Source organism: Lepisosteus platostomus, unplaced genomic scaffold, assembly GCF_059453375.1.
Source record: "Lepisosteus platostomus isolate fLepPlt1 unplaced genomic scaffold, fLepPlt1.hap1 Scaffold_30_H1, whole genome shotgun sequence".
Classification (NCBI taxonomy): domain Eukaryota; kingdom Metazoa; phylum Chordata; class Actinopteri; order Semionotiformes; family Lepisosteidae; genus Lepisosteus; species Lepisosteus platostomus.
In genome coordinates, this window is record NW_028291658.1 from 407,529 (window position 1) to 545,000 (window position 137,472).

At 46.2% G+C, this 137,472-nt stretch overlaps 47 non-coding genes and 2 pseudogenes across 47 annotated transcripts; 20 read left to right on the forward strand and 29 right to left on the reverse strand.

Annotated features, from left to right (window-relative positions):
- The first annotated feature begins 759 nt into the window (after positions 1-759).
- LOC148634827 (U4 spliceosomal RNA) lies at positions 760-901 on the forward strand. Its single transcript, XR_015933448.1, has one exon. It is a non-coding gene; the product is annotated as a U4 spliceosomal RNA (small nuclear RNA).
- A 4,334-nt stretch (positions 902-5,235) lies between these two features.
- On the forward strand, positions 5,236-5,306 carry trnag-gcc (transfer RNA glycine (anticodon GCC)). Its single transcript has one exon. It is a non-coding gene; the product is annotated as a tRNA-Gly (tRNA).
- Positions 5,307-10,763: 5,457 nt separating this feature from the next.
- LOC148634829 (U4 spliceosomal RNA) lies at positions 10,764-10,905 on the reverse strand. Its single transcript, XR_015933437.1, has one exon. It is a non-coding gene; the product is annotated as a U4 spliceosomal RNA (small nuclear RNA).
- A 1,293-nt stretch (positions 10,906-12,198) lies between these two features.
- Positions 12,199-12,317, forward strand: LOC148634830 (5S ribosomal RNA; annotated as a pseudogene).
- A 635-nt stretch (positions 12,318-12,952) lies between these two features.
- Positions 12,953-13,116, reverse strand: LOC148634831 (U1 spliceosomal RNA). The gene has a single exon (XR_015933326.1). It is a non-coding gene; the product is annotated as a U1 spliceosomal RNA (small nuclear RNA).
- A 1,806-nt stretch (positions 13,117-14,922) lies between these two features.
- LOC148634832 (5S ribosomal RNA) lies at positions 14,923-15,041 on the forward strand (annotated as a pseudogene).
- Positions 15,042-17,766: 2,725 nt separating this feature from the next.
- Positions 17,767-17,848, reverse strand: trnas-cga (transfer RNA serine (anticodon CGA)). The gene has a single exon. It is a non-coding gene; the product is annotated as a tRNA-Ser (tRNA).
- Positions 17,849-20,593: 2,745 nt separating this feature from the next.
- LOC148634834 (U5 spliceosomal RNA) lies at positions 20,594-20,707 on the reverse strand. The gene has a single exon (XR_015933378.1). It is a non-coding gene; the product is annotated as a U5 spliceosomal RNA (small nuclear RNA).
- Positions 20,708-21,099: 392 nt separating this feature from the next.
- Positions 21,100-21,214, reverse strand: LOC148634835 (U5 spliceosomal RNA). Its single transcript, XR_015933381.1, has one exon. It is a non-coding gene; the product is annotated as a U5 spliceosomal RNA (small nuclear RNA).
- A 3,281-nt stretch (positions 21,215-24,495) lies between these two features.
- On the reverse strand, positions 24,496-24,637 carry LOC148634836 (U4 spliceosomal RNA). The gene has a single exon (XR_015933441.1). It is a non-coding gene; the product is annotated as a U4 spliceosomal RNA (small nuclear RNA).
- A 7,002-nt stretch (positions 24,638-31,639) lies between these two features.
- On the reverse strand, positions 31,640-31,710 carry trnag-gcc (transfer RNA glycine (anticodon GCC)). The gene has a single exon. It is a non-coding gene; the product is annotated as a tRNA-Gly (tRNA).
- Positions 31,711-32,667: 957 nt separating this feature from the next.
- On the reverse strand, positions 32,668-32,749 carry trnas-cga (transfer RNA serine (anticodon CGA)). The gene has a single exon. It is a non-coding gene; the product is annotated as a tRNA-Ser (tRNA).
- An 11,368-nt stretch (positions 32,750-44,117) lies between these two features.
- Positions 44,118-44,199, forward strand: trnas-uga (transfer RNA serine (anticodon UGA)). Its single transcript has one exon. It is a non-coding gene; the product is annotated as a tRNA-Ser (tRNA).
- Positions 44,200-45,756: 1,557 nt separating this feature from the next.
- Positions 45,757-45,829, reverse strand: trnar-ucg (transfer RNA arginine (anticodon UCG)). The gene has a single exon. It is a non-coding gene; the product is annotated as a tRNA-Arg (tRNA).
- Positions 45,830-52,691: 6,862 nt separating this feature from the next.
- On the reverse strand, positions 52,692-52,807 carry LOC148634841 (U5 spliceosomal RNA). Its single transcript, XR_015933316.1, has one exon. It is a non-coding gene; the product is annotated as a U5 spliceosomal RNA (small nuclear RNA).
- A 391-nt stretch (positions 52,808-53,198) lies between these two features.
- LOC148634842 (U5 spliceosomal RNA) lies at positions 53,199-53,315 on the reverse strand. The gene has a single exon (XR_015933368.1). It is a non-coding gene; the product is annotated as a U5 spliceosomal RNA (small nuclear RNA).
- A 390-nt stretch (positions 53,316-53,705) lies between these two features.
- On the reverse strand, positions 53,706-53,822 carry LOC148634843 (U5 spliceosomal RNA). The gene has a single exon (XR_015933396.1). It is a non-coding gene; the product is annotated as a U5 spliceosomal RNA (small nuclear RNA).
- A 391-nt stretch (positions 53,823-54,213) lies between these two features.
- Positions 54,214-54,330, reverse strand: LOC148634844 (U5 spliceosomal RNA). The gene has a single exon (XR_015933328.1). It is a non-coding gene; the product is annotated as a U5 spliceosomal RNA (small nuclear RNA).
- Positions 54,331-54,724: 394 nt separating this feature from the next.
- On the reverse strand, positions 54,725-54,838 carry LOC148634845 (U5 spliceosomal RNA). The gene has a single exon (XR_015933331.1). It is a non-coding gene; the product is annotated as a U5 spliceosomal RNA (small nuclear RNA).
- An 8,142-nt stretch (positions 54,839-62,980) lies between these two features.
- Positions 62,981-63,052, forward strand: trnag-ucc (transfer RNA glycine (anticodon UCC)). The gene has a single exon. It is a non-coding gene; the product is annotated as a tRNA-Gly (tRNA).
- Positions 63,053-63,940: 888 nt separating this feature from the next.
- trnan-guu (transfer RNA asparagine (anticodon GUU)) lies at positions 63,941-64,014 on the forward strand. Its single transcript has one exon. It is a non-coding gene; the product is annotated as a tRNA-Asn (tRNA).
- Positions 64,015-65,962: 1,948 nt separating this feature from the next.
- Positions 65,963-66,104, reverse strand: LOC148634848 (U4 spliceosomal RNA). The gene has a single exon (XR_015933443.1). It is a non-coding gene; the product is annotated as a U4 spliceosomal RNA (small nuclear RNA).
- A 725-nt stretch (positions 66,105-66,829) lies between these two features.
- Positions 66,830-66,900, forward strand: trnad-guc (transfer RNA aspartic acid (anticodon GUC)). Its single transcript has one exon. It is a non-coding gene; the product is annotated as a tRNA-Asp (tRNA).
- Positions 66,901-71,766: 4,866 nt separating this feature from the next.
- trnak-cuu (transfer RNA lysine (anticodon CUU)) lies at positions 71,767-71,839 on the reverse strand. The gene has a single exon. It is a non-coding gene; the product is annotated as a tRNA-Lys (tRNA).
- Positions 71,840-73,269: 1,430 nt separating this feature from the next.
- On the forward strand, positions 73,270-73,342 carry trnav-aac (transfer RNA valine (anticodon AAC)). The gene has a single exon. It is a non-coding gene; the product is annotated as a tRNA-Val (tRNA).
- Positions 73,343-76,194: 2,852 nt separating this feature from the next.
- Positions 76,195-76,268, forward strand: trnat-agu (transfer RNA threonine (anticodon AGU)). The gene has a single exon. It is a non-coding gene; the product is annotated as a tRNA-Thr (tRNA).
- A 4,607-nt stretch (positions 76,269-80,875) lies between these two features.
- trnav-cac (transfer RNA valine (anticodon CAC)) lies at positions 80,876-80,948 on the reverse strand. Its single transcript has one exon. It is a non-coding gene; the product is annotated as a tRNA-Val (tRNA).
- Positions 80,949-81,399: 451 nt separating this feature from the next.
- trnae-uuc (transfer RNA glutamic acid (anticodon UUC)) lies at positions 81,400-81,471 on the reverse strand. Its single transcript has one exon. It is a non-coding gene; the product is annotated as a tRNA-Glu (tRNA).
- A 201-nt stretch (positions 81,472-81,672) lies between these two features.
- Positions 81,673-81,744, forward strand: trnah-gug (transfer RNA histidin (anticodon GUG)). The gene has a single exon. It is a non-coding gene; the product is annotated as a tRNA-His (tRNA).
- Positions 81,745-82,318: 574 nt separating this feature from the next.
- trnav-aac (transfer RNA valine (anticodon AAC)) lies at positions 82,319-82,391 on the reverse strand. The gene has a single exon. It is a non-coding gene; the product is annotated as a tRNA-Val (tRNA).
- A 1,197-nt stretch (positions 82,392-83,588) lies between these two features.
- trnad-guc (transfer RNA aspartic acid (anticodon GUC)) lies at positions 83,589-83,660 on the forward strand. Its single transcript has one exon. It is a non-coding gene; the product is annotated as a tRNA-Asp (tRNA).
- Positions 83,661-84,818: 1,158 nt separating this feature from the next.
- On the reverse strand, positions 84,819-84,890 carry trnae-uuc (transfer RNA glutamic acid (anticodon UUC)). Its single transcript has one exon. It is a non-coding gene; the product is annotated as a tRNA-Glu (tRNA).
- A 201-nt stretch (positions 84,891-85,091) lies between these two features.
- On the forward strand, positions 85,092-85,163 carry trnah-gug (transfer RNA histidin (anticodon GUG)). Its single transcript has one exon. It is a non-coding gene; the product is annotated as a tRNA-His (tRNA).
- Positions 85,164-85,737: 574 nt separating this feature from the next.
- trnav-aac (transfer RNA valine (anticodon AAC)) lies at positions 85,738-85,810 on the reverse strand. The gene has a single exon. It is a non-coding gene; the product is annotated as a tRNA-Val (tRNA).
- Positions 85,811-86,999: 1,189 nt separating this feature from the next.
- trnad-guc (transfer RNA aspartic acid (anticodon GUC)) lies at positions 87,000-87,071 on the forward strand. Its single transcript has one exon. It is a non-coding gene; the product is annotated as a tRNA-Asp (tRNA).
- Positions 87,072-88,693: 1,622 nt separating this feature from the next.
- trnam-cau (transfer RNA methionine (anticodon CAU)) lies at positions 88,694-88,766 on the forward strand. Its single transcript has one exon. It is a non-coding gene; the product is annotated as a tRNA-Met (tRNA).
- A 6,260-nt stretch (positions 88,767-95,026) lies between these two features.
- Positions 95,027-95,108, reverse strand: trnas-aga (transfer RNA serine (anticodon AGA)). Its single transcript has one exon. It is a non-coding gene; the product is annotated as a tRNA-Ser (tRNA).
- A 2,459-nt stretch (positions 95,109-97,567) lies between these two features.
- On the reverse strand, positions 97,568-97,640 carry trnar-ucu (transfer RNA arginine (anticodon UCU)). The gene has a single exon. It is a non-coding gene; the product is annotated as a tRNA-Arg (tRNA).
- A 1,935-nt stretch (positions 97,641-99,575) lies between these two features.
- On the reverse strand, positions 99,576-99,648 carry trnar-acg (transfer RNA arginine (anticodon ACG)). The gene has a single exon. It is a non-coding gene; the product is annotated as a tRNA-Arg (tRNA).
- Positions 99,649-100,819: 1,171 nt separating this feature from the next.
- Positions 100,820-100,893, reverse strand: trnak-cuu (transfer RNA lysine (anticodon CUU)). Its single transcript has one exon. It is a non-coding gene; the product is annotated as a tRNA-Lys (tRNA).
- Positions 100,894-101,270: 377 nt separating this feature from the next.
- On the forward strand, positions 101,271-101,354 carry trnas-acu (transfer RNA serine (anticodon ACU)). The gene has a single exon. It is a non-coding gene; the product is annotated as a tRNA-Ser (tRNA).
- A 1,360-nt stretch (positions 101,355-102,714) lies between these two features.
- trnas-uga (transfer RNA serine (anticodon UGA)) lies at positions 102,715-102,796 on the forward strand. Its single transcript has one exon. It is a non-coding gene; the product is annotated as a tRNA-Ser (tRNA).
- Positions 102,797-104,196: 1,400 nt separating this feature from the next.
- On the forward strand, positions 104,197-104,278 carry trnas-aga (transfer RNA serine (anticodon AGA)). Its single transcript has one exon. It is a non-coding gene; the product is annotated as a tRNA-Ser (tRNA).
- Positions 104,279-104,491: 213 nt separating this feature from the next.
- Positions 104,492-104,562, forward strand: trnag-gcc (transfer RNA glycine (anticodon GCC)). Its single transcript has one exon. It is a non-coding gene; the product is annotated as a tRNA-Gly (tRNA).
- A 489-nt stretch (positions 104,563-105,051) lies between these two features.
- On the reverse strand, positions 105,052-105,168 carry LOC148634871 (U5 spliceosomal RNA). The gene has a single exon (XR_015933322.1). It is a non-coding gene; the product is annotated as a U5 spliceosomal RNA (small nuclear RNA).
- Positions 105,169-111,189: 6,021 nt separating this feature from the next.
- On the reverse strand, positions 111,190-111,308 carry LOC148634872 (5S ribosomal RNA). The gene has a single exon (XR_015933480.1). It is a non-coding gene; the product is annotated as a 5S ribosomal RNA (ribosomal RNA).
- A 19,973-nt stretch (positions 111,309-131,281) lies between these two features.
- Positions 131,282-131,355, reverse strand: trnat-agu (transfer RNA threonine (anticodon AGU)). Its single transcript has one exon. It is a non-coding gene; the product is annotated as a tRNA-Thr (tRNA).
- A 1,174-nt stretch (positions 131,356-132,529) lies between these two features.
- trnag-ucc (transfer RNA glycine (anticodon UCC)) lies at positions 132,530-132,601 on the reverse strand. The gene has a single exon. It is a non-coding gene; the product is annotated as a tRNA-Gly (tRNA).
- Positions 132,602-134,847: 2,246 nt separating this feature from the next.
- On the forward strand, positions 134,848-134,989 carry LOC148634875 (U4 spliceosomal RNA). The gene has a single exon (XR_015933452.1). It is a non-coding gene; the product is annotated as a U4 spliceosomal RNA (small nuclear RNA).
- The last annotated feature ends 2,483 nt before the right edge of the window (positions 134,990-137,472 follow it).

Sequence of the window (137,472 nt, forward strand, 5' to 3'; positions counted from 1 at the left end):
AACTGAAGTTTAAACAAGTAGTGTTAAGTCCTTATTTTTCTGTAGTCAAAAAAAGCAAAAATTAACATTCAGGTCATGAAAAACTCAAAAAAAAATCCTCAACCACTAAACTTTACCTCCCACCTGAGCGCCATCTTGAACGCCCCTACCACCAGAGAATGCTCACGATTTCGGAAGCTGTCTCCGGGACGTGCTGATTCCACACATCCTGAATAAATCATGATATTGTTAGTTGCTGTAGCTAGACGTTCAAATGAGTTTCATGGCCAGATGGACTGTTTCCTCCAGCGGTATAGTATTGCAGTGAGACAGCACGATGCCTGCAAGACTATGTCACGCTAAACGCCACAGATTGTGTTTGTCCGTTCATGTCAGTCATCCTGCAGCCACGGGAAGTGGGACACAAACATGCCGCAATGCTTTCAAGACGTTAGGATTTGTTTGTGCAACATCCGAGAAGAGTACTTGTGGCTTGAATGTGAACTGTACGTGCCCGCCCCCTTTCCTCTGTAGTGCATGAGTTCCTCCCGGCATGCCCTTCGTCATTGTTCTGTCAGCTTGTATTTAAAGGGTTGTATTTCTGCTGCTGAAAAGAATCAACGGCTTTCTTTGTTCCCAACGGAGCCCTTGTCTGTCATGAAATTCTTCAAAACCTCAAGCTAGAAGAAGACGACAAATATGAAGCGTTACAGCAACGACATGCCATGAGACAATTGATAACGATTTCCATAGGATCCCCGCGGTTGCCTGGCAACCGTCAGCTTTGCGCAGTGGCAGTATCGTAGCCTGTGAGGTTTAGCCGAGGCGGGATTATTTCTAGTTGAAAACTTTTCCCAATACCCCGCTTCCGCCGGTTTGCAATACAATCGGCGAAAGCAATTTTTGACAGTCTCGTTAGAGACTGAGCAAGGTGTTTAAAGACAGATTTGGTCATGGTGACATCATGGTAGAAAGAAGCGAGCTTGTTCCCAGTGGGCATTGATTCGTCGAATATACGTATATTTACGGTGAAATTACGGCTATACGTATATATACGTCGCCTCGAAGTATAATCAACGTCGAATTGCAACCGTAAAATTGACGACATTAACAAACGCATATATAACGTCGAAAACACATCTAACACAGTGCCTGAGGCTTTTTACTGTATGTATCGTGTGTGCCGCAACTAGGAGTATACGGCACTCTGCACAGTGTACGAAGTAAATTATTTTCGCAGCAATTAATTTACACGTGTATAATAAATATAGTAAATATAATAAATTAATTACTGCGAAAATAATTTACTTCGTACACTGTGCAGAGTGCCGTATACTCCTAGTTGCGGCACACACGATACATACAGTAAAAAGCCTCAGGCACTGTGTTAGATGTTTTTTCGACGTTATATATGCGTTTATTCATGTCGTCGATTTTACGGTTGCAATTCGACGTTGATTATACGTCGAGGCGACGTATATATACGTATAGCCGTAATTTCGCCGTAAATATACGTATATTCGATGAATCAATGCCCACAGCTTGGCATACAAGGGTTTTGCTGAGGGGGTCTTGCCACCTGCCTGAAAAAAAACAGTAAAATGTTTGAGTGCCTATAGAGTTTCTATTTTTATTTTCTTGACAAAAGTCCCCCATCAGTGCGCGGTGCCCGAGGAAAAATCTGTAGGGGGGCGTCTGAAATTCTGAGGGGGGAGTGATATTTCGGTTGAAATGGAGCTGTACGGTGCAGCTACCCAAATGAAATCTCGCAGCTATGCCATTGATTAGTGCTTCATGATAGAAGATAACGACTAGCAATCTGGTATTTGCGATGAAGTTCAGTTTCACATTTTTCGTCACTCTCAAGGTTTGTATTGCCTGGAGCGAAAAGTACCATAAGCGTTCATTTTTGCAGCTACATGGACGTTCTGAATCGTTAAGAAAAAAATGTTGTAAAACCAACAGAAAGCACAGACTGCTATAACTAGTCCTAGTTATATAACGATTTTAAATATAATGATAAACTACTGCAAGGAATCGGTCCACCTGAGCAAACAGGATCGTAATGTTGACACTCAATAATATGTGCAGTTCCTGGACGGATAGCCCTCCTGCCCATCAAACAGACTGAGTGACTGTTCGTGTCATTTAGTGTTGTCTGACCATTGACAAAGTACAACTATTTTTTTAGGGTGCAAATTAAGTTAGGTAAAACTTTTTGCCCAAAACTGAAGGGGCGACATTCCCCCCTCCCCCCGTGATGCCAGGTTTGTCCCCATCCTATTCCATAATGTCATTATATATAATACCATACAACAGTGACCGATCCTTACTTATTGCATGCGTTAAAATTGCACATCAGCTCATAGCAGCGATGTATTATCAATGTTAAATTTCAACCATAATATCGACAACATTAATAAACGCATACATTGAGAAAATATCGAACCCAGCATATTTTCCGGTTATATACCACAATGCATTGCTAGTATTCGTTGGTCACCATTTTGGACACGTTTTTCAAACGTAGAAGTATATCCGAAAATATCTCAGCAATCCTCTTTTGACGAGTAAGTATGAACAATAATAATACTATCTGAATACATACAGATCTTTCTTAATATTATTTTGATTAAAATAGTACGTGAATAAGCAAAAAATGGCACATAAAATAGTGTGAATGGGGAAGATGACACAAAATCGTTTTGCCGTTTCTCTATTCTTATTCTATGTTGTACTTTCAAACTTTGGGTACTCTTTAATTAGGACAGACTTTATTGCTCAACTGCTATGATGCAAGCCAAATTTTATACATTTATTTCAGCTTTGAGCTTAGTAAACCGTTCATTTTTTAGATTATACTAAAGAAGATATTAATCATCAATTATTTGGGAAGTAATATTATATAATTTTCTCCTAGCTGCGGTGCTGAAGTCCCACCCTACATCAACAGAAAAAGAAATAAAGGAGCACGCAATGTGTTACTTGAAGAATGCATATGCAAGGCAGGGGGCCAAGAGATCTGGACTCTGAAAATAATAGGTTTTTGGTTCTAACTGTTAGGATAATTAGACAGGGTTTGCAAATAGTGGACAAAAATCGTCTTAACTTCCATTGTAATATTTTATATTTTATGTAATATTTTTTTCTTGGAAATATAGAAGTTGTACATTTTAAAATGTATATTTGAATCAAAATGTGGTTTTGAGTTAGTGTGTTAATGTAATTAGTTTTGTGTTTGTCATTACTATACTGTATATTGCCATGTTACCAGAATTTGTAGCTGAAGTTTAAGACTAGTTGTGTTTTTATGATTATTGCCCATATGTTGATTGTTGATTGATTGTATACAATGTATAATTTGAAATACATATGTTTCAGGTGTGAATGTGTATTTTCAGAATCATTGGCTTGTTTTACTTGTTTCTACACCTATAAAATCTATCTTTGATGTATAATAGACCTCTACCCATATACGTATAATAGACCTCTAATGTTATCCGTATAATAGACCTCTAACCATATACGTATAATAGACCTCTAAAGTTATCCGGAACTCCAACCATATATGTATAATAGTCCTCTAAATTTATCCGTATAATAGAACTCCAACCATTTATGTATAATGAACGTCTAAACATAGACGTATAATTGACGTTTAACTTTAGACGTATATTAGAATTTCATTCTAGACGAATTGTAGACCACATTTAGACGTCTAAGATATGCGTTTAATAGACGTATATTATACGTCTTTTGCCCAATGGGTTACGTCTCAACAGAAACGCTCTTTAGCTCTTTCAGCGTTATGCAGAGAACATCGTCTGTCGAGATCATTTTTAGTCAGCGCGAAACGCCGTGTGCTGTCAGTTTGATTTCATATTGCTCGTAGCGGCGCCCGGCTTTTGTCTGTCAAACGTTAGGTTGCGCTTCTTCATGCTGCATCGTCGGCATGAGTGGAGCTTTATAAACGTCTGTACTTACTGCGCCCCATAAGAAATCGTTTGTCCCCGTTCAAAAGAGATTGTGCGATGTCCTGCAGCAAACCTTTGACAGTTTGAAAAGAGGAATTTATTCTGCTTCCTGTGCGTGCAGTAGTTACAAAGTTGAACGCCTTTACACGATCTGCTGCAGTTTTCAGTGGGCGGGCTTTGTCAAATGGTTTGGAAAAACGCACTGTGTTTCGGCTCGGGAAACATCATGAGCAGTGTCCTGCATGTTTTCTGTGTATAGCTGTCTTTTAACGCATACAGAATTAATTCGAAATCATTGATTTCTCCAATTAACAAGGGTCCCTTAAAGGATGAGTCAAAGTAACGTCTAATCGGATTAGTTTCCTTAGAGCTGGTTCAGAGTTTGCTCAAGAGTTTACCTTTCACAGATGCGCAAAGAAGAATGTTGGGGGTGCACGCTTCAAGGCGCCTTACAGCTGTAGGGAGTGATTCGAGACGATTCGTGGCGTGTGCTCGTTCCCATATACCGTACGACCCGGGGTGCAGTGCTAGGATGACGTACAATACCGCTTGGGCACGTAACAGCGTTATATGCAAGTGCGGGACGTGAGGGTTTTCGTTTGTTCGTTTTGTTTTGCTCTGCTTTGCTTTGTTTTGCTTTCCATCGCGTTGGTAAGAGCGTAAATAAAAAGGCGATTCCTGTGTCTACCACTAATGTAAGAGCTATTTCAAGTGCGACGTGGTGCGGCTTTTCAAATGCTTGTGGGCATTTCTCTGTTGTTGATTCTTTTTTTGTGTGTAACAAAGTGGCATTTTCATGTCCGGACGGGGAGACTTTATCATTCCGACATGAAGCCACCCTTAAGTCCTCTGAGGCGTGTCTGTCTGCAAGGCTTGTATTTTGGAAATGTTTTTTTGAAACGGAGAACGACTTTGAAATAGGCTTCCGCCGGCGCCTCGCGATCCAGGTAAGATTGTAGCAAGAACGCAGCGGCGGTGGGGCTTGCTGTAGTCGTGGCTGAGTGGTTAAGGCAATGGACTAGAAATCCATTGGGGTTTCCCCGCACAGGTTCCAATCCTGCCGACTACGTTGTCCGCCTTCAGTCGGTGTGTTTCGGCACAAGCAAAGAAGCGCGCCTCTTTGCTGTTCCTGGTGGTTTTAAAACGCCCAATCGCTTGTACCTGCTGCCTTGGAAATAAGTTCTTCAGCGTCCGCAAATGGCATTTTGCAGCTGGAAGCAGATGTCGACGCGTTTTGCACAGAGCACCAAAAAAGCGTCTTTTTTGAAGGCCCAGGCACTGAGCATTGGTGGTTCAGTGGTAGAATTCTCGCCTGCCACGCGGGAGGATCGGGTTCGATTCCCGGCCAATGCAGTGGCTTTTGCAGCGAGCGGCTCCATCACTTGCATCCCCTTGCAACTTGCAACTAAAAACCCACTGAAGCTAAGCAGGTGTGAGCCAGGTCAGTACCTGGATAAGGATGAGCTACAGGGAAAAACAAAGCTTCCAGCTGGAAGCGGTGTTAATGGTGCCGGCGGGGGGGCGCTCACCCTGAGGTCTGTGCGGGTCCCAATGCCCCAGTATAGTGATGGAGATGCTGTGTTGTAAAAGGGCGCTGTCTTTTGGATGAGATGTAAAACCGAGGTCACAGCGCTCTGTGGTCATTCAAAATGACCACCAAAACCTTTGACAAAAGCTCTTGGTAATTGATGGTCTTCAATAATGCTTCTCCTTTAGGTACATTTTAAATCAGCTGAAAAATGCTGTGAAATGGGGGGGCACTTCAGGCCAGTGTAGGATTTGGGTTACAAGAACCATGAAACTGCACGAGAAAGCCCGTACACTGAATTACACGGCTTTCTATTCAAAGGAGGACAAAAGAAATTCCCTGAGTTTGATTTTTTGCAGCACAGAGAGGAACACTGTCGTGAGGCCGGTTAGCTCAGTTGGTTAGAGCGTGGTGCTAATAATGCCAAGGTCGCGGGTTTGAGCCCTGTACGGGCCAGGTCTAGGTCCAGGTCCCTGTTTGTGAAACAGGCAAATGACTGTCTCAGGGGCCCATTCCTCATTCTCAAGACACATGTATGCAGTATGTACACCGTGCATTGAGCAATAGGGACTGAATACACCACAGGTAAGGTTAGAAGTCATTCTGAGGTGCCACATGTGAGGGATACAGCTAGGCATCCGAAATGTAGGGTTTGAGACCCTTCAGGAGTATTGCATCCTTTGAGACAGACCCGTGCATGTTAAACAAATGATCATTTCTTTCGGCATTAGGGACTAAATATACTAAACATATGATGCTAAAATGTTATTTTCACATATATTAATGTAATAAATGATTGCTTATGCTTTAGAAACAAATCTAATTAAAATAAAAGCTTAAGTTTTGTATTTATCTTGTACCATAGAACATGATTTTCTTTGTATTTCAAGCCCACAAAGCGTCCAAATGACGCACTACATGATATAAGGAAGATTATCACATGCATATCGGTATTATCTTTCTTATGAAAATGCATTCCTTTCATTACCTTTTACTTTTTAAAATGAACTCAAATTGAGTATAATGTAATAATTTAAGTAGAATAGATTCTAATAATATAATGATCCAGTGTTTTGCACTACTTCACTGCTTCACTGCTCTATGCCATCTGGAAATAAATCCTCAGACTGCTTACTGCCCTGGGCATGTACCAATAAATTAAAGGAGCACATCTGTTTATCACTGCGTTGAAGCAGGAGACACACAGTCTCTGCAAACACATCCTAGATACAGTGTTCCAGCACCTTTGACCTCATCCAGAACATATCATTTCTTGAAAGGGATTGCTGTCCGAATGCACATCTGAATCCCAAACAGAATCTCTAGTAAAATACGATCATTTGTGAAACAGGCAAATGACTGTCTCAGGGGCCCATTCCTCATTGTCAGACACATGTATGGAATGCTTTCACCGTGCATTGAGCAATAGGGATTAAAAACACCGCAGGTAAGGTTAGATGTCATGTTCTATGATCATTTCTTTCAGCATTAGGGACTAAATATACTAAACGTATGATGCTAAAATGTTATTTTTACATATATTAATGTAATAAATGATTGCTTATGCTTTATAAACAAATCTAATTAAAATAAAAGCTTAAGTTTTGTATTTATCTTGTACCATAGAACATGATTTGCTTTGTATTTCAAGCCCACAAAGTGTCCAAATGTTCTATGATCATTTCTTTCAGCATTAGGGACTAAATATACCAAACGTATGATGCTAAAATCCTGAAAAAAGGATGTGCTCCATCTCGTCAGTAGATTGGATTCCAAAACTGATTTGGGTCAATATACATTACCTTTGAAATTAAAGTACAGTCTACTGTAGGGAACCATCAACTTAGAAAGCATTGGCCTTCCCTGGGGGTCAGGTAGGTGCAAAAGATAAACCTTTATCCTATCTTTATCTTAAGATAAGTGGCCAAGCAGTATTTTTCCAAGTTTCACCAAGCACATCATGTTGCCATAGTAGACAAAGTTCTATAAAATGTTAAATAACTTTTAAAAAAAGTATCTTGGTCTTACAGTACTGTACAAGGTGAATTAAACTGTCCCTGGTAATAAAAAGTAATTAGAAGCATCTCAGAAACTTTATCTCTAGAAACATTAGCTGTTTTATATCATGTAATTTAGTGTGATGTTGTCAGAATTCAAGGACATTATCACACACAGAAATTGGTTCAGTTAAATCTAAAAAACACAGCTAAACATGGGTTTAAATGTAACAGAAGTCTTACCTCTTGTCAAAAGATTTAATTCAAGAAGCGATGTAATAAATGATTGCTTATGCTTTATAAAGAAGCTTAAGTTTTGTATTTATCTTGTACCATAGAACATGATTTTCTTTGTATTTGAAGCCCACAAAGTGTCCAAATGATGCACTACATGATATAAGGAAGATTATCACATGCATATCGGTATTATCTTTCTTATGAAAATGCATTCCTTTCATTACCTTTTACTTTTTAAAATGAACTCAAATTGTGTATAATGTAATAATTTAAGTAGAATAGATTCAGGTAGGAAATATATTATATAATATATTTTGACAGACAAAAGTCATGATGTTTATGGCTGACATCATTTCACATGGGTGAATTTTAAGCTAAGAAATAAAAACATTTACAATGAAGATACCATTGCTTAATTTTAAATGCCTTTAAAAAATAAATACCTCCTGAGAATAATTTGCCACTCCCAGATCCTTGGTAAGGTACTGTTTGAATCCAATCAGGAGAGGAGCATCCAGGGAGTGCTTTCTATAGAGTCCAGCTTGGGCCACTCTCTTCCGGCCTGCTGATACTTTTTAACTACTCAGGGCCTGTAAGGATATAAAACACCGGTTTAAACATTTTATACCTATAAGACAAATTAGAATTTTAGTAAAAAATAGATACATCTGAAAAATAAAAAAGTCTTACTGCTGATAGAGTTCTTCAGAGCTCACATCTTCCCCTTCCTTATCCGCTTCTGTTTCAGTTTCTAGAGCAGCCTCTGGCATCTCTTCCTCCTGGACAGCGGCCTCTTGCTCAGGGCCGCTGGAATGCAGGTAGATTCTTTTCAACATGCTTTTACATAATATGTTGTAACAATGATTTCAAAAAGAAACTACAGAAGCCTTACAGATTAAAAATATCTCACCTTGCCAATGTGTCTTCAGGCTTCCCATGTACAAAAAGGCCCAAGGACTCTAGCAGTGTTACAACCACTATCCTGTTTGCCTCACCAGACACGATCTCTATTCTGTGGTAATCCACGATGACCCCGTTCTTCAGGTGATTCATCATGTCCTCCCTCGCCTGTTGAGAGGCCATCCTGATCTTTTCTGCCGTGGCGTGCTTCATACACGCCCTCTTCAAGTGAGCAGGAAGCTGATCAAGAGTATTCAGGTACATCTTGCACACCAGGGGAATCCGCGCGGGTTTCCTTTGAAAATAAATAATACCATCTGTGTATAGAAACAAGCTAAGACTGATTTCTTAAATTATCCTTAATTTTCTCTCTCATAGTTTGAGCATAATGATTTTATTGCATTTATATAAGAATTGCTCATTGCTCCTAAATAAATAATGGTTTCATAAAAAAATGAACACTTACTTGGTCTCAGTCACAGACTTTCCAATAGAAGCCATTGTGGAGTTCAGCAACTGCAGGTCCTAGAAGTGGGGAAGGAATTTTAAAAGAGAAATTGAATTACAATACAGAAGGAATGGCTGAGGGTTCACTGAAATATATAAATATACAAATTCCAAAGACTGAGTCCATATAGAAACAACTACCTTTCATTTTCAGTATAAGAAAAAAAAAACTATCTTCCAAAGCATCATAAAATTGTCCCTTCTTCCAGACTCTACTTCTCTCTTGTAGTAGTACAGCAGACCTTTCCAGGTGAGCAGATCACAGAGTCTGAAATGAGCTTCCTCCATCAAGCAAAGTACCTGAACATGACTCTGTCTTCATAAAAGCGCCCCTGTAATAAAGAAATTAAATCCGAAATCAAGAGGGCAGTTGCCTACTGAAATACAAGAAGTCATCAATTTTAACCTAGCAACACATTAAAGGCTGCATCTATACAAATACGATTCTAGAAATGCTCACCAGATTACGTTTTAAGAAGGAACTGCGCCTCAGGTTCCGCCGAGATCTTAACTCGGATGGCAGGATTCAGAGTCCGGAGTGCGGACTGATGGCGCACGGAGGGTCCATATACTGTGGATCCCTCAGTGATCTTCCGCGTATTCAAACCGCCAGCGTGTGACTCCCCTGTCCCCGTGACCTCATTGCTCTGCTCTCTCCTCTGTGCAGCTGAGCCCGACTCACGGTAAAATGGAAAAAAATATGCCCTCGACGTGAGATTTATTCTGGAGCGAGCCAGTGTTGCGCATAGCTGCCTTCAAAGCAGTTAACCCAGGTTCGATTCCCGGCCAACGCAGTTGCGAATGTTTTCAAATGCTGTCATGAGCCTTGGATTGTGACTAGCAAAGCGAAGCCTTTTGAAAGAGCTAAAGCACTGCAAAACGGAATTGAAGGAGAATCTTACAGGGGATTCTGAGCAGCGTCTGCATACATGCAGTCAGATAAAGGTGCTGAAAGCTTGAGCTACTCTCAATGTCATGCTGCCCTTCCCCGGAGTAAATCTGTTACATTGAAAGAATGCTTCTGGCAGGTTCAAAAAGGGACCCTTGTTAATTGGAGAAATCAATGATTTCGAATGAATTCTGTATGCGTTAAAAGACAGCTATACACAGAAAACATGCAGGACACTGCTCATGATGTTTCCCGAGCCGAAACACAGTGCGTTTTTCCAAGCCATTTGACAAAGCCCACCCACTGAAAACTGCAGCAGATCGTGTAAAGACGTTCAACTTTGTAACTACTGCACGCACAGGAAGCAGAATAAATTCCTCTTTTCAAACTGTCAAAGGTTTGCTTTGCGAACGCTGCAGGACATCGCACAATCTCTTTTGAATGGGGACAAACGATTTCTTATGGGGCGCAGTAAGTACAGACGTTTAAAATGCTCCACTCATGCCGACGATGCAGCATGAAGAAGCGCAACCTAACGTTTGACAGACAAAAGCCAGGCGCCGCTATGAGCAATATGAAATCATACTGACAGCACACGGCGTTTCGCGCTGACACAAAAGTAATCTCGACAGACGCTGTTCTCTGCATAAAGCTGAAAGAGCTAAAGAGCGTTCCTGTTGACACGTAACAAGCTCGTTTCTTTCTACCATGATATCACCGTGACCAAATCTGTCTTTAAACACCTTGCTCAGTCTCTGACAAGACTGTCAAAAATTGCTTTCGCCGATTGTATTGCAAACCGGCGGAAGCGGGGTATTGGGAAAAGTTTTCAACTAGCAATAATCCCGCCTCGGCTAAACCTCACAGGCTACGATACTGCCACTGCGCAAAGCTGATGGTTGCCAGGCAACCGCGGGGATCCTATGGAAATCGTTATCGATCGTCTCATGGCATGTCGTTGCTATAACGCTTCATATTTGTCGTCTTCTTCTTCTTCTAGCTTGAGGTTTTGAAGAATTTCATGACAGACAAGGGCTCCGTTGGGAACAAAGGGCGTTGTGAGAAAACCGTTGCTTATTTTCAGCAGCAGAAATACAACCCTTTAAATACAAGATGACAGAACAATGACGAAGGGCATGCCGGGAGGAACTCATGCACTACAGAGGAAAGGGGGCGGGCACGTACAGTTCACATTCAAGCCACAAGTACTCTTCTTGGATGTTGCACAAACAAATCCTAACGTCTTGAAAGCATTGCAGCATGTTTGTGTCCCACTTCCCGTGGCTGCGGGACGACTGACACGAACGGACAAACACAATCTGTGGCGTTTAGCGTGACATAGTCTTGCAGGCATCGTGCTGTCTCACTGCAATATTATACCGCTGGAGGAAACAGTCCATCTGGCCATGAAACTCATTTGAACGTCTAGCTACAGCAACTAACAATGTCATGATTTATTCAGGATGTGTGGAATCAGCACGTCCCGGAGACAGCTTCCGAAATCGTGAGCATTCTCTGGTGGTAGGGGCGTTCAAGATGGCGCTCAGGTGGGAGGTAAAGTTTAGTGGTTGGGGAGTTTTTTTTAGTTTTTCATGACCTGAATGTTAATTTTTGCTTTTTTTGACTACAGAAAAATAAGGACTTAACACTAGTTGTTTAAACTTCAGTTTTAATTGAAAGAAAAAAAAAACGATTTTTTTTTAGGTTTAAAAAGTCCGATATGAGTAACACTGGGAAAAGAAAAGAGAGTGCTGGGTCTTCGAAGGAGAACTCTAAGATACCTCAATCGTATATGTATAGCACTACAAAAAAATCGATGGCAACTAAAGGGAAAAGTGAAGCAGCTGCAGGGGCAGCAACAGGGCGGAGGCGCCGCGCGCCCGGCCGACGTGTTGGACCGGTGCGCTTTACGTGCTGAAATAAACACGCGACAGCCCCGAAATGTTTCCAGAGTGCTGTGCACTGAAGACTTGGCTGGTGCTCCTCTGTGCAGATTGTTGGTGCTCCTCCAGTGCGGGACGAGCCAACACAAGGGAGCGCATTCGCCAACATCCAGGCACGCAATGCGATTTGGAAAGCAGCTCCTTTCCAAAGAGTTGCACACGAACGATCCTTCAGTCCCGCTCGGGGGGCACGGAACCCCCGCCACACACAGCTTCAAGTAGCGAGTCAGGCGCCGGGGCTTTCGCTTACGGCCGCACCACCCTGAACACGCCCAATCTCGTCTGATCTCGGAAGCTAAGCAGCGTCGGGCCTGGTTAGTACTTGGATGGGAGACTGCCTGGGAATACCAGGTGCTGTAAGCTTTTGCTCTCCCGGCCAGCAGGGGTCGCCGTTGGTGCCGTAGGCTTTGGGAGGAAAACCTGCAGGATGGAAAGGTGATCTATAGCCTCATCTCTAGAGATGTTTTGTTGCTGTGGCATGTGTGTGACCCATATTCAAAAAAAAAACCCGTCTGTAAAACGAATATCGAAGCTGCCTCTAAATCTGCAAATGAAGATGAGTCGATAAACCACTCGTTTTTCGTATAACTAGACATATATTCATTTGTTACCGATTTCATTCATTGAGCACGGATACAATAGAGGTACAGCCATTCACTGTTTGACATGTCTGCACTGGTACAGAACCGAGCAATCAGAAAACGGGTGAAACTGTCTTTAGACTCAGCATACAGTACCGAGGCCCCCCATGACCAAATAAAGGCTAACCTCGATAATCAGCCTAAAGAACGCAGACTACAGCAAAACGACTGACTTTGAAAAGGGAATGAACGTCCGGAAGGAGTAGTGGAACTAGCTTGAGATGCTTCTCCGGACCCCTAACTAAAAGCCACCGAGAACCAGCAGCGGCGTCGACTCCTGTCGAACCGGGATCCTTCCGCAGCCACGCAGCTCGTGGTGTCCTAACCCTCCCGTATCTGATTTTGGACCAAGCACATCAGGGGAGAGCGCGAACGCAGTCCCCCACTACCAGAAATTATGCAGTCGAGATTCCCACATTTTGGGAATTCGCAGGGGTCAGCACAGCCGGAGTGCAATGGCCGAGCCTCGCCCTGGGTGAACCTCCTTCTTGATCAAGGTATCTCCCCTGCCAGGTAAGTATGAGTTAAACAGGCCCCTGCAAGCGGCCCGCACCCACAGCACAAATCGCGCAGCCTAGGCCACCTCCTCGCCCCGCACGCCACCGCCTCCTGCTGGGCCCACTCTTTCACACACTCACACGCCACACTAACACTCAAAAGTGTGGGCAAAACGAGAAAACGAGCGCGCCGTTTCCTACACATCTGCAGTCGCCGTTGCGCATTCGCAGCATGTCCCGGGATGCAATTCGGCCTCATTTGCATAACTCCAGACCGGCAGATCGCCACGCAAGCTCGCGACGTGCGCCTGCCACACACCGAACAAACCTTTTCAGCAATTTCCAAAAAACGGGCCTGCTCGCCTGCCCACAAGGCTCCGTCTCTTACCTGCTCTCCAGAGCCTGCTGCCTTCTGTGCTTTTCTCTCGGCACCGCTGCAGTGCACACAACTCCTGCAGCGGGAGGGGGGGAGAAAGTTCCCGCGCTCCGCCGCAGGGAAGGCTCGCTCCATGCGCACACGTCCTTTCGATGCCAGTCCAACAAGTGCTCCGCATTAGCTGCGTCGGGGCTCCGGCGTGTCGCACCTCACCTCACCTCGCACTGCCCCCTCCTTGAATGTCTGCCGCTGGGCATGCCCCACTCTCCTCCGCCTTATCTTATCGCGTGTGAGCACCGACAATGGCCACAATGCCGGGGAATGGCACCTGTAAAGTGTTAATTGGGGCACAGGAACAGCCCGTCTCGTCTCGGGGGGGCCGGCTTCAGAGACAATACAGCAAACACAGCGGGGCGGGGGAAGAAGACGACACCACACATGCGGGTACATTCAGCTCCGGCGGGAACGAGACATTTGTCGGTCTTTTCAAGTGCCGAGAGCCGAGCAATCCTTCACTTGTATCGTTTCTCCCCGGTGACTAGATCTGGCCCTGCGACTCTCGACTGGGCTCACCCCCGGGGCAGCCCAGCAGGTGTGAGCCTGGCCGGCACCCGGATGGGAGATTCCACCCCGGAAAAGCTCCGGTTGCTGCTGCTCCTGCAAGAGGTGTGACTGGGACCAGTAGGGAGCGCTCACCCTGCGGGCTGTGTGGCTCTCTTACGCCCCAGCCTCCTGATGGCGACACTCTGCTGCACAAACAGGCGCCGTCCTTCGGGGGAGGCGTCAATCCGAGGTCCCGACCCTCCTTGGCCATTAGGAAACCCCAGGGCGTCTCTCAAAAAGAGATGCCGGGGGTGTCCCTCTGGTGTTAGTGCTCCCCTTTACCCATCAGTCGGGGTCTCCTCCTAATCCCCGTCTCACCTGTAACAATCAATGACGAGGCCCCCCTGTCCGTGAGATTTAGTACTCGCGCAAGAGACCGGGGGCAGAGCGCGAACGCGGTCCCCCGCCCCCCACAAAGTGCGCGCTCCGGGTTCCCTCTCGGGGCCCTGCAACACAGCGGAAGGGCAGCGAGAAGGAGCCTCTTGCTCTGACGCCGCAAGGCCACAAGAGGGTGGAGGCGCCGCGCGCCCGGCCGACGTGTTGGACCGGTGCGCTTTACGTGCTGAAATAAACACGCGAAAGCCCCGAAATGTTTCCAGAGTGCTGTGCACTGGAGGTTTTTGTCTGGTGAAGACTTGCCTGGTGCTCCTCCGTGCAGATTGTTTGTCCTCCTCCAGTGCGGGACGAGCCAACACAAGGGAGCGCATTCGCCAACATCCAGGCACGCAATGCGATTTGGAAAGCAGCTCCTTTCCAAAGAGTTGCACACGAACGATCCTTCAGTCCCGCTCGGGGGGCACGGAACCCCCGCCACACACAGCTTCAAGTAGCGAGTCAGGGGCTGGGCTTTCGCTTACGGCCACACCACCCTGAACACGCCTGATCTCGTCTGATCTTGGAAGCTAAGTAGCGTCGGGCCTGGTTAGTACTTGGATGGGAGACTGCCTGGGAATACCAGGTGCTGTAAGCTTTTGCTCTCCCGGCCAGCAGGGGTCGCCGTTGGTGCCGTAGGCTTTGGGAGGAAAACCTGCAGGATGGAAAGGTGATCTATAGCCTCATCTCTAGAGATGTTTTGTTGCTGTGGCATGTGTGTGACCCATATTCAAAAAAAAAACCCCTTCTGTAAAACGAATATCGAAGCTGCCTCTAAATCTGCAAATGAAGATGAGTCGATAAACCACTCGTTTTTCGTATAACTAGACATATATTCATTTGTTACCGATTTCATTCATTGAGCACGGATACAATAGAGGAACAGCCATTCACTGTTTGACATGTCTGCACTGGTACAGAACCGAGCAATCAGAAAATGGGTGAAACTGTCTTTAGACTCAGCATACAGTAACCACTCGGCCACCTCGTCTAGGAAACTGGGCTGTCCTGACATGGGTTGGCGCACTCCAGTTGATCTTTTTCTTTTTTTTCCCTCATACTCGAGGGTCATTTTCCTGTTCCACATGCGATTTCAACATTTTCCTTGGGAGATGTCAAGCCAGCAAGCCACTGCTGTGGTTCAGTGGCCAGTGTGGAGTTCAGTGGCCCTGTTGTACACAGAAAGCACATTGAGCTCCTTGGACATGAAAAGTTCCAGATAAAAGCCATTTGTCATCCTTTCTCTTGGTGTCGATGTTGCTATTGTATGTAAAGGTGGCAACTTGCTCAGCGAGCAGGCGGAGCACACACCGAATGCAGATGTGTCTGAGTGGTGTGTCCAAGTGGCTGCAAAAGGACAGCACTCCCGGGGCGCCGTGGCTTAGTTGGTTAAAGCGCCTGTCTAGTAAACAGAAAATCCTGGGTCCGAATCCCAGCGGTGCCTTTTTTTGTTCTGTGTTCTCGAACAGAACTGGTCATTATGGACAACCGCATATGTCTAGACTTAATTAAATGCAAGTATTCATTTCCTGTCTTGAACGACTTGTTTTTCTTAAAATGGATGCAACTTGCAAAACATGAAATACAAACCTCGCTAATCAGCGCTCGCGGCTGGCAAAAAAAAAAGAAGTCAGCAATGTTTTTTTCTTTAACCTTAAGCCTGCTAATGGAGAAGAACCTAGTCGCCACATCACATACATCCGTTTCAACGATAAGAAGGTAACAACTATCCTCACTCCAGAGTAAATCTCACGTTGAGGGCATATTTTTTTCCACTTTACCATGAGTCGGGCTCAGCTGCACAGAGGCGAGAGCAGAGCAATGAGGTCAGGGGGATAGGGGAGTCACACGCTGGCGGTTTGAACACGCGGAAGATCACTGAGGGATCCACAGTATATGGACCCTCCGTGCGCCATCAGTCCGCACTCCGGACTCTGAATCCTGCCATCCGAGTTAAGATCTCGGCGGAACCTGAGGCGCAGTTCTTTCTTAAAACGTAATCTGGTGAGCATTTCTAGAATCGTACTTGTATAGATGCAGCCTTTAATGTGTTGCTAGGTTAAAATTTATGACTTCTTGTATTTCAGTAGGCAACTGCCCTCTTGATTTCGGATTGAATTTCTTTATTACAGGGGCGCTTTTATGATGACAGAGTCATGTTCAGGTACTTTGCTTGATGGAGGAAGCTCATTTCGGACTCTGTGATCTGCTCACCTGGAAAGGTCTGCTGTACTACTACAAGAGAGAAGTAGAGTCTGGAGGAAGGGACAATTTTATGATGCTTTGGAAGGTAATGTTTTTTTTTTCTTTGAAATCGAAATGAATCAGAATATCAGTGCAAAAGACAAACTCTTGGTTTGGTTTAAAGAGATATGGTTTTAAAACAGACAAAATGTAGAAAACAGGTGTTTCTCACTTTTGGAAAAGAATGGACCGGGGGTAATATTTTACTAGTTGCAGTGCTAAGCTCACTGGGTTACAGTCCTGCAGTGTCACACCAGGGCCAGTGGTGCAATGGATAATGTGTCTGACTATGGATTAGGAGTTTGGAGGTTTGACTCCTGCCTGGCGCTGGTTGTTTTTAAACACATCAGCCTACTCCCTAAGTAGCCTGTGCTACTTACTGCATTGTAATCGTACCCAGTAAGAGATTTCCTTCATGTAAATGAACTGCACCTGACAGCTTTAGAAAAACACCTGGGCTCAGTACGGTGCTGAGAGCTCAAGTTGTACCAATAAACTTGACAGTAAAAGGTTGTAATTAGTCAAGAAATAAAGTCGAACAACAGCTGCGGGTTTGATTCTGAACGTATCAGATTGCAGCACCTTTTACTTCAATTGACAAATGATAGAGATTCGAAGAGAGATCCTTCAGACCAGCAAGCGAACCCACGGCTATTTCGGTTTTCTATCTAGGCAACGTTGGTGTCTGCAATAGCATACATGAAAGCGTGATGCAATTTCTGTGGCTACATTTGTTGCACGTCATGCACAGTAAGAGTGTTTCTAACACCAAATAAAAAGTCAACAATTAGCGATCACGCCTTCTCCTCAGTTAACCCACTGAAACCCTTGCTGTTAACAGTTCTTTAATGCGTGCTTTACGAGCACCTACATATTGTGTCGGTTCTTTCAGTTTTATTCATTAGGTTTTCAAAGGCATAAGTAGAACACCAGAGGTGCGAACGCAAGATGTGTGGTTATCTGAAGAACTCATTTCCATGGCAGCGGGGCCAAGCGATTTAGCGTTTTTATAGTACCAGGAAAGGAGAAACAGCACTTCGCCTTTGCCGCGCAAGTACAAGGAGACGTGCGGCAGACGCCGTAGTCGGCAGGATTCGAACCTGCGCGGGGAGTCCCCAATGGATTTCGAGTCCATCGCCTTAACCACTCGGCCACGACTACAGCGAGTTCGCCATCGCCGCATTCCTCCTTTAATCTAACACGGAGTGCGACGTGGCTGCGGAAACCTTTTCAAAGTCGCTCTCCGTTAAAAAAAATAAATACCTTTGACAAAATACGTGCCGGCAGATAGACACGCCTCAGAGGGTTTAAGGCTGGCTTCACGTTCAAATGATAAAGTCTCCCCGTCCGGATGTCAAAATGCAGCTTTGGCAGACAGAACAAACAGCAACAAACCACAAATGTGGATAAGGATTTTACAAGCTGCACCACACTGCACTTTCAAAAGCATTTACATTCCTGTTAGACGCAGGAATTGCCTTTGATTTGCGTGCTTACAAACGCCATGGAAAACGAAACAAAACAAAAGCCCTCAGCTCCTGCACTTGATTATAATGCCGTTACGTGTCGAAGCAGGAATTTACGTCATCCTACCACTGCAACACGGGGAATAGAGGGAAATGAGCACACGCTACGAATCGTCTCAATCATTCCTGTTAGACGCAGGAATTGCCTTTGATTTGCGCGCTTACGAACGCCATGGAAAACGAAACAAAACTAAAGCCCTCAGCTCCTGCACTTGATTATAATGCCGTTACGTGTCGAAGCAGGAATTTACGTCATCCTACCACTGCAACACGGGGAATAGAGGGAAATGAGAACAATCTACGAATTGTCTCTAAACAGTCCCTACAGTTGTAAGACGCCTGGAAGCGTGCACCCCCATCATTAATCTTTGCGCATCTGTGCAAGGTAAACTCTGGAGCAGTCTCTGAAACGGCTCAAAGGAAACACGTGATTGATTCCATGTGCATCTGGGGTTCATTTCTTATTTACATTTAATTCAAGGGAAAGGCTTGGGTCAGTTTCAGACGGCCTCCAACAGCGAGATTCAAGCGTCCCACCTTCAGCCCAATCTGCGCCGCCAGAACGCCAATGGCTCCTCTGGTCTCCGGGGTGCGGTTGTGACTCCGTAACCTAAAGTGTTGGTGGCAGACAAATGGAGACTAACAGGTGATGTCCTAGGACATGACTACATTGTGACACTCGGTGGGGATGGTGACCATTGCTTGGAAAAGAGTGCGAGGCCCCTTTAGAAAAACATTTTGTTAACAGGCATTCTGCCTCAGCCTAAACACCTATAGCTTGCAAAGCACATGCTATTAGACAGGCACCTCTGCAAGACCTTAAGAGTCTCTTAAACTAGTGATAGAAAGGTGTTCCCAATAGGCGATGTTCGGCTTTCAAATCATCTCTCCGTGGAAGCGCCGAGATGCAGCTGTTTAAGGCTTAGAAGCAGCTGACTGTTTCACTACCTAGCTGATCACTGTCAGTCAGGGAGCTCAGAGGTGAAAAGCCTGTCTGAGAGACAATTGGTCGTCGATCAGTTCAATATGTTCCGTACCAGCTCGGCGCACATGAGATCATCTTGGTAGCCGTGTAGCTCAGATGAGTGAGAGCGTGTGTGTGTGTACCACCGTGATTGGATGCCGGTCCTTCTCAGGTCACAGTAAACCTTCTGCTGCCTAACTTCCCTAATTTTGGGGATCCCTTTGAAAAAGCAAAGGAAAAAAAAACTGGCTCTCATCAGCGTGATTGACCCTCCCCAGTGTGCCCCAGTGGCCTAATGGCTAAGACACTGGCCTCCTAAAACAGCGATTGTGGGTTTGAGTCCCATCTGGGGTGCTCCTGTCCCATTTTGAGCGTACAAATGTCCTTGTGATTTGCAAAGCTACAACCCCACCTTACTCAGTGAGCGTCTCTGCTTTTCTCTCACATACAGTTGGGAGAAAAACTTTTGTAAACAGCCCTTCGGAATGATGTGGATTTCTGCATGAATGGCTCCTAACATGTGATCTTATCTTTATCTAAGTCATAATAATTAATAAAGAGAGTCTGATTTCACAAACAACACACGCCCAACATTTGACATTGCTGTTTCTTTATTGACCAAATGGTTTAAACAATCAAGGTCATTGATGGAAAAAGTATGTGAACCCTTATATTAAGGAGCTAGTGGAACCTCCTTTATGACAAAAACCTCAATCCCCACTTTCTGTAGCGGCTGGTCAGACCTGAGCAGCGGTTAGGAAGTATTTTGGCCTATTCCTCTATGCAAAACTGTTTCAGTTCATGTATATTTTTGGGATGTCTTGCGCTGAACGGCCTGCTTCAGATCACGCCACAGCACTTCAATGGGATTGGGGTCAGGACTCTTACTTGGCCATCCCAAAATATGGAATTTCTTCTGTTTCAGCCACTCTGTTGTTGATGTACTCCTTTGTTTTTGTCATGCTGCATGACCCAGCGTCTTTCGAGTTTTAGATCACAGGCAGACACCCTGACATTCTGCTGTAGAATTTCCTGATACATCTTGGAATTCATCGGTCCCTCGATGATTGCAAGCCGTACAGCCTCCGCCATGCTTCCCAGGTGGGATGAGGTTTTGGAGTTGGTATGCAGTGTTTTGTTATCTCCAAACATAACGCTGTGCACATTTACCAACAAGTTCAGCTTTTGTCACGTCTGTCCACAGAACATTGTTCCAGGAGTTGCTCTGGAACATCCACGTGGTCTTTAGCAAACTTGAAAGGGGCAGTGGGGGCAGACACTTCCCGCCCCCCAAAGAAAAGAGCGCCAATCAGACAGGCGGAGACCAAGGACTCGCAGAGCAGACAACCACAATCGCCATAACAAGAGCGATTGTGAGCGGTTTTGTTTTCTCTCTTTGACCAGCCCAGCTGCGCCCCACCCGAAAGCAGGGAAGCAGAAAAATTGCATGGAACTCATTCATGCTCCTCTCCACGGAAATCTTTAGTAAAAGACAAAAGATTTGTATGAAATGAATAGAAACCAGAGTGCGTGGCTGCACAGCTTCAGGAGCCCAGGCCACCTTCAAGGCCTCTGCCCTGCCGGTCGTGGTTGGCAATGCACCTGGCCTTACAAACGAGCCAGTGGGGTCCGTTCAGCTCCGGGCTCATCGCCTGCGGCTCTCGGCTTGCGGGCGTGCCCAATCCGTGCGATAACTCGGAAAACACCCGGCCACACTGTGCCGGAAACGACGCACTCTGGGAAGCCGCTTTGCAAAGCGAGGTCCCAAGATCCCCTGCGGCCGGACACTTCCCGCCCCCCAAAGAAGAGAGCGGCAATCAGACGGGCAGAGACCGAGGACTCGCAGAGCAGACAACCACAATCGCCATAACAAGAGTGATTGTGAGCGGTTTTGTTTTCTCTCTTTGACCAGCCCAGCTGCAACCACCCGAAGGCAGGGAAGCACAAAAATTGCACGGAACTCATTCATGCTCCTCTCTACGGAAATCTTTAGCAAAAGGCGAAAGATTTGTACGAAATGAAGAGAAACCAGAGTGCGTGGCTGCACAGCTGCAGGAGCCCAGGCTGCTTTCAAGGCCTCTGCCCTGCCGATCGTGGTTGGCAATGCACCTGGCCTTACAAACGAGCCAGTGGGGCCCGTTCAGCTCCGGGCTCATCGCTTGCGGCTCTTGGCTTGCGGGCGTGCCCAATCCGTGCAATAACTCGGAAAACACCCTGCCATACTATGCCGGAAACGATGCACTCTGCTACAATATGATTGCTACATATCTGCATTTGTTGGTTTTTAAGGAGTAAGAGTGCAGGGAGTTTAAACCTGCGATCCAGTGTGTTGAAGTATTTCACAACACTACCCCTAGCACATCTGGAAATAAATCCTCATAATGATTATTGCCCTGGGCATGTACCATAAAATCAGTGAGCATATATATATATATATAACTGTGTTGAAGCTAGAGACACAGAATAACTGCAAACACATCCTAAATACAGTGTTCCTGCACCTTTGACCTCATCCAGAATGTATCCTTTTTTGAAAGGGATTGCTGTCAGAATGCACAACTGAATCCCAAACAGAATCTCTAGTCAAATATGATCATTTGTGAAACAGGCAAATGAGTCTCTCAGGTGCCCATTGCTCATTTTCCGACACATTTATGCAATACTTTCACCATGCATTGAGCAATAGGGATTAAAGACACCACAGGTAAAGTTTTCGCGTTGAGCAATAGGGATTAAAGATACCAGAGGTAAGGTTTAAAAGTGATTCTGAGGTGTAACACATCAGCTAGGCATCTGAAATGCGGGGTTTGAGAGCCCTTCAGGGAACACCGTACCTTAAAGGTACCAGAAGTCCACTAGTATAAGCATTAAGTCACTGTCACCCCTGTTACAATGTGATTGCTACATATCTTCATTTCTTTGGTTTTTAAGGAGTAAGAGTGCAGGGGGTCTAAATCTGCGATCCAGTGTGTTGAAGTATTTCACAACACTACCTGTAGCCCGTCTGGAAATCAATCCTCATTCTGATTGTTGCCCTGGGCATGTACCAATAAATCACTGAGCATATATATATATAGCACTGTGTTGAAGCTAGAGACCTGTATGTATAATATGATGCTAAAATGTTATTTTCACATATATTAATGTAATAAATGATTGCTTATGCTTTATAAACAAATCTAATTAAAATAAAAGCTTACGTTTTGTATTTATCTTGTACCATAGAACATGATTTTCTTTGTATTTCAAGCCCACAAAGTGTCCAAATGACGCACTACATAATATAAGGAAGATTATCACATGCATATCGGTATTATCTTTCTTATGAAAATGCATTCCTTTCATTACCTTTTACTTTTTAAAATGAACTCAAATTGTGTATAATGTAATAATTTAAGTAGAATAGATTCTAATAATATAAAGATCCAGTGTATTGCACTGGCCTGGTCAGCCTGGCCTGGTGGATGGTGCACATAGCACTTTCAGTGCTGGAGGTGTTAATGGCGGAGGTGTTGGAGAGTGATAGCTGTGTGGGATGGGTGGGTGAGTAGCTGTCGTGGGTTGTAGCTTTTCCTTTGCAGCTTGTCCTATACCTTCCTCCTGTAGGCGTCCTTGCTCTCTCTCAACTTCTGTTTTAGCTCCCATCATGTAATGATGAACATGATTTACATGATAAAAGGAAGATTATCACATGCATATCGGTATTATCTTCCTCATGAATATGCATTCCTTTCATTACCTTTTAATTTTTAAAATGAACTCAAGTTGTGTATAATGTAATAATTTAAGTAGAATAGATTCTAATAATATAATGATCCAGTGTGTTGCACTACTTCACTGCTTCACTGCTCTATGCCGTCTGGAAATAAATCCTCAGACTACTTACTGCCCTGGGCATGTACCAATAAATTACAGGAGCACATCTATATATCACTGCGTTGAAGCAGGAGACACAATCACTGCAAACATCCTAAATACAGTGTTCCAGCACCTTTGACCTCATCCAGAACGTATAATTTCTCTCAGGGGCCCATTCCTCATTCTCAAGACACATGTATGCAGTACGTACACTATGCATTGAGCAATAGGGATTAAAGACACCACAGGTAAGGTTAGAAGACATTCTGACTATATTCTAAAATATTGGACTCATATTCTTATGATGGCAGACATGATGCTGTGTTTAAAACCGGGGTTAATGGACATTATATGACTGTCAATTCTGTTTTGTTTTGGAGACTCTTGGCTGCCTATGTGGTACAGTGCAGCGTGAAAAAAACATTTTCCAAAACTGTGTCAGCTCAAAAGTTGTAAGAAAACCTTTCCAGCTGCTTTAACTCTCTTCATTTTTGTCATTTAATTGTCTGTCGGCACTATGTGGTAGGGTTGCATGACAACCCATCTCACCACGGAAAGGAACCTAACAGCTTTTGTAAGAGAGGAGAAAGGGACCTGGCCTGTACGGAGATCGAACCCACAACCTTGGCGTTATTAGCACCACGCTCTAACCAACTGAGCTAACCAGCCTCACGACAGCAATCCTCTCTGTGCTGCAAAAAATCGAACTCAGGGAATTTCTTTTGCCCTCCTTTGAATAGAAAGCCGTGTAATTCAGTGTACGGGCTTTCTCGTGCAGTTTCATGGTTCTTGTAACCCAAATCCTACACTGGCGTGAAGTGACCCCCCATTTCACAGCATTTTTCAGCTGATTTAAAATGTACCTAAAGGAGAAGCATTATTGAAGACCATCAATTACCAAGAGCATTTGTCAAAGGTTTTGGTGGTCATTTTTAATGACCACAGAGCGCTGTGACCTCGGTTTTACATCTCATCCAAGAGACAGCGCCTCCGTCACTATGCTGGGGCATTGGGACCCGCACAGACCTCAGGGTGAGCGCCCCCCCGCCGGAACCATTAACACCGCTTCCAGCTGGAAACTTTGTTTTTCCCTGTAGCTCACCCTCATCCGGGTACTGACCTGGCTAACAAATGCTTAGCTTCAGTGGGTTTTCAGTTGCGAGTTGCAAGGGGATGCAAGTGATGGAGCCGCTCGCTGCAAAAGCCACTGTTTTGGCTGGGAATCGAACCAGAGCCTCCCACGTGGGAAGCGAGAATTCTACCACTGAACCATCAATGCTCAGTACCCAGGCCTTCAAAAAAGACGCTTTTTTGGTGCTCTGTTAAAAAAGCGTCGACATTACCTCTTTCAAAAGGCTTCACTTTCCTAGTCAGATTCCAAGGCTCATTGAACCCGGGCTGTTTCCTCCAGCGGTATAGTATTGCAGTTAGACAGCACGATGCCTGCAAGACTATGTCACGCTCTGACGAGACTGTCAAAAATTGCTTTCACCGATTGTATTGCAAACCGGCGGAAGCAGGGTATTGGGAAAAGTTTTCAACTAGCAATAATCGCGCCTCGGCTAAACCTCACAGGCTACGATACTGCCAATGCGCAAAGCTGACGGTTGCCAGGCAACCGCGGGGATCCTATGGAAATCGTTATCAATCGTCTCATGGCATGTTGTTGCTGTAACGCTTCATATTTGTCGTCTTCTTCTTCTAGCTTGAGGTTTTGAAGAATTTCATGACAGACAAGGGCTCCGTCGGGAACAAAGGGCGTTGTGAGAAAACCGTTGCTTATTTTCAGCAGCAGAAATACAACCCTTTAAATACAAGATGACAGAACAATGACGAAGGGCATGCCGGGAGGAACTCATGCACTACAGAGGAAAGGGGGCGGGCACGTACAGTTCACATTCAAGCCACAAGTACTCTTCTCGGATGTTGCACAAACAAATCCTAACGTCTTGAAAGCATTGCAGCATGTTTGTGTCCCACTTCCCGTGGCTGCAGGAGGACTGACACGAACGGACAAACACAATCTGTGGCGTTTAGCGTGACATAGTCTTGCAGGCATCGTGCTGTCTCACTGCAATACTATACCGCTGGAGGAAACAGCCCGGGTTCGATGAGCCTTGGAATGTGACTAGGAAAGTGAAGCCTTTTGAAAGAGGTAAAGCACTGCACAACGGAATTGAGGGAGAATCTTCCAGGGGATTCTGAGCGGTGTCTGCATACACGCAGTCCGATATGGGTGCTGAAAGCTTGAGCTACTCTTAATGTCATGCTGCCTTTCCCCGGAGTAAATCTGTTATATTGAAAGAATGCTTCTCGCAGGTTCAAAAAGGGACCCTTGAATGTGGACATAAAAAAACAAGAGTTCGCTGGCATTATATGCTAGAAGACACAGACCGGCGCCAGACCGGTAAAATGCCAGATGAACTAGGGATTGGACAGTTTCCAAGTGCTTGTACAATCGATGGAAATGTTCAAATAAATGTGCAAAAGAAATAAACAAAATAATCATTTATTTCTTTATCATATTGGCTAGCTAATGTCTTTGCTAGTTAGTGGCTGTGTTTCTGCGTTGGGTAGCAACGGGTGACTGTTCTCAGGCGGAAGATGTAAACAGCTTAATGTTCGTGTTAAATAATTCATTCTATACAGCAATCGCATATTTGGGTACCGTTTCATAAAACTTTCATGCTTAAAATGTTTAGGGAGAAATGGAAGACTGGTGTGTATTTTTTCTTTAAACTACCAAGACCAGCCATACACAGTACAGTTTATGTACATACAGTAATGTTTATGTTCCTAAATTAATATTGTTTATGACCTTCAGATGCGTTATGCTCCTCTTCTTTTTATGCTCAGCTACTAAAATTTCCCTTTAGTGGTAAAATCCATATAAATATTCAAAACTAAGCGGATTAAAATGTGCACAGTAAAGACATTAAATGATTAAATCTTTTCACTACCAACCAATGCACCACGAGTGCCCCTGTCGGTCATTTTGGCCAGCCAAGCACTTACCGCGGTGTCCTCCGGTGCCCTGCAGTGGCTTGTGGGTAGGTTACTGTACCGTGGGTTTTTATCGCGCATTTTGAATGGCTGCATCTGTATGATGTTATATGATGGGTTTTTTTTTTTCAAATTTTAAATGATCATTTTTCATGGAGCTTTGAAGGGGATAAATTCAGCCTCTTTAGCCAGGCCAGAGCTCCAGGAGCCTGTGTAGGATTCTAGCTTTCTCCCCTTGCAGGCATCGGGCAAAGAGGACCTCATGGTTTTCCTAAAAATCTTTTTTTTTTGTATTCCTTGTTGTTCCAAACTTAATTCTAAACACTTTTAATTAGAAATTATATTACAAATAGTGCAAAAAATGACTAATTTCACAAAAAATAATGTAATATAAAACAGATGTTTTTAACTTTATTGTAGTGTTTTAGAAACTAATATGTCTTGAAAAATGGTTATTTTTCACTCCTAGGAATGAAAGCTGTTGTTATATGATGTTTATTTTCAAATTTTGAAAAATCAAAGGATTCTATCTTTCTCCCCTTGCAGGCATCGGACACAGAGAACCTCATGGTTTTCCTAAAAATCATTTTTTATGTTCCCTGGTGTTTCAAACTTAGTTTTAATCAATTTTAATTTGTTATTATGTTAAAAACAGGGTAATAAGTTTCTTATTGGACTATAAATAATGTCATATTGTCTGCTATAAAACTGATGTTTTCAACTCCATTGTAGAGATTCTAGAATCAACCAATAGAGAATTGAAATAAAAAAGGGCATAAGAAGACATTACCAACAACGACCACAAGATGGAGATATTGTCCAAAGAGGCAAGAGGGCAAAGCCGCGAAAAGGTAAAATCATTTCTTGAAAGAGATTGCTGTCAGAATGCACATCCGTATCCCAAACAGAATCTCTATTAAAATATGATCATTTGTGAAACAGGCAAATGAGTGTCTGCTACAATATGATTGCTACATATCTGCATTTGTTAGTTTTTAAGTAGTAAGAGTGGAGGGGGTTTAAACCTGCGATCCAGTGTGTTGAAGTATTTCACAACACTACCCCTAGCACATCTGGAAATAAATCCTCATAATGATTATTGCCCTGGGCATGTACCAAAAAATCAGTGAGCATGCATATATATATCACTGTGTTGAAGCTAGAGACACAGAATAACTGCAAACACATCCTAAATACAGTGTAGTTCAGGTGGGTAGCTGCGTCAGCATGCGTAGGCTGCAAAGGAACAAGTAATAGGTTTATTCCATGCTGAAAAAAAGAAGAAAGAGAACACAACGTTTCGGCCATGGAGCCTTCTTCAGGTGTGAGAGAGACAGGGCAGTAGGCAGAGGTAAAGTAGCGGGAGAACAAAGGTTGGGAGGGTGGAGGAGTGAGAGACGGGAGCAGGGGACAGAAAGAGAGGCCAATCAAGAGGTGTGAAGTCAGAATGGGTGCAGAGAGGTGTGAAATGAAACTTCCAATGAATGGAGAAAATTTAAAAGAACAGTAGTCTGTCATTAAGGGAAGGGAGAATGTGTGATCCTAGCTGCAGAATAATTTTAGTTTCGGTGGTCTTTCTGATGTATGAGTTCCGAAAACCGTTTTTGAGAACACAGACGGAGAGATTAGAGTGGTCGGGGCCGTCAGAGGTGAAATGAGAAACAATGGGCTTGGAGAGATCTTTAATCTTCACAGCCCTGACGTGTTCTCTGAAGTGGTCTCCGAGTCTCCTTCCTGTTTCTCCAATGTAGATGGCTGGACATTTACTGCAAGAGATACAGTAAATGAGGTTGCTGGAAGTACAAGATGCTGTCTGGGTGATCCGGAATTGTCCTGAGGGGCCTTGAATGAGTGTGGTGGTGGCTGTGTACTTGCAGGTGATACAACGAGCTCTGTTGCAAGGGAAAGTGCCTGGTGTGGATGGTTGTTGAGGGCGGTCAAGGGAGCTGTGAACAAGGAGGTTACGCAGATTAGGTGGTCGGTGATATGAGATGATAGGGCGATCAGAAAAGAGGGCCCCAATGGAGGGATCATCCTGTAGGATGGAAAAGTTGTGGTTAATGGTCCTGGGGATAGGAAGTGTGTTAGGGTGGTAAGGAAGCACCAAAGGAATGCGGTTGTTACGGCGGGAGTTCCTGATCGGGTTGATGGTCCAGGGGGTGTTTTTGGCTCGGGCAAGGGCCCTGTCAATCACACTGCTGGGGTATCCTCTGTTGATGAAAAATGAGTACATTTCGAGGGCTTGGTTCTCGAAGTCGATGTCATCGCTGCATAGTCGTCGTAACCTAAGGAACTGTGAAAAAGGAAGAGAGTTTTTAGTATGGTTGGGGTGAAATGAGCTGTACAGGAGGTAGCTGTGTGAATCCGTGGGTTTGTAATAAACTGAAGTGGACAGTCGGGGGTAGTTGATAGACAAGTGGATGTCTAGAAACGGAAGAGTGGTGGAAGATATGTTAACCGTATATTTGAGGGACGGGTGGAAGTTGGTGAAATGGTGCAGGAAGAACTCAAGCTGATCGCTGGAGCATGTGGCGGCACCGACGCAGTCATCAATATATCACTTGTAGAGGTCAGGGACATAGCCAGTGTAGGAAGCGAAGAAGCGTTCTTCTACCCAGCTGACAAAAATGTTGGCATAGCTGGGTCCCATTCTGGTGCCCATGGCCACTCCACTGACCTGTTGGTAAAAAAGATTATTGAAAGAGAATGCGTTCAGTGTGAGGACCAATTCTGCAAGGCGTACCAGGGTGTGGGTGGGTGGATCAAGCACTGTGCGTTTGTCCAGCGTGTGCTTGAGGGCTGTAAGGCCGTCATTATGGGGAATGACGGTGTACAGAGATGTGATGTCCATGGTAAAAATGTGGCATTCGGTACCCTGAAATTGGAAATCATTGAAAAGTTGGAGCGCGTGGTTGGTGTCTTTGATGTATGAGGGAAGATCTTCAACCAGCGGTCTCATGAGGCTGTCGAGAAAGGCTGAGATGTAAGTAGTTGGACAGTTACATGTTGATACGATGGGGCGTCCAGGGGTGTCAGGTTTGTGGATTTTGGGGAGGAGGTAAAATTGAGATACCTGTGGATGTTCCATGATGAGCCGGTTCGCCTCCTGGGGGAGCTCGTTACTGCTGATAAGAAGGGAAATGGTGGATACCACTTCCTTTTGGTAGTCAGTGGTAGGGTCCTGTTGGAGAGGGAGGTAGGCAGAAGTGTCAGTTAGTTGTCTAGAGGCTTCAAAGATATATAGATCCTTACCCACACCACAACAGCACCTCCTTTGTCCGCTGGTTTGATGACGATATCATCCCTGTTGCGGAGAGACTGGAGCGCCTGATTTTCTCCTTGGGTGAGGTTAGACCTATGTTTACTGGGTATAGAGAGTGCCTTGGGAGCTTGATTAGTGCATTGGTTGATGAAATAATCAACTGGTGGAAAACGGCCAGAGGAGGGAGTCCAACAGCTCTGTTTGGGATTAATGTTGTTAATGACATCAATAACCGGGTTATAAAGGAACAAGTAAGTGTTCCTGCACCTTTGACCTCATCCGGAATGTATCGTTTTTTTAAAGGGATTGCTGTCAGAATGCACAACTGAATCCCAAATAGAATCTCTAGTCAAATATGATCATTTGTGAAACAGGCAAATGAGTCTCTCAGGTGCCCATTGCTCATTTTCAGACACATTTATGCAATACTTTCACCATGCGTTGAGCAATAAGGATTAAAGATACCAGAGGTAAGGTTTAAAAGTGATTCTGAGGTGCAACACATCAGCGATACAGCTAGGCATTTGAAATGCGGGGTTTGAGAGCCCTTCAGGGAACACCGTACCCTAAAGGTACCAGAAGTCCACTAGTATAAGCATTAAGTCACTGTCACCCCTGTTACAATGTGATTGCTACATATCTTCATTTCTTTGGTTTTTAAGGAGTAAGAGTGCAGGGGGTCTAAATCTGTGATCCAGTGTGTTGAAGTATTTCACAACACTACCTGTAGCCCGTCTGGAAATAAATCCTCATTCTGATTGTTGCCCTGGGCATGAACCAATAAATCACTGAGCATATATATATATAGCACTGTGTTGAAGCTAGAGACCTGTATGTAATAATATGATGCTAAAATGTTATTTTCACATATTTTAATGTAATCAATTATTGCTTATGCTTTATAAACAAATCGAATTTAAATAAAAGCTTAAGTTTTGTATTTATCTTGTACCATAGAACATGATTTTCTTTGTATTTCAAGCCCACAAAGTGTCCAAATGACGCACTACATGATATAAGGAAGATTATCACATGCATATCGGTATTATCTTTCTTATGAAAATGCATTCCTTTCATTCATTACATCTTTTTACGCTCAGTGCTGGATTGCTCAAACTCCAGCTAGGGTTAGGGTTAGCATTCCCACGCTACTTAGACACTTTGTTTACGCTCAGTGCTGGATTTTGGGAACTTCAGGACGAGTGGGAATTTTCTCCTATCTGTCAATTCTGTATTGTTTTGGAGACTCTTGGCTGCCTATGTTGTACAGTGCAGCGTGAAGGAAACATTTTCCAAAACTGTCAGCTCAAAAGTTGTAAGAAAACCTCTCCAGCTGCTTTAACTCTTCATTTTCGTCATTTAATGTGACACTCGATGTATAACTGGAGCCTCACATATGCAAATGGTGAGGCTCCAGTTCGACACCCAGTTCGACACCACTTTACAGTATATGACAAAAGCATGGCAGACTGTGCCGGACCGGCAGATAACTTCCGCTTATTTTTACCATATTAAACATTGGAAATCCTCCCACTTGCATTTGTGACACTTGATTTTGGCTCCACCTAAGACACTCTTAAATCTTCAAACACTTTTCTCTTCTCCTGCAACACTCTTGTCTGTCGGCACTATGTGGCAGCGTTGCATGACAACCCCTCTCACCACGGAAAGGAACCTAACAGCTTCGGTAAGAGAGGAGAAAAGGACCTGGCCCCTACGAGGCTCAAACCCATGACCTTGGTGTTATTAGCACCACGCTCTAACCAACTGAGCTAACCAGCCTCATAACAGTGCTCCTCTCTGTGCTGCAAGAAATCGAACTCAGGGAATTTCTTTTGTCCTCCTTTGAATAGAAAGCCGTGTAATTCAGTGTACGGGCTTTCTCGCGCAGTTTCATGGTTCTTGTAACCCAAATCCTACACTGGCCTGAAGTGCCCCCCCATTTCACAGCATTTTTCAGCTGATTTAAAATGTACCTAAAGGAGAAGCATTATTGAAGACCATCAATTACCAAGAGCTTTTGTCAAAGGTTTTGGTGGTCATTTTGAATGACCACAGAGCGCTGTGACCTCGGTTTTACATCTCATCCAAAAGACAGCGCCCTTTTACAACACAGCATCTCCGTCACTATACTGGGGCATTGGGACCCACACAGACCTCGGGGTGAGCGCCCCACCGCCGGCACCATTAACACCGCTTCCAGCTGGAAGGTTTGTTTTTCCCTGTAGCTCACCCTCATCCGGGTACTGACCTGGCTCACACCTGCTTAGCTTCAGTGGGTTTTCAGTTGCGAGTTGCAAGGGGATGCAAGTGATGGAGACGCTCGCTGCAAAAGCCACTGCATTGGCCGGGAATCGAACCCGAGCCTCCCGCGTGGCAGGCGAGAATTCTACCACTGAACCACCAATGCTCAGTGCCTGGGCCTTCAAAAAAGACGCTTTTTTGGTGCTCTGTGCAAAACGCGTCGACATCTGCTTCCAGCTGCAAAATGCCATTTGCGGACGCTGAAGAACTTATTTCCAAGGCAGCGGGTACAAGCGATTGGGCGTTTTAAAACCACCAGGAACACCAAACAGGCGCGCTTCTTTGCTTGCGCCGAAACACAAAGACAGGAGGTGGACAACGTAGTCGGCAGGATTCGAACCTCTTTCTGTCTATTATATACTAAATATTCTCGTCTGTCTCTTGTTTGTATAGAACTGAATGTCCCTGACAATGTACTGTTAGTTTTAATTGAAGAACGGCATTTGTGTTCAAATATATCAGACAAGTTTACGTAACTGCTCATGCGACACTCAGTTGTAATTAGTCAAGAAATAAAGTCGAACAACAGCTGTGGGTTTGATTCTGAACGTATCAGATTGCAGCACCTTTTACTTCAATTGACAAATGATAGAGATTCGAAGAGAGATCCTTCAGACCAGCAAGCAAACCCACGGCTATTTCGGTTTTATATCTAGGCAACGTTGGTGTCTGCAATAGCATACATGAAAGCGTGATGCAATTTCTGTGGCTACATTTGTTGCACGTCATGCACAGTAAGAGTGTTTCTAACACCAAATAAAAAGTCAACAATTAGCGATCACGCCTTCTCCTCAGTTAACCCACTGAAACCCTTGCTGTTAACAGTTCTTTAATGCGTGCTTTACGAGCACCTACATATTGTGTCGGTTCTTTCAGTTTTATTCTTTAGGTTTTCAAAGGCATAAGTAGAACACCAGAGGTGCGAACGCAAGATGTGTGGTTATCTGAAGAACTCATTTCCATGGCAGCGGGGCCAAGCAATTCAGCGTTTTTATAGTACCAGGAAAGGAGAAGCAGCACTTCGCCTTTGCCGCGCAGGCACAAGGAGACGTGCGGCAGATGCCATAGTCGGCAGGATTCGAACCTGCGCGGGGAGTCCCCAATGGATTTCGAGTCCATCGCCTTAACCACTCGGCCACAACTACAGCGAGTTGGCCATTGCCGCATTCCTCCTTTAATCTAACACGGCGTGCGACGTGGCTGCGGAAACCTTTTCAAAGTCGCTCTCCGTTAAAAAAAATAAATACCTTTGACAAAATACGTGCCGGCAGACAGACACGCCTCAGAGGGTTTAAGGCTGGCTTCACGTTCAAATGATAAAGTCTCCCCGTCCGGATGTCAAAATGCAGCTGAAAAGTATTGCATGTTCATGTGTATTGCATGTGAAAGTATTGCATAATTGTGTCTGAAAATGAGCAATGGGCACCTGAGAGACTCATTTGCCTGTTTCACAAATGATCATATTTGACTAGAGATTCTGTTTGGGATTCAGTTGTGCATTCTGACAGCAATCCCTTTCAAAAAATGATACATTCTGGATGAGGTCAAAGGTGCAGGAACACTGTATTTAGGATGTGTTTGCACTTATTCTGTGTCTCTAGCTTCAACACAGTGATATATATATATATGCTCAGTGATTTTTTGGTACATGCCCAGGGCAATAATCATTATGAGGATTTATTTCCAGATGTGCTAGGGGTAGTGTTGTGAAATACTTCAACACACTGGATTGCAGGTTTAGACCCCCTGCACTCTTACTCCTTAAAAACCTGAAGCATCTGGCGTCTCGCCGACGTCGAAAACCCCCCTCAGGCTGTACTCGTACTCGGCTAACTGCTGTGGAACCCTGCGTGAGCAGCCGCTGCGCCACGGTGACGGCTGGCGACCCACGGATGCCCCACTATCGGCCGGCTCCAGCCCCGGCTGGTCCTCTAGAGCCTCCCCACACGGCTCCTCCTCCCGGGTCGGTAGGGGGCCAGGCGGTCTCGGTGCAGGACCACCACTCTCCCCCGTGTTTGCAACCGGACATGGTAGCAGACCTCGCCCACCACCCAGAGTACCTCAGCGGGCCCCTCCCATGACGGCGCCAGCTTAGGGCTGAGGCATTTGCGGCGGCACGGGTTGTACACCCAAACCGAGTCCCCGGGCTGGAAGGCAGGCCCCCTGCAGCGCAGGTCGTAGTGCCGCTTCTACCGGACCCCCGCCTGTGTCAAGTGGGTCCGTGCAAAGCTGTGCACCTGCTGCATCCGCTGCCGCAGGTCCCACTCGTAGTCCGGTCCAGCCAGCGGTGCCGACCCGTCTCCGGGCAGCGGGCCGGAGACCAGGTCCACCGGGGTTCACATTTCCCGGCCCAGCATGAGCGAGGCCGGGGTGCACCCGGTGGATTCCTGGACCGCGGTCCGATACGCCCAGAGCGCAAGGGGGAGGTGGCGGTCCCAGTCCCGTTGGTGCCGGGACACCAGGGTGGCCAGCTGGGTGGTGAGGGTACGATTAAACCGCTCCACCAACCCGTTGCTCTGGGGATGCAGCGGTGTGGTCCGCGTCTTGTGATCCCCAGGCGCTGGCACACTCTGGCGAAGACCTGGGACTCGACGTTACGCCCCTGGTCACTATGTAACTCCTCCGGCACCCCCAGCCTGGCAAACATCCCCTCCAGCAGTGCATCGGCCACCATGGGGGCACTCTAGTCCGGTAGGGCGAAGGCCTCCAGCCACTTCATAAAATAATCCATGGCCACCAAGACGTAGAGGTTCCCGGCCTCGGTGCGCGGAAACGGGCCCAAAACGTCCACCCACACCCGCTCCATAGGAGCCCCCGCCTGGTGTTGTTGGAGGGGGGCCCGAGACCGCTCGGGGGGACCCTTCTGCGCCACGCACATTGCACACGTTCGGCAGTACCGCTCCACGTCCCGGTGGCAAAGACCCCAATAAAAATGGCCTCGGAGGCACTGCAGGGTATTTTTACCGCCGAAGTGCCCCACGCCCGGCTGGCCATGCACTGCTCGGAGCACCGCCCCGCGGAGCGACCAAGGCAACATCAGCTGCCACCGTACCTCGCCACTGGAGGGTACCCGCCACCCCCGGCACAGCACCCCGTCCTTTACCTCCAAGGCCTCCCACAGGATGCACAGGGCCTTGACAGACTTTGGGTGTGGGGCGAGCTTCTCTCGCTTAGGCCGCACTCCGGCTACCACTCCCAGCATGCCCAGCGGTACTACGAGTGCCTGGGGGCGCTTCCTCCTCACCACCAGGCGAGGGCGTTACAATACATAGAATATGCATGTAAAACGAACAGATCTTATCGAGAGGGTTATCAGAATACAAAAGGTATATATTCAGTCAGTTACAAAGTGTTACACATATCAAGAGGACATACGTTCAGTATATCATTCATTTAGACCATTTCATAAATGAACCTGGTTATAACTTCTACATTAGATACTGAAAACAAGTACATAACTCTTAGGAATTAAATTGATATCAACTGGTTGGGATAACAATTGAATTCTCGAGCAGTAATGCAGTGAAGTTGAATACTCATCCAATCTCTGGGGATTCAGATCTCCTGCGGGCACAAAGAAACAGTTGCAGGCTTGTTGTTGTCCAATCCACGCTCTCTGTCTAGGTGCCAGGCTGTGCTGTGCGGGTTGCGACGGTGCGCTGCTGATGCTCACTGACCGGCTAGTTAGTGTTGGCTTTAACTAGCAAAGTTTGTGCACAGGAGAAAAGATGACTGTGGGTCCCAGCAAGTCAAGAAGAAGACCGGTTCGTTCCTGATGAAGAGCTAGTTCTGAATAGTGATTCAACTGTCCACAGTTCCGACCTGTTCTCGAGGCCTGCTGCTGGTGCTAACCTCGGGTGGATCCTCTGGTTATTCTCTGGCAACCTCCGCTCTAGACCCTTAGAACAAAGGAAAGTTCTGGCACTCGGACACACTGGCCGTTCCGTGGTTGTCCGGGCTGAGTCTCAGGATGGTCAGGAGGCGCGCTGTGAGAATGTCCTGCCCTTGAGAGCCTTCTGCTCCTGGGCTGTCCTGCCCTGGAATTCTCCTTTGAATTCCCTTTAGAAAACTCCACAGAATTCTCTACTGAATTCCCACTGAATCTCTCAGGCTCTCTGTGTTGCCTGTTTTTACCTGGAGGAACTTCAGCTCGTTGATTGGCTGAAAGTTCCATGGGCATCAGAGTCCCACGTGGGTTACTCGGCCCTACCAGTCCCTGATTGGTTGATCAAGGTGAGATATGAGTCACTTACTCCTGACACTTAGGAATGCAGTCCAGATGTCCATCTGGCACTCCCTAGACAGATAGGCACCAATGGATGACCATTGATCATGATAGCCAGGCTTAGCTAAGTGCATCCCCCTTTGGGAGCTGTCCCTTATCAAGGGAAACCTTAAATCAGCCTGCATGAATAGTTTCTCTGTGGCTGCACCACAGAGATGAACAGAGAGATAAGGCCTAATTTGGGAAAGCTCAGAAACACTTAATTCTTTCTTATTAATAAGCATCGCCGCTACACCGCCCAAAGCACTTCTAAAACAGGAGATTCGCATTTGGGAATGCGCCCTGCCCTACAAATAAAACAGGTCTACGGGTCTGAAACCTGCTCCACGGAAAACAGCTCTGTTGCACTTTTGATCAAAGGGAGATTCGCTGTTCTTACTTTTTGATGACATAACACCCAAAGGGGCTTCTTTGGAGCTGGATTCCAACCAGCATCCTTAAGTTTCTTGGCAGTATCCTTTACAGTCCTCTGTTCGGTCGACAAGGGACTGAAGGGGGCAGCTTTCCTCACACATACAGTGCAATGTACTGTAGTGTTCCCGTTCATCGAATTCGCAGTTCTGCATCAGACCTCTAACTCGTTTCCTTAGCTTGGATTTAAGCCACGAAGCAGGCTTCTACTGTATAAACGTCTAGGGGAATCACAAACTATTTGAGAGGCCATCATCCCAGGGGGAACTGACAAAGTCTATCCCTAAACACCTAGCGCAGTCTCTCGAGAGACTGTCAAAAATCGCTTTCTCCGTTTGCGTTGCAAGTAAGTGAAAACGCGGTCTCAACCCAGAGCCACTTGGCAGCAGCGGCACGTAAATACTGTCACTGCTCGATACCAACGTTAGCCTATTATACCATGTTCAGCCACCGCTAGAAAATGTACGGCTCTAGAACCGGAGCAAACAACAGGATGGCCAACGTCAAACATGGAGAGCGACAAGAAAGGGATTCGAACCAATGCGTGCAGAGCACAATGGATCAGCAGTCCATCTCCTTAACCACTCGGCCACCTCATCGAGGGAGCTAGGTTGTCCGGACATGGCTTGGTGCACTCCAGATGATCTTTTTCTTTTTTTTCCCTCGTACTCGAGGGTCATGTTCCTGTTCCACATGCGATTTCAACATTTTCCTTGGGAGATGTCAAGCCAGCAAGCCACTGCTGTGGTTCAGTGGCCAGTGTGCAGTTCAGTGGCCCTGTTGTACACAGAAAGCACATTGAGCTCCTTGGACATGAAAAGTTCCAGATAAAAGCCATTTGTCATCCTTTCTCTTGGTGTCGATGTTGCTATTGTATGTAAAGGTGGCAACTTGCTCCGCAAGCAGGCGGAGCACACACCGAATGCAGATGTGTCTGAGTGGTGTGTCCAAGTGGCTGCAAAAGGACAGTGCTCCCGGGGTGCCGTGGCTTAGTTGGTTAAAGCACTTGTCTAGTAAACAGGAGACCCTGGGTCTGAATCCCAGTGGTGCCTTTTTTGTTCCGTCTTCTCGAACAGAACGGGTCATTATGGACAACCGCCTACGGCTAGACTTAATTAAATGCAAGCATTCATTTCCTGTCTTTAACGCGACTTGTTTTTCTTAAAATGGATGCAACTTGCAAAACATGAAATACAAATCTTGCTAATCTGCGCTCGCGGCTGGCAAAAAAAAAAAAGAAGTCAGCAATGTTTTTTTCTTTAACCTTAACCCTGCTAATGGAGAAGAGTTAAACGACCGAGTCTATGCAGCTTAAACGGTCCGCACGTCGGGTTCTTAGCTGAAAGGGTGGTAAATCACACTCACCCCAGTCCTTAATCTTTTAAAGAGGATACAAAATTGAACCTAGTCGCCACATCACATACATCCTGTTCAACGATAAATAGGTAACATCTGTAGTGTGTTCTCTGAAGGCACTAGTTCTGTAGGATTTGGGATTTACTGGGACAATTATTCATTGTAGCAGTAAATCACAAAATGATTCTTTTAATGGCTTTAGAATCCAACCTTGCGATATAACTCAAACAACGCACACACACAGGTACTAATACATGAGGATACATTTATTAATACATAGAATATGCATGTAAACCTAACAGATCTTATCGAGAGGGTTATCAGAATACAAAAGGTATATATTCAGTCAGTTACAAAGAGTTACATATATCAAGAGGACATACGTTCAGTATATCATTCATTTAGACCGTTTCGTAAATGAACTTGGTTATAACTTCTACACTAGATACTCAAAACAAGTACATAACTCTTAGGAATTAAATTGATATCAAATGGTTGGGATAACAATTGAATTCTCGAGCTGTCATGCAGTGAAGTTGAATACTCATCCAATCTCTGGGGATTCAGATCTCCTGCGGGCACAAAGAAGCAGTTGCAGGCTTGTTGCTGTCTAATCCGCGCTCTCTGGCTCTATGCCAGGCTTTGCTGTTCAGCTTGCGACGGTGCTCTGGTGATGCTGACCTTGGGGTTGTAGACCACTTGGATGAGGCTCTCTCTTGGAATCTTGCAGACCTTTAGGCGCCAATGGATGACCATTGATCATGATAGCCAGGCTTAGCTAAGTGCATCCCCATTTGGGAGCTGTACCTTATCAAAAGAAAACATCTTTAAATCAGTCTGCATGAATAGCTTCTCTGTGACTGCACCACAGAGATGAAGAGGGAGATGGGGCCTCATTTGGGAAAGCACAGCAACACTTAATTCTGTCTTATTAATAAGCCTCGCCGCTACAGTACGTACAGTTATAATTCAATCTGAATTAAAAACTACATGTCCCAGTTACCATGGTGGTGCTTGTGATCATTGCGTTTAACCAACGAAACAGGGCGAAAAATCAGTCACATGACTTTGTGGCTGAGTTTAGAAAGCTTAATGTATCAGCAAGACAGCAAAGACATTTTTCCAAGAAAGTTTAGCCTTTGTCACTAATGAAACCGCTAAATAAAGACATAAATATGGAAATTGACAATTAATTGACTTTTATATTTCTAAATATCACAACATGTTCGAATCCAAGTCATTTTTAATAACAATGGGTAAACTGGGTAAACTATCACAAAGCTTTAAAAAACTTAACATTTTTATTATCAACAAATTGTAAATACGATGTTTACATTGGCATTATTAATTTTTCACTTGAGTATATGGAGGATTGTGAGAGCAGACCCCCCCTCTTAGGCTACATTTTTAATAAGAAATGGAGGCTGTATGCGTTACAATATAAACATTTACTGTCAAACTTTAAATCAACAGTTGATTTAAAGACAATCTGTCAAAGTGCAATGAAACACAATATTGTTGTTGTTGTTGTTGTTATTGTTGTTTTTATCCTGTAAAGCGTTTTGAGAAGCCACCTTTAAAGGCGCTATATAAAGGCGCTGATTCTTATGGAATGTGTTTTCTTTCTTCTTTTTTTTTCAGCATAGAATAAACCTGTTACAGTACTTGATTCTTATGGATGCCCGGTTCCGCCGGGGATTCAAAATAAAACATGGAATCACGTGTCTAAGGAAATAGCATTATAACTATATCCATGCACAAACAGTAGCATGTTACATTATTAATTTGGGTGTCTCCTCTTGCCAGAAAGCGCTAAATTGCATTTTGAGTGCGGTTTTTGACTTTTTTTAAAATACAACCCATACATAAGCTGATACTGTTTAGACTTTTAATTATTTTAAACTGTATTACAGCAGCACAATGTGCTTTTTCACGAAACCTAGAGTACTGAAATGTCTTGCGTTGTACAGCTTTTCAGCTAAATATATTTATCGCTTACACCTGACACTTGATGTGCCCGACAAAAACCAGTTGAACAGCTCTGTTGGAGGTTTGCAGATCAGATCAGATTCCCTTCCCCCCACAGAAAGACAGACTTATTAGTCGCTATTCACTGCGACAGCAGCTCCAATTTCAGGCGTAAGCGATAGATCCCAGTTTAGCCGATCTTGTACAGCATGTTCCAGTTTACTCTTATTAACCATATTAATTTTAAGTGCTTAATGCCATTTTTTGACCACGCACGAATATTCTTATGTCCATACCTTTTCAAGGGAATCAGTGTGAATTGTAATACTAATTAAATAACCGCGGGCACTTTCCACCCCCTCTGACAGCAGGAACATAACCCATTCTCAGCTCAGCAGCTCATTACAATATAGGGTGTTCAAATCTTTTGCTGCCTCAAAAAGCTTTAGAGAACTTAACATTTCTATTATCAACAAATTGTAAATACCACGTTTACATTGGCATTACTAATTTTTCACTTGAGTGTATGGAGGATTGTCAGCTGTCACTGAGAGCAGTTAATTAAATGTATTTTTTGATTCACAATCAGACAAATGCAACATAAATTGTTATCTTTGTCTTCTAAGTATATTAATAAACTTTCAGCATAGCTTTCTCCTAGTTTAGATTAATTTTTCTTGGGATTTTGGGATCAAACGTGGAAAGATTAGATTAGTAATCGTTTTTATTTTTTAAATACATTTTAGAAAAGTGTAATCTATACTTAAAAGCTGTATAAAAGCTGTATAAAAGACACTCGATATTAATGGAGTTTAGTTGATACTTTTTAAACTTTTAATTATTTTAAATTGTATTACAGCATTGTACACATGCTTAAAAGAGAAGAAAACGCAAGCCTTCTTCAGGTGTGAGGGCATTCTGCTCAGAATGAAACACTAAAATGTAATGTAGGCTCTGAATGGGTTCAATTATGATTTGGGCTTGATTAAGGTCGCTGCCTTTCATCCAAAATCCTGCTTGAATCCTTCTAAACTAAAAATTAGACATGAGCAGGGGCTCTGGTGAAATTTCTCTTTTTTTAATTTCTCTTTTTTTCTTGGAAAAATATCTTACCCGCTGCAATCCGGGCACAGAAGGATTAAAAGAAGCCAGACAGGCAGGGGGAAGAGTGAGTTCTAGATAAAGAGGTATCCAGGTAACAGTGAAGGTAACAGCCGCAGACGTGGCCTACTTAGCCCGCCAGGGTTACCCTACTCTTCCGGAGGAGGCCCACCGGGAAATAGCGCTCCAGGCGTTCCTGGCCCCGGCGCCGACTGAGGTGCAGTGCCACGTGATGCTGGCCGCACTGGTCCCCTTGGAGCAGGCCCTGGCTCTGGCTGAGCACACTGTTGCCGTATTCGAGGAGACCGGTGGGCACCAACGGAGGGGCGCACGGGGAATCAGATGGGGAGGAGGAGACGCCCAGCGCGACGATGTTGGGGGAGCGACGACGGCTGGTCATCTGCCACTGCTGTGGGGAGAGGGGACACATCGCAGGCAACATGAAATTGTCAGGGACATTCAGCTATATACAAAGAAGAGACAGACAAAGTAATAATTCTATATTAACGTGGCCTACATATTGACGCAATGATCAAACTAACTGACATGTTCTGATTCAGATCCCCTGCAGTTCATAATAATTAGAACAATAGCAATGCTGAGTCCTCCCCACCCTACTGAGCACAAATTCAGCTGCTCTCCAGTTCTGTTCTGCATGCAATTTTCACAGCAAGAAACTTGTGTTTCCTACTATTTTTATCAGGTTTAAAATATCATCTCCTTAAAACAGAAAAAGTGTTGATGTGTCGTGCTGAAATTCCGATTGATTTTGAATTCAAAGAAAAAAGGTTTTCTTCCAAAACACCATGAAATTGTCACATCTTGCAGACAATAGGTGTATTCCATGTTGAAAAGAGAAGAAAGAAAACCATGGAGCCTTTTACAGGTGTGAGACTTCTTCAGGTGTGAGAAGACCTCACAGTCGAAACGCTGTGTTTCCGTTCTTCTCTTTTCAGCATGCAATAAACCTATTACTTGTTCCTTTGCAGCCGAGGCATGCTGACGTAGCTACCCAGCTGAACATCTTGCAGACTCTACAGTACTTCTCTCCTGTAGAAGTAAAGCAGGGCTTGCTGGGTGAGCTTTTGCTCCGGTAAATTAGGTCACGTGTCATGTTAAATCACTTCTTCTAAACACAACATTTGCTGGTGCTAGCTTTCCCCATGAAAAGAGACATTTCCCTTACAGTACATGACATATCGTTTTTATTCTATCAATAAGTATAGAAATTAAACAAAAGAAAAAATGGTGTCGCCAAAGAATGCACAGCTCTGTCGCCTTGGGGAGGTGTCAAGGGCATTGAGCTCCTTGGACATGAAAAGTGCCCGATAAATGCCATTTCTCATCATTTCTCTTGGCGTCAGTTCTGCTATTAAATGGGACGGAGGCAACGGGCTCAGAGAGCAGGTTAAGTGCACACCGAACGCAGATGTGTCCAAGTGTCTGTAAAAGCGCGGTGCTCCGCTGGCGCTGTTCCCTAGTGGCTTAAAGTGCCCGCCTAGTCAGCAGGCGATCCTGGGTCTGAATACCAGCGGTGCCTCTCTCCGTGTCTTGTTGTGCCGAATGTCTCATTTCAGACAAACATGTACAGCTTGGTTCAGTTTAATGCAAGAATTCATTTCCTTTCTGGAATAACTTGTTTTTGAAGAAATCCATACAGCTTGTGAAAGATGAAATCCATTTCTTGGTTGTCAGTGGAAAAAGATTGCCGGCTGCAAGAAGCGCAAGTGATTGTTTTCTTTGACCATAAACCTGCAAATGTAGGGAGTACAAGTGGCCGTCAGTCTCTGTGGCGCAATCGGTTAGCGCGTTAGGCTGTTAACCGAAAGGTTGGGGGTTCAAGCCCACCCAGGGACGCATGTCTCAGTTTTTCCAATGTAAACATCATCACCGCTAAAGAAGATGGCGCAGAAGGCTCCACAGTCGAAACGTTGTGCTTCTTTTCTTCTCTTTTCAGCATGGAGTAAACCTTTGCTTGATCCTTTGCAGCCTACGCATGCTGACACAGCTGCCTTTCTCTTAACGCGCCTCAATCATTATTCACCAAAACCATCAGCAGAATGTGTCGCCTTTGTGGTGATGTCAGTCCTCTGCTTCACAAATGTCCTTAGTGACGGACCATTTCTTTCTGCCATTTTTCCGGAGTGGTTATTGATTGCTCCATCATTTCCCTCATACTTTCCATCCCTAGATTGAAAAAAAAAAACAGAAACAGGCTGACAGGACGACAATCAAATTGCAAAAACTCATCAAAGCACTCGATAGAGTATTTGAATCCACAAGTAGCTATGAGCAACTTTGTCCTGGCTTGCATGAAAGTCAGAAAATGTCAAAAAGAAAAAGATGGTGGCTTTTTCATATCTGTTCTTTTATTTTTAGTTTGTTGGCTCTTCTGTCCATTGTCCTCCTGCCTGGCTCTTGACCTGTGACTGTCTGAACACACACATTAGACTTTCAGGCGGGGGATTTGTCCTGAGCCTCTGTGAAAGACCCACCCACCCCCATAAATAACTGCTCTAGAAACACATGAATGCAAAACTAAACCACAGCTTAAAGAGGAGCTCCAACTCAGTGCCATACTAATGTAAACGAAGTAATACTAAGACATGTTCTTATGGATTTGTCTTACCTTGAGATATGTTATTGGATTTCAGGATTAACTTCCTCATTCAATGTACTGGTGATTCTTTGCCTGGTCAGTACCTGGGTGGGAGACCTCCAGCGAACAATTAAGCTTGCTGCTGGAAGTGGTGTTAAGAGACTCTTAGGATCTTCCAGAGGTGTCTGTCCAATAGCACTAGTTGCCTTAGAGCTGGCTCAAACATTGCTCAAGAGTCTACCTTTCACAGATGCGCAAAGATGAATGATGGGGGTGCACGCTTCAAGGAGTCTTCCAACTGTAGGGACCGATTAGAGACGATCCGTAGCATGTGTTCGTTTCCATATACGCCCCGTGTCTCAACGGTAGGACAGAGTCAAATACTGCCTCGACACGTAACAGCGTTATATTAAACCACAGGACTTGAGGGCTGTTTTGTTTGAATGTTCAAGGCATTGGTAGAGCGTAGGTCAAGGGCCATTGGTGCATCTCCTGTAACTGGAGCAAAAATGCTATTCAAAGTGCAGTGACTAAAATCGTCGTCCACATGTCTCCGTTGTTGATTGCTTTCTGTCTAAGAACGTTCTGTTTTCATGTCTGAACGGGGAGACTTTATCATTCCAACTTGAAGCCACCCTTAAGTCCTCTGAGGTGTGTGTGTGTGTGCTTGCACGTATGGCGTAAAAGGTTTCTTAAACGGAGAGCGAACTTGAAAAAAGTTGCCTCAGCTGCCGCCGCCGCCTCGCACTCCCTGTTCGATTGTAGCAAGAAGGCAGCGGCCGCGGCGTTCGCTGTAGTCGTGCCCGATTGGTTAAGGTGACGGACTTGAAATCTGTTGGGGTCTCCCCGCGCAGGTTCAAATCCTGCCGACTACGGCGTCCTTTGCATTTGTTTGCGTGCGTGTAAAAGGACCAGCGCCGTTTCGTTTTCGCTGGGACCTTTAACACTCTAAATCGCCTGGACCCGCAGCCTGTGAAATCGGTTCTTCAGCACCCACGAAGGACGCTTTGCCGCTGGACACAGATACCGATGCTTTTCTGCAACGAGCTTTCCAGCTGAATTTTCTCGGCAGCTCCGTACTGAACCTGTTCTCCATTGCAACATAGCGGAGGCTCATCACGTCTATAGCAAGGCTGTGTAGGACCGCATACGCCACAGTGACTTGTACACAGACCACATGAAAGGCAAGCGAAATACACTTTTAAAATTCCAAAGAATCACAAGGTCAGAGGAACAGCGATGACCTGAACAGATCTGTTACAGAAGTCTAGGTTGACCTATTTAGAGCTGTAATTGCATTTTTGTTTAATAGAAGATCAAATCTACTCGCATGTACCAGCACCTTACAGTTTATTGATGTTAATTCTGTTTAAGTAATAAGATTGCTAACGATGTTGGACTTTAGCCGGTGTTTTTTAGAACAAATTGCTTACACTTCTGTAAGGAATACGCAGTACGTGCCTTTGTCAGTCATTGCTCACCATACCTGTAACTTTCTTATCTAACTCACTTCCTCAAATGGTGAAGGTCCACAAACATAAATGAAAAAAAAAACCCTTGTTGTAGATGAGGTGCACAAAAAAGCAGCCCCTGATAGTGTATAACACATTTGTACTATTGCAGAGACACATGTAACATGTATATATATATACTGTATATATATATGAAACAGAAATAGAAACAGAAACAGGTATCGCTTACTCACCTGGAGAATCTCTGTAGGAATATCTAGCATTTATCAATGGAAATAAAAGCTGCTTTAATACAGTGCATGTTCAAACTCAAACCCTCAGCTGCTGTTCTTGTTTGTTTTGGGTCAAATTGCAACTGAGCATCGCATGAGCCGTTACGTACCCTTATCTGTTAGGGAATTTCAAGGGAGGAGTTAGGTCAGAATGGGTAGGCTGCAAAACAACAAGTAAAGATTTATTCCAAGATGAAACGTTGTGGCGGTTTTCTTATCTTTTCAGCATGGACTAAACTTTTACGTGTTCCTTATATGCTATATATGTATATATTAGCACCAATGTCGTTCTTAAAAACTAACATGAAATTGTCAGGGACATTCAGCTATATACAAAGACGAGACAGACAAAGTAATAATTCTGTATTAACGTGGCCTACATATTGACGCAATGATCGAACTAACTGACATGTTCTGATTCAGATCCCCTGCAGTTCATGCCAATTAGAACAATAGGAATGCTGAGTCCTCCCCACCCTACTGAGCACAAATTCAGCTGCTCTCCAGTTCTGTTCTGCATGTTTTTTCATTGCAATTGAGCTCGGAACTGGAGATGATCTCCATACAGTTCTGTGTTCACTAGCCCACACTTGCGTGCTAATTTACGGGTTGTGGCAAATGCTTTTCTATAGTTCATATACATGACGGCAACCTGTTACCGAGGAACCTGAGAGGTTTAAAAGCCCCGCAAGCTAGGTAGGACTCGAACCTACAATCTTCTGATCCGAAGTCAGACGCGTTATCCATTACGCCACTGGCCCATAGAACATGCGCTTGAACTCCACCACAGAGAGCTCTACACTGCTACTAGTAGTACACTTCCCCATCTAAAGCTGATTGCAGCTGTCAATCATTTCGCAGCCACGCCCCCTCTTCATCTTCTCTCTGCCTTAAGCGTCTCCGCCACTCTCTCTTGACATTTCATGTCAGCATGTCAGAAGTCCGAGTGACGTTTTTAATGGCTGAGTGAGGGCACGATGCTGAAGCAGAGAGGCCACTTCAGCCAGAGAGACTTGTGCTAGGTGAGATCTGAAAAACGGACTCGCAACAGAAACAGACCAAAAAAGTATCGGTGAGATCAAAAGGCAAATGCAACATCCAGCAGAGGGCGTCTAAAGATTAGGGAACGGGCGACTGAAATCCATATGAGGCAAACTTTCCGGCTGTGTACTGCAGCTGGCCTCGTTGGCGTAGTTGGTAGCGCGTCAGTTTAATCGTCTGAAGGTCCTGAGTTTGATCCTCACACGGGGCAGGGCTGCTTCCTCTCTTGCTCTTTTCAAACACTTGCGGCAACTGTTCGCTCATAACCACGTCTGGAATGCATGACCTTTACACGGGGGAGAAGCAACGCCGCATCCCTTTTCTAAAGAACATTCACATTCAGAAATAAGTCAAGAAATTTGCCATTACTTTAGCTCGCGCTGCTGTCAGCCTGCCCATGTTGCCAAAGAAAGATTCACTCGGCGTCAACATGACAGAACAGCGATCACTTGAAAACACTGTTCCACACTCCGTAAGCAAGAACTTCAGTGTTTGCAGTCACCCGATATGCCGATAGTCAAAGGAGCACAAAACACGAAGCGTCAAAAGACAAGATGAGTTGATGGAAAGAGCGTTGAATTGATGAGCACAAAAGTTCAGCTCGTACAATAGGCAACGAAGGTCCCGGCGTCATCATCGCACTTGAAAGGACTGCCTTGCAGACTAAGGGCAGTGGGAGGTTGCTGTTTTGAGATGGAGGCATTGGGATGGTGGGCCGAGATCTATTCTTCTTAAGGAATTCTTCATCGTGAAAGATCGGTCCACAGATCATCCAAAGAACTTACAAATTTTTGGGACTCAGGGAATCACGTGCTTCCGGAAGGGAGTGAAGTGCTCAAACACATGACATGCCCCCTTGATCTCACATGCACAATTCTGCTGCAACATGCACAGCTACCGTCCACACCAGGCAGTGGGGCTTCAGCAGAATTTGCAACGCCACCTGCAATTACATATCCAGCTGCACACATATACATGGCCCCTCTGTCCTTTTCAGGATCTCAAAAAAAAGCATAGCGTGGTTTTCCTGCAACCTGATTGACCGCATCTCCCTCAGAATGTGCCCCGTTGCATTCATTGCTGAAGCAGGACGGAGGCTAACGGGCATGCCAGAACAGTTAGGCTCAGCGATCTCTCCAAAATATTGTGGTTGTAGTGGAAGAAATATGGTTTAAATTGTACCTTGGTATTTCAAACTCTCTCTAGAATGTTATCCATTTCTATTTTATTTTGACAGGAACTGGCTAATGACACTGGATGAAAAGAGAAGAAAGAAAACACAACGTTTCGGCCGTGGAGCCTTCTTCAGGTGTGAGGGCTCCACGGCTGAAATGTTGTGTTTTCTTTCTTCTCTTTTAAGCATGGAATAGACCTATTACTTGTTCCTTTGCAGCCTACGCATGCTGACACAGCTCCCCACCTGAACTGCTAATGATGCCTGGTAGTTTGTGGTACTTGGGTATTGTCTTATGTTTGCTCAAACTGCATATGTGTGATTGCATATTTTTGGGAATTTTCATATGTCAATATTTAATTCACTGACATTCCTGTATGCTTGGAAGAAAGGTAGATTGGATTTGGCACAGGACGCCTGCCCATATTTGTTGATCATTGTTGGGCTGGAAAAACAATGATAAAAAGTGTATGAAAAAAGCTCTCTCCAATATTTCCCTTCTCTTCGCCATGGTTACACTGCCCGTTCTTTCCGTCTTTTGTCCTTCTACAAAGATTCCAGGGCTCTTTTTCCACCATAATATCAGAATTTGTTTTTTTCTCTTTTAAAGGCTGTAGGTGGGGTGTGATGGACTGTACCACTATCATAGAAGATTTTTTCAGGACACATCGCAGTTCCATAGTAGAATTTATCAATAGTAGAATTCCATAGGACATTATTTACCAACGTATTACCCAGTGTGAGACTCTGCCAGTAAACCTCAGAGCATTGAGTTCTCCACTGATAAAGATGGCTGTCTGAAGTCATGAAATCCACTGCTGGGATGCCTGAGAGACAGTAATTGAATCTTGGCTGGAATTAGGCTTTCTATTAGTGTTGATCTTTGGGAATTATGTGGTAAAAAGGGAAAACTCCTTTACTTTAGTCACTTTGAATGTTCAAATGTACAGAACCTGTAAAACTAAGCAATGAAAAAAATCCATCACCACTCTCATGATAGCATAACTCATAGTCTCTGCTGTTGTGTAACAATACACACTTTCAATTTTCTTATCGCCTGTCTCCAGAGAGAATGTTGTTAGTGCTGATGACCTTGAATTAGACCTTGTTGACTCTGTAAAACAATCTTCCTCTGCTTAGATTTTCACTCAGATTGATTTTGTTCTCAGATTATTCCTGGCAGGACTGAGTTTCTAGGAAATGAAAAGTGAAAGAAAAAGTACAGAAGATCAGCCCTTGAATATACAACATTGTGCAGTGAGATTGTTAAATGTATTAGCTGCTATCCTGTGCTAGAGCCTGTCGTGGTAAGCAGTGGATGACAGGATCTAGCACAGATACTAATGAAACACTGTTAATGAAAGATAAAACACTTGAGTCTTATTTTAGTTTTCCATTTCCCTTTCATTTGTGATGTACTGTACAACAGGCCACAGAACATGCACAAAAACAGATATGCACACATTCACACCAGGCAATGACAGTCTGCCCAGTCAGAATCTGAGCTGAGGTATCAGAATTCTGAATTCCCTGAATTCTGTCATGGATCATCCACAATAAGGGCAATGTTTGAACACGAGGATCCCCAGGAGAGAGCCTAGTAACATAAATCTTGGAGCAAAAGCAGATGATTAACTTCATAGTTTGTGTGGTTGAGCCAAAGTTGAGCATGAGGATATGTGAGTCACCATTCTTAGAAATGGATCCAACTTCAGACAGGCGTCAAAAGTAAGAGTATACAGTGCTGGGGCAATGACACTTCAATGATCAGAAGGATAACAAGAGTTTTAATGCATTGAAATTGATTTTCTGGTGATGCACACTGTCATGGAACTATTAATTTTTTAAGGATCACTTACTGACGTCAGACAGCTGCCAATTCTCCAGACTGGAAGGATGAACAGTTTATCCCCCTAGGTACCATATTTCCATATTTCGAAGCATTGGAATAATACATGTCATACAGCAACATAAAAACAGGAAGACAAGTATCACAGCCCCTATAATCGGTGTTAGTAACTTAAAAGAAAAACATTCCCCCTGGCCCAAACAGTGATTCTAACCAGGAGAGAAAAGCCGGTGTATCTTTTATGCCTCTCTCTTTATTCACCTTGTCTTTTAGTTCTTTCAAATGCTGAATAGCGAGCGTAAGATTTCCGTAATCATAGTCATTAGCTGGAATATATGTACAACAGGAGTCTCCTACTAAAGCATAGACTCCTCCAGATGCTGCATTTTGAAGGTCCAGCACGAACCTGTTCTGAAGTGCCATTAATCTAACTCCCCTTAATTCTTGTTTGATAGCGTCTAAGCCTTCTAACGTGATATTAATAAAAGAGTACATTTCATAAAAAGTCGCATGGGTGAGGCTGTAGAATGAGGCATTAAAGCACATATATAACAAGATGCATTAAATTTCTTTAACTTTACAGTATGATTTATAAATTTATACCACAAATTACTCATATCCCCCTCATTATCAGTTTCATTCAGCCAGTTTGTATACAAAGAGGCTTCGTGTTTAGATTCTTCCTCTTTTGGGGTGGTGACAGGCTTCTACATAAAAAGGAAAAGGGCTGTGCACATCAGTCCCAAGCAGGTTATCCCCATCTGTCCTTGTGGAGACATCACTCCTGCGCTTTGCTCAGTTCGTTTGTGACCTTTTTACAGTGGGAAGCATGAATCCAGGGCACCATTTCTGTGACCTTCACAGCAGTGGCAGTGGTCAGCAGCACCTGGTACAGCCCCCTCCACCTGAGTGAACACCATTTCTTTTTCCTGAAGTCTTTCACCAGAATCCAGTCTCCTTATTCACTCATTAGTTCTTACAGCACAGGTAAATCCCTGTGGACTGGAGCCCAGCATAATCTTAGGCTTTTTTGGTCAACATTGGTCAACAGATTGGTCAACAACTGGGTAATAACTCTTAGAAAAATCTACACATTGTTCCCCTGCCTCAGCTGTGACATTTTGCAGAACAATTCTAGCTGAAGTTGTAAAATTTCTCTTTGTTCCGTTCCTGCAAAACATCTTATTATGAACAAACAAACCACAATAATCATTTGCATCTAGGGGAATCACTCCCAAGGGTAACCCCCCTTAAAGCTATATTATTCTACCCATCAGGTTCTGCCACTAGATAAGAGAACCTTTCCCATGAAATCATTTTTTGACCTTCATGATCCCTTCAGGGCGTACAATTAGCACAGAAGCAGCAGCTTTAGTCCACATGTTTTTCAAACAGGATATTAACGATATGATCATAACGAATAATACCAGACCCACAAATATGTATTGAACCAGAGACCCTCTCAATGTTCCTAGCACAGACTGTAGCCATGCACCAATGCCCCAATCGTCTGGATTATAATTATGATATATATTTTTCTTCATCATAGTGCTTTGCTAAGTCCTAGCAACCTACAATACTACAATAGAGAATTAGCAAATTCAACAATCCATTCGTCCAGCTAAATTCGTCCCCCCAGGAAGTTTCATTGATTGGCCCGTGATGATATCAAACAGGCTGTTACACAGTTCTGTTTGATCCAGCCCGCATCCCATGGCGTTCCTTCAGTCTGATGTCTAGTCGATCTTTCAGAGATCTGTTCCTTCATTCCACTGTTCCAGCAGACTGAGGGTGATCTCAGTCCATCTCACTCCGAACAATGCAGCCACAGCCTGACACACCTTCCCTGTGAAGTGTGTTCCTTGATCATAATACAAGGGCATAATACAAGGGAGGGCTTATCTCTGTTATCAAGTGTTTGGTAGACACAGAGGCAGTGGCAGCAACCCACCGGGAAAACAGATTATAAGAGCCCAGGTTTCCCTTTACAATTTTCAATTTCCCAGGTTTGAAAGGTTCCTCAGGAGCAGGCCTTTTGAGCTGTTGCACCCGCACCTGAACTGTAGTTGAGTTCCTTTGATAAACATTACATCCACATTAGATACCACATAAGTGGTTACTGCTTCAAACCCGGTTCTCACCCAGTTTTGGGTAACCGGCACACCATTTGACTCCCACCTGGGTGTCCAACAGAGTGCATTTGTCGGGCTATAAAGGGCATTAGGCTGTGAGGGCATGCAGGGCGTCTGGTGTGCTGTCAGCTCCACACCCCATCATCCTGCAGCCCCATAATCTTTTCTAACCATGTCCATTTCTCTGCTTCACAGAGGTCTCAGACTACTGTTCTACAAGTATTGCTCACCTGACAGTTGCATCTGCAAAGTTGTTCCCTCGAGTTACTGGAAACATTTCTTTATTATGTGATTTACACATTACCACAGCTACTTCAGTCAGTAGCTGCAAAGCTTCTAATAGTTCAGAGATAAACCCAGCATTCTTAACTGGAGTCCCTGCCGTGTTGAGAAAATCCCTATTCCTCCACCACCATCCAAAATTGTGGCATGCACCAAATGTATATATAGAGTCTATATACATATGCAGCCATTCAAAACAAGCGGGGTATGCTGCGGTATAACACGGTGGGAGTGTCGCAGTATACCGCATCATACCGGACGCAAATTAGATTATGTTAATAGTATCCGGAATCACCTTGTAAAATCGCCAGGTGGAGCTAATAAAGGTTAACCTCTCCTGTACAGCATTTGAGCTGTCACCAGAAAACGTCAGTTTTGAATCCTGATCACTGCTGAGGGACAATCTTTATTCAATTAAGAATTTAAGGTGTATACTCTTTAGACTTTTAAATTTAAACAGTGTATTACAGCATGTTAATCATTAAACATTAAAAAGGCGGTATATTTTATAAAAGCAAGATTGTTCTGTTGGACAAAAGTACACAACCTACCACCTTTATCATAAATATTTTAAATATGCAGGAATATTTTATGCATCAAAGTCTTTACTGAAGATATTACTAAGAGTATTAATAATGAATGACCTTGGACAAGCTGTAAGCTCAAAGTATTACCCTGGTCCACATTCTTTGTAACCGTCTTTGTAAACGAAAAGAGTTTATTTTTTCATTGACAAAAAGTAACACCACAGCATTTAGTTGATCCGATCACGCAAGCCCAGGCCGCCTTCAAGGCCTCTGCCCTGCCGGTCGTGGTTGGCAATACACATGGCCTTACAAACGAGCCAGTGGGGCCCGTTCAGCTCCGGGCTCATCGCCTGCGGCTCACGGCTTGCGAGCGTGCCCAATCCGTGCGATAACTCGGAAAACACCCGGCCACACTGTGCCGGAAACGACGCACTCTGGGAAGCCGCTATGCAGGCATGGTCCCAAGATAACCTGCGGCCGGACACTTCCCACCCCCAAAGAAAAGCACGCCAATCAGACGGCCGGAGACCGAGGACTCGCGGAGCAGACGACCACAATCACCATTACAAGAGCGATTGCGAACGTGCTTGGTTTCTCTCTTTGACCAACCCAGCTGCGACCCACCCGAAAGCAGAGAAGCACAAAAATTGCATGGAACTCATTCATGCTCCTCTCCACGGAAATCTTTAGTAAAAGGCGAAAGATTTGTACGAGATGAAGAGAAACCAGAGTGCGTGGCTGCACAGCTGCAGGAGCCCAGGCCGCCTTCAAGGCCTCTGCCCTGCCGGTCGTGGTTGGCAATACACCTGGCCTTACAAACGAGCCAGTGGGGCCCGTTCAGCTCCGGGCTCATCGCCTGCAGCTCACGGCTTGCGAGCGTGCCCAATCCGTGCGATAACTCAGAAAACACCCGGCCACACTGTGCCGGAAACGACGCACTCTGGGAAGCCGCTATGCAAAGCGAGGTCCCAAGATCCCCTGCGGCCGGACACTTCCCGCCCCCCAAAGAAAAGAGCACCAATCAGACAACCGGAGACCGAGGACTCGCGGAGCAGACGGCCACAATCGCCATAACAAGAGCAATTGTGAACGTTTTTGTTTTCTCTCTTTGACCAGCCCAGCCGTACCCCACCCGAAGGCAGGGAAGCGCAAAAATTGCATGGAACTCATTCATGCTCCTCTCCATGGAAATCTTTAGTAAAAGGCAAAAGATTCGTACGAGATGAAGAGAAACCAGAGTGCGTGGCTGCACAGCTGCAGGAGCCCAGTCCGCCTTCAAAGCCTCTGCGCTGCCGGTCGTGGTTGGCAATGCACCTGGCCTTACAAACTAGCCAGTGGGGCCCGTTCAGCTCCGGGCTCATCGCCTGCGGCTCTCAGCTTGCGGCCGTGCCCAATCCGTGCGATAAGTCGGAAAACACCCAGCCACACTGTGCCGGAAACGACGCACTCTGGTAAGCCGCTATGCAAAGCGAGGTCCCAAGAACCCCTGCGGCCGGACACTTCCCGCCCCCCAAAGAAAAGAGCGCCAATCAGACGGCCGGAGACCGAGGACTCGCGAGCAGACGGCCACAATCACCATTACAAGAGCGATTGCGAACGTTTTTGTTTTCTCTCTTTGACCAGCCCAGCTGCGCCCCACCCGAAAGCAGAGAAGCACAAATATTGCATAGAACTCATTCATGCTTCTCGCCGCGGGAATCTTTAGTAAAAGGCAAAAGATTTGTACGAAATAAAGAGAAACCAGAGTGCGTGGCTGCACAGCTGCAGGAGCCCAGGCCGCCTTCAAAGCCTCTGCGCTGCCGGTCGTGGTTGGCAATGCACCTGGCCTTACAAACGAGCCAGTGGGGCCTGTTCAGCTCCGGGATCATCGCCTGCGGCTCACGGCTTGCGAGCGTGCCCAATCCGTGCGATAACTCAGAAAACACCCGGCCACACTGTGCCGGAAACGACGCACTCTGGGAAGCCGCTATGCAAAGCGAGGTCCCAAGATCCCCTGCGGCCGGACACTTCCCGCCCCCCAAAGAAAAGAGCGCCAATCAGACGGCCAGAGACCGAGGACTCGCGGAGCAGACGGCCACAATCGCCATAACAAGAGCAATTGTGAACGTTTTTGTTTTCTCTCTTTGACCAGCCCAGCCGTACCCCACCCGAAAGCAGGGAAGCGCAAAAATTGCATAGAACTCATTCATGCTCCTCTCCACGGAAATCTTTAGTAAAAGGCGAAAGATCTGTACGAGATGAAGAGAAACCAGAGTGCGTGGCTGCAGAGCTGCAGGAGCCCAGGCCGCCTTCAAAGCCTCTGCGCTGCCGGTCGTGGTTGGCAATGCACCTGGCCTTACAAACTAGCCAGTGGGGCCCGTTCAGCTCCGGGCTCATCGCCTGCGGCTCTCAGCTTGCGGCCGTGCCCAATCCGTGCGATAACTCGGAAAACACCCGGCCACACTGTGCCGGAAACGACGCACTCTGGGAAGCCGCTATGCAAAGCGAGGTCCCAAGATCCCCTGCGGCCGGACACTTCCCGCCCCCCAAAGAAAAGAACGCCAATCAGACGGCCGGAGACCGAGAACTCGCGGAGCAGACGGCCACAATCACCATTACAAGAGCGATTGCGAACGTGCTTGTTTTCTCTCTTTGACCAACCCAGCTGCGACCCACCCGAAGGCAGGGAAGCACAAAAATTGCATGGAACTCATTCATGCTCCTCTCCACGGAAATCTTTAGTAAAAGGCGAAAGATTTGTACGAGATGAAAAGAAACCAGAGTGCATGGCTGATTAAGGCCATTTAAGGCCTTAATCTGGCAATTAAGGCCCACACCGATCCTGAGCCTCAGAACTCCGGGCGCAATTAAGGCCCAAACCAGTTCTGACCTTCAGAACTCCGGGCGCAATTAAGGCCCACACCAGTCCTGAACTTCACGGTAAGGGTCCAAAACCCGTTCAAAAACTCCACGCGCAATTAAGGCATAAACCAGCTTCGAACGCCTGTACACAATACCGCGGAACCCCTGCCAGACCAAATTCTGGGCTTACAGCAAACAACCCATTACATACACCGGTGTCTTCCCCGGGCCAAAGGAATTCAGAAACTCACGTTTACTCCGTCATCTCGGGCGATTCTCGCAGGGAGCAGAGATTTCCCAATCGGTCAGAGAGAGTCGGGACTTTTAAATAAAAGAGGAGTCCTTACCTCTTAGTTATGTGCGCGCTGACCATCTCTCCTGCCGATGGGAAGTTCTGCGCCTTCTGGAGCATCCGCCGACTACGCCAAATTTGTTGTAACAGAAGAAATAAGGTTCTTGATCCCGAGATGAAGTAAAACAGATGAGTTTATTGCATGCAAGGAACAATAAAGCCAAAGTCTTGTTTCCCGCAAGAAACAACAAAACCGAAGTATTGTTCCCCGTACTGTTACAAACTTTTGGGTTATATAGTGTTTTCTTCTCCGTTTCTGACGTCACTCGGTCTGATGGTAAAGAGGGGGGTTCATGGTATTTGGCCAGTTTACGATGTTCTGGACAAATGGTCAGTTTAACATTACACCCAGGGGGGTTCCTAGCTTGCATCTGCAATCCTTATCAGTTAACCCCCCTTTCCTGCCATAAACCCCAGTTTGTGACTTGAAAGTCTAAACCCCCTACAGAAAGGATTAAATTCAAACCCCCGTCTCCACATCTTTCTTCAGTATCTTAATAAAGTGAAGGAGCTGCCCCTTCGCCAAGGCGGTGTGGGCAGAATGGACAACATAATGCAACTCCTGGAAACGAATGCGGTGCTCGGCTACCAGTACATTCTGCTGGGGCTGGCACCTACCGGACTGGACAGGGGGACGCAGTTCCTGATGTGGCTGCTGCTGTCCCTCACAAAGAAAGGCCTGTGGGACGCGAGGAACAATCTCATCCGGCACAACAACAAGTGGGGAGCGAGGGAGCTGGAAGAGAGGATCCTGGCGGACCTCAGGAGGAGGATGAAGCGCGACGTTGCTAAATGGGGTTTCCCCACGGCAAAGGAGCGCTGGAAAGGCCTATGGACCCTGTACAGGGATTAATGGTTTACAGCAAGCGGTAGGGTTTGGAGGGACTCTCATAATAGTGCAAATCCGCCCACCCTTGCAAGGATTGATAACGGACAATCACCGCCGTTCCGCCGATGTTTTAATTTTGTGGAGTGTTATCGTGTGAGATGTTTCCTTTTGAGATGTGTTTTTTTTTCTGAATAAAGTATATTTTATAAGAAAAAAAAAAGATTGTACCATAAAGATTTCCATGGAGAGGACTATGGTTTCCTGCAGGACTATGCCGGTAGGAGGACCAGGTTCCACAACTTCAAGGGGCTGTGTCGAGGCGATCCACAGTACTGTCAGGACCAGCCGTGGCAGTTTTAGGATTCCCATTCTGGAACATAGATGAGGCACATGGTACAGTTCCACTATCATTTTGAATATATTTTCCTAGCAGGACCTACAGTACAGTACCTAACTACCTGCAGCTACAAAGGGGCACCCCCCTCTTTGATCGGGTTTGGACGTTTAACCCTATTCTGTGTTCTCCGGCGCCATTTGAGGTGGGCGATACAACCGGAGGTGGTTGCGATGCACCCACTTGTAGACCAGAGATTGCCTTCCCTTCTCAATCTGAATTCGATAAGCTACCGGTGATACCTTATCGACAATCTCGTGGGGTCCTGTCCAACTGGGTAAGAACTTCCGGGCCACCCCTGTGGGTTTGGCAAATTGGAAGTACAGGACCTTGTCTCCTACTTGGAGTTCCTGGTTAACTGCCTTTCGGTCATAGTATGCTTTCCTACCCTCTGCACTCCTTCCCAGATTGTTCTGGGCAAAAGCAAAGGTTGCCTGCAGATGTGCTCGCAGGTCTGACACATACTGATGGGCCGTAGCAGCCCCCGTCGTGCTCAGGTCCTCCACCCCATAAAGACAGTGTAGGGGAAGAGTCATCTTCCGACCTGTCATCATCTCAAAAGGTGGGACCCCCGTAGAGCAATGGGGCTTACCTCGGATGGCCATCAGAACCAGGGGCAGCTTAATGTCTCAGTCCCTACTGCTGTTGGAGACAAACTTTTTGAGCATACTAACCACCGTTCGGTTTGCCCTTTCTGCCTGGCCCGAGGATTGAGGGTGGTAGGAGATATGCAACTGGGTCTTGACCCCAAGCATATTCCACAGGGTTGCCATTACTGTAGCTGTGAAATGGGTTTCCCGATCCGAGACCACGGTCAGGGGGAATCCCCATCGACTGAACACATGGTTCACCAACAGCACTGCAGTTGTCTCTGCCGTGTCGTTGGGTGCTGGGAGGCACTCAATCCATTTTGTGAATGCACACGTAACAGTGAGGAAATATTTGTTCCCTCTGGATGACCTCACCAGCGGCCCCACCCAATCCATTTGAAGATTGGACCAGGTGAATGTCATGCCCTTTTTCTGGAGTGGTGCACGGTGCAAGGGCCGTGATGGTTGGAACTGGCTACACGTCAGACACCCCTTTACATACGCGGCGATGTCTTGGCCCATGTGAGGCCAGAATGCCACCTGCTGGATAGTGTCGTATGTAGCCTTGATTCCCCGGTGATCCCCACAGGGTTCGTCATGAGCGTGTTGGATCATGACCCCCCGATGACAGTGGGGAACTACCCACTTTGGGACACCTTGTGCAACTGGTACACAAACCAACAACCCCTTTATAATTTTTAGGTTGTCTTTCACCTCTGCCAGCTCCTTCAGCTCCAGAGACTGGCTCAGCACCTGCTCCGAAAGAGGTTGACGCACTGGGTCAGCGATATGCTGATACATTTGCCCAATTGCTGGGTCCTGTTTCTGCATTTCCGCAAGATCGGTGTTAAAACCCTGTGACCCAAGCACTACAGATTGAGGGTCAGCTCCGACATCCTGTCTAGCCCTGCTTCGGGTGACCGCCTTGACCTCAGCCACGAATTCTGGGGGTAGCCATTCCTGCTGGAACTGCCAGGGTTCACCCTCTAAGGCGCCAGATTTGGCCAACCGGTCGGCCTCATCATTCCCGTCTTTGTCGGGTCCCTTCACCTGGGAGTGTCCCTTCACCTTCCTCCAGTAAACCATCATTCCAGCCTCGGTCGTGAGCTTGTCACTGGCCAGGAACAACTCTTTGTTCTTTACTTCCTTGCCCCGGGCATTTTTCATGCCGTTACCCTTCCAATACGGAACGTGAGACACGAAGCTATGTCGGGCGTAGTTCGAGTCACTACAGATGACAAACTGTTTAAGGCCATGTGTCAGGGCCTGCTGGAGGGTGATCAGCACCCCAGCTACTTCCGCATACTGACTAGTCTTTGGTCCTAGCTTATAGCGGGTCGGCCCACAGGGAGTATTGTCTTGCCAGACTACTCCTACCCCTGCTAGCACCTGCTGTTCGTGGCGAAAAGAGCAACCGTCAACATAGGCCATGGGTAAGCCCTGGCCCACGTTCTCATCGTAGTACCGATGATTGTTCGGTAGCTCAGCAGCGGGAATTGTTTCTGGAGCTTCCATGTCAGTGTCACAGCCGTGACACACTTGGCCCAAAGCCAGGCCCTGTCCCAGGTACATTTTCTTGCTTTGTGCATAACGTACCTCTATCTCATAGCCTTGTAGGGCCATCATTCATGCCACAATCCTGCTATTTGACACCCTGCCCGCTTTCAGTCTCTGGCTATGCAGGAATGTCACAGGTTGGTGGCAGGTTTCGATGATGATCTTTTGTCCCCCAACATAACTACGGAAGTGTTCTACCGACCAGACCGTAGACAACAGGGCCTTCTCGCAGTCCAAGAACTTTTGCTCCACTGGGCTCAGGGCTCGACTGGCATATGCCACCACCCTTCACTCTTGGTTATATTCCTGACTCAGAGCAGCCCCAAGGCAGTGCTCTGAGAACCCTGCTTCAAGGTAGAAGACCTTATTTTTGTCAGGGTAGGCCAAGCTCGGCGCACTACCGAGTCTGCGCTTCAGCTCCATCACAGCCTGTTCTGGGGAAGGCCCCCACTCAAAGGGCACGTCTTTCTGCAACAGCTTGTGGAGGGGCCTTGCTATTTCAGCGTAATCCTCAATGAACTGCTGGGAATAATTACATACTCCCAGAAAGCTGCGCAGTTCAGACAGGTTAGTGGGCGACTTCATATTCTGGATAGCTTGGACTCTGCTGGACTGTGGCTGTATGCCTTGGGCTCCAACCAACAGTCCCACGTACTCCACTTGGGTCCTACACCACTGTCCCTTAGCCAGGGACAGTTTGGCCCCTGCACAGGAGAGCTGGGTCAACACATGCCTGATCTCGGCCATGTGTTCTTCCCAGGTCTGACTCCTCATCAGAATATCGTCCACATAGACCAGGTTGCCCCTGGCGGCTGCATCACTCATGGCTTTGTGCAGAAATATGTTGAACTCCGCTGGGGAGTTGGAATACCCAAAGGGGCATCGATTCCAGGTGAACTGCCTGTTTCCAAAGGAAAAGGCCAGTTTGTACTGGTCTGTTGGTTCTACCTTAAGGGTCCAGAACCCATTGGCCACATCCACTGTGGTGAAATATTTCGCTGTTGTCACCTTGGCTAACTCCTGATCTAGGTAGATCATTGGCCATCGTGACAAAGGAACCTGTTTATTCAGCTGCCGGTAGTCAATGGTCAGACGCCATTTACCATTGGGTTTCAGCACCGGCCACAGTGGGGAGTTATAAGTGGAGTTACACTCCCTTATGATCTGACGCTCTAGTAGAGCATCCAACGTCTGCTTTATGGACTCGTATGCCGTGAGGGGAATGCGATACTGCCTGACATAGGTTGGGCGGGCGCCAGGGGCCGTTGGAATGCGCACTGTGTTCAAATCCGTCACCCCGCAGTCATAGGCGTCCCGTGCAAACACTTCCCGGAAATCCTGGAAATTCTGACGCAGCTGCTGACGCTGGCTTTCCGTTTCCAGGGCATCTGCCTTGCCAACCTGTTCCTGTACCTGCTCTAGGAACCCCGCTTTTGACGGCATGGCGGTATCCCGGGTCGTACTCTCGGCTGAGTGGTCCATCGGAACACCTGCGTGTACTGTGTACACAACCATCTCATCCTTATCGCTAAGGTCCACCCTGCACACCTCCTGGTTGCAGAATCCCTCTATTGGCATAATTGCAATCATCCGCCGGGGGTAGGTGTAGTACACCTGCTCGGTTCCCCCCTCCCTGGCCAAGGGACCAGGGAGCTGCCCCAGTACTGGGATGGCTAGTTCGAAATCATAGAAACCATTGTCAATTACCAGTCCCATGTCAGTGCGAGCAGGGATTTTGACATCTTGTTTTGCTATGTTCTGCACCAACAGGCAGGTGGCTCGGCCATTCCGTTCCAGTCTGGGGGTACAACAGACTGCTAGGTTCAGTCTGATAAACTGAGCTGATGGTTGGAAGAAAACCATCTCAGCGTCCATTCTCTGTCCCTTCTTTAGGACAAGGCGTACTGGAAACCCTGCTGTTGACGCAGGAACGATCAGGTCCGATTCGTTTACTACCTGGCAGGCCTGAGGAATCGTCTGACCTGACCGAATGTTCTCGGGGTCACCGCTTAGAGAGTGGGCATCTGGGTCCACCCGTGTCCACAGCACACTGTTTACTGTGTCCAGCTGGGCGCCCAGTCGAACCAATAGGTACTTCCAATAGGAAGTAGTGAGCAAACTTCCTTTTTCCGATGGAGATGGAAGCTACACAGCTTCCTTTGCTCCAAATGGACCTATGAGATGGGGGTGCCCACCACAGAACCTGTGACTGCGTCACCAGGGTCACTTGACAGCTTGGCGACAGGTCCTCGAACAGACCTTCACTGATTATGGACTTCTCAGAGCTGAGGCTAAGAATTACATCATCAACCTGCACTTCTGCCACCTGGACCCCCTCCCACCACCATGGGGTGGTATTCCTGGACCCCCTGAGGTACCAGGGTGCACAGAAAGGACTCCCATTCATTACCGGACAGGGAGATCCACTCTTCTTCAGGGATGAAAAGGGGGTGTGCTTTACCTGGCGGGTCAAGCAGCTGCTTGGAGCACTGCTCCTGTAGTTGGGAGACCGTGGGAGTGCTGGCCTGGGCAGGACTTCCCTGTAGTTTTGGAAAGCAAGAAGAGACATTTATTCTCGTCCAGAGGAACCAGGAGGAACCTCCAACTCAGCTATAGTGTTCAGTGGGCACTGTGTGATCACAGCATAACCACTGAATCCCCCTTTTTGCTGTGCAACAGGCTTAGGGTTTTTGACCTGAGCCCACAATTTTCCACGCTGGCAGTCCACCAGAGGCTCCAGCCTGTCAAGCAGGTCTTGGCCAATGAGTAGTGGCTCTGTTTTAAACCTAGAGATGTAAACAGGATGCACCACGTTCATTGGCCCGAACCTAAGTGCCACCCACACTCGGTGTGTGATCCTGGCATGATCCTGGGTATAGCTGGAAATATCTATCTTACACGGTTCTACCTTAAGTCTGATGCCTTTTCCTTTCGCTACTCGTTTGAGCTCGCTGAGTAGATCGGCTGACATCAAACTAATTTCAGCCCCAGTGTCAATCAGTGCTTCTCTATCTAAGACGTTTTCAAGAGAAACCTTGATATAAATACGCCTTGCTTTGCCTTTCTGGCTGAGATTCCCTAAGAATTGTTGGAAGCCTGCCTTTTCTTTGACTTCAGGGGCGGGGTCAGCGCCCAACTCAGAGTCACAGCCTTCTTCCAGGCAGGAACCCTCCCACCCAATCAGATAGACTGAGGGAGGGGCTTGGGACGGATCCCCGCCTCCTCCAGTGAGAAGGGGCGTGGTCCCCCTAAGCTCATTCACACTTCCGGCATTCGGTGCGGAAGGTTTACCCTGTCCTGATCTCTCAGGCAGGGCTTGTTCAAGCCTGGCCAGGCGGGCTGCAGTCGACTCCCTTCGTCCAGTCTTATGATAGACTCTGCCTGAGCCCTTGCCTTCCCCGTAGCGCTCACGGCGGCTCTGACGCTTAGTGCGGTCCTGCCTGCCTATTTTGCGCCGGGGCTTAGCGAGCTCAGGAACCTCAGCTGCCTCGAGCTGAGGCGAGTCGTCAACCCTGCTGGCTTTAGTGGCGAACACGGCCGTTTTAGCAGGTTTTCGCTCTGAGGAAGCAGAGACTTCAGCTCCCCAGGCTTTTTGAGCCAACCTTCTAATGTCAGCCATTTTCATCGCTTTTGCATCAGTGTGCATCACAATCATTTTCCTGACTGAGGGATGCAGATTAGCAATGAATAAACCTTTGAAATTCACGTTCTCTTCGCAACCCTCTTCATTCCGCCCTGCAAAATAAGTGCGCCTAAGCCTCTGATAATAGTCGCGAGGGGCTTCAGCTTTTTCGTGCTTAATATGGTGCACAGCGGCCACGGCAGCTATGGGATCGATAAAAGCCGAAAATTCTCCGATCATTGCCTGACACAGCTCCTCAAAGCTATTACAGACCTCCGGTCCTTGTCTAGACATCCACGCAGGGCAGTCGTTGCTCCGAGGGGATCTACCAGCAGTCCGGCTGGCTGGTAGAAAGTCTCTATGCACAGAGTGGGACCGCGAGTCCTCACAAGTCACTCTTGTGCCTGGGAAGTCCAGCACTGCTTCTGAATAAGCTATTCAGGTTGTCTATGAGGGTCCAGCTGTAGGGTCCAACTGTCCAACACAAACACAATCTGTAGCGTTTAGCGTGACATAGTCTTGCAGGCATCGTGCTGTCTCACTGCAATATTATACCGCTGGAGGAAACAGTCCATCTGGCCATGAAACTCATTTAAACGTCTAGCTACAGCAACTAACAATATCATGATTTATTCAGGATGTGTGGAATCAGCACGTCCCGGAGACAGCTTCCGAAATCGTGAGCATTCTCTGGTGGTGTCCTGCAGGGCTTTTGCAGGTGTGTGTTGGTGGTATAGTGGTGAGCATAGCTGCCTTCCAAGCAGTTGACCTGGGTTCGATTCCTGGCCAACACAGTGGCGATTGGTTTCAAATGTTGTCATGAGCCTTGGATTGTGACTAGCAAAGCGAAGCCTTTTGAAAGAGCTAAAGAAGTGCAAAACGGAATTGAAGGAGAATCTTACAGGAGATTCTGAGCGGTGTCTGCATACACGCAGTCCGATACGGGAGCTGAAAGCTTGAGCTACTCTCAATGTCATGCTGCCTTTCCCCGGAGTAAATCTGTTACATTGAAAGAATGCTTCTGGCAGGTTCAAAAAGGGACCCTTGTTAATTGGAGAAATCAATGATTTCGAATGAATTCTGTATGCGTTAAAAGACAGCTATACACAGAAAACATGCAGGACACTGCTCATGATGTTTCCCGAGCCGAAACACAGTGCGTTTTTCCAAGCCATCTGACAAAGATTGCCCACTGAAAACTGCAGCAGTTGGACATGAAAAGTGCACGATAAATGCCATTTCTCATCATTTCTCTTGGCATCAGTTCTGCTATCAAATGGGACGGAGGCAACGGGCTCAGAGAGCAGGTTAAGTGCACACCGAACGCAGATGTGTCCAAGTGTCTGTAAAAGCGCGGTGCTCCGCTGGCGCTGTTCCCTAGTGGCTTAAAGTGCCTGCCTAGTAAGCAGGCGATCCTGGTCTGAATACCAGCGGTGCCTCTCTCCGTGTCTTGTTGTGCCGAATGTCTCATTTCAGACAAACATGTACAGCTTGGTTCAGTTTAATGCAAGAATTCATTTCCTTTCTGGAATAACTTGTTTTTGAAGAAATCCATACAGCTTGTGAAAGATGAAATCCATTTCTTGGTTGTCAGTGGAAAAAGATTGCCGGCTGCAAGAAGCGCAAGTGATTGTTTTCTTTGACCAGAAACCTGCAAATGTAGGGAGCACAAGCAGCTGTCAGTCTCTGTGGCACAATCGGTTAGCGCGTTCGGCTGTTAACCGAAAGGTTGGTGGTTCAAGCCCACCCAGGGACGCATGTCTCAGTTTTTCCAATGTAAACATCATCACCGCTAAAGATGATGGCGCAGAAGGCTCCACAGTCGAAACGTTGTGCTTCTTTTCTTCTTTTTTCAGCATGGAGTAAACCTTTGCTTGATCCTTTGCAGCCTACGCATGCTGACACAGCTACCTTTCTCTTAACGCGCCTCAATCATTATTCACCAAAACCATCAGCAGAATGTGTCGCCTTTGTGGTGATGTCACTCCTCTGCTTCACAAATGTCCTTAGTGACGGACCATTTCTTTCTGCCATTTTTCCGGAGCGGTTATTGATTGCTCCATCATTTCCCTCATACTTTCCATCCCTAGATTGAAAAAAAAAACAGAAACAGGCTGACAGGACGACAATCAAATTGCAAAAACTCATCAAAGCACTCAATAGAGTATTTGAATCCACAAGTAGCTACGAGCAACTTTGTCCTGGCTTGCATGAAAGTCGGAAAATGTCAAAAAGAAAAAGATGGTGGCTTTTTCATATTTGTTCTTTTATTTTTAGTTCGTTGGCTCTTCTGTCCATTGTCCTCCTGCCTGGCTCTTGACCTGTGACTGTCTGAACGCACACAGTAAAATTTCATGTGGGGGATTTGTCCTGAGCCTCTGTGAAAGACCCACCCACCCCCATAAATAACTGCTCTAGAAACACATGAATGCAAAACTAAACCACAGCTTAAAGAGGAGCTTGTCATGACCGCCAGGCAGTTAAGACCAACTCATAAGCGATCTAATCAGCACCAGCAGTGGGTGATTATTAACAAACGCCGCCGCACGAGTTTACCCACCTGCACACACTCCACCGTGCGGTACGCAGTGCTATTTTTACCATCTTTACCTGCTTCCCGCTGCTCGGTATTGAGTCTGCTCCTTGAGAGCTCTACCTGGCGTTTTTCCATTACCTCGTTTATTCTGGATATTGGACTCCCCTTCTGCCTTTTCGACTTTGGACCTCGCCTCTCACCTCGGACTGTTTGCCACCAGTGTTCTCCCTGGGTTACGACTTACCTTACGCCTCTTGACCACGAAACAAAGCAAAGCAGAGCAAAACAAAACGAACAAACGAAAACCCTCACGTCCCACACTTGCATATAACGCCGTTACGTGCCCAAGCGGTATTGTATGTCATCCTAGCACTGCACCCCGGGGCGTACGGTATATGGGAACGAGCACACGCCACGAATCGTCTCGAATCACTCCCTACAGCTGTAAGGAGCTTTGAAGCGTGCACCCCCAACATTCTTCTTTGCGCATCTGTGAAAGGTAAACTCTTGAGCAAACTCTGAACCAGCTCTAAGGAAACTAATCCGATTAGACGTTACTTTGACTCATCCTTTAAGGGACCCTTGTTAATTGGAGAAATCAATGATTTCGAATGAATTCTGTATGCGTTAAAAGACAGCTATACACAGAAAACATGCAGGACACTGCTCATGATGTTTCCCGAGCCGAAACACAGTGCGTTTTTCCAAGCCATTTGACAAAGCCCGCCCACTGAAAACTGCAGCAGATCGTGTAAAGGCGTTCAACTTTGTAACTACTGCACGCACAGGAAGCAGAATAAATTCCTCTTTTCAAACTGTCAAAGGTTTGCTGCAGGACATCGCACAATCTCTTTTGAACGGGGACAAACGATTTCTTATGGGGCGCAGTAAGTACAGACGTTTATAAAGCTCCACTCATGCCGACGATGCAGCATGAAGAAGCGCAACCTAACGTTTGACAGACAAAAGCCGGGCGCCGCTACAAGCAATATGAAATCAAACTGACAGCACACGGCGTTTCGCGCTGACTCAAAAGTGATCTCGACAGACGCTGTTCTCTGCATAACGCTGAAAGAGCTAAAGAGCGTTTCTGTTGAAACGTAACAAGCTTGTTTCTTTCTATCATGATGTCACCATGACAAAATCTGTCTTTAAACACCTTGCTCAGTCTCTGACGAGACTGTCAAAAATTGCTTTCGCCGATTGTATTGCAAACCGGCGGAAGGGGGGTATTGGGAAAAGTTTTCAACTAGTAATAATCGCGCCTCGGCTAAACCTCACAGGCTACGATACTGCCACTGCGCAAAGCTGACGGTTGCCAGGCAACCGCGGGGATCCTACGGAAATCGTTATCAATCGTCTCATGGCATGTCGTTGCTGTAACGCTTCATATTTGTCGTCTTCTTCTTCTAGCTTGAGGTTTTGAAGAATTTCATGACAGACAAGGGCTCCGTCGGAAACAAAGGGCGTTGTGAGAAAACCGTTGCTTATTTTCAGCAGCAGAAATACAACCCTTTAAATACAAGATGACAGAACAATGACGAAGGGCATGCCGGGAGGAACTCATGCACTACAGAGGAAAGGGGGCGGGCACGTACAGTTCACATTCAAGCCACAAGTACTCTTCTCGGATGTTGCATAAACAAATCCTAACGTCCTGAAAGCATTGCAGCATGTTTGTGTCCCACTTCCCGTGGTTGCAGGACGACTGACACGAACGGACAAACACAATCTGTGGCGTTTAGCGTGACATAGTCTTGCAGGCATCGTGCTGTCTCACTGCAATACTATACCGCTGGAGGAAACAGCCCGGGTTCGATGAGCCTTGGAATGTGACTAGGAAAGTGAAGCCTTTTGAAAGAGGTAAAACACTGCTCAAAGGAACTGAGGGAGAATCTTACAGGGGATTCTGAGCGGTGTCTAAATAAATAAATTCTTCAGTGTCTGCGGATGGCATTTTGCAGCTGGAAACAGATGTCGACGCTTTTTGAACAGAGCACCAAAAAAGCGTCTTTTTTGAAGGTACAGGTATTGAGCATTGGTGGTTCAGTGGAAGAATTCTTGCCTGTCAAGTAAGAGGCTCGGGTTCGATTCCTGGCCAATGCAGTGGCTTTTGCATGCTCACCACTATACCACCAACACACGCCCACAGGATCCCAGCAGGACACCACCAGAGAATGCTCACGATTTCGGAAGCTGTCTCCGGGATGTTCTGATTCCACACATCCTGAATAAATCATGATATTGTTAGTTGCTGTAGCTAGACGTTCAAATGAGTTTCATGGCCAGATGGACTGTTTCCTCCAGTGGTATAGTATTGCAGTGAGACAGCACGATGCCTGCAAGACTATGTCACGCTAAACGCCACAGATTGTGTTTGTCCAAATTTGAACTTTCACAAAAGCATGCTAGCAGACAAATGCGCCTCAGAGGACTTAAGGCTGGCTTTTATATGCTGGAATTACCTTTTTTTGACGCTCTTACGAATGCGATGTCAACGAAAACAGAACAAAGCACAAAAAAACCCTCAAGTCCTGCAGTTGGATAGAATGCCGTTACACGTCCAAGCCGTATTTGACTTCATCCTACCATTGCAACACGGGGCGTATATGGAAACGAACACACGCTACGAATTGTCTCTAATCAGTCCCTACAGTTGTAAGGCGCCTGGAAGCATGCACCCCCATCATTAATCTTTGCGCATCTGTGCAAGGTAAACTCTGGAGCAGTCTTTGAAACGGCTCAAAGGAAACACGTGATTGATTCCATGTGCTTCTGGGGTTCATATCTTATTTACATTTAATTCAAGGGAAAGGCTTGGGTCAGTTTCAGACGGCCTCCAACAGCGAGATTCAAGCGCCCCACCTTCAGCCCAATCTGCGCCACCAGAACGCCAACGGCTCCTCTGCGCTCCGGGGTGCGGTTGTGACCCCGTAACCTAAAGTGTTGGTGGCAGACAAATGGAGACTAACAGGTGACGTCCTAGGACATGACTACATTGTGACACTCGGTGGGGATGGTGACCATTGCTTGGAAAAGAGTGCGAGGCCCCTTTAGAAAAACATTTTGTTAACAGGCATTCTGCCTCAGCCTAAACACCTATAGCTTGAAAAGCGCATGCTATTAGACAGGCACCTCTGCAAGACCTTAAGAGTCTCTTAAACTAGTGATAGTAAGGTGTTCCCAATGGGCGATGTTCGGCTTTCAAATCATCTCTCCTTGGAAGCGCCGAGATGCAGCTGTTTAAGGCTTAGAAGCACCTGACTGTTTCACTACCTAGCTGATCACTGTCAGTCAGGGAGCTCAGAGGTGAAAAGCCTGTCTGAGAGACAATTCGCCGTCGATCAGTTCAATATGTTCCGTACCAGCTCGGCGCACCTGAGATCATCTTGGTAGCCGTGTAGCTCAGATGATTGAGAGCGTGTGTGTGTGTACCACCGTGATTGGATGCCGGTCCTTCTCAGGTCACAGTAAACCTTCTGCTGCCTAACTTCCCTTATTTTTGGGGATCCCTTTGAAAAAGCAAAGGAAAAAAAAACTGGCTCTTCATCAGCGTGATCAACCTCACCCAGTGTGGCGCAGTGGCTTAATGGCTAAGGCACTGGCACTCTAAGCCAGGGGTTGTGGGTTCGAGTCCCATCTGGGGTGCTCCTGTCCCCTTTTGAGAGTACAAATGTCCTTGCAATTTGCGAAGCTACAACCCCACCTTACTCAGTGAGCGGCTCTGCTTTTCTCTCACATACAGTTGGAAGAAAAACTTTTGTAAACAGCCCTTCGGAATGATGTGGATTTCTGCATGAATGGCTCCTAACATGTGATCTTATCTTTATCTAAGTCATAATAATCAATAAAGAGAGTCTGATTTAACAAACAACACACGCCCAACATTTGACATTGCTGTTTTAACAAATGTTTTAAACAATCAAGGTCATTGATGGAAAAAGTACGTGAACCCTTATATTAAGGAGCTAGTGGAACCTCCTTTATTGACAAAAACCTCAACCCCCACTTTCTGTAGCGGCTGGTCAGACCTGAGCAGCGGTTAGGAGGTATTTTGGCCTATTCCTCTATGCAAAACTGTTTCAGTTCATGTATATTTTTGGGATGTCTTGCGCTGAACGGCCTGCTTCAGATCATGCCACAGCACTTCAATGGGATTGGGGTCAGGACTCTTACTTGGCCATCCCAAAATACGGAATTTCTTCTGTTTCAGCCACTCTGTTGTTGATGTACTCCTTTATTTTTGTCATGCTGCATGACCCAGCGTCTTTCGAGTTTTAGATCACAGGCAGACACCCTGACATTCTGCTGTAGAATTTCCTGATACATCTTGGAATTCATCGGTCCCTCGATGATTGCAAGCCGTACAGCCTCCGCCATGCTTCCCAGGTGGGATGAGGTTTTGGAGTTGGTATGCAGTGTTTTGTTATCTCCAAACATAACGCTGTGCACATTTACCAACAAGTTCAACTTTTGTCACGTCTGTCCACAGAACATTGTTCCAGGAGTTGCTGTGGAACATCCATGTGGTCTTTAGCAAACTTGAGAGGGGCAGTGGTGGTTTTTTTGTTGGGGAGAGCAGTGGTTTCCTCCGTGGTGACCTCGGATGATCACCACTCCTGTTCAGATTTCTTCTTATGGTGGACTCATGAACACAGACGTAAGACAAAGTCAACCACCTGTTCGCTAGATCCCATCCCCACTCAGCTAGTCAAAGATTCCCTCGAAGGACTGGCAGGACCTATAATTAGTATGATGAATGCATCGCTTGCGTCAGGCGTTGTACCTGATCAATTTAAGGTAGCAGTTGTTAGACCGCTCCTTAAGAAGTCAAATTTGGATCCACAAGTTCTTAACAACTACAGGCCTGTCTCAAAGGTCCCATTTCAATCTAAAAGTCTTGAGAGAATAGTTGTTGCCCAACGTCAATCGTATCTGGATTCAAATAATATAATTGAGAAATTTCAGTCTGGTTTCTGAAACTGCATTAACGAGAGTCGTAAATGATATTCTCTTAGCTACTGATGCGGGGAATGCAACAGTGCTTGTGCTTCTAGATCTTAGAGCTGCCTTTGACACGGTTGACCTCTCTGTTTTGTTACACAGGCTTGAGTTTGAGGTTGGCTTATCTGGAACCGTCCTTCAGTGGTTTACTTCACATTTTACTCATCGTTTTCATTATGTTCAAATATCTTATAATTGTACTGCTTCATCAACGTCACCAGTTCAATTTGGGGTACCAGACGGATCAGTGCCGGGACCAATATTGCTCTCTCTCTCTACATGCTGCTGCTAGGTAGGATAATAAGAAAAAATAATATGAACTTTCATTCATATGCTGATGACACTCAAATAAACATTTTGTTTCCACCAAATGACAACTCTTCTATTATCACTTTAGTTAAATGCATTAATGAAGGAAAGACTTGGATGTGTGAAAACTTTTTGTAACTCAACTCTGAGAAAACTGAGGATCTGTTGATCGGAGGCAACAATACTGATAGGACTACTATAACTTCAGCACTTAACTCAGAGGATTTAAACATTTGCCTCAAAGAGACAGCACGTAACCTAGGCGGCATATTAGACACAAGGCTCTTAACAACTTGCATTGTTAAGTGCCTTGGGACAACCTTGTTGTGAAAGGCGCTATATAGAAATACATTGATTTGAACTGAATTGACAATGTAAAATGTTGTGTGTTGTTTGTTAAACAAGACTGTCTTTATTTATTATTATGCGTCAGATGAAGATCAGATCACATTTTAAGAGCCATTCATGTAGAAATCCAGATCATTCGTGTTTTAAAAGTCGCGGGAAAAGCGAAACGGGTGCTTTTCCTTTGTTGCGCAGACACACGACGACACCGTAGGCGGCAGGACTCGAAGCTTCGCAGGGAGACCCCGACGGCTTTCTAATCCATCGCCCTAACCACTCGGCCACGGCTGCAGCACGCGCTGCTTTCTTGATACAGTCTAACATAGAGTGCCGGGCGGCGGTGGAAACCTTTTTCAAAGTCGCTTTTGGTTTAACAACAACAAAAAAAAATTTCACAAAATGCATGCTAGCAGACAAATGCGCCTCGGAGAACTTAAGGCTGGCTTCAAGTTGGAATGATAGTCTCCCCGTCCGGTCAGGAAAAGGGAACTTTGTTAGACAGAAAGAAGGAAGTAACAATAACGGAGAATTGTGTGCAAGGATTTTAGAAGCTGCGCAGCCCTGCAGTTTCAATAGCCCTTTTATTCGTGTTAGATGCTGGAATTGCCTTTTTTTGACGCTCTTACGAATGCGATGTCAACGAAAACAGAACAAAGCACAAAAAACCCTCAAGTCCTGCAGTTGGATAGTTGGATAGAATGCCGTTACGCGTCCAAGACGTATTTTCAAGACGTGATTCCCTGAGTCCCAAAAATTTGTAAGTTCTTTGGATGATCTGTGGACCGATCTTTCACGATGAAGAATTCCTTAAGAAGAATAGATCTCGGCCCACCATCCCAATGCCTCCATCCCAAAACAGCAACCTCCCACTGCCCTTAGTCTGCAAGGCAGTCCTTTCAAGTGCGATGATGACGCCGGGACCTTCGTTGCCTATTGTACGAGCTGAACTTTTGTGCTCATCAATTCAACGCTCTTTCCATCAACTCATCTTGTCTTTTGACGCTTCGTGTTTTGTGCTCCTTTGACTATCGGCATATCGGGTGACTGCAAACACTGAAGTTCTTGCTTACGGAGTGTGGAACAGTGTTTTCAAGTGATCGCTGTTCTGTCATGTTGACGCCGAGTGAATCTTTCTTTGGCAACATGGGCAGGCTGACAGCAAAAGTAATGGCAAATTTCTTGACTTATTTCTGAATATGAATGTTCTTTAGAAAAGGGATGCGGCGTTGCTTCTCCCCCGTGTAAAGGTCACGCATTCCAGACGTGGTTATGAGCGAACAGTTGCCGCAAGTGTTTGAAAAGAGCAAGCAGCCATGCCCCGTGTGAGGATCAAACTCAGGACCTTCAGATAAAGAGACTGATGCGCTACCAACTAAGCCAACGAGGCCAGCTGCAGTGCACAGCCGGAAAGTTTGCCTCATATGGATTTCAGTCGCCCGTTCCCTAATCTTCAGACGCCCTCTGCTGGATGTTGCATTTGCCTTTTGATCTCACCGATACTTTTTTGGTCTGTTTCTGTTGCGAGTCTGTTTTTCAGATCTCACCTAGCACAAGTCTCTCTGGCTGAAGTGGCCTCTCTGCTTCAGCATCGTGCCCTCACTCAGCCATTAAAAACGTCACTCGGACTTCTGACATGCTGACATGAAATGTCAAGAGAGAGTGGCGGAGACGCTTAAGGCAGAGAGAAGATGAAGAGGGGGCGTGGCTGTGAAATGATTGACAGCTGCATGACGCTCTCCATGCAAGGTGTGACCACAGGCTAAAGGACACCTTTCGGCACATCAAGCTCTAAGCACACACCTGGAGGACGTGGGAAACGATCCCGCTACCTCTCGCATGCAAAGCGAGCGCCGTACCATGCAAGCTAACCCCCCTCGCTGCGGCTCATGCCTCGGTGTCGCCTAGTGCCGCTTGTTCCCCTCTTACCGGGTGCAGTTCACTGCCCTTCGTTTGCAAGGCAGTCGTGTAATTGCGGCTTTCTTGACTTATTGATGAAGGTCTGACTGGACGAGCGAATGACGCCTCTCCCCCGTCCTCAAGCTCGCTGACAGGATAAAATAGAAAGTGCTGCCGTGGCTCATTGGTTTAGGGGTATGATTCTCACTTAGGGTGTGGAAGGTCCCGGGTTCAACTCCCGGCTGAGCCCTTGTGTGCTCTTTTTGTCCTCGTGACTGGGAACTGATATCCACATCACCTTGCAGCATCTGCTTATGGCAAATGATGGAATGTGACTAATGACTGAACGAGCCTGGTGAATACTCATCACGTGGCACAATGAGAGCGTGCAGTCAGCTGTCCAAGGCAGCAACCTCATTGCTCGTTCAAAAGAACACGTACTGAAAACTCATCACCACTATGTCGTAAATGAGCACCGCAATCGCTTGTTGTCATGCGTCCTTACTTGGGAAATGCAGAAGCAAAAACTGCCCTCTCTCAGCCACCGAAACGTGTGCGGCTCGCCTTGCACTCTCTGCGCCTCGCATATTTATGGAGCTGTCTGCTCTTCTTTCTGTTGAAGTACGCAAGTTACGGGGCGTACTGCAGACTATGATGTGCTCAATGACAGCTTTCAAGATTTGAAAACTATGAGCTTGATGGCTCAAGTCGAACGAATGTGGTTGTTACGCAATTGATGATCAAACGCACATATTCTAACGATTCGTGAGAGTATGTTCTAAAGATCCTTGGCTCAATCCCGGGTTTCGGCATTTTGTTTCATCGCTCCCTTTGTTCCTCTCTCCAGCGCCCCCTGCCTAAAATGACGCGTCCCTTTCTCAGCCCGAAACGCAAGCGATACACCAGCAGCAAACACTACAGGTTTCCGTAGTGTAGTGGTTATCACATTCGCCTAACACGCGAAAGGTCCCCGGTTCGAGACCGGGTGGAAACAGCCTCGATTTGCACGCTCCTGTACTTCACAGAGGTATTGAGCGACCGGTCATTTGTTCTCAATGTATTTCCGGTGCCTTCATGCACTCTTGTACCAAACGCACGTTCCTTCTGTACGCGGAGCCGATCATTTGCAATTGGGCTGTGCCGACAGACCAGGACGAGCTCTGTCGGCTCAAAAGCAGCGCAGGACCTGCAAGAACAACAGAAAGATTAGCATCCAGCGGGGGCTTCTTAGTGAGCCCAAGATCTCATCAAGAATCGGCTCCAGCAACAGGGCTGGGCGCATTGTTCCATTCTCCGACCACTCTCGGTGTAAACAAGTCCCTCCTGGTCTCTGCTTGAATTGCACTTTCCTGCGTTTGCTTTGGTGTAACTGGCTTCCCCTGCATGGGCGAATGTGAAGAAGATCCTTAGTAAGTCATTGAAGAAACCCGAGAAGAGGTCGGAGTGGCCTCTGTCGTTCATCAACGATCCAGTCAGGCAGTACTCCTCTGTAAAGCGCCGTTCGTTCACATCGATTGGCTTTTTTTTGCCTTCATTCATGCAAGTAGTAAAAGCAGACGCCCCTATTCTGCCGTGACCCCGATTCGAACCGGGGTTGTTGCGGCCACAACGCAAAGTACTGACCACTATACGATCACGGCGAGTTACCGATACACACGTGGCAGGGCGGAAAAGGCTGTGCTCTCTTCATGTGACATAATTCGGAAAAGTCCTGACGTTGCATTTCAACTGAGCCCCAGTATACATCGACCCTTCGACACTCTGAGTGACAACTCTCTTGCGTGTTTTCTAATATTTCTGTAGTTTGCTTGCATGATGCCCGGAACAGCAGGGTTGTGCGCTCCTATATGGTCTAGCGGTTAGGATTCCTGGTTTTCACCCAGGCGGCCAGAGCTGACCATCGCTGCAGGAGGTGGGAGGGTTACTCTGGTAGACAGGGCTGACCTTTGGCAATAGGATTTATACTCTCCAAGATGATATTTGCACTTTCTGGAGAGGCGATTTTCTCCACTTCAGTAGCCCGATTTCGTCGATTGCGTGGAGAGGGCTGTAGAATGTGGCGCCGCCTTTCCTGCTCCGTCCATGACAGGCGTGCTGGACTCTGGAGAGAGAGCACGGTCCATCAGCGCACACCAATAAAGGCACTGGAAGCCGCTGAATCGCATTGGCGAAGCTCAGCACTGGGCCGCTGGGCACATCTGACCACTGTTTCCGTAGTGTAGTGGTTATCACGTTCGCCTCACACGCGAAAGGTCCCCGGGTGGAAACGGACTTCAGACTTCTTTTGTCGCCACGCACAAAAGGGGATTGGGGATTCGCCTAGCGCTGTTATCGAACAGACCCACTCACCTCTTAGTGTGGCGGGATCTGCACAGTGCATGTCGCAGCGCATCCTGCTTTCACTTCAATGCGCGTCCTGATGTACCCCTGTCTCCCGCGTGACAGGTGGGGACAGGTGACAGGTCCTATACTAATGAGGAAGACATCGCTCTCTCCGACCCCCCGGCATCGTGTCCCGACCCACCGTGCTGGAAGCCGACGCGTGCTGTGATTCCTTTACGGAGCAGAAATGACAACCGAGGAGCCGAGAGATCATTTCAGCATTTCGCGTCTGAACGGAAAACACAAACGACCAACTCAGAATGACTTGCCTTTGACGCTTTTCAAAGCGTTCTTTGTGCACGACGACTGCGCCGCCTAGCAGATACAAATGGGTTGTACAACTTTGAACTAGTAAATGGAAGAGGGCTAAGCCTCCTCTCTTTTAGCCCAGGTTCGATCTGTCTCCCAGAATCACCAGGGCGCACACACACACACCCGTGCCGTTGAAGTGCTCTGCTTCATTTCTAAGGGCAACTCAACATTCACTCCTACCCCGAGTGCAGAAAAGACAGCGTCCGCAGCAACAACAGCTCAGGTCTCTGCACAGGAGCTAAGCTGCCCCCATCTCCTCTGCTCTGCGGCTCCTGCAGAGCGGAGTCCTGCCTGGAGCTGTGTTTGCAGGCGGCGGCTCCCCACGCTCTGTCTGTGCGTCGTGAAATTAATTAATAACGTTAATAAATTTATAAAGTTAATTTATAAAGTTAATAAAGTTATAAATTAGAAATTAATAACGATATAATTATATTCATGTACCGCAACACAAGAATAGTACACGCTGTACATTGTGTGTCGATAATGTTTCTGTAGTGCTTTAGTGGGTTAGGTTCCTGACTTCCATGTCACACGGTCTATGATTGAATCCCATGGAACTATGACTTTATTTTTTAACAAACATTTCTTTGAAAAAATGAAACGTTTCCCTTGGTCAGAGATTAAATAAAACCTCACTTTTTTAGGTTTTACTGTGCAGAGTGAGGTTTTACCTCACTTTTTTTGAGCAGAAGGTTTACTGTGACCTGAGAAGGGCCGGCATCCAATCACGGTGGTAAATACACACAAGCTCTCACTCATCTGAGCTACATGGCTACCAAGATGATCTCGGGTGCGCCGAGCTGGTACGGAACATATTGAACTGATCGATGGCGAATTGTCTCTCAGACAGGCTTTTCACCTCTAAGCTCCCTGACTGACAGTGATCAGCTAGGTAGTGAAACAGTCAGCTGCTTCTAAGCCTTAAACAGCTGCATCTCGGCGCTTCCACGGATGAGATGATTTGAAAGCCGAACATCACCCATTGGGAACACCTTACTATCACTAGTTTAAGAGACTCTTAAGGTCTTGCAGAGGTGCCTGTCTAATAGCATGTGCTTTGCAAGCTATAGGTGTTTAGGCTGAGGCAGAATGCCTAACAAAATGTTTTTCTAAAGGTGTGTCCAAGTGGCTGCAAAAGGACAACACTCCCGGGGCACTGTGGCTTAGTTGGTTAAAGCGCCTGTCTAGTAAACAGGAGATCCTGGGTTCGAATCCCAGCGGTGCCTTCTTTGTTCTGTCTTCTTGAACAGTACTGGTCATTATGGACAACCGCCTACGGCTAGACTTAATTAAATGCAAGTATTCATTTCCTGTCTTTAACGCGACTTGTTTTTCTTAAAATGGATGCAACTTGCAAAACATGAAATACAAACCTTGCTAATCAGCGCTAGCGGCTGGCAAAAAAAAAAGAAGTCAGCAATGTTTTTTTCTTTAACCTTAACCCTACTAATGGAGAAGAGTTAAACGACCGAGTCTATGCAGCTTAAACGGTGCGCACGTCGGGTTCTTAGCTGGTAAATCACGCTCACCCCAGTCCTTAATCTTTTAAAGAGGATACAAAATTGAACCTAGTCGCCACATCACATACATCCTGTTCAATGATAAAAAGGTAACATCTATCCTCGCTCCAGACTACATCTCACGTTGAGGGCATATTTTTTTTCACTTTACCGTGAGTCGGGCTCGGCTGCACAGAGGAGAGAGCAGACCAATGAGGTCACGGGGACAGGGGAGTCACACGCTGGTGGTTTGAATACGCGGAAGATCACTGAGGGATCCACAGTATATGGACCCTCCGTGCGCCATCAGTCCGCACTCCGGACTCTGAATCCTGCCATCCGAGTTAAGATCTCGGCGGAACCTGAGGCACAGTTCCTTCTTAAAACGTAATCTGGTGAGCATTTCTAGAATCGTACTTGTATAGATGCAGCCTTTAATGTGTTGCTAGGTTAAAATTGATGACTTCTTGTATTTCAGTAGGCAACTGCCCTCTTGATTTCGGATTTAATTTCTTTATTACAGGGGCGCTTTTATGATGACAGAGTCATGTTCAGGTACTTTGCTTGATTGAGGAAGCTCATTTCGGACTCTGTGATCTGCTCACCTGGAAAGGTCTGCTGTACTACTACAAGAGAGAAGTAGAGTCTGGAAGAAGGGACAATTTTATGATGCTTTGGAAGGTAATGTTTTTTTTTTCTTTGAAATCGAAATGAATCAGAATAGCAGTGCAAAAGACAAACTCTTTGGTTTGGTTTAAAGAGATATGGTTTTAAAACAGACAACATGTAGAAAACAGGTGTTTCTCACTTTTGGAAAAGAATGGACCGGGGGTAATATTTTACTAGTTGCAGGGCTGAGCTCACTGGGTTACAGTCCTGCAGTGTTACACCAGGTCCAGTGGCGCAATGGATAAGGCGTCTGATTACGAATCAGGAGATTGTAGGTTCGACTCTTACCTGGCTCGGGTCATTTTTAAACACATCGGGCTGCTCCCTAAGTAGTCTGTGCTACTTACTGCATTGTAATCGTACCCAGTAAGAGATTTCCTTCATGTAAATGAACTGCACCTGACAGCTTTAGAAAAACACCTGGGCTCAGTACGGTGCTGAGAGCTCAGCGTTGCTGTTCTAATTAGCACGCACTGCATCGGCTATGAGCCCGAACCTTTCAATTATTCCGATCAGTAAGTCAACACGTAGTCCACATGAACGGTAGAAATATTCTCTTGTCTGTCTCTTGTTTGTATAGAACTGAATGTCCCTGACAATGTACTGTTAGTTTTAATTGAAGAACGGCATTTGTGTTCAAATATACCAGACAAGTTTATGTAACTGCTCATGCGACACTCAGTTGTAATTAGTCAAGAAATAAAGTCGAACAACAGCTGCGGGTTTGATTCTGAACGTATCAGATTGCAGCGCCTTTTACTTCCATTGACAAATGATAGAGATTCGAAGAGAGATCCTTCAGACCAGCAAGCAAACCCACGGCTATTTCGGTTTTCTATCTAGGCAACGTTGGTGTTTGCAATAGCATACATGAAAGCGTGATGCAATTTCTGTGGCTACATTTGTTGCACGTCATGCACAGTAAGAGTGTTTCTAACACCAAATAAAAAGTCAACAATTAGCGATCACGCCTTCTCCTCAGTTAACCCACTGAAACCCTTGCTGTTAACAGTTCTTTACTGCGTGCTTTACCAGCACCTACATATCGTGTCGGTTCTTTCAGCTTTATTCATTAGGTTTTCAAAGGCATAAGCAGAGCACCAGAGGTGCGAAGGCAAAGTGTGTGGTTATCTGAAGAATTGATGTCCATGGCAGCAGGTCCAAGCGATTTCGCGTTGTTATAGTACCAGGAAAGGAGAAGCGGCACTTCGCCTCTGCCGCGCAGGCACAAGGCGACATGCGGCAGACGCCGGAGTCGGCAGGTTTCGAACCTGCGCGGGGAGTCCCCAACGCATTTCGATCCCATCGCCTTAAACACTCGAGCACGACAAATGCGAGCTCGCCGCCGCCACATTCCTCCTATAATCAAACACGGACTGCGAGGTGGCTGCGGATACCTTTTTAAAGTTGCTCTCCGTTAAAAAAAAATACCTTTCACAAGATACGTGCCGGCAGACAGACACACCTCAGAGGGTTTAAGGCTGGCTTCACGTTCAAATGATAAAGTCCCCCCGTCCGGATGTCAAAATGCAACTTTGGCAGACAGAACAAACATCAACAAACCACAAATGTGGACAAGGATTTTACAAGCTGCACCACACTGCACTTTCAAAAGCATTTACGTTCGTGTTAGACGCAGGACTTGCCTTTGATTTGCGCGCTTACGAACGTCATGGAAAACGAAACAAAACTAAAGCCCTCAGCTCCTGCACGTGATTATAATGGCGTTACGTGTCGAAGCAGTAATTTACGTCATCCTACCACTGCAACACGGGGAATAGAGAGAAATGAGCACACGCTACGAATCGTCTCAATCACTCCCTAGAGTCGTAAGGCGCATTGAAGGGTGCACCCCCATCATTAATCGTTGCGCCTCTGTGAAAGGAAAGCTCTTGGGCAGTCTTTGAAACAGCTCGGATGAAACACTTGATTGCTTCCATGTGCATCTGGAGCCCACCCAGTGGGCAAAAGACGTATAATATACGTCTATTAAACGCATACCTTATACGTCTAAATGTGGTCTACAATTCGTCTAGAATGAAATTCTAATATACGTCTAAAGTTATACGTCAATTATACGTCTATGTTTAGACGTTCATTATACATAAATGGTTGGAGTTCTATTATACGGATAAATTTAGAGGACTATTATACATATATGGTTGGAGTTCCGGATAACTTTAGAGGTCTATTATACGGATAACTTTAGAGGACTATTATACGTATATGGTTAGAGGTCTATTATACGTATAACTTTAGAGGTCTATTATACGTATATGGGTAGAGGTCTATTATACATCAAAGATAGATTTTATAGGTGTAGAAACAAGTAAACCAAGCCAATGATTAGATTTAGAAATGTATTCTGAAAATACACATTCACACCTGAAACATATGTATTTCAAATTATACATTGTATACAATCAACAATCAACATATGGGCGAGTATACGGCACTCTGCACAGTGTACGAAGTAAATTATTTTCGCAGTAATTAATTTACACGTGTATAATAAATATAGTAAATATAATTAATTACTGCGAAAATAATTTACTTCGTACACTGTGCAGAGTGCTGTATACTCCTAGTGTTAGATGTGTTTTCGACGTTATATATGCGTTTATTAATGTTTATTTCACAGTGCCGTGCACCTTTTCATTGCTCTCGCTTTCAGAGCCTCCGCACGGCACACGACTCGACATCAGGAAGCACATTGAAGTGAAAGCAGGGAGCGCTGCGACATGCACTGTGCAGATCCCGCCACACTAAGAGGTATATAAGCGTCAAAGGCAAGTCATTCCGAGTTGGTCGTTTGTGTTTTCCGTTCAGACGCGAAATGCTGAAATGATCTCTCGGCTCCTCGGTTGTCATTTCTGCTCCGTAAAGGAATCACAGCACGCGTCGCCTTCCAGCACTCTGGGTCGGGACACGATGCCGGGGGTCGGAGCGTGTGATGTCTTCCTCGTTAGTATAGTGGCAAGTATCCCTGCCTGTCACGCGGGAGACCGGGGTTCGATTCCCCGACGGGGAGTAGCTTTTCTTTTACCTCCTTAGAGAAAGGACTGCCTTTCACTTCTCTGTTTTCTAACACAGCGTCGTGCACCTTTTCATTGCTCTCGCTTTCAGAGCCTCCGCACGGCACAAGACTCGACATCAGGAAGCACATTGAAGTGAAAGCAGGGAGCGCTGCGACATGCACTGTGCAGATCCCGCCACACTAAGAGGTGAGTGGGTCTGTTCGATGCACAAAGAACGCTTTGATAAGCGTCAAAGGCAAATCATTCCGAGTTGGTCGTTTGTGTTTTCCGTTCAGACGCGAAATGCTGAAATGATCTCTCGGCTCCTCGGTTGTCATTTCTGCTCCGTAAAGGAATCACAGCACGAGTCGGCTTCCAGCACGGTGGGTCGGGACACGATGCCGGGGGTCGGAGAGAGTGATGTCTTCCTCGTTAGTATAGGACCTGTCACGTGGACCTGTCACCTGTCCCCACCTGTCACGCGGGAGACCGGGGTACATCAGGACGCGCATTGAAGTGAAAGCAGGATGCGCTGCGACATGCACTGTGCAGATCCCGCCACACTAAGAGGTGAGTGGGTCTGTTCGATCACAGCGCTAGGCGAATCCCCAATCCCCTTTTGTGCGTGGCGACAGAAGAAGTCTGGTCTGTTTCCGCCCGGTTTCGATCCGGGGACCTTTCGCGTGTGAGGCGAACGTGATAACCACTACACTACGGAAACTGTGGTCAGATGTGCCCAGCGGCCCAGCGCTGAGCTTCGCCAATGCGATTCAGCTGCTTCCAGTGCCTTTATTGGGGTGCGCTGATGGACCGTGCTCTCTCTCCAGAGACCAGCACGCCTGTCATGGACGGAGCAGGAAAGGCGGCGCCACATTCTACAGCCCTCTCCACGCAATCGACGAAATCGGGCTACTGAAGTGGAGAAAATCGCCTCTCCAGAAAGTGCAAATATCATCTTGGAGAGTATAAATCCTATTGCCGAAGGTCAGCCCTGTCTACCAGAGTGACCCTCCCACCTCCTGCAGCGATGGTCAGCTCGTCTCACACGCGAGAAGTTTCGGCTGGAAACAAGCGCCCCCTCTTCTCGCACGTTTTGCACGTTGAGTAGTTTTAATGCGGCTCCTTCGTACACAGTGCTGATCTTTTGGAAAGCAGGAGGCAAAGTTGACACGTTCCCATACCGGGAGTCGAACCCGGGCCGCCTGGGTGAAAACCAGGAATCCTAACCGCTAGACCATATGGGAGTGCACAACCCTGCTGTTCCGGGCATCATGCAAGCAAACTACATAAATATGAGAAAACACGCAAGAGAGTTGTCACTCAGAGTGTCGAAGGGTCGATGTATACTGGGGCTCAGTTGAAATGCAACGTCAGGACTTTCCCGAATTATGTCACACGAAGAGAGCACAGCCTTTTCCGCCCTGCCACGTGTGTATCGGTAACTCGCCGTGATCGTATAGTGGTCAGTACTTTGCGTTGTGGCCGCAACAACCCCGGTTCGAATCCGGGTCACGGCAGAATAGGGGCGTCTGCTTTTACTACTTGCACGAATGAAGGCAAAAAAAAGCCAATTGATGTGAACGAACGGCGCTTTACAGAGGAGTACTGCCTGACTGGATCGTTGATGAACGACAGAGACCACTCCGACCTCTTCTCGGGTTTCTTCAATGACTTACTAAGGATCTTCTTCACATTCGCCCATGCAGGGGAAGCCAGTTACACCAAAGCAAACGCAGGAAAGTGCAATTCAAGCAGAGACCAGGAGGGACTTGTTTACACCGAGAGTGGTCGGAGAATGGAACAATTCGCCCAGCCCTGTTGCTGGAGCCGATTCTTGATGAGATCTTGGGCTCACTAAGAAGCCCCCGCTGGATGCTAATCTTTCTGTTGTTCTTGCAGGTCCTGCGCTGCTTTTGAGCCGACAGAGCTCGTCCTGATCTGTCGGCACAGCCCAATTGCAAATGATCGGCTCCGCATACAGAAGGAACGTGCGTTTGGTACAAGAGTGCATGAAGGTACCGGAAATACATTGGGAACAAATGACCGGTCGCTCAATACCTCTGTGAAGTACAGGAGCGTGCAAAACGAGGCTGTTTCCGCCCGGTCTCGAACCGGGGACCTTTCGCGTGTTAGGCGAACGTGATAGCCGCTACACCACGGAAACCTGCAGGGACTGCTGCTGGTGTCTCACTTGCGTTTCGGGCTGAGAAAGGGACGCGTCACTTTAGGCAGGGGGCGCTGGAGAGAGGAACAAAGGGCGCGATGAAACAAAACACCGAAACCCGGGATCTTTAGATCTTCAGTCTAACGCTCTCCCAGCTGAGCTATTTCGGCGGTGCACGGAGCCCACAGCCACCTGCTCCAGCCTTCCTGTGTTGCGGCATGAGCGCACCAAGAGTAGCAGGAGAGTGTTGCAGGAACGTCACTCAGAAGGAAAGCCACCCAGGTGCGCCCTCTGAGCTCTGTCCAGCGCATCTTCCTCGCATGGACTCCTGCCTGCGACGGGCAGGAAACAATTAGCAAGAACAGAACAACACCCCATGGGTGTCTCATGACCACACCTTAGGTTGTGACACGTGCAGGTGTGAGGGGTTGCCGGGCTACTTTGGAGCAGAGCTTGGGCGGAGGGAGGGCGGGAAAGCAGACAAAGAGGTGACACCTCAAGGTCTGCACGATCACAGCTCTCCGCCGCCCCAGGCTTCCGCTCGATAAGCTGCTGGACACACCCGCCCCTCCTCACACAGACCGTGGAAAAGCCCCCGAGTCGGAGGGCTCTCTCTTCCTCCCAGGAGCTCTTGGACACGACGCACAGACAGGGTGCGGGGAGCCGCCGCCTGCAAACATGGCTCCAGGCAGGACTCCACTCCGTAGGAGCCGCAGAGTAGAGGAGATGGGGGCAGCTTAGCTCCTGTGCAGAGACCTGAGCTGCTGTTGCTGCAGACGCTGTCTTTTCTGCACTCGGGGTAGGAGTGAATGTTGAGTTGCCCTTAGAAATGAAGCAGAGTACTTCAACGGCACGGGTGTGTGTGTGTGCGTGCGCCCTGGTGATTCTGGGAGACAGATCGAACCTGGGCTAAAAGAGAGGAGGCTTAGCCCTCTTCCATTTGCTACTTCAAAGTTGTACAACCCATTTGTATCTGCTAGGCGGCGCAGTTTATCGTGCACAAAGAACGCTTTGAAAAGCGTCCAAAGCAAGTCATTCCGAGTTGGTCGTTTGTGTTTTCCGTTCAGACGCGAAATGCTGAAATGATCTCTCGGCTCCTCGGTTGTCATTTCTGCTCCGTAAAGGAATCACAGCACGCGTCGCCTTCCAGCACGCTGGGTCGGGACACGATGCCGGGGGTCGGAGCGTGTGATGTCTTCCTCGTTAGTATAGTGGCAAGTATCCCCGCCTGTCACGCGGGAGACCGGGGTTCGATTCCCCGACGGGGAGTAGCTTTTCTTTTACCTCCTTAGAGAAAGGACTGCCTTTCACTTCTCTGTTTTCTAACACAGCGTCGTGCACCTTTTCATTGCTCTCGCTTTCAGAGCCTCCGCACGGCACACGACTCGACATCAGGAAGCACATTGAAGTGAAAGCAGGGAGCGCTGCGACATGCACTGTGCAGATCCCGCCACACTAAGAGGTGAGTGGGTCTGTTCGATGCACAAAGAACGCTTTGATAAGCGTCAAAGGCAAATCATTCCGAGTTGGTCGTTTGTGTTTTCCGTTCAGACGCGAAATGCTGAAATGATCTCTCGGCTCCTCGGTTGTCATTTCTGCTCCGTAAAGGAATCACAGCACGAGTCGGCTTCCAGCACGGTGGGTCGGGACACGATGCCGGGGGTCGGAGAGAGTGATGTCTTCCTCGTTAGTATAGGACCTGTCACGTGGACCTATCACCTGTCCCCACCTGTCACGCGGGAGACCGGGGTACATCAGGACGCGCATTGAAGTGAAAGCAGGATGCGCTGCGACATGCACTGTGCAGATCCCGCCACACTAAGAGGTGAGTGGGTCTGTTCGATCACAGCACTAGGCGAATCCCCAATCCCCTTTTGTGCGTGGCGACAGAAGAAGTCTGGTCTGTTTCCACCCGGTTTCGATCCGGGGATCTTTCGCGTGTGAGGTGAACGTGATAACCACTACACTACGGAAACTGTGGTCAGATGTGCCCAGCGGCCCAGTGCTGAGCTTCGCCAATGCGATTCAGCTGCTTCCAGTGCCTTTATTGGGGTGCGCTGATGGACCGTGCTCTCTCTCCAGAGACCAGCACGCCTGTCATGGACGGAGCAGGAAAGACGGCGCCACATTCTACAGCCCTCTCCACGCAATCGACGAAATCGGGCTACTGAAGTGGAGAAAATCGCCTCTCCAGAAAGTGCAAATATCATCTTGGAGAGTATAAATCCTATTGCCGAAGGTCAGCCCTGTCTACCAGAGTGACCTTCCCACCTCCTGCAGCGATGGTCAGCTCGTCTCACACGCGAGAAGTTTCGGCTGGAAACAAGCGCCCCCTCTTCTCGCACGTTTTGCACGTTGAGTAGTTTTAATGCGGCTCCTTCGTACACAGTGCTGATCTTTTGGAAAGCAGGAGGCAAAATTGACACGTTCCCATACCGGGAGTCGAACCCGGGCCGCCTGGGTGAAAACCAGGAATCCTAACCGCTAGACCATATGGGAGTGCACAACCCTGCTGTTCCGGGCATCATGCAAGCAAACTACATAAATATGAGAAAACACGCAAGAGAGTTGTCACTCAGAGTGTCGAAGGGTCGATGTATACTGGGGCTCAGTTGAAATGCAACATCAGGACTTTCCCGAATTATGTCACACGAAGAGAGCACAGCCTTTTCCGCCCTGCCACGTGTGTATCGGTAACTCGCCGTGATCGTATAGTGGTCAGTACTTTGCGTTGTGGCCGCAACAACCCCGGTTCGAATCCGGGTCACGGCAGAATAGGGGAGTCTGCTTTTACTACTTGCACGAATGAAGGCAAAAAAAAGCCAATTGATGTGAACGAACGGCACTTTACAGAGGAGTACTGCCTGACTGGATCGTTGATGAACGACAGAGACCACTCCGACCTCTTCTCGGGTTTCTTCAATAACTTACTAAGGATCTTCTTCACATTCGCCCATGCAGGGGAAGCCAGTTACACCAAAGCAAACGTAGGAAAGTGCAATTCAAGCAGAGACCAGGAGGGACTTGTTTACACCAAGAGTGGTCGGAGAATTGAACAATGCGCCCAGCCCTGTTGCTGGAGCCGATTCTTGATGAGATCTTGGGCTCACTAAGAAGCCCCCGCTGGATGCTAATCTTTCTGTTGTTCTTGCAGGTCCTGCGCTGCTATTGAGCCGACAGAGCTCGTCCTGATCTGTCGGCACAGCCCAATTGCAAATGATCGGCTCCGCATACAGAAGGAACGTGCGTTTGGTACAAGAGTGCATGAAGGCACCGGAAATACATTGGGAACAAATGACCGGTCGCTCAATACCTCTGTGAAGTACAGGAGCGTGCAAAACGAGGCTGTTTCCACCCGGTCTCGAACCGGGGACCTTTCGCGTGTTAGGCGAACGTGATAGCCGCTACACCACGGAAACCTGCAGGGACTGTTGCTGCTTGCGTTTCGGGCTGAGAAAGGGACGCGTCACTTTAGGCAGGGGGCGCTGGAGAGAGGAACAAAGGGCGCGATGAAACAAAACACCGAAACCCGGGATCTTTAGATCTTCAGTCTAACGCTCTCCCAGCTGAGCTATTTCGGCGGTGCACAGAGCCCACAGCCACCTGCTTCAGCCTTCCTGTGTTGCGGCATGAGCGCACCAAGAGTAGCGGGAGAGTGTTGCAGGAACGTCACTCAGAAGGAAAGCCACCCAGGTGCGCCCTCTGAGCTCTGTCCAGCGCATCTTCCTCGCATGGACTCCTGCCTGCGACGGGCAGGAAACAATTAGCAAGAACAGAACAACACCCCATGGGTGTCTCATGACCACACCTTAGGTTGTGACACGTGCAGGTGTGAGGGGTTGCCGGGCTACTTTGGAGCAGAGCTTGGGCGGAGGGAGGGCGGGAAAGCAGACAAAGAGGTGACACCTCAAGGTCTGCACGATCACAGCTCTCCGCCGCCTCAGGCTTCCGCTCGATAAGCTGCTGGACACACCCGCCCCTCCTCACACAGACCGTGGAAAAGCCCCCGAGTCGGAGGGCTCTCTCTTCCTCCCAGGAGCTCTTGGACACGACGCACAGACAGGGTGCGGGGAGCCGCCGCCTGCAAACACGGCTCCAGGCAGGACTCCACTCCGTAGGAGCCGCAGAGCAGAGGAGATGGGGGCAGCTTAGCTCCTGTGCAGAGACCTGAGCTGCTGTTGCTGCAGACGCTGTCTTTTCTGCACTCGGGGTAGGAGTGAATGTTGAGTTGCCCTCAGAAATGAAGCAGAGTACTTCAACGGCACGGGTGTGTGTGTGTGCATGCGCCCTGGTGATTCTGGGAGACAGATCGAACCTGGGCTAAAAGAGAGGAGGCTTAGCCCTCTTCCATTTGCTACTTCAAAGTTGTACAACCCATTTGTATCTGCTAGGCGGCGCAGTTTATCGTGCACAAAGAACGCTTTGAAAAGCGTCCAAAGCAAGTCATTCCGAGTTGGTCGTTTGTGTTTTCCGTTCAGACGCGAAATGCTGAAATGATCTCTCGGCTCCTCGGTTGTCATTTCTGCTCCGTAAAGGAATCACAGCACGCGTCGCCTTCCAGCACGCTGGGTCGGGACACGATGCCGGGGGTCGGAGCGTGTGATGTCTTCCTCGTTAGTATAGTGGCAAGTATCCCCGCCTGTCACGTGGGAGACCGGGGTTCGATTCCCCGACGGGGAGTAGCTTTTCTTTTACCTCCTTAGAGAAAGGACTGCCTTTCACTTCTCTGTTTTCTAACACAGCGTCGTGAACCTTTTCATTGCTCTCGCTTTCAGAGCCTCCGCACGGCACACGACTCGACATCAGGAAGCACATTGAAGTGAAAGCAGGGAGCGCTGCGACATGCACTGTGCAGATCCCGCCACACTAAGAGGTGAGTGGGTCTGTTCGATGCACAAAGAACGCTTTGATAAGCGTCAAAGGCAAATCATTCCGAGTTGGTCGTTTGCGTTTCGGGCTGAGAAAGGGACGCGTCACTTTAGGCAGAGGGCGCTGGAGATAGGAACAAAGGGCGCGATGAAACAAAATGCCGAAACCCGGGATCGAGCCAGGGACCTTTAGAACATACTCTCACGAATCGTTAGAATACGTGCGTTTGATCATCAATTGCGTAACAACCACATTCGTTCGACTTGAGCCATCAAGCTCATAGTTTTCAAATCTTGAAAGCTGTCATTGAGCACATCATAGTCTGCAGTACGCCCCGTAACTTGCGTACTTCAACAGAAAGAAGAGCAGACAGCTCCATAAATATGCGAGGCGCAGAGAGTGCAAGGCGAGCCGCACACGTTTCGGTGACTGAGAGAGGGCAGTTTTTGCTTCTGCATTTCCCAAGTAAGGACGCATGACAACAAGCGATCGCGGTGCTCATTTACGACATAGTGGTGATGAGTTTTCAGTACGTGTTCTTTTGAACGAGCAATGAGGTTGCTGCCTTGGACAGCTGACTGCACGCTCTCATTGTGCCACGTGATGAGTATTCACCAGGCTCGTTCAGTCATTAGTCACATTCCATCGTTTGCCATAAGCAGATGCTGCAAGGTGATGTGGATATCAGTTCCCAGTCTTGTGGACGAGGACAAAAAGAACACACAAGGGCTCATCCGCAAGTTGAACCCAGGACCTCCCACACCCTAAGTGAGAATCATACCCCTAAACCAATGAGCCACGGCAACACTTTCCATTTTATTCTGTCAGCGAGCTTGAGGACGGGGGAGAGGCGTCATTCGCTCGTCCAGTCAGACCTTCATCAATAAGTCAAGAAAGCCGCAATTACACGACTGCCTTGCAGACGAAGGGCAGTGAACTGCACCCGGTAAGAGGGGAACAAGCGGCACTAGGCGACACCGAGGCATGAGCCCCAGCGAGGGGGGTTAGCTTGCATGGTACAGCGCTCGCTTTGCATGCGAGAGGTAGCGGGATCATTTCCCACGTCCTCCAGGTGTGTGCTTAGAGCTTGATGTGCCGAAAGGTGTCCTTTAGCCTGTGGTCACGCCTTGCATGGAGAGCGTCATGCAGCTGTCAATCATTTCGCAGCCACGCCCCCTCTTCATCTTCTCTCTGCCTTAAGCGTCTCCGCCACTCTCTCTTGACATTTCATGTCAGCATGTCAGAAGTCCGAGTGACGTTTTTAATGGCTGAGTGAGGGCACGATGCTGAAGCAGAGAGGCCACTTCAGCCAGAGAGACTTGTGCTAGGTGAGATCTGAAAAACAGACTCGCAACAGAAACAGACCAAAAAAGTATCGGTGAGATCAAAAGGCAAATGCATGAGGCAAACTTTCCGGCTGAGTACTGCAGCTGGCCTCGTTGGCGTAGTTGGTAGCGCGTCAGTCTCATCATCTGAAGGTCCTGAGTTTGATCCTCACACGGGGCAGGGCTGCTTCCTCTCTTGCTCTTTTCAAACACTTGCGGCAACTGTTCGCTCATAACCACGTCTGGAATGCGTGACCTTTACAGGGGGGAGAAGCAACGCCGCATCCCTTTTCTAAAGAACATTCACATTCAGAAATAAGTCAAGAAATTTGCCATTACTTTCGCTCGCGCTGCTGTCAGCCTGCCCATGTTGCCAAAGAAAGATTCACTCGGCGTCAACATGACAGAACAGCGATCACTTGAAAACACTATTACACACTCCGTAAGCAAGAACTTCAGTGTTTGCAGTCACCCGATATGCCGATAGTCAAAGGAGCACAAAACACGAAGCGTCAAAAGACAAGATGAGTTGATGGAAAGAGCGTTGAATTGATGAGCACAAAAGTTCAGCTCGTACAATAGGCAACGAAGGTCCCGGCGTCATCATCGCACTTGAAAGGACTGCCTTGCAGACTAAGGGCAGTGGGAGGTTGCTGTTTTGAGATGGAGGCATTGGGATGGTGGGCCGAGATCTATTCTTCTTAAGGAATTCTTCATCGTGAAAGATCGGTCCACAGGTCATCCAAAGAACTTACAAATTTTTTGGACTCAGGGAATCACGTGCTTCCGGAAGGGAGTGAAGTGCTCAAACACATGACATGCCCCCTTGATCTCACATGCACAATTCTGCTGCAACATGCACAGCTACCGTCCACACCAGGCAGTGGGGCTTCAGCAGAATTTGCTACGCCACCTGCAATTACATATTCAGCTGCACACATATACATGGCCCCTCTGTCCTTTTCAGGATCTCAAAAAAAAGCATAGCGTGGTTTTCCTGCAACCTGATTGACCGCATCTCCCTCAGAATGTGCCCCGTTGCATTCATTGCTGAAGCAGGACGGAGGCTAACGGGCATGCCAGAACAGTTAGGCTCAGCGATCTCTCCAAAATATTGTGGTTGTAGTGGAAGAAATATGGTTTAAATTGTACCTTGGTATTTCAAACTCTCTCTAGAATGTTATCCATTTCTATTTTATTTTGACAGGAACTGGCTAATGACACTAGATGAAAAGAGAAGAAAGAAAACACAACGTTTCGGCTGTGGAGCCTTCTTCAGGTGTGAGGGCTCCACGGCTGAAATGTTGTGTTTTCTTTCTTCTCTTTTAAGCATGGAATAGACCTATTACTTGTTCCTTTGAAGCCTACGCATGCTGACACAGCTCCCCACCTGAACTGCTAATGATGCCTGGTAGTTTGTGGTACTTGGGTATTGTCTTATGTTTGCTCAAACTGCATATGTGTGATTGCATATTTTTGGGTATTTTCATATGTCAATATTTAATTCACTGACATTCCTGTATGCTTGGAAGAAAGGTAGATTGGATTTGGCACAGGACGCCTGCCCATATTTGTTGATCATTGTTGGGCTGGAAAAACAATGATAAAAAGTGTATGAAAAAAGCTCTCTCCAATATTTCCCTTCTCTTCGCCATGGTTACACTGCCCGTTCTTTCCGTCTTTGGTCCTTCTACAAAGATTCCAGGGCTCTTTTTCCACCATAATATCAGAATATTTTTTTTCTCTTTTAAAGGCTGTAGGTGGGGTGTGATGGACTGTACCACTATCATAGAAGATTTTTTCAGGACACATCACAGTTCCATAGTAGAATTTATCAATAGTAGAATTCCACAGGACATTATTTACCAACATATTACCCAGTGTGAGACTCTGCCAGTAAACCTCAGAGCATTGAGTTCTCCACTGATAAAGATGGCTGTCTGAAGTCATGAAATCCACTGCTGGGATGCCTGAGAGACAGTAATTGAATCTTGGCTGGAATTAGGCTTTCTATTAGTGTTGATCTTTGGGAATTATGTGGTAAAAAGGGAAAACTCCTTTACTTTAGTCACTTTGAATGTTCAAATGTACAGAACCTGCAAAACTAAGCAATGAAAAAAATCCATCACCACTCTCATGATAGCATAACTCATAGTCTCTGCTGTTATGTAACAATACACACTTTCAATTTTCTTATCGCCTGTCTCCAGAGAGAATGTTGTTAGTGCTGATGACCTTGAATTAGACCTTGTTAACTCTGTAAAACAATCTTCCTCTGCTTAGATTTTCACTCAGATTGATTTTGTTCTCAGATTATTCCTGGCAGGACTGAGTTTCTAGGAAATGAAAAGTGAAAGAAAAAGTACAGAAGATCAGCCCTTGAATATACAACATTGTGCAGTGAGATTGTTAAATGTATTAGCTGCTATCCTGTGCTAGAGCCTGTCGTGGTAAGCAGTGGATGACAGGATCTAGCACAGATACTAATGAAACACTGTTAATGAAAGATAAAACACTTGAGTCTTATTTTAGTTTTCCATTTCCCTTTCATTTGTGATGTACTGTACAACAGGCCACAGAACATGCACAAAAACAGATATGCACACATTCACACCAGGCAATGACAGTCTGCCCAGTCAGAATCTGAGCTGAGGTATCAGAATTCTGAATTCCCTGAATTCTGTCATGGATCATCCACAATAAGGGCAAAGTTTGAACACGAGGATCCCCAGGAGAGAGCCTAGTAACATAAATCTTGGAGCAAAAGCAGATGATTAACTTCATAGTTTGTGTGGTTGAGCCAAAGTTGAGCATGAGGATATGTGAGTCACCATTCTTAGAAATGGATCCAACTTCAGACAGGTGTCAAAAGTAAGAGTATACAGTGCTGGGGCAATGACACTTCAATGATCAGAAGGATAACAAGAGTTTTAATGCATTGAAATTGATTTTCTGGTGATGCACACTGTCATGGAACTATTAATTTTTTAAGGATCACTTACTGACGTCAGACAGCTGCCAATTCTCCAGACTGGAAGGATGAACAGTTTATCCCCCTAGGTACCATATTTCCATATTTCGAAGCATTGGAATAATACATGTCATACAGCAACATAAAAACAGGAAGACAAGTATCACAGCCCCTATAATCGGTGTTAGTAACTTAAAAGAAAAACATTCCCCCTCGCCCAAACAGTGATTCTAACCAGGAGAGAAAAGCCGGTGTATCTTTTATGCCTCTCTCTTTATTCACCTTGTCTTTTAGTTCTTTTAAATGCTGAATAGCGAGTGTAAGATTTCCGTAATCATAGTCATTAGCTGGAATATATGTACAACAGGAGTCTCCTACTAAAGCATAGACTCCTCCAGATGCTGCATTTTGAAGGTCCAGCACGAACCTGTTCTGAAGTGCCATTAATCTAACTCCCCTTAATTCTTGTTTGATAGCGTCTAAGCCTTCTAACATGATATTAATAAAAGAGTACATTTCATAAAAAGTCGCATGGGTGAGGCTGTAGAATGAGGCATTAAAGCACATATATAACAAGATGCATTAAATTTCTTTAACTTTACAGTATGATTTATAAATTTATACCACAAATTACTCATATCCCCCTCATTATCAGTTTCATTCAGCCAGTTTGTATACAAAGAGGCTTCGTGTTTAGATTCTTCCTCTTTTGGGGTGGTGACAGGCTTCTACATAAAAAGGAAAAAGGCTGTGCACATCAGTCCCAAGCAGGTTATCCCCATCTGTCCTTGTGGAGACATCACTCCTGCGCTTTGTTCAGTTCGTTTGTGACCTTTTTACAGTGGGAAGCATGAATCCAGGGCACCATTTCTGTGACCTTCACAGCAGTGGCAGTGGTCAGCAGCACCTGGTACAGCCCCCTCCACCTGAGTGAACACCATTTCTTTTTCCTGAAGTCTTTCACCAGAATCCAGTCTCCTTATTCACTCATTAGTTCTTACAGCACAGGTAAATCCCTGTGGGCTGGAGCCCAGCATAATCCTAGGCTTTTTTGGTCAACATTGGTCAACAGATTGGTCAACAACTGGGTAATAACTCTTAGAAAAATCTACACATTGTTCCCCTGCCTCAGCTGTGACGTTTTGTAGAACAATTCTAGCTGAAGTTGTAAAATTTCTCTTTGTTCCGTTCCTGCAAAACATCTTATTATGAACAAACAAACCACAATAATCATTTGCATCTAGGGGAATCACTCCCAAGGGTAACCCCCCTTAAAGCTATATTGTTCTACCCATCAGGTTCTGCCACTAGATAAGAGAACCTTTCCCATGAAATCATTTTTTGACCTTCATGATCCCTTCAGGGCGTACAATTAGCACAGAAGCAGCAGCTTTAGTCCACATGTTTTTCAAACAGGATATTAACGATATGATCATAACGAATAATACCAGACCCACAAATATGTATTGAACCAGAGACCCTCTCCATGTTCCTAGCACAGACTGTAGCCATGCACCAATACCCCAATCATCTGGATTGCAGGATTTACGAAGAAAATTATTTTCGCAGTAATTAATTTATTATATTTACTATATTTATTATACACGTGTAAATTAATTACTGCGAAAATAATTTACTTCGTACACTGTGCAGAGTGCCGTATACTCCTAGTTGCGGCACACACGATACATACAGTAAAAAGCCTCAGGCACTGTGTTAGATGTGTTTTCGACGTTATATATGCGTTTATTAATGTCGTCGATTTTACGGTTGCAATTCGACGTTGATTATACGTCGAGGCGACGTATATATACGTATAGCCGTATTTTCGCCGTGAATATACGTATATTCGACGAATCAATGCCCACTGGGTAAACTCTTGAGCAAACTCTGAACCAGCTCTAAGGAAAAGAATCCGATTAGACGTTACTTTGACTCATCTTTTTACGCTCAGTGCTGGATTGCTCAAACTCCAGCTAGGGTTAGGGTTAGCATTCCCACGCTACTTAGACACTTTGTTTACGCTCAGTGCTGGATTTTGGGAACTTCAGGACGAGTGGGAATTTTCTCCTATCTGTCAATTCTGTTTTGTTTTGGAGACTCTTGGCTGCCTATGTTGTACAGTGCAGCGTGAAGGAAACATTTTCCAAAACTGTGTCAGCTCAAAAGTTGTAAGAAAACCTCTCCAGCTGCTTTAACTCTCTTCATTTTTGTCATTTAATGTGACACTCGATGTATAACTGGAGCCTCACATATGCAAATGGTGAGGCTCCAGTTCGACACCACTTTACAGTATCTGACAAAAGCATGGCAGACTGTGCCATGACCGGCAGATAACTTCTGCATATTTTTACCATATTAAACATTGGAAATCCAACCACTTGCATTTGTGACACTTGATTTTGAATCCACCTAAGACACTCTTAAATCTTCAAACACTTTTCTCTTCTCCCGCAACACTCTTGTCTGTCGGCACTATGTGGCAGCGTTGCATGACAACCCATCTCACCACGGAAAGGAACCTAACAGCTTTGGTAAGAGAGGAGAAAAGAACCTGGCCCGTACGGGGATCAAACCCGTGACCTTGGCCATATTAGCACCACGCTCTAACCAACTGAGCTAACCGACCTCACGACGGTGGTCCTCTCTGTGCTGCAAAAAATCGAACTCAGGGAATTTCTTTTGCCCTCCTTTGAATAGAAAGCCGTGTAATTCAGTGTACGGGCTTTCTCGTGCAGTTTCATGGTTCTTGTAACCCAAATCCTACACTGGCCTGAAGTGTCCCCCTATTTCACAGCATTTTTCAGCTGATTTAAAATGTACCTAAAGGAGAAGCATTATTGAAGACCATCAATTACCAAGAGCTTTTGTCAAAGGTTTTGGTGGTCATTTTTAATGACCACAGAGCACTATGACCTCGGTTTTACATCTCATCCGAAAGACAGCGCCCTTTTACAACACAGCGTCTCCGTCACTATGCTGGGACATCGGGACCCGCACAGACCTCAGGGTGAGCGCCCCCCCGCGGGCACCATTAACACCGCTTCCAGCTGGAAGCTTTGTTTTTCCCTGTAGCTTACACTCATCCGGGTACTGACCTGGCTCACACCTGCTTAGCTTCAGTGGGTTTTCAGTTGCGAGTTGCAAGGGGATGCAAGTGATGGAGCCGCTCGCTGCAAAAGCCACTGTATTGGCCGGGAATCAAACCCAAGCCTCCCGCGTGGCAGGCAAGAATTCTACCACTGAACCACCAATGCTCAGTGCCTGGGCCTTCAAAAAAGACGCTTTTTTGGTGCTCTGTGCAAAAAGCGTCGACATATGCTTCCAGCTGCAAAATGCCATTCGCGGATGCTGAAGAATTTATTTCCAAGGCAGCGGGTACAAGCGATTGGGCGTTTTAAGACCACCAGGAACAGCAAAGAGGCGCGCTTCTTTGCTTGCGCCGGAACACACCGACTGGAGGCGGACAACGTAATCGGCAGGATTCGAACCTGCACGGGGAGACCCCAATGGATTTCTAGTCCATCGCCTTAACCACTCGGCCACGACTACAGCAAGCCCCGCTGCCGCTGCGTTCTTGCTACAATCTTACATGGATCGCGAGGCGCCGGCGGAAGCCTATTTCAAAGTCGTTCTCCGTTTCAAAAAAACATTTCCAAAATACAAGCCTTGCAGACAGACACGCCTCAGAGGACTTAAGGGTGGCTTCATGTCGGAATGATAAAGTCTCCCCGTCCGGACATGAAAATGCCACTTTGTTACACACAAAAAAAGAATCAACAACAGAGAAATGCCCACAAGCATTTGAAAAGCCGCACCACGTCGCACTTGAAATAGCTCTTACATTAGTGGTAGACGCAGGAATCGCCTTTTTATTTACGCTCTTACCAACGCGATGGAAAGCAAAACAAAGCAAAGCAGAGCAAAACAAAACGAACAAACGAAAACCCTCACGTCCCGCACTTGCATATAACGCCGTTACGTGCCCAAGCGGTATTGTACGTCATCCTAGCACTGCACGCCGGTGCGTATGGTATATGGGAACGAGCACACGCCACGAATCGTCTCGAATCACTCCCTACAGCTGTAAGGTGCCTAGAAGCGTGCACCCCCAACATTCTTCTTTGCTCATCTGTGAAAGGTAAACTCTTGAGCAAACTCTGAACCAGCTCTAAGGAAACTAATCCAATTAGATGTTACTTTGACTCATCATTTAAGGGATCCTTGTTAATTGGAGAAATCAATGATTTCGAATGAATTCTGAATGCGTTAAAAGACAGCTATACACAGAAAACATGCAGGACACTGCTCATGATGTTTCCCAAGCCGAAACAGTGCGTTTTTCCAAGCCATCTGACCAAGCCTGCCCACTGAAAACTGCAGGAGATCGTGTAAAGACGTTCAAGTTTGTAACTACTGCACGCACAGGAAGCAGAATAAATTCCTCTATTCAAACTGTCAAAGGTTTGCTTTGCGAACGCTGCAGGACATCGCACAATCTCTTTTGAACAGGGACAAACGATTTCTTATGGGGCGCAGTAAGTACAGACGTTTAAAAAGCTCCACTCATGCCAATGATGCAGCATGAAGAAGCGCAACCTAAAGTTTGCATTCCTAGCACTGTTGCATTCCCCGCATCAGTAGCTAAGAGAATATAATTTACGACTCTTGTTAATGCAGTTTCAGAAACCAGACTGAAATTTCTCAAGTATATTATTTGAATCCATTTGATGTTGGGCAACAACTATTCTTTCAAGACTTTTAGATTGAAATGGGACCTTTGAGACAGGCCTGTAGTTGTTAAGAACTTGTGGATCCAAATTTGACTTCTTAAGGAGCGGTCTAAGAACCACTACCTTAAATTGATCATGTACGACGCCTGACGCAAGCGATGCATTCATCATACTAATTATAGGTCCTGCCAGTCCTTCGAGGGAATCTTTGACTAGCTGAGTGGGGATGGGATCTAGCAAACAGGTGGTTTACTTTGTCTTACGTCTGTGTTCATGAGTCCACCATAAGAAGAAATCTGAACAGGAGTGGTGATCATGCGAGGTCACCACGGAGGAAACCACTGCTCTCCCCCCAAAAAAAACCACCACTGCCCCTCTCAAGTTTGCTAAAGACCACATGGATGTTCCACAACTCCTGGAACAATGTTCTGTGGACAGACGTGACAAAAGTTGAACTTGTTGGTAAATGTGCACAGCGTTATGTTTGGAGATAACAAAGCACCGCATACCAACTCCAAAACCTCATCCCACCTGGGAAGCATGGCGGAGGCTGTACGGCTTGCAATCATCGAGGGACCGATGAATTCCGAGATGTATCAGGAAATTCTACAGCAGAATGTCAGGGTGTCTGCCTGTGATCTATAACTCAAAAGACGCTGGGTCATGCAGCATGACAAAAACAAAGGAGTACATCAACAACAGAGTGGCTGAAACAGAAGAAATTCCGTATGTTGGGATGGCCAAGTAAGAGTCCTGACCCCAATCCCATTGAAGTGCTGTGGCGTGATCTGAAGCAGGCCATTCAGCGCAAGACATCCCAAAAATATACATGAACTGAAACAGTTTTGCATAGAGGAATAGGCCAAAATACCTCCTAACCGCTGCTCAGGTCTGACAAGCCGCTACAGAAAGTGGGGGTTGAGGTTTTTGTCATAAAGGAGGTTCCACTAGCTCCTTAATATAAGGGTTCACGTACTTTTTCCATCAATGACCTTGATTGTTTAAACCATTTGGTCAATAAAGAAACAGCAATGTCAAATGTTGGGCGTGTGTTGTTTGTGAAATCAGACTCTCTTTATTAATTATTATGACTTAGATAAAGATAAGATCACATGTTAGGAGCCATTCATGCAGAAATCCACATCATTCTGAAGGGCTGTTTACAAAAGTTTTTCTCCCAACTGTATGTGAGAGAAAAGCAGAGACGCTCACTGAGTAAGGTGGGGTTGCAGCTTTGCAAATCACAAGGACATTTGTATGCTCAAAATGGGACAGGAGCATCCCAGATGGGACTCAAACCCACAATCCCTGGCTTAGAAGGCCAGTGCCTTATCCATTAGGCCACTGGGGCACACTGGGTTGGGTCGATCACGCTGATGAAGAGCCAGTTTAGTTTTCCTTTGCTTTTTCAAAGGGATCCCCAAAATTAGGGAAGTTAGGCAGCAGAAGGTTTACTGTGACCTGAGAAGGACCGGCATCCAATCACGGTGGTACACACACACGCTCTCACTCATCTGAGCTACACGGCTACCAAGATGATCTCAGGTGCGCCGAGCTGGTACGGAACATATTGAACTGATCGACGGCGAATTGTCTCTCAGACAGGCTTTTCACCTCTGAGCTCCCTGACTGACAGTAATCAGCTAGGTAGTGAAACAGTCAGCTGCTTCTAAGCCTTAAACAGCTTAAACAGTTTACCTTGCACAGATGCACAAAGATTAATGATGGGGGTGCACGCTTCCAGGCGCCTTACAACTGTAGGGACTGATTAGAGACAATTCGTAGCTTGTGCTCATTTCCCTCTATTCCCCGTGTTGCAGTGGTAGGATGACGTAAATTCCTGCTTCGACACGTAACGGCATTATAATCAAGTGCAGGAGCTGAGGGCTTTAGTTTTGTTTCGTTTTCCATGGCGTTCGTAAGCGCGCAAATCAAAGGCAATTCCTGCGTCTAACACGAATGTAAATGCTTTTGAAAGTGCAGTGTGGTGCAGCTTGTAAAATCCTTGTCCACATTTTTGGTTTGTTGATGTTTTTTCTGTCTGCCAAAGTTGCATTTTGACATCCGGACTGGGGGACTTTACCATTTGAACGTGAAGCCAGCCTTAAACCCTCTGAGGCGTGTCTGTCTGCCGGCACGAATCTTGTGAAAGGTATTTTTTTTAACGAAGACCAACTTTAAAAAGGTTTCCGCAGCCACCTCGCAGTCCGTGTTTGATTATAGGAGGAATGCGGCGGCGTTGAGCTCGCATTTGTCGTGCTCGAGTGGTTAAGGTGATGGGCTCGAAATGCGTTGGGGCTTCCCCGCGCAGAGTCGAAACCTGCCGACTCCGGCGTCTGCCGCACGTCGCCTTGTGCCTGCGCGGCAGAGGCGAAGTGCCGCTTCTCCTTTCCTGGTACTATAACAACGCGAAATCGTTTGGACCCGCTGCCGTGGAAATCAATTCTTCAGATAACCACGCATTTTGCGTTCGAACCTCTGGTGCTCTACTTATGCCTTTGAAAACCTAATGAATAAAGCTGAAAGAACCGACACGATATGTAGGTGCTGGTAAAGCACGCAGTAAAGAACTGTTAACAGCAAGGGTTTCAGTGGGTTAACTGAGGAGAAGGCGTGATCGCTAATTGTTGACTTTTTATTTGGTGTAAGAAACACTCTTACTGTGCATGACGTGCAACAAATGTAGCCACAGAAATTGCATCACGCTTTCATGTATGCTATTGCAGACACCAACGTTGCCTAGATAGAAAACCGAAATAGCCGTGGGTTTGCTTGCCGGTCTGAAGGATCTCTCTTCGAATCTCTATAATTTGTCAATGAAAGTAAAAGGCGCTGCAATCTCATACGTTCAGAATCAAACCCGCAGCTGTTGTTCGACTTTATTTCTTGACTAATTACAACTGAGTGTCGCATGAGCAGTTACGTAAACTTGTCTGGTATATTTGAACACAAATGCCGTTCTTCAATTAAAACTAACAGTACATTGTCAGGGACATTCAGTTCTATACAAACAAGAGACAGACAAGAGAATATTTCTACCGTTCATGTGGACTACGTGTTGACTTACTGATCGGAATAATTGAAAGGTTCGGGCTCATAGCCGATGCAGTGCGTGCTAATTAGAACAGCAACGCTGAGCTCTCAGCACCGTACTGAGCCCAGGTGTTTTTCTAAAGCTGTCAGGTGCAGTTCATTTACATGAAGGAAATCTCTTACTGGGTACGATTACAATGCAGTAAGTAGCACAGACTTCTTAGGGAGTAGCCCGATGCGTTTAAAAACGACCTGAGTCAGGCAGGAGTCGAACCTGCAATCTCCTGATCCGTAGTCAGACGCGTTATCCATTGCGCCACTGGCCCTGGTGTGACAGTGCAGGACTGTAACCCAGTGAGATCAGCACTGCAACTAGTAAAATATTACCCCCGGTCCATTCTTTTCCAAAAGTGAGAAACACCTGTTTTCTACATCTTGTCTGTTTTAAAACCATATCTCTTTAAACCAAACCAAGAGTTTGTCTTTTGCACTGATATTCTGATTCATTTCGATTTCAAAGAAAAAAAAAACATAATCTTCCAAAGCATCATAAAATTGTCCATTCTTCCAGACTCTACTTCTCTCTTGTAGTAGTACAGCAGACCTTTCCAGGTGAGCAGATCACAGAGTCCGAAATATGCTTCCTCCATCAAGCAAAGTACCTGAACATGACTCTGTCTTCATAAAAGCGCCCCTGTAATAAAGAAATTAAATCCGAAATCAAGAGGGAAGTTGCCTACTGAAGTTCAAGAAGTCATCAATTTTAACCTAGCAACACATTAAAGGCTGCATCTATACAAGTACGATTCTAGAAATGCTCACCAGATTACGTTTTAAGAAGGAACTGTGCCTCAGGTTCCGCCGAGATCTTAACTTGGATGGTAGGATTCAGAGTCCGGAGTGCGGACTGATGGCGCACGGAGGGTCCACATACTGTGGATCCCTCAGTTTTCTTCCGCGTGTTTAAACCGCCAGCGTGTGACTCCCCTGTCCCCGTGACCTCATTGCTCTGCTCTCGCCTCTGTGCAGCTGAGCCCGACTCATGGTAAAGTGGAAAACAATATGCCCTCAATGTGGGATTTACTCTGGATCGAGGATAGATGTCACCTTTTTATCGTTGAACAGGATGTATGTGATGTGGCAACTAGGTTCAATTTTGTATCCTTTTAAAAGATTAAGGACTGGGGTGAGCGTGATTTACCACCCTTTCAGCTAAGAACCCGACATGAGCACCGTTTAAGCTGCATAGACTCGGTCGTTTAACTCTTCTCCATTAGCAGGGTTAAGGTTAAAGAAAAAAAACATTGCTGACTTCTTTTTTTTTGCCAGCCGCTAGCGCTGATTAGCAATGTTTGTATTTCATGTTTTGCAAGTTGCATCCATTTTAAGAAAAACAAGTCGCGTTAAAGACAGGAAATGAATACTTGCATTTAATTAAGTCTAGCCGTAGGCGGTTGTCTGTAAGGACCAGTTCTGTTCAAGAAGACAGAACAAAGAAGGCACCACTGGGATTCGGACTCAGGATCTCCTGTTTAAGAGACAAGCGCTTTAACCAACTAAGCCACGGCGCCCCGGGATAGTTGTCCTTTTGCAGCCACTTGGACACACCACTCAGACACATCTGCATTCGGTGTGTGCTCCGCCTGCTCGCTGAGCAAGTTGCCACCTTTATACAATAGCAACATCGACACCAAGAGAAAGGATGACAAATGGCTTTTATCTGGAACTTTTCATGTCCAAGGAGCTCAATGTGCTTTCTGTGTACAACAGGGCCACTGAACTCCACACTGGCCACTGAACCACAGCAGTGGCTTGCTGGCTTGACATCTCCCAAGGAAAATGTTGAAATCGCATGTGGAACAGGAAAATGACCCTCGAGTACGAGGGAAAAAAAAGAAAAAGATCATCTGGAGCGCGCCAACCCATGTCTGGACAGCCCAGTTTCGTTGCCGAGTTGGCCGAGTGGTTAAGGCAATGGACTACTAATTCATTGTGCTCTGCATGCATGGGTTCGAATCCCATCCTTGTCGCTCTCCATGTCTGACACGTGTGCCTGTTCGACGTTGGCCCTCCTTTTGTTTGCTCCAGTACTAGAGCCTTACATTTTCTAGCGGTGGCTGAACATGGTATAGTAGGCTAACGTTGGTATCGAGCAGTGGCAGTAACAGTATTTACGTGCCGCTGCTGCCAAGTGGCTCTGGGTTGAGACCGCGTTTTCACTTACTTGCAGCACAAACGGAGAAAGCGATTTTTGACAGTCTCTCGAGAGACTGCGCTAGGTGTTTAGGGATAGACTTTGTCAGTTCCCAATGGGATGATGGCCTCTCAAATAGTTTGTGATTCCTCTAGACGTTTATACAGTAGAAGCCTGCTTCGTGGCTTAAATCCAAGCTAAGGAAACGAGTTTGAGGTCTGATGCAGAACTGCGAATTCAATGAAGGGGAACACTACAGTACATTGCACTGTATGTGTGAGGAAAGCTGCCCCCTTCTGTTCCTTGTCGACCGAACAGAGGACTGTAAAGGATACCGCCAAGAAACTTTAGGATGCTGGTTGGAATCCAGCTCCAAAGAAGCCCCTTTGGGTGTTATGTCATCAAAAAGTAAGAACAGAGAATCTCCCTTGGATCAAAAGCGCAACAGAACTGTTTTCCGTGGAGCAGGTTTCAGACCCGTAGACCTGTTTTATTTGTAGGGCAGGGCGCATTCCCAAACGCGAATCTCCTGTTTTAGAAATGCTTTGGGCGGCGTGAAGTGAAAATAAGAAGTGGGCTCCAGATGCACATGGAAGCAATCAAGTGTTTCATCCGAGCTGTTTCAAAGACTGCTCAACAGCTTTCCTTTTACAGAGGCCCAACGATTAATGATGGGGGTGCACCCTTCAATGTGCCTTACGACTCTAGGGAGTGATTGAGACGATTCGTAGCGTGTGTTCATTTCCCTCTATTCCCCATGTTGTAGTGGTAAGATGACGTAAATTCCTGCTTCGACACGTAACGGCATTATAATCAAGTGCAGGAGCTGAGGGCTTTTGTTTTGTTTCGTTTTCTATGGCGTTCGTAAGCACGCAAAACAAAGACAATTCCTGCATCTAACACGAATGTAAATGTTTTTGAAAGTGTAGTGTGGTGCAGCTTGTAAAATCCTTGTCCACATTTGTGGTTTGTTGATGTTTTTTCTGTCTGCCAAAGTTGCATTTTGACATCCGGACGGGGAGACTTTATCATTTGAACGTGAAGCCAGCCTTAAACCCTCTGAGGCGTGTCTGTCTGCCGGCATGTATCTTGTGAAAGGTATTTTTTTTTTAATGTAGAGCGACTTTAAAAAAGTTTCCGCAGCCACCTCGCACTCCGTGTTAGATTATAGGAGGAATGGGGCGGCGGCGAGCTCGCTGTAGTCGTGGCCGAGTAGTTAAGGCGATGGACTTGAAATCCATTGGGGACTCCCCGCTCAGGTTCGAATCCTGCCGACTACGGCGTCTGCTGCACGTCACCTTGTGCCTATGCGGCAAAGGCGAAGTGCCGCTTCTCCTTTCCTGGTACTATAAAAATGCTACATCGCTTGGTCCTGCTTCCATGGAAAGCAGTTCTTCAGGTAATTCTACTCTCTTACCAAAGCTGTTAGGTTCCTTTCCGTGGTGAGATGGGTTGTCATGCAACGCTGCCACATAGTGCCGACAGACAAGTGTGTTGCGGGAGAAGAGAAAAGTGTTTGAAGATTTAAGAGTGTCTTAGGTGGAGCCAAAATCAAGTGTCACAAATGCAAGTGGGAAGATTTCCAATGTTTAATATGGTCAAAATAAGCGGAAGTTACCAGCTGGTCCGGCACAGTCTGCCATGCTTTTGTCATATACTGTAAAGTGGTGTCGAACTGGGTGTCGAACTGGAGCCTCACCATTTGCATATGTGAGGCTCCAGTTATACATCGAGTGTCACATTAAATGACAAAAATGAAGAGAGTTAAAGCAGCTGGAGAGGTTTTCTTACAACTTTTGAGCTGACACAGTTTTGGAAAATGTTTCCTTCACGCTGCACTGAACAACATAGGCAGCCAAGAGTCTCCAAAACAAAACAGAATGGACAGATAGGAGAAAATTCCCACTCGTCCTGAAGTTCCCAAAATCCAGCACTGAGCGTAAACAAAGTGTCTAAGTAGCGTGGGAATGCTAACCCTAACCCTAGCTGGAGTTTGAGCAATCCAGCACTGAGCGTAAAAAGATGAGTCAAAGTAACGTCTAATCGGATTAGTTTCCTTAGAGCTGGTTCAGAGTTTGCTCAAGAGTTTACCTTTCACAGATGCGCAAAGAAGAATGTTGGGGGTGCACGCTTCAAGGCGCCTTACAGCTGTAGGGAGTGATTCGAGACGATTCGTGGCGTGTGCTCGTTCCTATATACCGTACGACCCGGGGTGCAGTGCTAGGATGACGTACAATACCGCTTGGGCACGTAACGGCGTTATATGCAAGTGCAGGACGTGAGGGTTTTCGTTTGTTTGTTTTGTTTTGCTCTGCTTTGCTTTGTTTTGCTTTCCATCGCGTTGGTAAGAGCGTAAATAAAAAGGCGATTCCTGCGTCTACCACTAATATAAGAGCTATTTCAAGTGCGACGTGGTGCGGCTTTTCAAATGCTTGTGGGCATTTCTCTGTTGTTGATTCTTTTTTTGTGTGTAACAAAGTGGCATTTTCATGTCCGGACGGGGAGACTTTATCATTCCGACATGAAGCCACCCTTAAATCCTCTGAGGCGTGTCTGTCTGCAAGGCTTGTATTTTGGAAATGTTTTTTTGAAACGGAGAACGACTTTGAAATAGGCTTCCGCTGGCGCCTCGTGATCCAGGTAAGATTGTAGCAAGAACGCAGCGGCGGTGGGGCTTGCTGTAGTCGTGGCCGAGTGGTTAAGGCGATGGACTAGAAATCCATTGGGGTCTCCCCGCGCAGGTTCCAATCCTGCCGACTACGTTGTCCGCCTCCAGTCGGTGTGTTTCGGCACAAGCAAAGAAGCGCGCCTCTTTGCTGTTCCTGGTGGTTTTAAAACGCCCAATCGCTTGTACCCGCTGCCTTGGAAATAAGTTCTTCAGCGTCCGCGAATGGCATTTTGCAGCTGGAAGCAGATGTCGATGCGTTTTGCACAGAGCACCAAAAAAGCGTCTTTTTTGAAGGCCCAGGCACTGAGCATTGGTGGTTCAGTGGTAGAATTCTCGCCTGCCACGCGGGAGGCTTGGGTTCGATTCCCGGCCAATGCAGTGGCTTTTGCAGCGAGCGGCTCCATCACTTGCATCCCCTTGCAACTCGCAACTGAAAACCCACTGAAGCTAAGCAGGTGTGAGCCAGGTCAGTACCCGGATGAGGGTGAGCTACAGGGAAAAACAAAGCTTCCAGCTGGAAGCGGTGTTAATGGTGCCGGCGGGGGGGGCGCTCACCCTGAGGTCTGTGCGGGTCCCAATGCCCCAGTATAGTGACGGAGATGCTGTGTTGTAAAATGGCGCTGTCTTTTGGATGAGATGTAAAAACGAGGTCACAGCGCTCTGTGGTCATTCAAAATGACCACCAAAACCTTTGACAAAAGCTCTTGGTAATTGATGGTCTTCAATAATGCTTCTCCTTTAGGTACATTTTAAATCAGCTGAAAAATGCTGTTTTGCATTCATGTGTTTAAGTAGCCTGTGCTACTTACTGCATTGTAAGAGCGATTGTGAGCGGTTTTGTTTTCTCTCTTTGACCAGCCCAGCTGCGCCCCACCCGAAGGCAGGGAAGCACAAAAATTGTATGGAACTCATTCATGCTCCTCTCCATGGAAATCTTTAGTAAAAGGCAAAAGATTTGTACGAGATGAAGAGAAACCAGAGTGTGTGGCTGGACAGCTGCAGGAGCCCAGGCCGCCTTCAAGGCCTCTGCCCTGCCGGTCGTGGTTGGCAATGCACCTGGCCTTACAAACGAGCCAGTGGGGCCCGTTCAGCTCCGGGCTCATCGCCTGCAGCTCTCGGCTTACCTGGCAGGGGAGATACCTTGATCAGCCTGTAGTTGGAGTAGTTGGATTGTTTTCTTGTTTTGTGGAAGCAGTGTTTGTTTTGCAGTTTGAGATGGCAACCTTTGGATCCCGCAAGAATGCTGTACGTTTTGAGCTTTTGGATGACCTCTTCATGGATCGTATGCAGTTCAGCAGAAAAGTGTTACAGAAGGAACTTGGCTTTGAACCTCGGCACTTGTATTTCATCTTCGCTCTCCCAGGTCAGAAAGCATTTGAGGTTGTTTTTGCTACCTATTCTCTGTTTGAACAATGTGTGGATGTGTTTGAGGCAAAAAGAGGGAAAGTTCCTGCCCTTGAGAAGATCAACTTGCAGCCTCTGACACAGAGAGAGAGGAAAACGGTGCATGTTGTTATGTTCTCGGAAATGGCAAAGACGGAGGACATTCACACCTGGCTTAAGCAGTACTGCACCGTCCACCATGGAACTGAGGTTAGAGATGTTGACGGTATAAAAACAGGAGCAAGAAAATTTGAGGTTCGCTTGCTACCGGACAATGTAAATGGAGGCTTAAGGCACCTGCCCTCTACAATCCGGCTGGGCGCCTGCAATGGCTATGTTTTTTATGTGGGACAACCAAAGGTGTGTCGGCGCTGTGGTGCTGTGGGACACCTGGCATCGTCCTGCACTGTGAAATGCTGCAAGACCTGTGGCAAACAGGGACATTTAGCCTCTGACTGTTCAATGCTGCCAAAGTGCAATTTATGTGGCTCGGAAGGACACGTTTTTAAGAACTGCCCTCACGCCTACGCCAATAAACTCAAAATGAGAAAGGATGAGGCAGTGCTTGTTTCAGCCAAACCGGCCCAAAAAGCCAAAGCAAACAACAAGTCAAACAAAGAACCCTTGTTGGACAAAGAGTCTCAGCCTCCAGCCAGGATCAGTCCTGCTGTGGCTCCGGGGCCGGTGGAAGAGAAATCCACTACGCTCCCACAACCGCAGACTGCACCAGACAAGCACGAGGGTTTGAAAACCCCCGAGAACAGCGAGGACCCCTCCCCCACTCCTGCTCCTCAGAACGAGGGCCAGTGTGGGGCCCCCACCGGTGGAGCGGGTCCAGCGACGATACCCAGGATTCAGCGGAGCTGCTTTTCTCAGACTCTGCAAGTGCTACAGATGCCCTCCTCTCCTCCATCCAGTCCGTCACGGAGGATCTGCAACAGCTGGTGGGTGAGGGGGAAGAGGAGACTGGTGCATCGGCTGCACCCCTTTCCCCTCAGTGCTCCCAGGAGCTGGACTTGAGGAAAAGGAAAAATGACTCTGTTTTCTCCCCGAGCGAGGAGGAAGGAGAGCATGGCGATGGGGACAGCTGGAACCCCTCCACCCCTCCCTCTACCCCCTTCCTTGAAATGGACTCCGTGAATGCTTTTACTGCTGCCACCCTGATGAAGGCTCATTCAGAGGATGGCTGGCAGGAAATTGGTAAGAAGAAAAAGAAAAAGAAGAAGGTAACAGGTGAGACCGAAGAGAAATGTGTTTTGTAAAGATTGGTTCCACTTTCTTATGTAATATGGCTCTAAACATAATTTCTCTTAACACCAGAGGTATCAATGACAGAGTTAAATGCCAGTGTGTCTTTGATTACCTCCAGCAGAGAGAGGGAGATGTGTTGATGTTGCAGGAGTGTGCTTTAGCCTATCAAGAGAGGTATAAAAGCTTTGAAGATAGGTGGGATAAAGGGCCTTCTGTTTGGTCAGGGGACAATAACAACAGAGCCTCTGGCGTGGCCATTCTTTTCAAAGGATGGGCTTTCAAATTGAAAAGTATTCAGAGGGTCATAGATGGCAGGTTGCTGTGTGTGGATGTGGAATGGGGGACCGTTAACCTGCGGCTAATCAATGTGTATTGTCCTACTGACGTGGGAGGAAGGGTGGAGCTACTCAAGGCACTCTCTCCCCTATTGTTAAGTAGCACAGACGTGATAGTGGGAGGGGATTTTAATTGTATCTTAGAGCACACAGACAGGCAGTCTAGCTCTCCGATAAAATTGGATTCCAGCTCACTGGCCCTGCAAAACTTAGTTCAAGACTTTAAACTCTCAGACACATATAGATGTATATATCCCACAACAGCAGGATATACATGGTCAGGGAGGAATAGCAGCTCCAGAATTGACTCTTGCTTTGTCTCAGAGAGAGTGAAAGTTGTTGGGGTCACTCTTCAGCCTGTCTTCTTCTCAGATCATCAGGCTTTAGGGTGTAGAGTGGAACTCCAGGGCAGGACTGTCTTTGGCCCAGGCCTCTGGAAACTCAACACAAAGCTGCTAGAGAACGAGGGGGTAGTATCCCGCTACAAGGAGAAACTATCACAGTGGCTGTCCTTGCAGTGTCTGTACGGGTCAGTAGGAGAGTGGTGGGAGGAGGTGAAGATGAGGACAAAGGTCTTTTTCATGGCTGAGGGAAGGAAGGCTGCTGCCAGACGGAGAGGAGTGCTAGCCAGGAAACAGAGGCAGCTGCAGCGTCTCTACACGATGCTGCACAGTGGCTTCGATGTGCTTGAGGATATCACCCTTTTAAAAAAGGACATCCGGAGCACAGCCGAAGAAAGTAGTCGAGGAGTGCTGTTAAGAAGCAGAGTGCAGTTCTTGGAAGAAAATGAGAAGTGTACTCGCCTCTTTTTCAGGAAAGTGGTAGGCTCCAAGTCTGTCATGGAAAGTGTAGTTGATGAGGAGGGACAAGAGAGAACAGAGCCGAGTGCTATCCTCTCCTGCACCGAGGCCTTCTACTCAAGACTGTACAGCTCTACAGAGGTAAAGGATCGAGAAATTCATTTTTTTACCTCAAAGCTAGAAAACGTTTTGAGTGAAGAAGATAGGGAAGTACTTGAGAGGGATTTGACAGTAGAAGAGCTGAGACAGGCTATGGAGAGCTTACAGAAGGGGAAAACTCCGGGTGCTGACGGGCTCCCTAAAGAATTTTATTGCACCTTTTGGGATCTGCTTCAGGATCCGCTACTGCTCCTATTCGAGGAAAGCTATAAGACAGAATTGCTGCCTGACTCCTTAAGAGAAGGCACTATCTCTCTCTTGTTTAAGAAAGGAGCAAAGAATGACATAAAGAACTGGAGACCCCTCAGCCTGTTAGGCGTGGACACTAAGATCCTGTCCAAAGCCCTTTTCCTGCGCCTACAAAATGTAGTGGCCTCACTGGTAGGGAAAGAACAGACTTGTGGGATAGCAGGACGCCTGATGAGCGACAACCTGGCCTTGTTGAGGGATGTCTGTCTGTACTCAGAGGATCGCTCCCTCCCTCTGTGCATTTTAGGTGTAGACCTAGAAAAGGCCTTTGACCTCCTAAACCGGCAGTACTTAACATCGGTACTTGAGCACATGAAGTTTGGCCCCATCATGAGAAAGTGGATTAACCTGCTGTACACAGGTAGCAACAGCAGAGTAATGGTTAATGGCAATAGATCACGCCCCTTTGAAGTCTGTTCAGGGGTGAGGCAGGGCTGTCCATTATCCCCCTTGTTATTCGTTTTGGCTATGGAGCCCTTAGCCTGTGCCTTGCGCCAGGATCAGGCCATTAATGGGATACCAGTGCCTGGAAGTGGGGGAGGAGAGGTAAAGACATCTCTATACATGGATGACGTCGCCCTGCTCCTCTCTGACAATGCCTCAATTAGCAGAGCTCTGCAGTGCTGTGATCGTTTCTCCTTGGCTTCCTCTGCAAAAATTAACAAATCTAAGAGTGAGATTTTTTATCAGAACTGGAGGGAGCCAAAAGAAGGACATGATCTCAGGCTGCAAGAGAAGAGAATTAAGGTCCTGGGGGTGTATTTTGGAGAAGAGATGGGAACAGTAAATTGGCAGAACAAATTGCCAATCTTAAACAAAAAACTGATACAATGGAAGGACCGAGACCTCACCATGACAGGGAAGCTGCTGGTCATCAAAGCCGAGCTCTTGCCTGTCTTGATTTTTCTGGCTTCTACCTTCCCAATCCCACACCGTGTTGCGGCGGTGCTGAGGAGATTGATGTTTCAATTTCTATGGGGTGGAAAGCAGGAAAGACTCAGAAGGGAAATAATGTACAGGCCGCTACCCTCAGGGGGGAAGTCTGTCCCAGATATTGCTACGAAGCTGCTGTGCATTTTCCTGGCCTCTGTGCTGAGAGGCTTTGCAACAGCACCTGCAGCGCGTACCTGGACTTATTTTTCCAGGCTCTGGGTAGGTAGGGAGGTGTTCAGAGTGTGGGGTGTCAGACCCAAGCTGGATGTCCCACTCTCTGACACATGCCCTGCAATTTATGGGACAGTTAAAAGTATTCTAAGATCTCACCCAATTGGCCATATTCCCCTCCGAGATGTCAGCGTCCAAAAACTGGAAGATTTCGTTGCACCCCAGAATAATAGGCAGACCCCTGTGGGCATTTTAACATCAGCCCAAACAAGGAAGGTGTGGAAACACACATCCTCTAAGTTTCTGTGCAACATTCACAGAGATTTAGCCTGGAGTGTCGTCCACCAGTGCTTACCGGTACGAACTTTCTTGTACCGTAGGGGCCTCACCCCCAGCCCTCGCTGCGTTAGGGTGGGCTGCGGTGAGGAGGAGACTGTGACCCATCTCCTGTGGTCCTGTTTTTTTGCTAAGGCCTTCTGGGCACAGTTTGAAGATTGGTTGCAGGCTCTCTCGCCCCAATTTACCCTGACCGCTGCTTTCGTCATATACGGCATCTCTCCTGTCAAACTTCCTCCTGACGTGTTTGACAGGATCTGGGCCGTGGTGAACAGTGGGAAAGACGCCCTGTGGAGACTGAGGAACATGGGGCTGTTCAAAGGCATCGAGGTCCCAGTCAAGGCAGCAGGTAGCCTGGCCCTGTTCATCACCCGAGAGAACTATTACCTCAGAGATCTGTGGAGAGAAGGGAGGGAGGAAGCAGAAAATCTGTGGGAAATAGAGAGCATAGGTCAATATCTCAAGAGACTGTGAAAAACATTATCATGTTTAAGTAAAGAATGTGATTTGTACCAGAAAAAAGAAATTGTTACTATGTAACTGTTACCGTGTCAAAATGTAATGAGATGTGATCATATATACTGTTTTAAGTATGTATATTAATGTAAAGCTTTCTGATTTGTGATGTCCTGTATTTTATTGTGAAAAGAAAATAAAGTTCTTAAAAATCGAAATCGGTTCACCCAGGGCGAGGCTCGGCCATTGCACTCCGGCTGTGCTGACCCCTGCGAATTCCCCAAATGTGGGAATCTCGACTGCATAATTTCTGGTAGTGGGGGACTGCGTTAGGACACCACGAGCTGCGTGGCTGCGGAAGGATCCCGGTTCGACAGGAGTGGACGCCGCTGCTGGTTCTCGCTGGCTTTTAGTTAGGGGTCCGGAGAAGCATCTCAAGCTAGTTCCACTACTCCTTCCGGACGTTCATTCCCTTTTCAAAGTCAGTCGTTTTGCTGTAGTCTGCGTTCTTTAGGCTGATTATCGAGGTTAGCCTTTATTTGGTCATGGGGGGCCTCGGTACTGTATGCTGAGTCTAAAGACAGTTTCACCCGTTTTCTGATTGCTCAGTTCTGTACCAGTGCAGACATGTCAAACAGTGAATGGCTGTACCTCTATTGTATCCGTGCTCAATGAATGAAATCGGTAACAAATGAATATATGTCTAGTTATACGAAAAACGAGTGGTTTATCGACTCATCTTCATTTGCAGATTTAGAGGCAGCTTCGATATTCGTTTAACAGACGGGTTTTTTTTTTGAATATGGGTCACACACATGCCACAGCAACAAAACATCTCTAGAGATGAGGCTATAGATCACCTTTCCATCCTGCAGGTTTTCCTCCCAAAGCCTACGGCACCAACGGCGACCCCTGCTGGCCGGGAGAGCAAAAGCTTACAGCACCTGGTATTCCCAGGCGGTCTCCCATCCAAGTACTAACCAGGCCCAACCCTGCTTAGCTTCCGAGATCAAACGAGATCAGGTGTGTTCAGGGTGGTGTGGCCGTAAGCGAAAGCCCCGGCGCCTGACTCGCTACTTGAAGCTGTGTGTGGCGGGGGCTCCGTGCCCCCCGAGCGGGACTGAAGGATCGTTCGTGTGCAACTCTTTGGAAAGGAGCTGCTTTCCAAATCGCATTGCGTGCCTGGATGTTGGCGAATGCGCTCCCTTGTGTTGGCTCGTCCCGCACTGGAGGAGGACAAACAATCTGCACGGAGGAGCACCAGGCAAGTCTTCAGTGCACAGCACTCTGGAAACATTTCGGGGCTGTCGCGTGTTTATTTCAGCACGTAAAGCGCACCGGTCCAACACGTCGGCCGGGCGCGCGGCGCCTCCGCCCTCTTGCTGCCCCTGCAGCTGCTTCACTTTTCCCTTTAGTTGCCATCGATTTTTTTGTAGTGCTATACATATACGATTGAGGTATCTTACAGTTCTCCTTCGAAGACCCAGCACTCTCTTTTCTTTTCCCAGTGTTACTCATATCGGACTTTTTAAACCTAAAAAAAAATCGTTTTTTTTTTCTTTCAATTATAACTGAAGTTTAAACAACTAGTGTTAAGTCCTTATTTTTCTGTAGTCAAAAAAAGCAAAAATTAACATTCAGGTCATGAAAAACTCAAAAAAAAACTCCCCAACCACTAAAGTTTACCTCCCACCTGAGCGCCATCTTGAACGCCCCTACCACCAGAGAATGCTCACGATTTCGGAAGCTGTCTCCGTGACGTGCTGATTCCACACATCCTGAATAAATCATGATATTGTTAGTTGCTGTAGCTAGACGTTCAAATGAGTTTCATGGCCAGATGGACTGTTTCCTCCAGCGGTATAGTATTGCAGTGAGACAGCACGATGCCTGCAAGACTATGTCACGCTAAACGCTACAGATTGTGTTTGTGTTGGACAGTTGGACCCTACGGCTGGTCCCTCGTCGACAACCTGAATAGCTTATTCAGAAGCAGTGCTGGACCGGGAACGAACCAGCTTCTTCCCAGGCACAAGAGTGACTGGTGAGGACTCGCGGTCACACTCTGTGCATAGAGACTTTCTACCAGCCAGCCGGACTGCTGGTAGATCCCCTCAGAGCAACGACTGCCCTGCGCGCCGCAGTCAGATTCCTCCGCCCGTCCTACTCCGAGCTGCACCTTGACTGGTTGGCCGGTAGCCAGAGGATGCCGGGACAACGCCCATTGGACAACCGCTGGAACAGAGGCTGCAACAGAGCCTGTCAGGTGGTTTGATGTTCGTGCCGGGAAATTCCAAATCCATACACAGTGGATAAGTAAACCCCATGTTCTACATTGCGTCTCGAGAATTCAATTGTACCTCAACACAAGTTGTTATCAATTTAATTCATGAGTAATGTATTTACTTCCGAGTTTAGAGTAACAGTGGGTAATAACACTGATTAGCGATTTGGTAACCGAACGATATATATTGACATATATTCTCTGTTGTGTATCTCTTTGTGTTTGCATCTCTTCGGGATTATATACCTTGTATATTGATAACCCTCACAGTAAGGTCTGCCACTCGTATCCAGGCAGACTAGTATATGTTTGGTGCACAATTTATATTAATAAATGTATCTAGTGTATTGAACCCCTGTGTGTGCGTTGTTAGTTGTTCTGACGATTGATTTTCTAAAAGCCCCAACGAACAACCTCGTGATTACTGCTACAATTAATAATTGTCTCAGTAAACCCATCAAACCATTACATTTAATGGCGTCCCTGGGTGGGCGAGTTTAGAATGAAATGAGAATCAGTCGCACAGAATAACTGATGTTGCTGTGAGTTCAAGTTCAGCACAGCACCGCGGCTTCTATAAGCGAATACCGGGTGTGCTGATAACTGCGTAAAGAAATCCCCCTGTTTTCTAGCGTTTAGTGTAACGTGTGCTGATTGGAAATCCATCTGCTCGGGTGTCTAGATTCCATACTGTATTTTGGAAAAAGAAAAAAAAAAGTAATACTCTTAAAGTTTCTCTGACGTAATGACAATGGCTGCTAAAATGTCTGAAGTGGAGTCGCTTATAAGTACTATTTCTAGCGACGACAATCCTGGTTACTGGAGTGGTATCGAAAAGTTGAACTTTGATGATATTGAGAAGCTGCAAGTAGATTTAGTAGCTAAGGTAGCGAACCAGCTTAACATAGGAGGGTTTGTGAACGCAGTTCTGGTCCTCAATTTCTTTTTCTGTTTCACCTTAAATCTAGCTAAACAGCTGGAACTGTCTTTGTCCGAGCTGACAAAGTTTCAAAAGCTTCAGGGAACGCTAGAAAGATATAAGGCGGAGCGAGTTGAGTTGTTGGATATAATCAGAGAAAAGAGAGTGAAAAATGAGGAAAGTGAAGACTGACTCAGGGAAGTTTTAGGTAAATTAGATGACTTGTCTGCTAGAGAAACTGCGGCTGAGGTAGCTAGGAGAGACCTGGAAGCGAGCTTGAAAGAAAAAGAAAAAGAAATTGAGAGTTTAAATGAGCTCAGCCAGGAAAGGCAAAAGGAGTCAGATGCTGCCGTACTGGAAGCAAAATAGACTAGATCCCACTTGCATGCCAGCCCACCTAGCAGCCCGGAGCGCTCACCCAGCGCGCCGGGAGGAGGTTTCTCCCGGCCAGGGTCTGTGGTCGGATCGGCATGGGGGGAGATCACCGAGTCCTGCGCGAAACGCAAGGGCGAGTCAATTCAGGCATAGACCCCCTGCTCCTGATCACGGCCGTCTCCCTGCCCGCGGAGAAACCGTAAAAATTAACCTCCACTCCCTGAGGCAGTTAGCCAAAGATGTAGAAAGGTTTGACCCGTCAGTGTCAGGGAAGAATGTGGAGACCTACATCGATGAGCTGAGATATACTTTGCAGTTTATGCCCGAAGCGTCCGAACAGGAAAAGGCTATGTAAGTAAGGAAAACTACCAGCCGAGCGGTCCACGAGTGGATGTCTAGACAAGGACCGGAGGTCTGTAATAGCTTTGAGGAGCTGTGTCAGGCAATGATCGGAGAATTTTCGGCTTTTATCGATCCCATAGCTGCCGTGGCCACAGCGCACCATATTAAGCACGAAAAAGCTGAAGCCCCTCGCGATTATTATCAGAGGCTTAGGCGCACTTATTTTGCAGGGCGGAATGAAGAGGGTTGCGAAGAGAACGTGAATTTCAAAGGTTTATTCATTGCTAATCTGCATCCCTCAGTCAGGAAAATGATTGTGATGCACACTGATGCAAAAGCGATGAAAATGGCTGACATTAGAAGGTTGGCTCAAAAAGCCTGGGGAGCTGAAGTCTCTGCTTCCTCAGAGCGAAAACCTGCTAAAACGGCCGTGTTCGCCACTAAAGCCAGCAGGGTTGACGACTCGCCTCAGCTCGAGGCAGCTGAGGTTCCTGAGCTCGCTAAGCCCCGGCGCAAAATAGGCTGGCAGGACCGCCCTAAGCGTCAGAGCCGCCGTGAGCGCTACGGGGAAGGCAAGGGCTCAGGCAGAGACTATCATAAGACTGGACGAAGGGAGTCGACTGCAGCCCGCCTGGCCAGGCTTGAACAAGCCCTGCCTGAGAGATCAGGACAGGGTAAACCTTCCGCACCGAATGCCGGAAGTGTGAATGAGCTTAGGGGGACCACGCCCCTTCTCACTGGAGGAGGCGGGGATCCGTCCCAAGCCCCTCCCTCAGTCTATCTGATTGGGTGGGAGGGTTCCTGCCTGGAAGAAGGCTGTGACTCTGAGTTGGGCGCTGACCCCGCCCCTGAAGTCAAAGAAAAGGCAGGCTTCCAACAATTCTTAGGGAATCTCAGCCAGAAAGGCAAAGCAAGGCGTATTTATATCAAGGTTTCTCTTGAAAACGTCTTAGATAGAGAAGCACTGATTGACACTGGGGCTGAAATTAGTTTGATGTCAGCCGATCTACTCAGCGAGCTCAAACGAGTAGCGAAAGGAAAAGGCATCAGACTTAAGGTAGAACCGTGTTAGATAGATATTTCCAGCTATACCCAGGATCATGCCAGGATCACACACCGAGTGTGGGTGGCACTTAGGTTCGGGCCAATGAACGTGGTGCATCCTGTTTACATCTCTAGGTTAAAAACAGAGCCACTACTCATTGGCCAAGACCTGCTTGACAGGCTGGAGCCTCTGGTGTACTGCCAGCGTGGAAAATTGTGGGCTCAGGTCAAAAACCCTAAGCCTGTTGCACAGCAAAAAGGGGGATTCAGTGGTTATGCTGTGATCACACAGTGCCCACTGAACACTATAGCTGAGTTGGAGGTTCCTCCTGGTTCCTCTGGACGAGAATAAATGTCTCTTTTTGCTTTCCAAAACTACAGGGAAGTCCTGCCCAGGCCAGCACTCCCACGGTCTCCCAACTACAGGAGCAGTGCTCCGAGCAGCTGCTTGACCCGCCAGGTAAAGCACACCCCCTTTTCATCCCTGAAGAAGAGTGGATCTCCCTGTCCGGTAATGAATGGGAGTCCTTTCTGTGCACCCTGGTACCTCAGGGGGTCCAGGACTACCACCCCATGGTGGTGGGAGGGGGTCCAGGTGGCAGAAGTGCAGGTTGATGATGTAATTCTTAGCCTCAGCTCTGAGAAGTCCATAATCAGTGAAGGTCTGTTCGAGGACCTGTCGCGAAGCTGTCAGGTGACCCTGGTGACGCAGTCACAGGTTCTGTGGTGGGCACCCCCACCTCATAGGTCCATTTGGAGCAAAGGAAGCTGTGTAGCTTCCATCTCCATCGGAAAAAGGAAGTTTGCTCACTACTTCCAGGTAGCACCTCAGCTGACCCATTCGGTCTGCATTGGTGCAGACCTATTGGTTCGACTGGGCGCCCAGCTGGACACAGTAAACAGTGTGCTGTGGAAACGGGTGGACCCAGATGCCCACTCTCTAAGCGGTGACCCCGAGAACATTCGGTCAGGTCAGACGATTCCTCAGGCCTGCCAGGTAGTAAACGAATCAGACCTGATCGTTCCTGCGTCAACAGCAGGGTTTCCGGTACGCCTTGTCCTAAAGAAGGGACAGAGAATGGACGCTGAGATGGTTTTCTTCCAACCATCAGCTCAGTTTATCAGACTGAACCTAGCAGTCTGTTGTACCCCCAGACTGGAACGGAATGGCCGAGCCACCTGCCTGTTGGTGCAGAACATAGCAAAACAAGATGTCAAAATCCCTGCTCGCACTGACATGGGACTGGAATTGACAATAGTTTCTATGATTTCGAACTGGCCATCCCAGTACTGGGGCAGCTCCCTGGTCCCTTGGCTTCATAAAAGCGCCACTGTAATAAAGAAATTAAATCCAAAATCAAGAGGGCAGTTGCCTACTGAAATACAAGAAGTCATCAATTTTAACCTAGCAACACATTAAAGGCTGCATCTATACAAGTACGATTCTAGAAATGCTCACCAGATTACGTTTTAAGAAGGAACTGCGCTTCAGGTTCTGCCGAGATCTTAACTCGGATGGCAGGATTCAGAGTCCGGAGTGCGGACTGATTGCGCACGGAGGGTCCATATACTGTGGATCCCTCAGTGATCTTCCGCGTGTTCAAACAGCCAGCGTGTGACTCCCCTGTCCCCGTGACCTCATTGCTCTGCTCTCTCCTCTGTGCAGCCGAGCCCGATTCACGGAAAAGTGAAAAAAAATATGCCCTCAACGTGAGATTTACTCTGGAGCGAGGATAGATGTTACCTTTTTATCATTGAACAGGATGTATGTGATGTGGCGACTAGGTTCAATTTTGTATCCTCTTTAAAAGATTAAGGACTGGGGTGAGCGTGATTTACCACCCTTTCAGCTAAGAACCCGACGTGCGCACCGTTTAAGCTGCATAGACTCGGTCGTTTAACTCTTCTCCATTAGCAGGGTTAAGGTTAAAGAAAAAAAACATTGCTGACTTCTTTTTTTTTGCCAGCTGCTAGCGCTGATTAGCAAGGTTTGTATTTCATGTTTTGCAAGTTGCATCCATTTTAAGAAAAACAAGTCGTGTTAAAGACAGGAAATGAATACTTGCATTTAATTAAGTCTAGCCGTAGGCGGTTATACACTGGGATTCAGACCTAGGGCCTTCTGTTTACTAGACAGGCGCTTTAACCAACTAAGCCACAGCGCCCCGGGAGTGCTGTCCTTTTGCAGCCACTTGGACACACCACTCAGACACATCTGCATTCGGTGTGTGCTCCGCCTGCTCGCTGAGCAAGTTGCCACCTTTACATACAATAGCAACATCGACACCAAGAGAAAGGATGACAAATGGCTTTTATCTGGAACTTTTCATGTCCAAGGAGCTCAATGTGCTTTCTGTGTACAACAGGGCCACTGAACTCCACGCTGGCCACTGAACCACAGCAGTGGCTTGCTGGCTTGACATCTCCCAAGGAAAATGTTGAAATCGCATGTGGAACAGGAAAATGACCCTCGAGTACGAGGGAAAAAAAAGAAAAAGATCATCTGGAGCGCGCCAACCCAGTTGGGACAGCCCAGTTTTGTTAACGAGGTGGCCGAGTGGTTAAGGCGATGGATTGCTAGTCCATTGTGCTTTGCACGCATGGGTTCAAATCCCATCCTCGTCTGTTTCCATTCTGTTTTTGATCCCTATTGCTCAATGCACAGTGAAAGCATTGCATACATGTGTCTGACAATGAGAAATGGGCCCCTGAGACAGTCATTTGCCTGTTTCACAAATGATCGTATTTTACTAGAGATTCAGTTTGGGATTCAGATGTGCATTCTGACAGCAATCCCTTTCAATAAATGATACGTTCTGGATGAGGTCAAAGGTGCTGGAACACTGTATTTAGGATGTGTTTGCAGTTATTCTGTGTCTCTAGCTTCAACCCAGTGATATATATATATATATGCTCACTGATTTTTTGGTACATGCCCAGGGCAATAATCATTATGAGGATTTATTTCCATATGTGCTAGAGGTAGTGTTGTGAAATTCTTCAACACACTGGATCGCAGGTTTAAACCTGCACTCTTACTCCTTAAATACCAACAAATGCAGATATGTAGCAATCATATTGTAGCGGACACTCATTTGCCTGTTTCACAAATGATCATATTTTACTAGAGATTCTGTTTGGGATACGGATGTGCATTCTGACAACAATCTCTTTCAAAAAATGATTTTACCTTATCGCAGCTTTGCCCCTCTTGCCTCTTTGGAAAATATCTCCATCTTGTGGTCGTTGTTGGTAATGTTTAGACAATATCTCCATCTTGTGGTCGTTGTTGGTAATGTCTAGACAATATCTCCATCATGTGGTCGTTTTTGGTAATGTCTTCTTATGCCCTTTTTTATTTCAATTCTTTATTAGTTGATTCTAGAATCTCTACAATAGAGCTGAAAATATCAGTTTTGTAGCAGACAATATGACATTAGTTATAGTCCAATTAAGACTTTATTACCCTGTTTGTAACATAACAAATTAAAATTGATTAAAACTAAGTTTGGAACACCAGGGAACATAAAAAATGATTTTTAGGAAAACCATGAGGTTCTCTGTGTCCGATGCCTGCAAGGGGAGAAAGCTAGAATCCTTTGCTTTTTCAAAATTTGAAAATAAACATCATATAACAACAGCTTTCATTCCTAGGAGTGAAAAATAACCATTTTTGAAGACATATTAGTTTCTAAAACACTACAATAAAGTTAAAAACATCCGTTTTATATTACTTTTAGTATTTTTAGTGAAATTAGTCATTTATTGCACTATTTTTAATATAATCTCTAATTAAAAGTGAATAGAATTAAGTTTGGAGCAACAAGGAACACAAAAAAAAAGATTTTAAGGAAAAAAATGATGTCTTCTGTGCCAGGTGCCTGCAAGGGGAGAAAGCTAGAATCCTACCCAGGCTCCTGGAGCTCTGTCCTGGCTAAAGGAGGGTGAATCCATCCCCTTCAAAGCTCCATGAAAAAATGATCATTTAAAATTTGAAAAAAAAAACATCATATAACAACAGTTTTCATTCATAGGAGTGAAAAACAACCATTTTTGAAGACATATTAGTTTCTAAAACACTACAATAAAGTTGAAAACATCCGTTTTATATTACATTAATTTTTGTGAAATTAGTCATTTATTGCACTATTTTTAATAAAATCTCTAATTAAAAGTGATTAAAATTAAGTTTGGAACAACAAGGAACACAAAAAAAAAAGATTTTAAGGAAAAAAATATTGTCTTCTGTGCCAGGTGCCTGCAAGGGGAGAAAGCTAGAATCCTACCCAGGCTCCTGGAGCTCTGTCCTGGCTAAAGGAGGGTGAATCCATCCCATTCAAAGCTCCATGAAAAAATGATATTTTTAAATTTGAAAAAAAAAACATTATAGAACAACATCTCTTGGTCCACAGAGTGCAAAAATCCAACTTTGAAGAAAATCCATTGACTGATCCCCGAATCCTGAAGTTTCTTCGCATGATATCGGGCTTGCAACCACTTTCTGGAAAATTTTCAGCTCCATTGTAGAGATACTAGAATCAACTAATAGAGAATTAAAATAAAAAAGGGCATAAGAAGACATTACCAACAACGACCACAAGATGGAGATGTTGTCTAGACATTACCAACAACGACCACAAGATGGAGATATTGTCTAGACATTACCAACAACGACCACAAGATGGAGATATTTTCCAAAGAGGCAAGAAGGGCAAAGCTGCGATAAGGTAAAATCATTTTTTGAAAGAGATTGTTGTCAGAATGCACATCCGTATCCCAAACAGAATCTCTAGTAAAATATGATCATTTGTGAAACAGGCAAATGAGTGTCCGCTGCAATATGATTGCTACATATCTGCATTTGTTGGTATTTAAGGAGTAAGAGTGCAGGGGGTTTAAACCTGCGATCCAGTGTGTTGAAGAATTTCACAACACTACCTCTAGCACATATGGAAATAAATCCTCATAATGATTATTGCCCTGGGCATGTACCAAAAAATCAGTGAGCATATACATATATCGCTGTGTTGAAGCTAGAGACACAGAATAAGTGCAAGCACATCCTAAATACAGTGTTCCTGCACCTTGACCTCATCCAGAATGTATCGTTTTTTGAAAGCGATTGCTGTCAGAATGCACAACTGAATCCCAAACAGAATCTCTAGTCAAATATGATCATTTGTGAAACAGGCAAATGAGTCTCTCAGGTGCCCATTGCTCATTTTCAGACACATTTATGCAATACTTTCACCATGCGTTGAGCAATAGGGATTAAAGATACCAGAGGTAAGGTTTAAAAGTGATTCTGAGGTGCAACACATCAGCGAAACAGCTAAGGCATCTGAAATGCGGGGTTTGAGAGCCCTTCAGGGAACACCGTACCCTAAAGGTACCAGAAGTCCACTAGTATAAGCATTAAGTCACTGTCAGCCCTGTTGCAATGTAATTGCTACATATCTTCATTTCTTTGGTTTTTAAGGAGTAAGAGTGCAGGGGGTCTAAATCTGCGATCCAGTGTGTTGAAGTATTTCACAACACTACCTGTAGCCCGTCTGGAAATAAATCCTCATTCTGATTATTGACCTGGGCATGTACCAATAAATCACTGAGTATATATATATATCACTGTGTTGAAGCTAGAGACCTGTATGTAATAATATGATGCTAAAATGTTATTTTCACATGTAAGAAAACCGGCTCAGGGACGCCAAATATGTAATGTTGCCATAGCAAAATTAAATTTAGGGGGTCTCTGAAGGCACCAGTTCTGTAGGGTTTGGGCATTTACTGAGACAATTATTAATTGTAGCAGTAAATCACAAAGTTGATTCTTTTGATAGCTTTAGAATCCAACCATGTGACATAACTCAAACAACGCGCACACACAGGTACTAATACACGAGGATACATTTATTAATACATAAAATATGCATGTAAACCTAACAGATCTTATCAAGAGGGTTATCAGAATACAAAAGATATATATTCAGTCAGTTACGAAGTGTTACACATATCAAGAGGACATACGTTCAGTATATCATTCATTAAGACCGTTTCGTTAATGAACTTGGTTATAACTTCTACATTAGATACTCAAACAAGTACATAACTCTTAGGAATTAAATTGATATCAACTGGTTGGGATAACAATTGAATTCTCGAGCTGTAATGCATTGAAGTTGAATACTCATCCAATCTTTGGGGATTCAGATCTTCCTGCGGGCACAAAGAAACAGTTGCAGGCTGTTGCTGTCCAATCCGCGCTCTCTGGCTCCGTGCCAGGCTGTGCTGTGCGGCTTGCGACGCTGCACTGCTGATGCTCACTGTTGGCTTTAACTAGCAAAGTTTGTGCACAGGAGAAAAGATGACTGTGGGTCCCAGCAAGTCAGGAAGAGGACCGGTTCGTTTCTGATGAAGAGCTAGTTCTGAATAGTGATTCAGCTGTCCACAGTTCCGACCTGTTCACAAGGCCTGCTGCTGGTGCTAACCTCGGGTGGATCCTCTGGTTATTCTCTGGCAACCTCCGCTCTAGACTCTTAGAACAAAGGAAAGTTCTGGCACTCGTACACACTGGCCGTTCCGTGGTTGTCCGGGCTGAGTCTCAGGATGGTCAGGAGGCGCGCTGCGAGAATGTCCTGCCCTTGGGAGCCTTCTGCTCCTGGGCCGTCCTGCCCTGGAATTCTCCTTTGAATTCCCTTTAGAATTGTCCACAGAATCCTCTGAATCCTCCCTTCTGAATCTTACTGAATCTCACAGGCTCTCTGTGTTGCCTGTTTTTACCTGGAGGAACTTCAGCTCATTGATTGGCTGAAAGTTCCATGGGCATCAGAGTCCCACGTGGGTTACTCGGCCCTACCAGTCCCTGATTGATTGATCAAGGTGAGATATGAGTCACTTAGTCCTGACACTTAGTAATGCAGTCCAGATGTCCAACTGGCACTCCCTAGACAGATAGGCGCCAATGGATGACCATTGATCATGATAGCCAGGCTTAGCTAAGTGCATCCCCCTTTGGGAGCTGTCCTAGGACCTTAAATCACCCTGCAGAACAGTTTCTCTGTGGCTGCACCACAGAGATGAACAGAGAAATGGGGCCTCATTTGGGAAGGCTCAGAACACTTAATTCTGCCTTATTAATAAGCCTCGCCGCTACATATCCCCCCTCTTTGAAGGTCATGAGGTCCTGAGGCGTTGTTGCCTTCAAAACAAAACAGAGTTAAGTGATGTCCCTTGCCATTAGAACATTAATCTTAAATGTCCACATTACTCCTCGAGAATTCATACCGGAACCAGCGTTGGATACAAACAGGATGAATAACATCTGGAGTATGTATAAACACGGTAGGAGACATTATCTAAGTCTAGGAATTACACATCAGGAAGTTCACTGTCAATATCTGATACCTCTGTAGTACATATTTGGGGAGAAATCACTTCCTTTCTTTTGACATGCTACCTTTGACTCATTCATGCTACCCAGATTACATTTTGATGCAAGAGTACAGCATTCAGAGTACACTGTCAGTCATGATCCAGCTTCCCAGCAGCAGTGTTACAATAACAACAGTTCCTGTTCCCAGCCCCGCGATAAACCACAACACCTGTGTTGGGTATCTGCTTGGGTGGTTTGGAGGTTTGTTCCATTAAAGCAAACTAACTACCTGTACCTCTTCAGGGCTTACTGTTTCTTGGATTTCTATCCAATTCAATAGTGTGGCACCTGAAGGCATCCATGACCTCAAGTTTGGTCTTATGTTGTCTGGTTCCAGACCGTACAGTGTTAAGTTACCATGCTGTACTATGGCCTCCTCGGGAACTTGCAGGAAAACTGTTTGATTAGGTAGCTGCATTGTGGTAGCTGTATCATGCCTGTCACAAGTCATAGTGTCAGTTAAATGTGGTGTGCTGACCAGCCATTTACTTCCTACCTGCTCTTCATGGGGTTCATTAACCTCCCTCTGCTCGTTAGTAGCTTTACACCCTTCATTGGTGAATCGTTTAGACACAGCCAATAGATAGCTTTGGTAGCCATACCCATCTCAAGATTTGGAACCAAATTCAATCTTGGATTGCCTTCTGGGTGAGCTATGAGCGATGGGGTTAATGTCACATACTCCTCTACTGAGAAGAGTGGAATCAAGTGAGTTGGGAATCGTGCCGTGGTTAGACTAGCTACAGTGGCACTAAGCTCCCTTAATAGGTCTTGTGTCAACATTCTGGCCTGTTGCACACAAGCATAAACCCACTGTATAACACCAACAATCATGTCCACTGGTTGGGGAATAAGGTTTAACCCTGTTGCATAGGAAATTGCCTGTAGGGTTTTCCCTAAGCTTTCCAACTTTTGCTGCTGTCGATACAGTCTGTCACTACCCTCCGGCATCTCTGACCCCTGCCTTCTTGGGGCAGTCAGGGTGAGAGTGCCAGTAGCACACAAACCTACCAGAAAAAAGCAAACGTGCAACAGTGGCGGCAGCAATCAGTCCTCCCAAAAGTCTTTTCGGGTGGCTGATCCCAGTCATCTCCTTCTGAGTGACTGTCGCCTTTCTAAGCTGGCGCAGCGTGTACAAGGTGTCTTTCTCAGTATGCCCTGTGGCATCTTGGGCACCAACATCCTGGAAATATGGGGAGATCTGACGCAGCTGCTGATGCTGCTCCTCCTTTTCCAGGGCATCTGCTTTTTCGATTTGTTCATGCCTGTGCTCTAGGAACCCTGCAGGGGGTGGTGCAGCGGTAGAGCATGCCTGACCCTCGGCTGAGTGGTCATCTGGAGCACCTGAGTGATCTGGGATTGTTACCCCATTCTCACTGTTCAGGTCCACCCTGCACACTTCCTGATTGAGGAATCCCTCTATCGGCATGTTTACAATCGTTCGCTGGGCGTGGGTGTAGGACACCTGCTCGCTCCCCCCTTCCCTTGCTAGGGGTTCAGGGAGCTGCCCCAGCACTGGGATAGCTAGTTCACTGTCTTTGAACTTACTATCACTCACCAGGCCCATGTCAGTGCAGGCGGGGATTCTGACACCCCTCTTTGCGATGTCCTGCACTGGCAGGCGGGTGACTTGACCATCCAGCTCCAGTCTGGCTGAACCACTGTTGGTCAGACTCAGACTGACAGACTGAGCTGGTGGCTGTAAGAAAACCGGCTCGGCTTTCATTCCCTGTCCCTTCTGGGGGACTGGGTGTGTTGGCAACCCTGCCGTTGAGGCAGGAACAATCAGGTCAGTCTCACTCACTACCTGGTAGTTGTGAGAAATAATGTTACCTGACTGCAGGTTCCCTGGGTCACAGCAGAGGGAATCGGCATCTGGGATCAGGTGTGTCCACAGCGCAGTAGTCTCAGCGTCCAGCTGGACCTCCTGTCTAACCTGTGAATGTTGCACCAGGGGCACCTGGCGGTGGCCCTGTGACAGCTGCTCAAGCAGATCCTTACTAATAGAGGACCTCTCAGGGCTAAGGGTGAGGGCTACATCACCAACCTGCTCTCCTGCCATCTGGATCCCTTCCACCACTGCAGGGTGGTGTTCCTGACCCCTCTTGGGTGCCAGGGTGCACAGGGAAAGCTCCTTTTCATCGCCAGGTGGGGAGATCTGCTCCTCTTTAGGGATGTAAAAGGTGTGTGCTTTACCTGGTGGATCAGGCGGCTGCTTGGAGCACCGCTCCTGTGGCATGGAGGCTGTTGGGACCTTGGCCGGGACACGACTTCCCTGTATATCCGGGGAACAAGGAAATATTTTTATTTCTTGTCCAGAGGGAACAGAAGGAATCTCCACATAGGCTTCTGTGTTCGGTGGGCACTGTGTGAGCACAGTCTGCCTCTTGGCCCCCCTTTCCTTCTGTACAGAAGGCTTAGGAGCCTTGACCTGTTTCCACACTTTGCCTTTCTGGTGATCCACCAAAGGTTCCTCTCTGAGTCGCATGCCCTTTTCTTTTTCAACCCGTTTGAGCTTGCCGTGTGACATCAAACACCTTTCAACCTCAGTGTCAATCAGTGTCTCACAGTGTAAGACATCTCCCATGGCAGCCTTGAGGTAAAAGCTTCTTGCTTTTCCTCTGTGTTTTACTGCCTGCTCTGTGACTTCAGGGGTGGAGTCAGCACTCACTTGGGAGTGGCTGAATTCATCCAGGCAGGAACCCTTCTGCTCAATCAGATAGACTGAGGGAGGGAGAGGGGGCGGGTCTCCGCCTCCTCCAGTGGAGAGTATCAGCTCATTCACGCTTCCGGCAGCCTTGGGGAGCGGTTGTCCCTGTCCTAATAAAGCTTGTTCAAGCCTGGCCAGGCGGGTGGCTACTGAATCCTTTTGTTCAGCTTTATCTAGCCCTTTCCCTCCCCCGGTGTTCTCATGGCACTTAGGACGCTGGGTGTGGTCCTGTGTGCATGCTTTGGAACGGGGCTTAGCCAGCTCAGGAGCCTGTGCTCCTTCGAGCAGGGGGGAATTAACCCTGCTGGCTCTGACGGCAAACACAGTCACTTTAACAGCTTTTTGCTCAGAGCGACTTTGGACATCATACTCCCAGGCTTTCTGCACGAATCTCTTAATATCAGTCATTTTCATGGTCTGTGCATCTGTATGCATTAAGATCATCTTTCTGACTGACGGGTGGAGATTCGCAATGAATAAACCCTTGAAATGTGTGTTCTCTTCGCAACCCTCATCATTTCGCCCTGCAAAATAAGTTCGTCTAAGTCTCTCGTAATATTCGCGAGGGGACTCTGCTCTCTTGTGCTTAATGTTAAGAGCGGCGGCTATCGCAGCAGTCGGGTCAATAAACGCACTGTATTCTTCGATAAGTGCTTGACAAAGCTGCTCAAAATCATTACAGACTTCTTTCATCTGCCTAGCCATCCACTCATGTACAGCTCTGCTGGTAGTTTTCCTGACCAGAAACACTTTCTCCTGTTCTGTGGCGTTTGGCAGATACTGCAGGGTATACCTGAGGTCCTGAATATAACTCTCGATATTATTCTTTGACACTGCGGGGTCAAATCTCTCTATGTCCTTCGCTAGCTCTCTCAGAGAATGGAGATTTATCCTTCTAGCTTCTCCGCTGACGGAGATATGGAAGAGATCGTGGTCAGACCTGTCGCTGCTAGAGAGAGTGCTTAATAGCGACTCGAATTCAGACCTTTTAGCAACCATCGTTAAACTTAAAGAGTATTACTTTTAAGTACGAAATCACAGTTTTACCATGAAAACCACAAGATCAAGTATGCAATCAACCCGGTAGATCGCAAAAGATCACAAAACAATCAAGCACTGCTTAAAGAGCAAGGGGAACTTTTTTTTCTTTCGGCTTTCAGCACACCGTATTGTTGTGTATGAAACCCGCGGCGTTTTATATTGAATTATTCCGCTTGGTTGACTCATTTCAGTCTTGCCACGCCCACCCAGGGACGCCAAATAATGTAAGAAAACCGGCTCAGGGACGCCAAATATGTAATGTTGCCATAGCAAAATTAAATGTAGTGGCTCTCTGAAGGCACCAGTTCTGTAGGGTTTGGGCATTTACTGAGACAATTATTAATTGTAGCAGTAAATCACAAAGTTGATTCTTTTGATGGCTTTAGAATCAAACCATGCGACATAACTCAAACAACGCGCACACACAGGTACTAATACACGAGGATACATTTATTAATACATAAAATATGCATGTAAACCTAACAGATCTTATCAAGAGGGTTATCAGAATACAAAAGATATATATTCAGTCAGTTACGAAGTGTTACACATATCAAGAGGACATACGTTCAGTATATCATTCATTAAGACCGTTTCGTTAATGAACTTGGTTATAACTTCTACATTAGATACTCAAACAAGTACATAACTCTTAGGAATTAAATTGATATCAACTGGTTGGGATAACAATTGAATTCTCGAGCTGTAATGCATTGAAGTTGAATACTCATCCAATCTTTGGGGATTCAGATCTTCCTGCGGGTACAAAAAAACAGTTGCAGGCTGTTGCTGTCCAATCCGCGCTCTCTGGCTCCGTGCCAGGCTGTGCTGTGCGGCTTGCGACGCTGCGCTGCTGATGCTCACTGACCGGCTAGTTAGTGTTGGCTTTAACTAGCAAAGTTTGTGCACAAGAGAAAAGATGACTGTGGGTCCGAGCAAGTCAGGAAGAGGACCGGTTCGTTTCTGATGAAGAGCTAGTTCTGAATAGTGATTCAGCTGTCCACAGTTCCGACCTGTTCACGAGGCCTGCTGCTGGTGCTAACCTCGGGTGGATCCTCTGGTTATTCTCTGGCAACCTCCGCTCTAGACTCTTAGAACAAAGGAAAGTTCTGGCACTCGGACACACTGGCCGTTCCGTGGTTGTCCGGGCTGAGTCTCAGGATGGTCAGGAGGCGCGCTGCGAGAATGTCCTGCCCTTGGGAGCCTTCTGCTCCTGGGCCGTCCTGCCCTGGAATTCTCCTTTGAATTCCCTTTAGAATTGTCCACAGAATCCTCTGAATCCTCCCTTCTGAATCTTACTGAATCTCACAGGCTCTCTGTGTTGCCTGTTTTTACCTGGAGGAACTTCAGCTCATTGATTGGCTGAAAGTTCCATGGGCATCAGAGTCCCACGTGGGTTACTCGGCCCTACCAGTCCCTGATTGATTGATCAAGGTGAGATATGAGTCACTTAGTCCTGACACTTAGTAATGCAGTCCAGATGTCCAACTGGCACTCCCTAGACAGATAGGCGCCAATGGATGACCATTGATCATGATAGAAAGGCTTAGCTAAGTGCATCCCCCTTTGGGAGCTGTCCTAGGACCTTAAATCACCCTGCATGAATAGTCTCTCTGTGGCTGCACCACAGAGATGAACAGAGAAATGGGGCCTCATTTGGAAAGGCTCAGAACACTTAATTCTGCCTTATTAATAAGCCTCGCCGCTACACACATATATTAATGTAATAAATGATTGCTTATGCTTTATAAATAAATCTAATTAAAATAAAAGCTTAAGTTTTGTATTTATCTTGTACCATAGAACATGATTTTCTTTGTATTTCAAGCCCACAAAGTGTCCAAATGTTCTATGATCATTTCTTTCATCATTAGGGACTAAATATACCAAACGTATGATGCTAAAATCCTGAAAAAAGGATAGGCTCCATTTCGTCAGTAGATTGGAGTCCAAAACTGATTTGGGTCAATATACATTACCTTTGAAGATAAGGTACAGTCTACTGTAGGGAACCATCAACTTAGAAAGCATTGGCCTTCCCTGGGGGTCAGGTAGGTGCAAAAGATAAACCTTTATCCTATCTTTATCTTAAGATAAGTGTCCAAGCAGTATTTTTCCAAGTTTCACCAAGCTCATCATGTTGCCATAGTAGACAAAGTTCTATAAAATGTTAAATAACTTTAGAAAAAAGCATCTTGGTCTTTCAGTACTGTACAAGGTGAATTAAACTGTCCCTGGTAATAAAAAGTAATTAGAAGCATCCCAGAAACTTTATCTCTAGAAACATTAGCTGTTTTATATCATGTAATTTAGTGTGATGTTGTCAGAATTCAAGGACATTATCACACACAGAAATTGGTTCAGTTAAATCTAAAAAATACAGCTAAACATGGGTTTAAATGTAAAATAGAAGTCTTACCTCTTGTCAAAAGATTTAATTCAAGAAGCGATGTAATAAATGATTGCTTATGCTTTATAAACAAATCTAATTAAAATAAAAGCTTAAGTTTTGTATTTATCTTGTACCATATAACATGGTTTTCTTTGTATTTCAATCCCACAAAGTGTCCAAATGACGCACTACATGATATAAGGAAGATTATCACATGCATATCGGTATTATCTTTCTTACGAAAATGCATTCCTTTCATTACCTTTTACTTTTTAAAATGAACTCAAATTGTGTATAATGTAATAATTTAAGTAGAATAGATTCTAACAATATAATGATCCAGTGTGTTGCACTACTTCACTGCTTCACTGCTCTATGCCGTCTGGAAATAAATCCTCAGACTGCTCACTGCCCTGGGCTTGTACCAATAAATTACAGGAGCACATCTATATATCACTGCGTTGAAGCAGAAGACACACAATCACTGCAAACACATCCTAAATACAGTGTTCCAACACCTTTGACCTCATCCAGAACGTATCATTTATTGAAAGGGATTGCTGTCAGAATGCACATCTGAATCCCAAACAGAATCTCTAGTAAAATACGATCATTTGTGAAACAGGCAAATGACTGTCTCAGGGGCCCATTCCTCATTGTCAGACATATGTATGCAATGCTTTCACCGTGCATTGAGCAATAGGGATTAAAAACACCGCAGGTAAGGTTAGATGTCATGTTCTATGATCATTTCTTTCAGCATTAGGAACTAAATATACTAAATGTATGATACTAAAATGTTATTTTCACATATATTAATGTAATAAATGATTGCTTATGCTTTATAAATAAATCTAATTAAAATAAAAGCTTAAGTTTTGTATTTATCTTGTACCATAGAACAAGATTTTCTTTGTATTTCAAGCCCACAAAGTGTCCTTTGATCTCTATTCTGTGGTAATCCACAATGACCCCGTTCTTCAGGTGATTCATCATGTCCTCCCTCGTCTGTTGAGAGGCCATCCCGATCTCTTCTGCCGTGGCATGCTTCATACACGCTCTCTTGAAGTGAGCAGGAAGCTGATCAAAAGTATTCAGGCACATCTTGCACACCAGGGGAATCCTCGCGGGTTTCCTTTGAAAATAAATAATACCATCTGTGTATAGAAACAAGCTAAGACTGATTTCTTAAATTATCCTTAAAATTCTCTCTCATAGTTTGAGCATAATGATTTTATTGCATTTATATAAGAATTGCTCATTGCTCCAAAATAAATAATGGTTTCATAAAAAAGTGAACACTTACTTGGTCTCAGTCACAGACTTTCCAATAGAAGCCATTGTGGAGTTCAGCAACTGCAGGTCCTAGAAGTGGGGAAGGAATTTTAAAAGAGAAATTGAATTACAATACAGAAGGAATGGCTGAGGGTTCACTGAAATATATAAATATACAAATTCCAAAGACTGAGTCCATATAGAAACAACTACTTTTCATTTTCAGTATAAGAAAAAAAAAACATTATCTTCCAAAGCATCATAAAATTGTCCCTTCTTCCAGACTCTACTTCTCTCTTGTAGTAGTACAGCAGACCTTTCCAGGTGAGCAGATCACAGAGTCCGAAATAAGCTTCCTCCATCAAACAAAGTACCTGAACATGACTCTGTCTTCATAAAAGCGCCCCTGTAATAAAGAGATTAAATCCAAAATCAAGAGGGCAGTTGCCTACTGAAATACAAGAAGTCATCAATTTTAACCTAGCAACACATTAAAGGCTGCATCTATACAAGTGCGATTCTAGAAATGCTCACCAGATTACGTTTTAAGAAGGAACTGCGCCTCAGGTTCCGCTGAGATCTTAACTCGGATGGCAGGATTCAGAGTCCGGAGTGCGGACTGATGGCGAACGGAGGGTCCACATACTGTGGATCCCTCAGTGATCTTCCGCGTATTCAAACCGCCAGCGTGTGACTCCCCTGTCCCTGTGACCTCATTGGTCTGCTCTCTCCTCTGTGCAGCCGAGCCCGACTCACGGTAAAGTGAAAAAAAAGATGCCCTCAACGTGAGATTTACTCTGGAGCGAGGATAGATGTTACCTTTTTATCATTGAACAGGATGTATGTGATGTGGCGACTAGGTTCAATTTTGTATCCTCTTTAAAAGATTAAGGACTGGGGTGAGTGTGATTTACCACCCTTTCAGCTAAGAACCCGACTTGCGCATCGTTTAAGCTGCATAGACTTGGTCGTTTAACTCTTCTCCATTAGCAGGGTTAAGGTTAAAGAAAAAAACATTGCTGACTTCTTTTTTTTTTGCCAGCCGCTAGCGCTGATTAGCAAGGCTTGTATTTCATGTTTTGCAAGTTGCATCCATTTTAAGAAAAACAAGTCGCGTTAAAGACAGGAAATGAATACTTGCATTTAATTAAGTCTAGCCGTAGGCGGTTGTCTGTAAGGACCAGTTCTGTTCGAGAAGACACAACAAAGAAGGCACCGCTGGGATTCGAACCCAGGATCTTCTGTTTACTAGGCAGGCGCTTTAACCAACTAAGCCACGGCGCCCCAGGAGTGCTGTCCTTTTGCAGCCACTTGGACACACCACTCAGACACATCTGCATTCGGTGTGTGCTCCGCCTGCTTGCTGAGCAAGTTGCCACCTTTACATACAATAGCAACATCGACACCAAGAGAAAGGATGACAAATGGCTCTTATCTGGAACTTTTCATGTCCAAGGAGCTCAATGTGCTTTCTGTGTACAACAGGGCCACTGAACTCCACACTGGCCACTGAACCACAGCAGTGGCTTGCTGGCTTGACATCTCCCAAGGAAAATGTTGAAATCACATGTGGAACAGGAAAATGACCCTCGAGTACGAGGGAAAAAAAAGAAAAAGATCATCTGGAGTGCGCCAACCCATGTCCGGACAGCCCAGTTTCGTCGACAAGGTGGCTGAGTGGTTAAGGTGATGGACTGCTAATACATTGTGCTCTGCAGTCATGGGTTCAAATCTCATTCTCGTCGCTCTCCATGTCCGACACATGTGCCTGTTTGACGTCGGCCCTCCTGTTGCTTGCTCCGGTGCTAGAGCCGTACATTTTCTAGCGGTGGCTGAACATGGTATAGTAGGCCAACGTCGGTATCGAGCAGTGACAGTAACAGTACTTACTGCGCCCCATAAGAAATCGTTTGTCCCTGTTCAAAAGAGATTGTGCGATGTCCTGCGGCGTTCGTAAAGCAAACCTTTGACAGTTTGAAAAGAGGAATTTATTCTGCTTCCTGTGCGTGCAGTAGTTACAAAGTTGAACGTCTTTACACGATCTGCTGCAGTTTTCAGTGGGCGGGCTTTGTCAGATGGCTTGAAAAAACACACTGTGTTTCGGCTGAACTCCACACTCATGAGCAGTGTCCTGCATGTTTTCTGTGTATAGCTGTCTTTTAACGCATACAGAATTCATTTGAAATCATTGATTTCTCCAATTAACAAGGGTCCCTTTTTGAACCTGCGAGAAGCATTCTTTCAATGTAACAGATTTACTCCGGGGAAAGCCAGCATGACATTGAGAGTAGCTCAAGCTTTCAGCACCCATATCAGACTGCGTGTATGCAGACACCACTCAGAATCCCCTGTAAGATTCTCCCTCAATTCCGTTTTTCAGTGCTTTAGCTCTTTCAAAAGGCTTCGCTTTGCTAGTCACAATCCAAGGCTCATGATAGCATTTGAAAACATTCACCACTGCGTTAGCCGGGAATCGAACCCGGGTCAACTGCTTGGAAGGCAGCTATGCTCACCACTATACCACCAACACATGCCCACAGGAAGTCTGCAGGACACCACCAGAGAATGCTTTTTTTAAAAAAAATTTTATTAAACATAGAATTTACAAATACAAATACAACAAGAGGATCAGAGTCATGTACAAGAGAAAAAAAACGCAGCAGAAAAAAGCATTTAACTACCAGAGGTAATTAAGTAATTATGTGATCAAATTGTATATTTTACACGTATCATATTTTCCTTGCTTTAATATTTCTCAATTATTTATAAACTTTAGTTTCAACATGCATACGTTTCCTGTAAAAAATAAAACTCAGCACACAGTTTTTCTTTTAACAACATTTCGAGTACCTCTGGCATTCATGAAAAAGACATACACAAAAGCAAATAACTAACTCTAAGACTGTCTAAACTATTGAGTTTTTCAAAGAACCAGAACTATAACAGTCCTTAACACTTAACTACACCATTCCAAACTAACACTAAAGAAACACTAGTATATACTGGTATAACAAATAAAACCAAACATAATCATTAACTGAGCAGTCACTGGGAGCAAATCTCCTTCCCGTCCACAAAGGCCCTCGCTCCCACAAAGTAGGCTCTCCTCCCCTCTCTTCTGGCAGCTTCAACCTGGGGCCACAGCTGGTTCCTGGTACTCCTGTCCGCAGCAGACAGGTCCTCTGCAAACCTCAGTTTGTTCCCATTCAAATACTCATTCCCCCTCGCCGCTCGCCACAGCATGTCCCTCGCCGTCCTCTTGGTGAACTGTATTATAATCGATCTGGGGAGCACTTGCCCAGACATGTTCGCTCTCCCGAGCTTGTGAACAAAGTCAATGGCCGATATTACGTCCTCCTGGTCCGGCAGGGTCCTTTTACAGATACCCTTCACTGTTGCAACAAGGTCCTTATCACGTTCCTCTTTAACTCCAAATAATTTTAAATTCCATCATCGACGGTATCTATCTACATCGTTCACTTTCAATTCAAGTTCTTTAATATGCTTTTCTTGTTTGGTATTTACTTGTTTAAGAACTTTTACTTCACTCTTTAAGTCTTCAACCTCTTTAAACACACAGTCCATGGACTTTTTAAGACTTTCGATTGCGACTGTATTAGATCAAGTCATTTCCTTCAGCTCACCCATGCTCTGTGCCATCATGTTGAAGATGTTGGTCTGGAGCTCCTCCAGCGTCAGGTCGCCCCTTCCTCTCTTGGCTGCCGGGGTTTTCACAGGTGTGCTGGGCAGGGACTCCGGCTCTTCCTCTGGCAGCTGAGTCTCACTTGGGCTGCGAGCGCTCGCGTACGAGCGCATCTCCAGCACTCTTTCCACGTCCCCTCCAGCTGCTTCACTTTTCCCTTTAGTTGCCATCAATTTTCTTGTAGTGCTATACATATACGAGTGAGGTATCTTAGAGTTCTCCTTCGAAGACCCAGCACTCTCTTTTCTTTTCCCAGTGTTACTCATATCGAAATTCTTAAACCTAAAAAAAATCGTTTTTTTTTCTTTCAATTATAACTGAAGTTTAAACAAGTAGTGTTAAGTCCTTATTTTTCTGTAGTCAAAAAAAGCAAAAATTAACATTCAGGTCATGAAAAACTCAAAAAAAATCCTCAACCACTAAACTTTACCTCCCACCTGAGCGCCATCTTGAACGCCCCTACCACCAGAGAATGCTCAAGATTTCGGAAGCTGTCTCCGGGACGTGCTGATTCCACACATCCTGAATAAATCATGATATTGTTAGTTGCTGTAGCTAGACGTTCAAATGAGTTTCATGGCCAGATGGACTGTTTCCTCCAGCGGTATAGTATTGCAGTGAGACAGCACGATGCCTGCAAGACTATGTCACGCTAAACGCCACAGATTGTGTTTGTCCGTTCGTGTCAGTCATCCTGCAGCCACGGGAAGTGGGACACAAACATGCCGCAATGCTTTCAAGACGTTAGGATTTGTTTGTGCAACATCCGAGAAGAGTACTTGTGGCTTGCATGTGAACTGTACGTGCCCACCCCCTTTCCTCTGTAGTGCATGAGTTCCTCCCGGCATGCCCTTCGTCATTGTTCTGTCATCTTGTATTTAAAGGGTTGTATTTCTGCTGCTGAAAAGAATCAACGGGTTTCTTTGTTCCCAACGGAGCCCTTGTCTGTCATGAAATTCTTCAAAACCTCAAGCTAGAAGAAGACGACAAATATGAAGCGTTACAGCAACGACATGCCATGAGACGATTGATAACGATTTCCATAGGATCCCCGCGGTTGCCTGGCAACCGTCAGCTTTGCGCAGTGGCAGTATCGTAGCCTGTGAGGTTTAGCCGAGGCGGGATTATTGCTAGTTGAAAACTTTTCCCAATACCCCGCTTCCGCCGGTTTGCAATACAATCAGCGAAAGCTATTTTTGACAGTCTCGTTAGAGACTGAGCAAGGTGTTTAAAGACAGATTTGGTCATGGTGACATCATGGTAGAAAGAAGCGAGCTTGTTCCCAGTGGGCATTGATTCGTCGAATATACGTATATTTACGGTGAAATTACGGCTATACGTATATATACGTCGCCTCGACGTATAATCAACGTCGAATTGCAACCGTAAAATTGACGACATTAACAAACGCATATATAACGTCGAAAACACATCTAACACAGTGCCTGAGGCTTTTTACTGTATGTATCGTGTGTGCCGCAACTAGGAGTATACGGCACTCTGCACAGTGTACGAAGTAAATTATTTTCGCAGCAATTAATTTACATGTGTATAATAAATATAGTAAATATAATAAATTAATTGCTGCGAAAATAATTTACTTCGTACACTGTGCAGAGTGCCGTATACTCCTAGTTGAGGCACACGATACATACAGTAAAAAGCCTCAGGCACTGTGTTAGATGTGTTTTCGACGTTATATATGCGTTTATTCATGTCGTCGATTTTACGGTTGCAATTCGACGTTGATTATACGTCGAGGCGACGTATATATACGTATAGGCGTAATTTCGCCGTAAATATACGTATATTCGACGAATCAATGCCCACAGCTTGGCATACAAGGGTTTTGCTGAGGGGGTCTTGCCACCTGCCTGAAAAAAAACAGTAAAATGTTTGAGTGCCTATAGAGTTTCTATTTTTATTTTCTTGACAAAAGTTGATACCATTTCCTGGACACCCCGTCCCCCATCAGTGTGCGGTGCCCGAGGAAAAATCTGTAGGGGGGCGTCTGAAATTCTGAGGGGGGAGTGATATTTCGGTTGAAACGGAGCTGTACGGTGCAGCTACCCAAATGAAATCTCGCAGCTATGCCATTGATTAGTGCTTCATGATAGAAGATAACGACTAGCAATCTGGTATTTGCGATGAAGTTCAGTTTCACATTTTTCGTCACTCTCACGGTTTGTATTGCCTGGAGCGAAAAGTACCATAAGCGTTCATTTTTGCAGCTACATGGACGTTCTGAATCGTTAAGAAAAAAATGTTGTAAAACCAACAGAAAGCACAGACTGCTATAACTAGTCCTAGTTATATAACGATTTTAAGTATAATGATAAACTACTGCAAGGAATCGGTCCACCTGAGCAAACAGGATCGTAATGTTGACACTCAATAATATGTGCAGTTCCTGGACGGATAGCCCTCCTGCCCATCAAACAGACTGAGTGACTGTTCGTGTCATTTAGTGTTGTCTGACCATTGACAAAGTACAACTATTTTTTTAGGGCGCAAATTAAGTTAAGTAAAACTTTTTGCCCAAAACTGAAGGGGCGACATTCCCCCCTCCCCCCGTGATGCCAGGCCTGTCCCCATCCTATTCCATAATGTCATTATATATAATACCATACAACAGTGACCGATCCTTACTAACTGCATGCGTTAAAATTGCACATCAGCTCATAGCAGGGGGCACATAGCCGCGATGTATTATCAATGTTAAATTTCAACCATAATATCGACAACATTAATAAACGCATACGTTGAGAAAATATCGAACCCAGCATATTTTCCGGTTATATACCACAATGCATTGCTAGTATTCGTTGGTCACCATTTTGGACACGTTTTTCAAACGTAGAAGTATATCCGCAAATATCTCAGCAATCCTCTTTTGACGAGTAAGTATGAACAATAATAATACTATCTGAATACATACAGATCTTTCTTAATATTATTTTGATTAAAATAGTATGTGAATAAGCAAAAAAATGGCACATAAAATAGTGTGAATGGGGAAGATGACACAAAATCGTTTTGCCATTTCTCTTATTCTTATTCTATGTTGTACTTTCAAACTTTGGGTACTCTTTAATTAGGACAGACTTTATTGCTCAACTGCTATGATGCAAGCCAAATTTTATACATTTATTTCAGCTTTGAGCTTTCAGCTTTGACCAACCTTGAACTCACCGGCCGTGGTTAACGCGTGTAAAAGCTTTTACAAGCGTGTAAAGAGCTTTTACAAGAACCATGAAACTGCGTGAGAAAGCCCTGTTGTAACAGAAGGAATAAGGTTCTTGATCCCGAGATGAAGTAAAACAGATGAGTTTATTGCATGCAAGGAACAATAAAGCCAAAGTCTTGTTTCCCGCAAGAAACAACAAAACCGAAGTATTGTTCGATGTGCCGGTACAAACTTTTAGGTTATATAGTCCTTGCTTGCTGCTTCAGACGTCATTCGATGTTATTGTAAGGGGGGGGGGGGGGGGTCTGCTCCGCGAGTCCACGGTCTCCGGCCGTCTGATTGGCGCTCTTTTCTTTGGGGGTTGGGAAGTGTCCGGCCGCAGGGGATCTTGGGACCTCGCTTTGCATAGCGGCTTCCCAGAGTGCGTCGTTTCCGGCACAGTGTGGCCGGGTGTTTTCCGAGTTATCGCACGGATTGGTCACGCTCGCAAGCCGTGAGCCGCAGGCGATGA